Source organism: Beta vulgaris, chromosome 6, assembly GCF_026745355.1.
Source record: "Beta vulgaris subsp. vulgaris cultivar EL10 chromosome 6, EL10.2, whole genome shotgun sequence".
Taxonomy (NCBI): Eukaryota; Viridiplantae; Streptophyta; class Magnoliopsida; order Caryophyllales; family Amaranthaceae; genus Beta; species Beta vulgaris.
The window spans coordinates 28976659-29107707 of record NC_079207.1 but is presented as its reverse complement, the minus strand read 5'-3'; the positions used below and the strand labels follow the sequence as shown (position 1 = coordinate 29107707).

At 35.2% G+C, this 131049-nt stretch overlaps 5 protein-coding genes and 1 long non-coding RNA gene across 7 annotated transcripts; 3 read left to right on the top strand and 3 right to left on the bottom strand.

Annotated features, from left to right (window-relative positions):
• Nucleotides 1–18190: 18190 nt before the first annotated feature.
• Nucleotides 18191–20888, top strand: LOC104896525 (hypothetical protein). Its single transcript, XM_010683281.4, has 5 exons — nucleotides 18191–18782; nucleotides 18876–18979; nucleotides 19070–19241; nucleotides 19316–19438; nucleotides 19896–20888. Exons 1-5 carry the CDS (start codon nucleotides 18597–18599, stop codon nucleotides 20685–20687), a joined length of 1377 nt encoding a protein of 458 aa, XP_010681583.2. The 5' UTR covers nucleotides 18191–18596; the 3' UTR covers nucleotides 20688–20888.
• A 315-nt stretch (nucleotides 20889–21203) lies between these two features.
• Nucleotides 21204–23714, bottom strand: LOC104896526 (homologous-pairing protein 2 homolog). Of its 2 annotated transcripts, XM_010683282.4 has the most exons (6): nucleotides 23433–23714; nucleotides 23286–23311; nucleotides 22106–22373; nucleotides 21881–21951; nucleotides 21576–21764; nucleotides 21204–21494 (listed from the first exon to the last, which is right to left on the bottom strand). In XM_010683282.4, the coding sequence occupies exons 1-6, from the start codon at nucleotides 23458–23460 to the stop codon at nucleotides 21396–21398; spliced, it is 681 nt and encodes a 226-aa protein (XP_010681584.2). In that variant the 5' UTR covers nucleotides 23461–23714; the 3' UTR covers nucleotides 21204–21395. The 2 variants fall into 2 exon arrangements, with proteins under 2 accessions (XP_010681584.2, XP_048503267.1); XM_048647310.2 differs by lacking the exons at nucleotides 23286–23311; nucleotides 23433–23714 and adding an exon at nucleotides 23312–23389.
• Nucleotides 23715–35270: 11556 nt separating this feature from the next.
• On the top strand, nucleotides 35271–68535 carry LOC104896528 (hypothetical protein). The gene is made up of 5 exons (XM_010683283.4): nucleotides 35271–35673; nucleotides 37936–38029; nucleotides 67034–67071; nucleotides 67155–67290; nucleotides 67867–68535. The coding sequence occupies exons 1-5, from the start codon at nucleotides 35359–35361 to the stop codon at nucleotides 68292–68294; spliced, it is 1011 nt and encodes a 336-aa protein (XP_010681585.2). The 5' UTR covers nucleotides 35271–35358; the 3' UTR covers nucleotides 68295–68535.
• Nucleotides 68536–73421: 4886 nt separating this feature from the next.
• On the bottom strand, nucleotides 73422–74537 carry LOC130591801 (uncharacterized). Its single transcript, XM_057395722.1, has one exon. It carries the CDS (start codon nucleotides 74124–74126, stop codon nucleotides 73422–73424), a length of 705 nt encoding a protein of 234 aa, XP_057251705.1. The 5' UTR covers nucleotides 74127–74537.
• A 5894-nt stretch (nucleotides 74538–80431) lies between these two features.
• LOC104896529 (aluminum-activated malate transporter 4) lies at nucleotides 80432–89979 on the top strand. The gene is made up of 6 exons (XM_010683284.4): nucleotides 80432–81327; nucleotides 84874–85011; nucleotides 85204–85473; nucleotides 85600–85736; nucleotides 85824–85970; nucleotides 88685–89979. The coding sequence occupies exons 1-6, from the start codon at nucleotides 80913–80915 to the stop codon at nucleotides 89357–89359; spliced, it is 1782 nt and encodes a 593-aa protein (XP_010681586.2). The 5' UTR covers nucleotides 80432–80912; the 3' UTR covers nucleotides 89360–89979.
• Nucleotides 89980–113360: 23381 nt separating this feature from the next.
• On the bottom strand, nucleotides 113361–117272 carry LOC130591992 (uncharacterized). The gene is made up of 5 exons (XR_008969981.1): nucleotides 116962–117272; nucleotides 115957–116049; nucleotides 115726–115863; nucleotides 113794–113892; nucleotides 113361–113687 (listed from the first exon to the last, which is right to left on the bottom strand). It is a non-coding gene; the product is annotated as an uncharacterized LOC130591992 (long non-coding RNA).
• Between the last annotated feature and the right edge of the window lie 13777 nt (nucleotides 117273–131049).

Below are 131049 nucleotides of genomic sequence, written 5' to 3'. Positions count from 1 at the left end.
CTCGCATTATTTGCCTAACTAAAAGTGAGGCTTTTCTTAGTAACAAAATTTGCTTATCTTCTTTAGAAATGTTACGATATGATGTGAGAAAATGCACTTCTTCATGCGATAGTAACTTGTGGTTGTGATGTGATATGAATTGAATTACTTGCCACTCCTCCGGAAAAATATCACAGGACTTCTTTAATTTGATCCTCACGATAGCTTTGCATCCACATCTAAGAGATTCTCTATTTCGTTGCTCTTTTGATGAATCGATAATTTTTTTGGCAGGAAGTCTTTCACGATGATAAGAGAAATCACGCTTGTTCATTCTCCTTTTTTTTATTTATGAAGCGACCTTTCCTAATAAAATTAGACAACAAAAAAATACAATTGTCTAATATAGTTGTAAAAAAATACCTCAAATTATTGCGACTGAGATTATGCAGGAATTTATCCAGAATTTGCAGAGATTATCCAGGAATTTCAGATTCTCAAAATTTAGCAATCCGTATTTTCAGTAGAATGCGGAATTTTGTGAAGAATTTGAGCAAAAAATTGAGCTAGATTTCACTCATTTTGCTCTGATACCATTCAGAGAAAATAGAAGAGGAATCAAGAGAAAATAGAGAGCAATCCAATTGATTGTTATTCTCATTAATAAGGTAATGAATAACTTTACCCTTTATATACAAGAAGTAGTTAGGGAATAGGGAGTTAGTTAGAGGTAACTAACTGAAAGTACATCAGATAATATTTGTAACTGATTTGTATACATATAGGGATTCTTCTGCTCTATACATATCAACATATGCCAGCATCCAAGCGTGTGACATTAATAAAACTTTCCACCATGCATCCTTGTTGATGCAATGTAGAAACACTTTGATATAAAACTGACCATTGTTGGGATCATTAATTAAGAGAAATATTTTCATTGTTGTAATTGAACTCATGAAATATTAATTCGGTTGATATAATGACATGATATTGAAAATGGAAATCAACTCTTATTAAGCAAATGAATACAAGGATTTTAATATATCCGTTGCCATCTACGCTCGATGATGGTGTCAATTCTCGATTTAAATCTATCTCCATTGATGACCAAATTTTGAGATGCTCTTTAAAATAAAAATATAAGCTATGGACATATTACTGTAAATTTACTTCGAGAAGAAAGCAAAAAAGTGGTGCCAACTATAGTTTTGAGGGTAAATATACATTTGAGAAGGAAGCAGTAAAGTAGGAAGTAGTAGATTTGATTGTACGTGATTTTGGTTGATTAATTAAAAAAAATTAAAATATATATTAAATAAGGAACCTAACTAAATAAGCATAATTATAGGAATAATATTCTTATTTATTTAATTAGTTTGCTAAATAGGTAAGCCTTAACTTTTGCACTAGATACATAGGGTACCTAAACCGATAAAAAAAAGCTTTTATTGCATAATTTACTTACAGGAGAAAAATGATGAGTGTTGTAAACCTCTCAAAAAGAAATACTAGTATTGAAAAATCTGTGGGAAGTATTCTAATCTCATTTCCTTGAAGCTAATAAGAATACTTGTGAGTTGTATGTTTGGGGGTTTGCCCCTCATTTGCATAAAAAAATAAAATAAAATGGAATACCTGTATATAAGAATTAAGGTCGAGTTGGTTGGAGACTGTTTGTCTAACCTTCTGATATGGGTTAGATATTTGCTCCTTTTTTTAGGGGAAGATATTTGCTCCTTGTGGAGTGGGGTCTCCAAACGTTTCTCGATTGCAATGAATCTTTATCTTATCTTTCCAAAAAGAAAAACAATTGAATCTTCATCTTATCTTTAAAAAAAAAAAACACTTGTATAAGAATTGATTGTTGGGAATAAGTCAACTTTTAACCGGTCTTCTTTCAATAAGTTAACCACTGGATTATCTTTTATATCATTTAAGAATTAAACAAGTTGGATAAAAAATAGTGACCTGCTGATGTGAGGAACAACCGATTTTTGACCGTTGGATTTTTTTTGTTTTTTCTTAAATTATTTTTCCTTAGCTTTAGGCTATTTCTTCCCCCAAACCTTTTCCTGTTCCCTTTCTTTCTGTTTCTCCTTTGTATCTTCTTCATCTTCAATGCTCACTCTTGTTCTTCCTCCTTTCATTTTTGGTTTTTTCTCGAAGAAAAATTAAGAACACCATGTCTGCTAAAAGGCATACTTCTTTTTGGTCAACTAATTTGTCAAATTCAACAAGGATTTTACATCCAAAAGTGAAATGCAAGTGTGGGAATGAAGTTGTGTTCAGAACTGTGAAAAATGGTCCAAATGTTGGGTCAAAGTTCTATGGATGTCCATTTGTGGCTAGTGAGTTTGTATAATCGTGGATGTAATTTTTTGTAGTTGTGGTGATTAATTGATATGAAGAACAAAGTTCATTTTTTATTTTTTTTTACTTTTTTGGCTGATTGCAGGACACGAGGTGTGAGTTCTTCAAGTTGATTGATGACAAAAATGTTGTTGAGGATCTGCAATGTAAGGTAATGGAGAAGGAGACAAGAATTGCGGAGGTGGAGATGATTCAAAATTCAATGAAGAAAAAATTAGGGAAGTAGAGATGAAGAAAGGAAGTTTGGAGGTGGAGGTGAAGGAATTGAAGATTGAGATGTGGCAGTTGAAAATGGATGTCATGAAATCCACCATAAATCTGAAAAATTTATGTTTGGGTATTTTTGTTGCATTAGTTATGTTTGTTATTTTATACAGTTTGAAGTAGACAGAATAGACAAATTGTTTGGTTGTAGTAGTTGGTACTTTTGTGGGTTGTATTAGTTAGTACTTTAATGTACCTGTAAGCATTTTGATTTACCCCATGTAATAAGAGCAACATTTTGGATCCAAGTTTTGTGTTCTATATAGTTAAGCTAAAGTAGTTAGAGACACATTACTCAACTAATCTGAACAAAATGAACATAGGTGAATTAACAGGAACTTACTTAAACTTTATTCAATTTAGTTACGTGAATAACTTGCCAAAAAAACAGATTCAACTACATAATTCATAAGTTCACACCAAATTCATAGAACATCTTTGGTCATCAAAGATGTTCAAAATTACATGACCTAGCCACATTGTTTTTTGCAAAAATAAAAAGCCTACAATTCATCCTATTAAGTAGGGTTCACAAATGTTCAAGCTTGATTGTGTTAGGATTTGTGTGATTTCCTTTTCCCCGCCTCTTCCCTTTCATCTGGTTGATCCAACAAACGTGGGTGTTCCATCATTTCCTATAAGCACACCAACTCCAATAGGCACATGGTAGTTAAAATAATCAGGCTTATAAGAAGTTAAGTGAAACTTGAAAATAAATGCAAGCAAGGCATACCTGATTTGCACCTCTGTCCCTTCCTCTTCCTCTACAAACAACACCTCTGGAAGTTTCAGCACCACCCCCACCACCTCTTGTAGTTCCAGCACCACCCCAACCACCTCTTGAAGTTCCAGCACCCCCTGTCTTTGCTCCTCTAGCACCTACTCTACCAAGAATCATTCTCCCACTCCTCCCAAGTTGGGTAGGTTGAGCAAACACAGAATGGGCCCTTCCTGCCCCATTTTCAATTTGGGTGGGGATAGTGGTTCTTGTTGCATCCTTTCTTGGCCTACCCCTTGGCTTTTTGGTTGGAGGTTCTTGTGGTTGAACAGTACTTTTCAATGGGTAGGTTCTTTTGTTATGCCCTTTTTCATTGCATAACCTACATGTCATCTCCATGCCATGTCTCGTCAATGTGTCGGGCCTTTTTGGATCTTCATATGGATCTTTGATCCTGTTTTTTCTTGGCCTTTCAGAGCCTATTTTTATGGGGGGAAGATCCAAGTTGCATTCTACCCTTGGCCAATGCATCTCTCCCTCAATAGGTGGGATTGTGTTGGCATATGCTCTCAGATAAACATCTCTCATGTAGCTCTCATGAACAAACTCCTCTTCTTCTTTGTTCATAAAAAAAATGCAGACCACTCCATGACAACACGGAACACCTAAGGGATTCCACTTCTTGCAAGTACATGACCTAATGTTTAAGTCAACAACCAACTGATCCAAGTAGTACTTGACATTGAATATGTTCTCTGATGATGGCATTACTTCACATAATACAACCTTATCTTTCTCTTTTTCCAGCATAGATTGAATTCTAGGGCATAGTAGTGAAGTTTGCTTCTCCGTTGCTTGTCTCTTAGTACACACCCTTTGCATCAAAGCCACCCTTATGTCCTCCATCATATAGAGCAAATGCTTAGTCCTGGCATTAATAATGTACCAGTTGAAAGTTTCAGTCATATTGTTTGTAATGGCATCAGACTTAATAGAAGGGTTCATATAGGCTCTACAAAAGCATTTTGGATTATATGATTTGAAGGATGCATCAGCAGCAGGGTTGATTGTGTTCAATTCATCCCAAGCATCATTAAAGTCAGCCATGCTATATGCCTTGGCTATCTTCCAACAATGAAGCTTCATTTCATCACCTCTGAAGTGCTTATGCCAGTGTGCAAACACATGTCTGGCACAAGGCCTATGTTCAGCCTTAGGCAAAACCTTTCCAACAGCACTCAAAATAACCTAAGGTAGTATATGAGAATGTATATTAGACTAAGAATGTATAAAAGAAACTAAGCATGTATGAAAGAAACTAAGCATGCATATGAGAATGTATATTAAACTAAGCATGACTTGAAGCAGAAACTGTACCAAAGCATGTATAAACTAAACTAAGCATGTATGGTAGGAACTATACTTAAGATAAACAAACCTAAGCATGTATAAACTAAACTAAGCATGTATGGTAGGAACCGTAGCAAAGATGAACAAACTTAATCATGTATAAACTAAACTAAGCATGTACAACATGAGTTGTACCTAATATTAAAAAAACCTAAGCATATATAAAAGCAAGTATGAAAGCAAGTGTGTTTAAAATGAAATTTATATAATAAGGGTTTGAGATACCTGATGCTCATCTGAAACTATTACCAATCCAGTTTCACCACCAAGATCAAGACAAGACTACAGATGGATGAAAAACCACTCCCATGACACTTCCACCAATACCCATGATATGGGAAACATTTGCTCGTTTGAATCTCTTCCAACAACAGAAATGATTTGCCCCCCCCCCAAGAAAGTCTTTAGATTTGTTGCATCTACACATATAATCCTGCTACACCTACCCCTCTTTACAACCTTTTATCAACCCTTCAAAACAATTGAACAATCTCTAGAATATGGGAGGATTTGTTTGCTTGCTGCCATCTACAACCAGATCTAACACAGTACCAGGGCTTGCTTCTTTCAATGCAGCCATATATCTTCCCCCTTTCTTGTAGTGTTCTTACATAGAATCATGTAGAAGTTTGTGGGCATCGTACTTGACTTTTTAAGCAAAGCCGTTTCCTACAAGCACCTTATATGCTCTTCTAATGGTCTCTATGATCTCCTTGGCTGGCCAAAGTGGCCTAGCCTTGAACACTTCTAACATCTCCTTTGCCACCCATTTCGTTTTCATTTGTCTATTTTTTTTCATATTCCTCTAGCACCTATGCTCATTTACCACCCTTTTCACAATAAAGATTGCTTTTTTTGAATGCATAGATGAGTACAAATAAGAAGGACACCCTTTCAAACACTTGACTCCTAATTCTTGCCTCCTAGCTTTATTGCTCAAGATCAAACTCACATTCCTCCCTTGCATAATGACATACTTTGCCACAGCTTGCTTGAAATCATCCCTTGTAGTGAACCTCTTCCCATTCTTCCACACAAACTTAAAAAAAAAAATATATGTTTCAGTTTCCACTAATAACCCTCTTTTAGCCACCCTGCGTGTTTGCCTCATCACCACTAAGCGGTAGTACTGTATCTGCATCATCCTCTATGTCATAATACTCACTCTCAAACCCATCTTCTAAGTCCCTTTCATCTAAAGTCACAGACTGCTTGTTCATGGCCTGTTGTGATGCAAGTTTACCCTCAGCTGCCTCCCTTTGTAGTTGTTGAGAAATCTCCAACAGTCTAGAAGTGGTAGTTTTCACTCTCTCCCTAGCAATATGGTACTCCTCATCATTGTTGTCTAGCTCCTCAAAAAGAGCTTCATTCTGTATCTCTTGGATCTCATTTTCATCAACTACAAAATCGGGATCTTATTCTATGTCACTTTCATCAGCATATCTAGATTCAGGTTCATAAGCAGGGTCATCTGATTCCTTACTTGATTGACTGAACAACTCACTGTATTTGAGTGGACTATCTAACCTTGGGTCAATCCACTCATAGGAGTCTAAGAATTCAGAGGTGCTGATTTGTGCTGTTTGGGTTCAGCAAGTTGTTCAAAGGTTATGTTTTGTGGTGTTTAGATTTCATCTAAAGTTTCAAAGTCTTTAGGGTTTGTATGAACAAAAACCAAGCCAATATTTATTTCAGCTGGTGGGACCACAAGCTGCTCAGTGGCATTTGAGGAGGGGATAGATTTGCTTATGGCTTGTGGTAGGACCACAAATTCTTCAAAGTCATGGGTAGTCGATGCATTTAATTGGGATGATGTGGATGATGATGTGTTCTTTAAAAAAGAATTATCAGAAGGTGTTGATGAGGTGCTCATAAACTGAACTTCCCTCAACCTCATGCTACACCTTGTTGGTGATTGTACAACAGCAAGTTGGCCTTTCTTTTAATTCACTTTATGGGTTGGGTTCTTTGGAATAGCAGGTAGGGCCCTCTTTGGGTTCAGTTTATTGGGTCTAGTATTTTGTGAGCTGAGTTTTGTTACTGAGTTGGGTTGAGGTAAAAATTTAACATTGGGCCTTTATTGTCATGTTGGACATACAAGTCCACTGACCTATGTTTCATTGCTATCTCACCTATTTAAAGCATTTGGCTATCATCTTCCACCTTCCTAAGCCCCTCTGATAAATCCAACCTTGGAACCAAGTAGTATACACACTCAATGGAAGGGTAATTGCCACATTTCTTTGCCAGATCCAATATTTCTCAAAAGCACATCTCATCAGGTAGCACTTGAATTGTTCTCCCCTCACCCCCTAAATATATTTGTTCCCCTGTGTTAGCAATAGTAAACCTTCCACCATGCCAGTACTTAAGTGTCACATTCTCCTATATAGTAGGAGCCATAATCACCTAACAACCAAGATAGAAGACTCAATTTTTTTTTGAACTAACCAAATTGCACTATTAAGCGCACAAAAAGTGGAGATTCATCAACATATACTCAGCATTTTTCAACATAATGACAATGATAAACCAAAGTTTGTTTACTGAATCTAAAACAAATTGCTCAAATTGAAACCCCTAAACTGTGTATTCAAACCCTAAATTGCGTAATTCAAACCCTATATTGCATAATTCAAACGGATTTCAAGCTACCAACTAATTTTATCGTTTCAAATATGAAATCAACCCCAAAAAAACTACAAAAAAAAATTCCTTACCTCTGCGAAATCCTTGTGTGTCAAGCTTTAAAACCTTATAATTTCGCCCTTCGTCGCTTCGTTATTGCCCAGGAGAAGAGAAAGAATTTGGGTGTAATTGAAAGTGATAGGGGAGTTAATGCGAGGGGTTTTTTTTGCAGGAGAAGAGAGAAATTTTGTGGAGGGAAAATTTTAGAACCAAGTCAAAAGGTCAAATGAGGGATTAAGAGGTTTAGTTTACAGGTTTTGCAGGTGAGCAGTAATCCAACTTGTTTAATGCTTAAATGGTATAAAAGATGGCTTATTTTAGGATAATTCAGTGGTTAAGTTATTAAAAGAAGACCGGTTAGGTTAACTTATTCCCAATAACTTTTCCAAGAATTAATCTAAGGTGGTTTTCATTTCACCTATGTGATAGGAGTGATTATTTTTCCCTTGTGAAGTGGATCTTCAAATTTCTCTCACATGTAATGAATTTTTTTCTTATTACTTTAAAACAAATATTTGTACTCTCCCATTGAGAGGATACGAGCTGAAGCTTTGTAGTATGCAAGTATAAAAAACGAAAGTATCTTAATTTATTATTTCCTCTATTCACAAATTGTGGTATTATTTTTAACTTTTAAATTTATGATCATACATATTTTTAATTATCAATAAGTAAAAATAATGAAAAAGATAATCTTTTAAAATAATATATTGTGATGATTCTAACAAAAGTTTACAATACTATATTTTTTGGAAAGATCTATCACTAAAGACAATATAAGTGTGAGATTGAATAGTATATAATAAAAATAGTACAATCAATGCAAATATATTAAAAGGCATGCGAAAGAAAGTTTATGTGTTATGTGGCACTCTACTCAAATTTCTAATACAATTGTTTTATGTTTATGTGTATTCCTCACTTAAAAAAAAATGTGTAAGTGCAATGTATCGAACACGTGACTTTTGAAATGAAAAGTAAGAGCTTAACCATCAATACATTATGACTTTGTTGTCCAATGTTTCAAATAAAATATGATGAAGTCTTGTAATAATAATAATTAGTAAAAAAAACTTAAACAAGTATGTATATCTCTAACACTCTTATTACGCAACTTACAAGAGAATATTGATGTTATATTCTCTTACCAGAAATCCTTTTAAGGTATTATTTTCAAAATCAAACCTTTTAATTTTCTTTACTTATCACGTCGTGACGTGAATTTTTCAATTTATTAATGGACAAAAAATAAGAAAAGTAGCGAAATAGATTATGAAATTTAAAAATAGTAACATATTTGTTTATTGTAACTAACCTAAAGCATCGCCCGGAAAAAAAAGACTAGTTACTTAGAAAAGGAAGACGTATACAATTCTTGCAGCTTATAAAATACATTAAATCTTCTATTTTGAGGAGAGGAATCCAATTTTTGTATCCATTTCTTTTTTCTTTCCTTAAAAGGGTTTTTCTAAATTGTAGCCTTGTAAAAATTTTACATCGTATTATTACCTTTTTCCTATGTTTGTACATACCCCAAACATATAAATCATAATATTATTTTTTTAATTCGTGAGTCGTACATGTTTATTTGAGGGGGGAGTAGAAAAATCTCCCAACACTTATAGAAAATCGACCCCAGACTTCGGGCATTTGAGGTGGGAATTTAACTACTACTCCAGAGTCCAGACTTCAATTTCTTGATCAAATTTATTCATTTAGGGAATCATGTGTATGGTAGAAAGATTGTTGCAAATAGGAAATACAAAAAGTTACGAGTTTATTACAAAATATTTAATCAATATCAATTTGGGTTGAAAAGGCAAGTGTGTACTTGTAGTTAGAGATGGCCAACAGTGCGGGCCAATCCAGCCCATCCAACCCAGCCCACCACGTGGGCCATGTGGGCCGGGCTCGCAAAAAGCCCGGTCCAGCCCAGCTCGAACCGTGAAATTGGTGGGTGGGCCGTGGGCCAGATTTCTTGAGCCCAACCCACTAAAGCCCGCTACTAAAACCGCCCAGCCCGGACCACGAAACCGGTCCAGCCCAACCCATGAACCAGACCAGCCCAGTCCAAGTTATTATTGAACCAAATTGTGTATATTTTAAATCAAATTGTATATATTTTAATCAAATTGCATATATTATAATTCAGTCAAATTTTAAAATAATGAAATTATTCATTAATGTTAATAATTGTATATATTTTTATTCATTTTAAAGATTTTATATAACAATAATGAATAATTTCAATGATTAGATGATTTAGAAAAAAAAATATTATGCCGGCCCGCCAGCCCGGTCCAGCCCACTAGACCCACGAACCGCCAGAACCGCTTCTCGAACCGTGAAAACCGGTAACAGACCGGTGTGGGCCAAGACTTTTCAGCCCGCGGACCAGCCCACCCAACCCATGAATTTCACGGTCCGGTCCTGGGCCGTGAAATCTCAGCCCAGCCCGTTCCGGCCCACGGTCCGGCCCGCTCAGCCCGCACCAGCGGCCATCACTACTTGTAGTCAAACAAGAACTCCTAATGGAAAGGGCATGTGAAAGTGTATTGATTATTGCGACAGAGGGAGTAGTTATCTTGGACATTTGCCAATTTTGGCTTCTTTGAGGTAGTGACTTTACCTGCAAAATTATTAGCTCAAGTAGCATTTTTGTTCGAAGGAAGTGGGTTTCTTAAGGTAGCAATTTTGTAAGGACTTTGCATCTATCTTTATTATATAAGGGAAGGGGAACAACATTTTCCTCTTTTGAAATGCTTATTTTGTCTCCCTTCCCTTTCTAAATTACAAAAGGAATGTCAAAATCAAAATCGACACTCAAAGAAATCTACCGAAAATTAATTTATAATACTCACTCACAAATCATTTAAAAGAAAAACTTTACAAATCATGTTATAAAAATCACGCAAGTCACTCAGTTAATCAGGATACTTTATTAAAACTTAAAATTAATATACAAACTAAAACTAATAACCTAGAACGTCAATACATACAAAAACACTTACAAAAATTTACTTACAAATCACTATTCTCAATAACCATTCACAATTAATGGTGGGTCATGATAAAAAATAGAGGTGTATTGTAGTGAAATCAGAATTTAGAAGTTAGACAAGGAAAAAATTTATTTACTTTTTTATAGTGTTTCCTATATATAATGAAACTTTTACATATATTTGGACCTATCTTTTTCTATTATATAACAACGATTAATTATCAAGGTAAAAAGGTTTATGTAAAATATCATTCAAGAATTAAATTACAACATATCTCTATTATATAAGGGAAGGGGGAAGCTATAGTGTCCCCGAATGAAAAGACTATGTTACCCCCTTCCCATTCTAAATTACAAATTCACTTACAAATCAAAGGGGGCTTCAAACAAAAATACCAAAAATATAATTATAACAATCACTCACAAGTTAACTAAAATCATAAAATTGCATAATTTACGTTATGCAAATCACTAAAATGAGGAAACTTTATAAAAACTTAAAAATTCACTTACAAACTACAACCTATGAAAAAATTGACTTGAAATCAAAGTGTCCACTTTCTTTAAAATTTATGAAGTATTGTACTTAATTCAAAAATCAACTAAAAAATTATAATATTAGGAATCATAAATAAATTCAATAAACACTAGTAGAATAAATGTTATTTGCTGCGGTTTAACCCATACGCAACAATATATTACGTAAAAAAAAGAAAAATATAAAGTAACCATATTGCTACGATTTCCGCCGAAAACCGCAGCAATATGTTTTCAAATGAAAAATTTTGACCATTTGACCAAATATATTGCTGCGATTTCTGGCAAAAACCTCAGCAATATATTAAATTAATATAAAAAAATACTACTTGGACCTATTGTTGTGGTTCCTACATAAACCGCAGCAATAGATTTTTAAATTAATATAAAAGAATCCACTTAGGGTTTCCTTATTTCACTCCTCTCCTTCTCCAATTTCACGCCTCTCCCTTTCCCTCTCACTCTCAGTTCTTCCACGCCTCTCACTCTCAGTTCTTCCACGCCTCTCACTCTCAGTTCTTCCACGCCTCTCACTCTCAGTTCCACGCTGCCTCATCTTCCTCTCCTCCCCTCATCTTCTCTCCGACAAAGTCGCTTATCCTCTCAATCATCTGCGCGACAAAATCCCTCATTCTCTCCCCTCATCTGCCGGTGTTCTTCGCTCGCAGCGATTTATTCGTGTTCGCTCGCAGCGATTTGTTCGGTTCGTTCGCAGCGACTTGTTCGTCTTCTTTCGCAACGAGTTCAGATCTGGGTGATATTGCTACAGTTCACAACACTTCACAGTGATTTGTTCGAACTACACGCGCGACGAAGTTTCTGTTGGTGGCCGGCAACAACGACAATGTGCGGATGGTGGCCGGCAACGATGATGTGCGAATGGTGGCCGACGACAACGACGATATGCGGATGGTGGCCGACTATTTAGATTTATTTTGTTTTCTTTATTTATTTATTTTTGTAGATAAATTTTATAGTTAAATTTTTGACGACTTGGATTGTTGATATTTTAGTTTTTTTTTGAATTTTTTTATATTTATTTGTTAAGAATCAATACAATGTTAGGGTTTCTAAGTTTTTGTTATTCTTTAATTTGTGTGTTTTATTTTTAGCTTACATTTCAGTTTATTAATTTTTTAGTTTCTGATCTTTTAGTTTTAATTTGTTTTTTTGTCTTTTTATTTCAGTTTTTTCATTTTTTACTTTATTTTTTTCAGATTTGTAATAGTGGATTGTTGTAACTATATTTATATTATAATTGTCTTATAACTATCAAAAATTTATGTCCAGAGAAATGAAAAAAATAAAAATAAATTTTACCTACCTTGGGTCTTTTGCTGCGGTTTTGTGAAGAAACCGCAGCAATAGACCAATATTTTTAATATTAAAAAAATACATATCGCTGCGGTTTCGGGTAGAAACCGCAGCAATAGCTTGACCTATTGCTGCGGTTTAAAACCGCAGCAATATAATTATTACCTATTGCTGCCCCCTTAGGCTATGTTTAGTTCACCTGAAATTTTCTGATCTGAATTTATCTGATCTGATCTGATCTGAACTTATTTTTTCTGATCTGATCTGATTTACAAGATCTTATCTTTTATAAAATATATTATTACTATTATATTATTACTTTGTAATTCATTATTATGCAATACATTATAAGATCTTCTTTATAGTATTTATTATTATATTTATTCCTATTACAACTTTTACACAACTTTTATTAATAATAATAATTATTATATTATTATTATAAGAACAACAATAATTATTATAATCATAATAATTATTAATATTACTAAAAATAATTATATAACTCAAGTCATTAATTTATAAGAGCACTTATACAATGTTTCACACTTTCCCTTAAAAAAATGTTTCACACTTTCCCTTAAAAAAATGTTTTACACTTGAGAAGCCGGCAGACTCAACTCTTTTTTTCATATAAAATAAAATAAGATATACAAACAATTATGACTTGCGCATAAAAGAAATAAATAGCGTGCAACTTCAAATAGCTAGAGAGTTTTGGAATTCGGTAGGAAGAGGTGTACCGAATCTAAATTTATAATTTGTATCTCACACTTAGCTTATTTTGAAATGTAATTTGAACTTAGTAGTTTCGTTGTCATGGATTTGAGCTATCATATTATATATATATTTCTTATTTTTGCGTCAATCTTATGTTCTTAACACGTGGCTTTTAATTTTCTATTATTTAATAACAACAACATAACTTACTATAATGATAACAATGACATTTATAATGGTAACAACAAGATTAATAATAATTACCAATATTAATAATTAATAAGTACAACAACAATAATAATCCTTTTGAACAAATGTACTAGTAAATAATAATACTCCCTTTGTATTTTTTTTATCTTTCTCACTTAGAATCGTGACATTATTCACAATTAAAGAGAATCTTTTAGATTTTTCTCAATATATAAGAAAAAATATAGTCATGTGGGGTCTTGTTTGATGCGTCTCAATGAGTATTTTATTAATATTCAATTAGTATAATTTTTACTAATATGTAATGAAAGATATTTAATAGTAATAATGAGTTTTTAAATATAAGCATGATCTGATCTGATTAGATCTGAAATAAGCAAAAATAAGGTGAACTGAACATAGCCTTAATTGCTGCGCGTCCAAAACCGCAGCAATAGGCCACTTTTTAACCGCAACAAATAGCATTTATTCTACTAGCAAATATGTTCCATTTCTTACAATAATGTATGCCAGAGCTAAATTGATAAATGGTTTATATGTGCTTGATAAATCATTATCAGTCTATAACATAGATAACAAGAAACAGAAATCAAATGATTCTAACCTAACCTATATTTGGCATTGTCGAATGGGTCATATAAACCAAAAGCGCATTCACAAGTTACAAAAGGACGGTATAATTCCATCATTTGATTTCGAATCATTTGATGTATGTGAATCCTGCTTAATGGGGAAAATGAAAATCACCATTTACTGGAAAAGGTGAAAGGGCCAGCGATCTCTTAGGACTCATACATACAGATGTGTGTGGTCCTATGAGCACAAAGGCAAGGGGAGGGTTTAATTACTTCATTACCTTCACTGATGATTTGAGTAGATATGGCTATATCTACTTGATGAAACATAAGTCGGAATCTTTTGATAGATTCAAAGAGTTCCAAAGTGAAGTACATAATCAACTTGGTAAGACAATAAAAGCACTACCATCCGATCGTGGTGGTGAGTATTTGAGCCAAGAGTTTGATGATCATCTAAAGGATTGTGGAATTCTTTCACAATTAACTCCGCTAGGAACACCGCAGTTAAATGGTGTATCTGAAAGGAGGAATCGAACATTGCTAGATATGGTTCGATCAATGATGAGTCTTGCGGATCTTCCGATTTCTTTTTGGGGATACGCTCTCGAAACTGCTGCACACACACTAAATAGGAGCCCGTCAAAGGCTGTAGAAAAGAATCCATTGAGTTATGGAATGGAAAACCTCCAAACTTGTCTTTTCTTTAAATCTGGGGTTGCGAGGTCTATGTAAAGCGGTTACTATCAGACAAAATCGCACCCAAGTCAGATAAATGTCTCTTTGTGGGATATCCAAAAGAGACAAGGGGTTATTACTTCTATAACCGTCAAGAGAACAAAGTGTTTGTTGCTCGTGATGGTGTCTTTCTTGAAAAGGAATTTGTTTCTAGAAAGACAAGTGGGAGTAAAATAACACTCAAAGAAATTCGAGATGAGCAACAACTGGACGTGGCTCACACCATGTCAGAGACGGCCCAACAAGACGAAAGTCATGTTGGAGATACTATTCAACGCGTGAACCTCCTACCGTCCCATTCGAAGTTGAATCAAGCGAAAATCTTCAAACTGTTGAAGAGAACGTTTCTCTTGATGCTCAGCCCCGCGTAGGTCTAGTACCAAGGATTCCAAACAAAAGGTTGGTTGATTTCCTAATGACTGAAAATTCTGAAATTATGATTTTGGAAAATTCAGAACCTACTACCTACAAACAAGCTTTGACGAGCCCAGACTCTGAGAAATGGCTTGAGGCCATGAAATCCGAGTTAGACTCCATGTCTGAGAATAAAGTTTGGACACTGGTTGACTTGCCTAATGGGGTTAACCCTATTGGATGCAAGTGGGTGTTCAAATTGAAAAACGACAAATGGAAATGTCTATGTCTACAAACCAAGACTGGTTGCAAAAGGATTCAAGCGAATTCATGGTATAGACTATGATGAGACCTTTTCCACAGTAGCAATGCTTAAATCAATTCGGATGCTTTTAGCGATTGTTGCATTTTCGATTACGAAATTTGGCAGATGGATGTCAAAACCGCATTCTTGAATGGGTTCTTGAATGAGGATGTGTACATGACACAACCTGAAGGTTTTGAAGATCCAGAAAATCCTAAAAGGGTTTGCAAGCTTCAGAGATCCATTTATGGATTGAAGCAGGCATCTCGGAGCTGGAATCTTCGGTTTGATGAGGCAATCAAACAATTTGGTTTCATCAAAAGCGAAGAAGATCTTGTGTTTACAAGAAGTTTAGTGGAGCAGCTTAGTCTTCTTGGTTCTGTATGTAGATGACATACTAATCATGGGAAAGACATACCAATGCTTGAGTCAGTCAAGGAATGGTTAAAGAGTTGTTTCTCTATGAAGGACCTTGGAGAAGCTGAGTACATACTGGGAATCAAAATCCATAGAGATAGGTCTCGAAGGATGATTGGGCTAAGTCAAGAAACTTATATTGATAAGGGTTTTACAAGGTTCAACATGGAAAACTCGAAGAGAAGTTTTGTTCCCATGTCACATGGCATATCGCTTAGCAAGAGTCAGTGCCCACTGAGCCTGATGAGTTAAAGCGAATGAGTAGCATTCCTTATGCTTCGGCTATAGGGTCTATTCATGTATGCCATGATAAGTACTCGACCTGATGTTGCATATGCCTTGAGCATGTGAGCAGGTTCTAAGCAAATCCAGGAGAAGCACACTGGACTGCAGCTAAGAGCATCCTTAAGTACTTGAGGAGGACTAAATGCATGTTTTAGTATATGGGGGACAAAGTGAGTTGGTTGTTGAAGGTTACACGGATGCAAGTTCCAAACCGACAGAGATGACTACCGCTCTCAGTCAGGGTATGTCTTTCGTCTAAATGGAGGAGCAGTGAGCTGGAAGAGCTCAAAGCAAAGCACTGTAGCAGACTCTACGACAGAATCAGAATATTTAGCAGCAGTTGAAGCAGCTGAGTAAGGAAGCGTTTGGATAAAGAAGTTCTTGACAGAGCTGGATATCGTACCTAGTGTTCTGGAAGGAATTGAGTTGTTTGTGACAACAATGGTGCTATTGCGCAAGCAAAAGAGCCAAGGTCACATAACAAGTCCAAACATGTGATGAGGAAGTATCACCTCATTCGAGAGATAGTTGACAGGAAGGATGTCAGAATCTGCAAAGTTCATACGGATGAGAATGTGGTTGATCCGCTAATTAAACCATACCTCAACCCAAGCTTGCGTGTCACACTAGGGCTATAGGCTTGAAGCAAATGTTAGAGTGGCTTTAGATTGTACTATGTTTAGAAAAACTTTTTACAATGTAAAGCATGGTTTTGCAATTTATGTTTATGAGAATAAATTGTCTTATTTAATTTTGGTTTGGTATTAAATAAAATGTCCAAAATATATCTTGAATTATGGTTTTGTCAAATATGTGATTTGATGAATGAAACACCATAAGTGAACAGAATTCATAGAATATTAAAGTTCCTAATCTAAGTCATTAAACTGACATAAATGACTTATTAAAGGATTAGCATATAAGATTGATTGATAGCGCTTTCATGGGCTATGGAAATAGAGATGTTTAATCAATCATATGGATATGTATAGTTGATACATAGTCGAACTAGACCTACTTAGAAGTTTGTAATTCGAAATTATATTAGTAGATTCCTGAGACATGAGTGAACATTACTTAGCCCAATGATTGTATATTTGATACTGTCAAACACCATGCCGTAAAAGGTGACTATAAAGGCAGCATTCAGATTGTGCTAAAAGTTGAGTGTGAGTATTGGTTACTACAAGATTGAAAAGGTCCTCCTATATGAGATAGGATAGGTTTCTTGGCCCCTTGAAGAGTGAAAATTGAAAATGCATGGTCGTGCTCAAATGGATCATTCGATGATCATTTGTTTGACAATTTGAACTCGGATTTCAAGGAATAATTTAAAAGCTAGTATGGATTATATAGAAATATGATCATACTATCAAATTAAGACATTAAGAGACTTGAGGAATTAAGAAATTGCACACTCGCCTCGAACAAGTGAGAGATTGAAGGATTTATGTCCTCGACTTAAATGCAATTACTAATATTTATTGGATCGTATTATGGAGATAATAATTCGTTTTATTAGGTCGTCTATACGTCTTGCTAGAGAACGATATAGAACTTCAGGTTAGTAAATAATAAACCCGAAGCCCAATATATAATGGATTCTACAAGGTCACACATTAAACTTGGATCAACAAAAGAAACCTAGAACCCAAGAGGGCCCTAGGGTGGCCAACCAAGAGTAAGGAAAAGGGAGAGATTTCTGACCTAAAATATAAGGTAAAATTGATAATTTTGTTAAGGACAACCAAACTAAGTTGTAAAATTCGCAATTTTACCTTATATCCCAAAATTAATGATAACACCCTGCGGAGACATGACCTATTACTATTAATTAAGGGTTTTATAAGTATTTTATGTTTGGAAAAGCAAACCTTAATATTTACGGGGCCTAAGTTTATATTGTATTACAATGTTCATTGAAAGCTTGATGTTTATTGGTGTGTTTATTACACTAATTTTTTTCATAAATGTTTATTCAGAAATTGCAAATGTTCAATCAACAGTCGCGTGTGTTCATTGTATTACAATGTTTATTGGAATTAACTGAATGTTTACTGGTGTGTTTGAGGATATATAAATTGAAGTGGGTTCCATAAATATTCAGTGCACAGTTATAAATGTTCATTATAAATCGTGTATACCATACTCATGGTAGACTCGTGTCTACCATTTAATTTGCGATGATGGATTGGGATATTTCTCTTGCAGTATTTTCAAACTCATTCAATGTAACCGACTCAAATACTGAATAATATAATAAACACATGAGGCAACTGAGCCGTTAAGAGACCAGTAATAGATGATAAAAATCCAGCCGCGTTAACCAAAAAAAAGTTGATACTAGTCACGAATTTTCTAAAGCAATATTTGTAAATGAAGCCAGCTTAATTTCCATGCTATTTCCTAAAGTCCCAGCTACTGCATTTGCTCTCTTCAATCACAAGTAATCGAAAAACCCTTCAAACACGTACATCGTTTCAACAAAAACACTCCCATATATTCACACCCTTCTCTCTCTTGTCATCACATAAAAGGTGCCAGGTATCAATATCTCTTTGTTCTTTTCCGCATAGCTAAACCAGCAGCAGCAGCAGCAGCAGCTTACCGCTTCGAGTATCTTTGCTGCTGCTGCCACCCACCGTTTGGAAATTCTTTTTCTTGCTTTTCCAACTACTGGAGTAACAAAAAAACAGGACCAAGTAAAGCATGGGGAAAACGCTGGACACATTGCTAAGGAGAAGCTTCAAGGCTTCCAAATTCAAGGCACTTTTAAACCTTGCCATCTCACGTCTTGCTGTCCTTAAAAACCAGAAGCAAGCTCGCTGTTCGCTTGCTCGTTCTGATGTCGTTCAACTCCTCCAAGCGTCCCAGCAAGATCGCGCTCTCATCAGAGTAACTACCATAGTTTCTTTCGTCTTTTCATTCTTTCAACGGCAAAGTATAGTAGTATATGATGCTATATGGTTGTTTTATGTGTTTTGATAGGTTGAGCAAGTGATCAAGGAGCAGAACATGTTGGATGTGTTTGTAATGATTGAGGGATATTGCATCCTATTGAGTGAGAGGATCAAACTTATTGAGCATGAGAAGTTAGTCTCTATTTTGTATTAAGCCAATTCCTAAACTTTATTGTATCACACATGTATGAATATACATATCTATGCTTTCATTAATTACAGAGCATGCCCGGATGAGCTTAAAGAGGCTATATCGAGCCTGATTTTTGCTGCATCAAGGTGCGGGGAATTCCCAGAGCTGCAAGAGATACGCTATGTATTTGCATCACGTTATGGCAAAGAGTTCACCCTTCGTGCAATCGAATTGCGCAACAATTGCGGTGTCAACTCCAAGGTAGTCTAGACTCTAGTATACGGATCAAGTATGTGTCTTATTATGAGTATTTTGACAGTAATTCTTTGTGCCAGATCATCCAAAAACTATCCACCAGGCCCGCAATCTTGGAAAACAGGATGAAGTTGCTGAAACAAATAGCTGATGAAAATGGCATCACTTTGCAGCCGGAGGTGACTCCTTCAACGGCGGAAGAGGTAAGCCTTTAGTTGGTTTGAAAGTCTACAATTATTGACTAAGATCCCACGTGTAATCTCAAACTCTGACTACTAATTTGTCAATTACCTATTCAATTAGTCACAGAAGTGGATTTAGAGGTGGTCCTAAAATAGACGTTATAATATGACAAGTGGTTTTCGCTCCCAAATCATGGTTTTAGCCCCGTAAAAAACAATCGGAATCTAACAATAGTAAATGTAATCTATTAAATAGGTTAGTAATTAACAAAGTGACCATTGAAGACCTAGTAACTTACAAGTTTCCCTAATATGACAAATAATAAAGTAAATTTGATCAAAAACATTGGTCAAAGTTCATCATTCTTTAATAAAAAAAAAAAGTAAAGTAGAGAGTTTTAGAAACACAGGTTGTAAGAGAGCAATATATCTCTCTAGACAGACAACAATCATAGTATTAAACTGTAAATTTATGCAGGAAAAATCAATTAAAGGAGAGGAGAACCATAATGGCGGGAAGCTATCAGCTGGTTATATAGACCGAGCAAATTCTGCGGATGATTTACAAGGTATACCTGAAGATATGAACAAGGCTGGGGGATTGAATCTATCAATGAATAGGAGAAGAGAGTATAAAGATGTTGCAGAAGCTGCCCAAGAAGCTTTCTTATCAGCAGCATATGCAGCAGCTGCAGCAAGGGCTGCAGTGGAGCTATCTAGGTCTAGTTCTGGAGGACCACCAGATGATCTCAATAGCCCAAATCATAATCAAAGAAAGGAAGACTTGAATTTAGATAGGGAAGTAAAATCTGGAACGGAAATAAGTGAGAGTAAATTGTCATGGGAAACTGAAGACTCTGTTTCAAGGCATAATAAAGTTCATCCGCTCGACAATTCTGTCCTCGATTTTGATGATAATGAGGAAACCTGTCAAAGTGACGAGATGATGATGAACATCAAGCAAGCTGATCCAAGAAGCGATTCTTCAGGTGTAGCCTCAGGGGTTCTTGGATTATATGAGCAAAACGTGAAGATAGATGAGAGTGATGATGAAAATGAGAGTGAGAAGATCACTTTAGTTGGCAACAAAGATGAATCAGGAGAAAGAGGAGCCGAGATGCCTTATCATCCTCAGAAACAAACACCTCCAGGATTTCAATCTAAATCCAAGAGAGACAATGAGGAACAGTTTTCTGCAGGATTGGCCGTAAAGAGTACACAGAGGCTGAATACACCTAGAGGGCCATTTTCTGTGAGGACCAGAAGATAGCATTTATAAATATTTGAGCAATGCATAAGAGATATACAAGTTTTTTTTGTTGGGCCTCCTATTTTCAGTTGCTGTATGCAGAATGTAGCTAGAGGCAGTAGCTATAGTGTGTATTATGTAGAGATTACACCGAAGCCTATGATTTTCGGTATACATCGGTAGATGATTTGGTTTACTAAAAAAAGTCATTAAAGCTTCAAAGCAGTCCATACTCCAGATTCTGCCATCCATTGATGTCCGAACAGTAACTCAGTAAGTCAATTCTACTAAACCAAGATGCATTATTACTGAAATCTGAGAAGTAATACCCGTTAGGAAGGGATACAAGTTGACAATCCAGGTTTCTAACAATATGCCACAGAGAAGGCTGTCATTATGATAACCTTATTATCACTAAACGATGCTGAGTAAGGTTAGATAAATTTGTTGGGTAGATAGCCAATATATTTCAGTTGTATTGCAGAAATTTTACAGGATTAAATAATAAAACCAACTATGAGAAAACTATCCGTAAGGTTTTCTTAAACAGGACTCTATATGATATCATGCACATTTGCCGTAAACATTACTCATAATTGCATATACAGATGAGAGAGTATAGTTCATCCAATGTACGTGTACACACTCTATGCTAGCGAAATACTCGTCAAATACAGATATATACTGCAAAATTTATAAGCAACACCATTATCGAGTACTGCATGAATTTTACTGACCTCTACCTCGTTTTTTACTTTGTGGCATCAAATCACAAAATGATTGCAAATTTAGATCACAATCTTCATCATATTCAAGACCAAGTTCCTCCTGCAATATGCAGAAGAAAAATCATTGAGAAGAAACGATTTTTTGGAGGCCTATAGAAGTGAGGATGGAATCAAAAAACACCTTAAATTCTTTCAGGTCCTTCGGTAAATTCTCAGTTATGGTATCCCATATATCTTTGAACATCCTCTTGCGCTTTCTCCAGTGACTTATTGCATTTATATACAAATCTTCGATAGCCTTCCTCTCCTCGGGTTTCACAAGGGTGACTCCTCCGCGCAATTTAGCCAACTTATTCTCCATTTCATCAATCTAGCAGAAATGTCAGCAGAGAATTCATTAAGTTTGATCCGAAGTATTTAGCAATCTGTTATAAAACATGTAAGTTAAAAAGGATAAATAATTTCATCATGCCATTGTCCATATACCTCTACTTTTAGTTTTCCCAGTTTTGCTCTCATATCTTCTAGTGTAAGATTTGACTGCAAGGTCCTGATTTCTGAAAATAGATATATAATCAGCAACGTTCGTTGCATCCAAAAATCTACAGGCTCTTAATTTTCATTTCCGTCTTTCATATAGATTTAAAGGATGAACATGTATGTAATAATGTACTTATAACACCAAGTTTTCATAAGGTGCATTTAGCATACCTCCCTCAAGCTCGCTCACTCCTCTCTTTTGTTCATTTATCTGTTCCTGTAGCTTGGCATTCTCTTCCTTCATCTGATTAAGCTCTTCGCTGTTTGGAATTTCAAACTGGTCTTGACGTGCAATATAGATCTTCTGTTTTCCATACTCTTTGAATGCAATCTTTCCGTTATCAGCAAGCGAATCCAGAGCTTTCTGTACTGCAGTCTTCTTGAGATTGTACTTTTGTAATGCATCAGCAACATTCTGAGTATTTAATGGCCTATTTTGCTGGACATGCAATAAACATAATACAAATTAGGGAAGACAAACAGGTACAGTCCGCTAATAGATTCAGTGAACATATAAGTTTCGCATCATATTTTTAAATCTTTCAACTTTTTAATTGAACAATTTGCTCATTTAAGGGAATATGCTCGAAAAATGCAGCAATAAATTCAAAGTTTCACTTGATTGTTTTCTGGTGATCATCTGATACCGCCGTCTAACAACTGATGCAAAGTAATCTTCAAGTCTTTAACCAGATTGTTCTCGTCAATAAAATCTTGTTGAAAGTGTTAAGTTCTTCATTCGAACCCCAAATCCGTCCAAACCCTTAGAATACCAGATACAATATGATACACAGGACTTCAAATCAGACCAGATGACATCAGAATATAGCGAATTCTCATAGATTCAGAAATATCCCTAACTTTTCTTTCCAATGTCTTCAATAAAATAGGGCCACATTCGAGGCTGTGAACTACTTTTCGGCAATTCAAATTGCTGCAAGTTTTGAAAAAAACCTCAATTGTGTATGAATCACACACTCCCAACTTCCATTCCATGATATCATCATTTTGTATTGCAATTATATAGAACAAAATTAAAAAAAAAAAAACCAAATAAAATGCAAATATGTACCAAACCTAACATCCAATTATTCAAAACTAATTTTCATCAACTAAAATCATGCAATTTTGCTTTTTTCTCTTCCTTCATTTTACTAAAAGCTTAATCACTCTTTAAACAACTTCAGGTCTAAAATTAAATTCTCTTAGCTGTTATATGTTATACTCCATATAATTTCATATAGAAAAACCAGGATTTTCACTAACTTTGAGGCGAGAATTTTAAACTTAAGAATCACTAATTATATTTCCAATCAAATTTAATAAAAGAAAAAATATATATAAGAATTACCTCATTGACGAAGTTGAGTACAATACCTGAAAAAATTGCATCCGCCAAAATGAAAAAATATGAACAATATTAGAGAAATAAACACAGAAAAAAAGGCATAAAAAGGTGAGATTACCAAAAAAAAGAGGGTTTGGGAAAGAGAAATACCTTCGGCGCTGTCGGATTTGGGGGCCATGGAGGTGAAAGGAGGAGAGAGAAAATGTGAAAGTTTGTGCTGCGCAGTCGCAAACTCGCAAGTGCGCGGGAAAATGACGAGTGTAAGGTAGCAAGCTGAAAGCCAGAAACAAACCACTGCTGTCTGCTGGTAATTTGTGTTTCTTTTTTTCTTTTTACTTGCTACGACGCCGTTTTGATTTTGATTACTGAACAAAATTACAAAGGTACTGTTCAAGGTTGTAGCTTGCCGTGTACATTTCCTGTGGGGTGGGGGGTTTGGATATTTGGATTATTGTGTTTTGTGTATGGAATGGAGTTCATTTCATTTTAGGTTTTGGTAGTGAGATTGCTATTCGTTTTAGATAGACTTGCTCTTTATTAGATGGTGATGTGATGATGTGGAAGGGTGGAGTTTGAATGGGGTGAACATAGATTTTAGATTGTATTTGCGTAATTACCCATTTCATCGGCTACTCCACCTTACACTTAATGGATTAAATAAGCTACTCGAGATCGACTCGAGTGACCTCGAATCAAACTCGAGCTCACTTCAGTTGTTGGTGAGTCAAGTTCAACAACTCGATACTCAACTCGAGAACTCGTGAGATGTTTAAATCCAATTATCTACAGCAAAGTACCTAACTTCAACATATTTTCTACCTTAAAGTAGCTTTTAACATGAGATAACTGCAATCTACTCGAGATCTACTCGGTCAAAACTTTTGTCAAGTCTCTATCAAGTGAGCTCGACTCGAAATGCTAATAAGTAAAGTTGAGTTAGCTCAAGCTTGAACTCAACTCACAACATTTACACACCCCTTCTTACACCCATATAGTATTTATATTGACAGACCCTATACGAGTATAGGCATATAAAATCTCCTATTTGCGTAACACTTCTTTTGTTGTTGAAAAAAAAAAGTTAAGTCATATTTAAGTTCATATGACTCAAAATTCATTGTTTTCAGTATTCACTATGAAGGTACTATAGTGGCAATCGTTGAGATGCGTCATACAAGCCATATTCTATCCCTAACCGCACTTCTTAGTTCTTAACATATATAACAGAATCATGGAATTCTAGTGGTAATAATATTACGAGTGAGTTAATTTCTACTGTCTCTTTGGTTATAGTCCAAATAGTTGATTGACATACTATGTTCAGTATTTAATAATTTTGTGGGAGGTACTTTTAATAGTGTTTAGTTGGTAAAATATTAATGTCAAAGTTAAAACCTTCAAGTACTCTATGGCTGTAGTGAGGAGCTTTCTTTCTCTAATTATTTATTTATTTGAAATATAGTGTGAGCTTGTGAGGTGAGAGAGAAAAGAGGAGGTTGCAAATTTCAAGCATTACCTTATTTAGTAATTTTCGGGTCGGGCAAAAGCGTCATGTCAACTTTTCACGCTAAAACCTTTTTATTCAAAATCTTAGGTCGGGTAAAGCATCATGTCAACTTTTCACGCTAAAACTCTTTTATATAAAGGTCGTGCCAAAATCTAGTCTAAATTTCCACAGTTGGGTTATCAGTGGCCCGTCTTTTTTTGCCCAAAAGTTAGGCTAGGTTGTGCCTAAATTACATGTTGAAATCTCATGCATGTGTACTATACATGTTGTGCATTGGGTTTTTACATTCTTTTGTTGAGAAAATGGAGGGGGAAATGTAGGAAAAGGAACAACCTGAAGCACATGTGTGTCCGATAGAAAAAGTGGTATATAACAACCCGAAAATCGGTGAGTCAAAGCCGAAACTAGTGAGTCAACGCCTGAAAATAGGGTAAAGTTGTATCTCGCAAAATAAGTTTTGAATTTTAAGGTCTTAAGTTTATGGAAAAAATATACGAGGTTCTCTCTCGCAAAAACATTATGAAGTATAAATGTCTCCTTTTGACAAATTATCCTAAAAAATATAATATTGCAAACTATCGAACTAAATTCTTTTTTATTTATTAAGAAAATCAATTGGTCCTAAGACCAATCCCTACTAGGCTACTAGCCTGCAGGGCATACCAGCTCAGAGGTTGGGTACAAGGTTAAACAACCCAAAAGTAAATGCCCCAACATATTGTTGGGATGATGATTCGAATCCAGGATATTGCCCTGTAATTCGGGGTGGTACTCCACTAAAAAAAACCAGGGTGGTAGAAAACCTAGATGTCTCTCTTTTTCTCCCCAAAACCCCTAGTTTGTCTTTAGTCAGTTTGGGGATACCATCATCCTTTTTTGATGGTGGTAAGTCCGAAATTCAATTTTAGGCACTTGTTTTTCTAGATTTCGTTAATAATAATCCTCATTTATCGCTTTGTGGAGAGTTTTCTATCAAATTATTGGGTTGTTAGTTCTCTAGTGGAAGTTTAGAGTTTGATTTATTAGTCACCCCTTGTGGGAGTTTAAAGTTCGATTTTTATGGTTTGTTGCAAAGGTGTAGCTTATCAATGGATTAAAGAGCAAATTTGCAATCTGTTGTATTCCATATTTTGATGATGCCAAATACTTAGGTGTTTGTATAGTTTTGTTTCGAAAATAGAAAATTCCAAAAATACCGTTTTATTACTTGTTACGTGATAATGTGTATTTTATATTGTAGAGAAAGATTAATGAGTTTTAATCTAATCAAGATAGTATACCTTATACACACTTAAGTTTATTATATGGTTTGTTTAATGGATCTATTAACTTAAAATCTTTTGAATAAAAAGATTCTTAGTTATTAGGTATTTTCTGGTTGTTGATTTGTTGAGAAAAATCAGGTTAATACCGTGCCTACAAAGAAAGGAACAGGAGCGAGATTTTCTCTAATTTCCTGTTGGATATGTGCGCACAAATGACTAGTGGAGGAGGTTAACTACCGTTGTAAAAATCATGGATGATGTGCATCGAGTTATGGGCCATGATCCCTAGATCTCAGCAAGAACACAACATGGAGATCGTGGAGTGAAGAACAGAAATTACAACAGATATTTAAGAGAAAATACTTGTTCGAAAAACTTACAACTTTCAAGCATTACAATTCTATATTTACTTAGAAAGTTTTTTCTGTAATTTTCTTCTTCTCCTACAATACATTCCATTGTAATATTTTTAGTGTTTGGGTGAGTGAAAAATTCCAGAATATCCTTGTAATCAAGTGAGAGAAAGAAAGAGAGAAAAGATAAGACTTCGAATGAAGTCAAGTGAGTGTCATCAGTTCAGGGGGAATTGAGTGACTGGGAACAAGTTCCTAGTGGAACAGAGAAGGGTCCAGTAATAGGTTGTAAATAGAGTTTTTTGGCCTATTCTAATAAGAGAATTAAGTCAAAATTCCTTGGGGTCAAAGTTTTTTCTTTCTATTCGGCCTAAGAAGTTTTCCTTGTATGTTAAATTTTGTGTGTGATCTCTCTTTCCTTTTAAGTTCTTTTAATTGCACATTTAAACTCAAAATTTTCCCTCAACTACAATTTAACCCTGAGGAGCTTGTACATGGCACCATAAACACTACGAGAGAAAAACTTAATGAAGGTTATTCTACCCAACGTCCGCCCATGTTCAATGGAAAGCATTACCGATACTAGAAGAACCACATGGAGATCTTCATTAAAGCAGAATACTATCAAGTATGGAGGGTCATTGAACTTGGCGATTTCGAAGTTACAAAGATAAAAAAAAAAAAAAAAAAAAGGGAGCTGATTCCTAAACCCCTTGAAAAATTTGATAAAGATGATTTTGATAAAATGGAGATGAGCTTTATGGCTAAAAAGCTGCTCCATTGTGGCCTTGGTTCTCATGAACACAACAGAGTCATGGGCTGCAAGACCACAAAGCAAATGTGCGAACTATTTCAAATTTCTTATGAAGGAACAAGCGAGGTGAAAAGATCGAAGATAGATATGCGTATGAATTGTTTCAAATGAAACAAAAGGAGCCTGTTCAAGACATGCTAATTCGCTTTTCGAACATCATAAACGAACTTGAGTCTCTTGAAAAAATCATTACTCTAGAGGAACAAGTTCGAAAAGTTCTAAGGAGTCTACCACAAGATGAGAAGTGGATGGTTAAGGTTATAACTCTATTGGAGACAAAGGGTTTCACCACATTTAATGTAGAGCAATTGGTTGGTTCCTTGATGACCCACGAATTGCATCTAGGAACTCACGAGGCTGAACTTTTGAGACTTAAGGCTCTTGCTCTCAAGATAGATGATCAAGAAGAGTCAGAGACAAACGACGAAGTAGCCATAATGATCGTTTGAAGATTCAAGAAGTTCTTTAACAAGAACTATAAGGGGAAGGTCACAAGGAAGCCTACTAAGTTAAGTTGTCATAAGTGTGGAAGCCCTGATCACTTATTCAAGGAGTGTCCTCAATGGAAAACCAAGAAAGGTAAAGGAAAATTCAAGGAAAGGAACAAGGATCAGCGGAAACCTTTTTAAAGAACAGACATGAAACGAGTCATGGTTGTTGCATGGGGAGAATATGATTCTGACGAGGAGCAGGAACAGACAGAAGAAGAAACTGCACATCTATGCCTCATGGCTAAAACTGAAGATGAAGGAGGATTGTCAAACACCAAGGTATGCTATAACACTATAGAAGACGAGCTTACAGAACTCAACAAAAGCCAACTTGTGAAATTACTTCTAGAAACCTTAGATGACTCTAAGGCAATTTGTGTAAAAAAGGAACAAGTAGAAAATGCCTTAAAAGTTACTAAGAAACATTCAATTTGGCTTAACTCATTAAAATCCGATAATGAAAAACGGTCATTTGATCTTTTTGGTAAAAATCGGAGTATTCAAGAAGCATTTGAAGAGGTTAAAAATGAGAACTATTTTTGAGCATGGAATTGGCGGAGTTGAAACTCTTTGTTCTTGGAGGAATATATCCTTCAACTAGTACCGTAATAGATTTTGAAACATTAAAATTTGATTACGGAAATGTTTTAAGTGAAAACATGGTACTTAAGAAGGAACTGGAGTCTTCCAGGAACAAGCTTCCTAATCAAATAAGCTGGATACAAAAGTATCAAAATAAAGGAAGATATGGACTCGGTTTAACCACAAGAAGAAGAAAAAAAAGAAAAAAAATATGTTGATTTGTCAAGTAGTAAAATATACTCTTACCGTGGAAACAATGGACACATAGTGTCTGATTGTTCCACCAGGGAAGAACGTATCTAGAAGAATACCCATATTGTTAAACATGTATGGAATGCTAAGAGTGATTTAAGTCTAACAAAGAAACCCAAGTAGGACTAGGTTCCTACCACTAACTAGCTGCTTTGAATACACACTAAAGTGAGGGGGAACAACATGTGGTTCCTCGACAACGATTGTTCTAAGCATATGACCGGCGATAAATGAAAGTTTCTCTCACTTTCAGCTTACCATGGAGGAATTGTGACCTTCGAAGACAATCTTATAGGAAACATAGTCACTATTGGTAAGATTGGTAAGTCTCGGTCACACTCCATGAATAATGTATTTTTTGGTCGAGGGCTTAAAGCATAGTTTACTTAGCATTTCTCAGTTTTGTGATCATGGCAATATAGTGAATATTGTATAATATGCGCACTACAAGAGGAAGGGGGTGAACTATAGTGAGAGAATAAGCGTAACTTTTTGCGGAATTAAAAGCTAGCTAAGGAACACACAATGGGAACACAAGAGATTTCAGCGAGGAAAAACTTCCTAGGCCCAATAGGAAGAAACAACCTTGACCACAAGGGGTTTTAACTCAAACTTTCCACTATAATAGGCCAACAACTCTGTTACAAACTTAGCAATTCCTCGAGCCACAACCTAAGTTACTAAACTCAAGTTCCCAACAACAGTTCCCAGTTCCCACTAAGTGTTGTTCCTCTCACACTTCACTCGAAGTTCCTTTCTCTTTCCTTTTCTCTTGCTTCACTCAAAGCTTTCTCACACTTACATGTGTTCACTCAAACCCTTTAACCAAATAAATATATTTTCTAATAACAATGGAAGAGTAAAATCAAAGATAGTAAGTATGAATTCTCTTGGGAACACGACACTAACACTTAGACAACTTAGGATTTTAAGTTGTGTCAGACACAAATTAATCTTGGGATTAAGCGCCTATTTATAGAGTAAGTAGCCATGAATTAATATTTCACTAATTATCCCACTAACCCCATGATCTCCACTAATTAAATTTATTTACTTGGAACTAAGAAGCTAACCCACTAACTCACTTAAAACGTGTAGCAGTGAAAATTACATGATAAGTGGTTACTTGGGGAATAATTAAACCATTTAAAAATTATTCAATTTAAGAAAAATATATTTTCCATTTATTTTGAATACACCTGAAAAATCAAATTTTATTTAAAGAAGAAAATCGTTTTATTTAAAATAGAAAATATAAGATTTCAAAAATAAAATAATATCTTTTTCGATTAAAAGAAACTAATTAAAATCTTTTCCTAACTAATTTCTAAAATAGTGGATCTAGTCCAAATTAAACTAGGATTCCTAATTTATTGTTATACGCTTAACATTAATCAAGCGCTAAACATTTATTCGTTTTAGGTGTTCCTAATTTCGTTTCTAAGTCAGTTCCCAACTAAAGTTCCTAAGTTGTACCAGTGTCTGTTCTTGTCATGGGAACAGAATTAAGTTCCCTTGAGAATTCAACACCAAACATCTTTTCCTTTATTCGGCCTTAACATGAACAATATAATACACCCTAATGCATTCTAATATTCATTCCAAGCTTGATTCTTCATCTTAAGAACATCTTCACTTCGATCTTGATTAATTCTGCATCTTAATCTTCGATCAAGTATTCTCTTTGTTATTCAATGAATAACCTAGCAACATTATACATGAAATAATACAAGTATGTCTTTTGTGGTTAAGTCATCTTCAAAACTTAGGGTCAACAGTAAAGTTTACTAATTAGTCGTGTGTTGTCAGCAATGAAAGTACAGGAGTCAAGATCCTTGAGGGGACAAGGAAAGGGAACACTTATATGGTTGACTCGAACCTTGTTCCTAGGAACCATATTACTTGTTTGAGTGTGATTGAAGAAGATCATCTACTATGGCATACGCGTTGTGGTCATGCCAGCTTGTCTCTGTTACACAAACTAAGTGAGAAAGACTTAGTAGTTAGTTTACCAATAATTAAGTCTATGCACCATGGTGTTTGTGATCCATGTGTAAAAGGCAAACAAGTAAGATCCTCTTTTAAATCTAAGAAAATGATAAGCACACAAAGTCCATTGGAACTTCTTCATATGGACTTGTGTGGTCCTGTACGTGTCCAAAGTAGATCGGGTAAGAAATATGTATTGGTTATCATTGATGATTTCTTTAGATATACATGGGTTATCTTTCTTCATAGTAAAGATGAAACCTTTAACGAGTTCTTAACTTTTGCTAAAAAGATTCAACGGACAAGTGGTTTTAAATTAAAACATTTAAAATCTGACCATGGTAAGGAGTTTGAAAACTCCAATTTTGATGAATTTTCTAGCAATGAAGGCCTAGATCACAATTTCTCTGCTCCGAGAACACCACAACCAAGCGGAGTAGTTGAAAGAAAGAACCACACTGTGGAGGACATGGGAAGAACGATGATCATTGCAAGCAGTCTTCCAAAGAGCTTTTGGGTCGAGACAGTAAATACAACATGCTACATCATTAATCGAGCTATGTTCAGGCTAATCACAGTAAAGACGCCTTATGAACTCCTTAGAGGAAGAAAACCCAATATTTCTTACTTTCACATTTTTAGATGTAAATGTTTTGTACACAATAATGGAAAAGACAATTTAGGAAAGTTTGTACTAGAAGCGATGAAGCAATATTTTAGGATATGCTTCAAATAACAAGGCATACCGAGTCTACAACAAGAAAACAATGTGTGAAGAAGAGAGTCCCATATAATTTTTGATGAAACTAATTCTCTGCAGGAACCAAGTTATGATGATAATTTTGCCATTGGATTGACTCGACCTGAAGGGTCAAGCCACTATGATGAGGAACTAACCCCTGCAGGAAAAGAAAAAAAGCATGTTCCTGAACCTGATAACCCTATGTCTGATCCTCAGGGGGAATAGGTAGAAGGTATAACTCAAGAAGAAGCAGGAACACATGAGAATTAAGAAACTCCTATTAAAAAAAACACCTTAAGAAGCACCGGAAAAAACTACATCAATAAGGAGATTTGATCCAAAGCCTTGGAAACACCAAAATTCTCATCCCTTAGAGTTAATTATAAGTAATATTGAAAAGGGAACTCAAACGAGATCCCAAATGAAGATTTTTTTTTTTTAGTTTTTCATGCTTTTCTCTTTATGACAGAACCTAAAGATCATATCTCTAGTGGAAAAAAAATGCAAGGGTTGCATTTATTGAAAAATACAGCTTTTAATAGCGAAGGGTTGCGGTTAGCCCAAAAACTGCAGCACTTTATCACAAAGAGTTGCGGTTAGCCCAAAATCGCAGCCCTTTATGATAAAGGACTGCGGTTTTTGGACTAACCAGAACCATTCTTGTTTTTTTAAAATTATTTTCGCATATTTGCCTCACTAATACTTTGTTTGATATTTTTTTAGTAAAGGAAGGGAAGAAAGGAAGGGAAATGAAAAGAAAGGAGTTGTAGTTTTCAATGTTTGATCAACTTAGACTGTGTTTCTTTTTTGTTTAATATCAATTGTGAATGTCATATGAGATATGACTTTCAATTAATTAAGGTAGCCTTTTGGGAACCCGAATTTCATTTTAATTATTGTATTCTAATTCTAAAATTTGAAATCATGTATTTGAATTTCAATTCCAATTTCTCAAACTTGTTTGGGAAATATGGGAATTGAATTTCAATATTTCGAATCTATGTATGTGTTTGGAAAACATTGGAATTGAATTCTGGAATTCTAATTCCATGCTATTGTTTGGATAATCTTGTAATTGCATTCAACAAAAAATATTAAATCCTTAACAAATAAAAGGCATTTGACATTCCAACAATCCAAAATTGTTATAACAAAAGTTATCTCAACATCGAGAGCGACATTTAAAAGTAGTATTTGATAAAAGTAACGGAAAAAACCTATAATGACATATGAAAGTGAGTCAAACTACTCAGCAAGGCACAAGAGTACCCAATCAAGTTTCTCATCATCCGACAGCTCTTTCAACATTAGAAACTCGTCGGGATTACCATTCATAAACCTTTTTACTGCCCTCATAATCTGATTCCTAGAAATGCCATATACTTCAGACACAACGGTATATATCTCTTGACAAGTGGGTTTCGGGGTGTGTTCATTTTGCTTTGCACATATTCTATGAAGGGCTCGGCAAAACTGTTGACCGCATCAGCTACACTATCTTTTTTGCGCTTGCGAGAGCCCGAAACAGTTGGATCCTTGGATGAGCTCTTTCCTTCACTTATCATTTCCTCCTCCATGGCGTCCACTGCCTCATCATGTTGTTTTGAACCATCCCCAACAGTTGTAACTGCACCAAATAAAGTGCATATATCTTCCCAATTCTCTATGCACTTGTTGCGATAAGAGGCTGCATTTTTGTTGTCCTGAAAATGATAGTAGAACATGATATATTTCAGCTCATACTACAGCAGATGACTAGAGAGGGAAAATATATAAGAAGCAAACAAGCAGCAAATACAAAAAATTTACAGTTTCTAGTTGCTACAATGCAGTGTAAATTAGCATCTTTAAATATACACAAGCATATGATCAAGCCTTGTCATAAGAAACTTCACCAGATTCACAAATGACTAAACTCTCAGAGACACATCATAAGAAACCTGAGATAACAGGCTACCAGAACCGTCGAAATGAAAGATGATGTCTTTGAGATCTTCCGAACATAAAGCATCACACTCACCATATGTAAATATTACATGAACAACTGAAAAATAATAAAGCTTCAAGAAGTGTTGAGTTGAAGAGAAAACTAGAATGTGTTATTATTCAAGCGTTAGGAGCATCATCACCTACAAAGAAATATGCAAGAGTAGATTCAAATGTGCATAAACATAGTGATGATATATGTTCAGGAGTTTCAGACCCCATTATACAGTATGAGAATGCATCTGATATCTTGGATATTAGTAGTATCCCTAATTTTAATGACTTAAGTGGCAGTAATAATCAAGTCAGTTCTGGTGAAATTACATCAGAAAATTCAGATAACTCATGCAGAGGGAGCTGTAGTGATGAAAAGATCAGTAGGAGCGATGATGGTTCTAGTAGAGTTCGTACTATGACTCGAGAAATTCCTACACAGTCTAGTTCTATAGGGGTCCTAAAGATAAGACTACAAATCTAAGCCTCATAAAGGTTGAATGTTCTAAAGACGAGCCATGTGGTGGCAAACGAGGTGTGTTACCTTCACAATGTGTAGGGGATAACTTTGAATCAACTGTCTAATTGGGTAATTCAATAACCTATGAGATTACCTACTAAATTTCGCTGTAAATTCCAATTTATAGCAGAAAAAAGGATATATAACAAGAAGAATTTTAATCATAGAGATCATTATGTAATAATTACGCGCGTGTTTTTACAGATTGATCAATTACTTGTTTAACTTAATATTGCTGAGTATTTATTCACTATTTTCCTACATCTCTCTGATTTCATTCCAGTCAATGTCAACTATAACATGAAACTACATCATTTAACAACTTCAAATTGCATATCAAGGTCCGTGGATCAAATTGAGAAAGCATCGCCTACCTTTAACACTTCTTTCAAGCCATCTCACATGATGCAAAGCTATACAATGTTTCTCGAAAGACAGATTAAAGCAAACTGAGCAAGTTAACAGACAGAAAATTCTAATAGCAAGATTCAAAGCAAACTGAGCAAGTTAACACCAGAAATCAGATCTAAATCGTTTCACAATTTAGATTACAGATTTAACAACTAGTAAAAAAATACACTAAACAATACAAATCTAGACACATATGATATGGAGCAATTTGAAATTTCAAATTCCAAATCAAAAACTAACTAGAGGCAAGATAACTACATATGTGTAAGCAAGATAACTAGAGGCAGAGAAACAACATAGTTGCAAAATCCGAACCCAAACCCCAAACCTATTTCCGCAAAATCCGAAACCAAACCCTAATTTCGCAAAATCCGACATAAATAAGTAAAACGCAATACGATTATAGCCAAAGAAATATCAAATTCACAAATTTAATCATGAAAAAAGCAAAAAAAAAATCATAAACTCGACTATATTAGAAAAAACCTAATTACAGAAGTAGGAAAAACACGGAAAAAAAATTCATAAATTCGTGCAAGAATCCGCAGGAACTGAAATTTCATTTTGGAGAAATCGATCGTTGAGGGAGGAGAGAGAGAATTGTGGTTTTTTTAGGGGAAGGGGTGAGATTTGGACTGGGCCAGAATTTGAAATCACATGGGGAGGGAGGGGGTCTGATTTGAAAATAGCTATTTCTAACCTGGCTTGGAATTGTGTTGTAATTGGTCCAATTCCAAATCCAATTCTATTAAGTACCCAAATACCTGATTTGTGCCAAATTCAGAATTTCAAATGAAATCCTAGTTCCCAAACAAGCCCTAAACTAGATTCAAATACACGCAATGCGTGTTTCAAGTTATAAAAAGATGTACAATAGTCATGTTGTATTAATAACAAATTATAAAAATTCTTTTTCAAAATAATAAATTACACTTAAGTTATTTCAAATGGACACAAAACTGATCAGAAGTTGTATTATACAATTGAGATTTATCTTTCACCTCAATAAAAAAATTCATACACTAAATTTACATTTGCAGTAATCACTGATAAACTTGGCGCCACGTATTGCCTCTGAAAGGCATGAACTAGAGGCTAAAGCAAATCATAAACATCCTCTGACAATTTTGAGCACTGCACTTTGGACTTTGGACTTTGGAGGCGACAACAATGGCGTTATCAATATCAGCCACTCCACTTCGAGCTCCACTTTATAAATCACCTCCAAAACTTCCTTTACCCCAAACCTTTTCTCTCTCTCATAATATATATATTAATCCCCTACTCAAAACTTCCCTTAAATGTGTGGCAGCTCCACGTCAACTTATTGTTCCTTGTTCTGCAAATCGGCGCTCATCAGATAATTCTGAATTAGTTGGTGAAGAAGATGAAGACATATCTTTTCGAAACAGATTAACTCAAGCTGTGTTGTGGGTTATGGAAGGCGTCTACATTCTGTGGCTCTTTTTGCTTCCTTATGCTCCTGTTAGTATTGCTCTCTTCCTCTTCAATGTCTTCACTTTCCCCCATTTTTGGAATTTTTATGATTTCATTGGTAATCTTTGCATCAAATTTATTGTGTACTCATGTAGAGTATTAATTAGCTGCTTGATAGAACCCATGTAGAGTGAAGTTTGAGTTCTAGATCTTTTATATATGTTCTGAACATTAACTCCTACAACTCTTAAGGCCCTCTTTTTTTGGACTTATTTTCATTTCAATTTAGTTAATTTCAGTTCAGTTTCTCTCTCACAGTTCAATTGATTTCAGTTCCGTTCAGTTTCTCTTAGTCCAAAAGAATAGGGCCTTAACATGATTGTATATGCTAATAGATTTTCAGAGTGTCACCCTTATTTTGAGTTTACCAGAAAAACTAGAATGCTTTCTCGAACAAGAAATGTAGTGGGTAATGTGAGAAGAAAAGTAAGCAACTGAAGCATTGCCAGTAAACTGTAGTTTGTGACAATACTTTCAGATTTAAAATGCTAAGCAATAGCATTAGCATTTCTAAAATGTAATCACTTTGTAGCTTGCTAAACTCCTTCAGATGGCTAGCAAGTGGTGCTTAACTAGAAGAAAATATATGCAAGCAACTACCAAGACTTTTCTACATAGGCATATTAGATATAAAAGCAGAAACCAGAAAAGAAAGAAAGCAAATTATGCCAAAGTTCAGTTGACCCATCAGTTTTTTGACTCTATACTTTCACTGATTTTCCCTTGCAAGATTCCTTTAGAAATTATGACAGGAAAATTGGAATCACTGGGGCAGCCGGGGGGGTGGGGGGTGGGGGGGTGGGGGGAGTCCCCTGAACTCGAGCAAACACGAAGTAGAACTCGAATCCTGCATAACATCAGAAAGGGACCACCACAAAATGAGCTTAAACAGAAGCTGAAAATACCGCTACTGGAGCTCTTTTTCTATTATTTCTTTCTGTTATATCTTAACTAGCAGATTGGTTACACTTGCAAGCGAAATGGAAACCCAGCGTTTCTTGGTTCAAAAATGCCGAATCCTGTCTAAACCATCTCTTATCCGGACTCTTCGGAGTAAGTCCCTTGGCTTGGACAGGATTAGTTCATGTCGCAATCCCCGGAGCCAGGGGAAAGTACGTTCAACGGAGTAATTTCTTAGACGTATTACCACAATCTCAAGGATTAGGTCTCCTTTTTACAGGTCAGTGGAATCTTTATGCTCAGAATATGAGCATTTCGTTGCCAACATAGACATTGAGTCATGAAAATCCTATCATTTTGGATTCGATTAATCCAAAACATCCAATTTATAGCCAAAAACATGTCTCACCTTAAAATTTTATACGTCATGCATCTTCTATACGTCATATACTGTATCTATAGATGACCAAAAAAGAAAACGGGGATAGCTAGCTAATCTCGATCTGCCAATGAAATGTTGCTGTGTCACAAAGTTATTTTCTGTATCTTCACTAGCAAACCGTCAGATATCTGCAAGTTCCAAAAACTCACACCTTGTATGGCCTCCGAACTTGGAGAAAGTCACAAGTATCAATTTTCTCCACACTAGCAACCTAACCAAGTGCTTTCACCTGCTACGGAACTCTAGGCTCCTGATATAGTGGAAATAGGGAAATGTCGTTGGCACCACTTTTGTTGTTTGATTATATATACATATATGGACCAAGGGAGTGAGGATTTTGTCCTACTAACTTTAGAGGCTTCCTTTTCTTCTATTCCAACAATTGCAAATTTCTTCTGCTGAGCTGTCTGTACTTGTGCAGTCTGCAGCATGCAATGTCATGGACAGAGTTGCTCTTGCAAGTTCTGTTTTGATATTTTGCAAGCTGATGATTCTGAGTTCTAATAATCAACTCAGAAGAATCACCTGCTCAGCAACTAGGAGAGGGGGAGAGGGGGGGGGGGGGAAGGGGGCGCACAACAGCCTAGAGGCAATGGGTTCAATTATTTAACTACATCTATATTCTATATTTAGAGCTGCTCATACCACACACTTCCTTCAGTGTTACCTCTATGCAAGAAATGAAGGATATGGAAATTTTGCTTCTTTTGTGTATGATGCTCTTATAACTTTTGCTTCCTTGTGGTGAGTGGTAACCTTACAACTGAAACTTATTTTCTCTTTTGTCGCTGATAAGAGTATGATTTAGCATTTTATCTTACAGTGTCGAGCTCCCTGCTATGCAAGTTCAAGTTGTCAACTAATCTTTTTAACTACAAATTTTACTTGTACTGTTGTACATATGACAGGGAGATCCTGTATGGGCTATCAGTTCTGACACCATCAATTCTCTTGTGGGCCTTTCTTTGAACTTTTTCTTCATCTTGCCGATAACGAATTCTGGTAAGTTTTCCTTCTAAGGTCTTTATCATCAAATCTAGATACATAGGTGGAACTCATAAAATATAATTGCCTAAGCTACTTTGCCATTCTACTTGGTCAAGCTCAGTACCCCGTGATTTCTAACAGTCATTGAAGTTCCTATCTTACATTGTGTGAATGCTCCAGTATCTATATTCTTTTTTTTTTTTTTGGCAATTCAAAATTGTTATTGGCTACCAAAAAAATAGGTGAAAGACACCGATACAAACTAAGAGCTTGGAACTCTCCTTCAGCTAAAAGGAAAGAGCAGAAGCCATTAACAAACTAAGCTCAACAAGCTAAGCAATATTCAAAAAGAGCATCTGCCTATCTCTATCTTTACAATTAGCAGCAACTTTAAAGATAATTTCCTTCACAACCTGCTTGGGGTGAAGCAAAGTGCCTTTGCAGATTTTACAATTTCTTTGGATCCAAATTGCATACACTGTTTCAGAGAAAAGCATGACATATACTTGAGCATTTCTGCTTCTGCTATGAGCCTTCAGTGCAGCCTGACGTTTTTCAAAGTGAAAGCCCTGCCCCTGAGGAGTTATCCCTGGCATCTGAAGGATAGTATTCCAGATGACAGCAGCATAATCACAAACAAGAATAGATGCTCTACTGATTCATTATCCTTTGTACACAAACAGCAAGTTCTGTTGCAAGGGACATTCCACTGAGTCAATCTATCAGTAGTAGACAGTCTATTCTTCACAGCCATCCATAAGATGAACTTACTTTTAGGAGAAGCTTTGTTGTCGTTGATTAATCTTCTCCAAGGGACTCTCCCCTGATCTCCTAGAAGCTGCTGATCCACATGCTTGATAAACCCATTGTTTTTGAGAATATTACTCCAACCACCCAGATCATCTAGGATACTTCTGCTGTCTATAATCTTTCTCAGCGACCAGGATGTGTTGCTTCTGATAGCAATGTTATACATATTTCTTTCTTCTCTTTTGATAGTAAGCATGCACCCATCTAACCCACAATTTATCACTTTTACAGGCCAAGGCCCACAGGAGCTTCAAAATAGCTGCTTTATTCCACAATTTCATATCCACCACATTCCATCCTCCAGCATTCTTAGAAATTTCCTACAAATGCTCTCAACAGCTTTGATTACTTTCTTTGAGAGAGGAAATATATGTCCCCAATAGTTCTGCATACTGCTAAGTATGCTTCTAATGAGTTGTAACCTCCGTGCATAAGAGAGTAGATGAGCCATCCAGCTTTGAGCCCTTTCTGTTGTCTTTTCTATAAGGGGTTTGCATTAAGAGAAGCTTAGCTTTTTTGGGGAGGCACCCCTAAATACTTGAAAGGTAGCACTCCTTAAGGCATAGAGATGCTATGTGCAAGCCTTTTGGCCTCCTCATTACCAACAGCAGCCATGTACACAACTTTTCTCTACACTTGCTTCTAGCCCTGAAGCTTGAGAGAAACTCTAAAAAGCTGCCACGATTTTAGTAATAGAGCTTTCATCAGCCCTTGCAAATAAAAATAGACCAACTGCAAACATAAGGTGAGTGAGTTGTAATCTCTCACATTTGGGATGAAAATTAAAGTCTGGATTCAGATGAAGTCTACCAAGGCATCTACTAAGATATTCCATGCTTAGGGCAAATAGAAAAGGAGAAAAGGATCTCCTTGTCTCAACCCTTTCTTTGCCTTGAAAGCTCTAGTGGGAATTCCATTTATCAATATTGAATAGGAGACACTTCTCACACAAGCCATAATCCAGCTGATAAATTGTCTTGGGAAGCCTAGCTCACTTAACATTGTTTCAAGAAGCACCCACTCAACTGAGTCATAGGCTTTCATAATGTCCACTTTGATCACACATATGGGAGAAAGGTGAACCCTACCATATCCCCTAATAAGCTCAGTAGCTAGGATTATATTATCTGCAATATGCCTGTGGAATGAACCCTGACTGACTGGTTCACGACTTCTCCCATAATCTTATGCAACTAATGAGCGAGGACTTTAGAGATTATCTTTATATAAGATAGAGAAACAAGCTATAAGACGAAAATCCTTAGCATATCTAACTCCGCTTTCTTAGGGATCAAGGTCATAGCTGTGATATTAACTGGATTATGCATATAAGATGTTTGGAAGAACTCCTGTACTGCTGCATATATATCATGATTGATATAACTCCAGCTCTTTTTAAAAAAGACAGAATTAAATCCGTCAATTCCTGGTGCTTTTGTATCATCAGTTGACCCCAAAGCCTGATCAATCTCCAACTCAGAAATAGGTTGAGTCAACATTTCCCTAACTGAGTTACTCAAGGAAGGCCCTGATCTCACAGTAGGCAAATCAATTGCTGGTAATTCAGATGAGCAGGTACCCAGCAAATTTTAATAAAAATTTACAATCTCCTCCTGAATTTCTGCAGTATCAGTGAGAGCTTCATCATGCTCATTATAAAGCATAGCTAGTCTGTTTCTTGCTTTTCTTATCTTAATGGCAGTGAATTTTTTTTTTTTTGAATTCGAATCCCCAAGTGAGATCCAATTGATCCTAGATTTTTGTATCAGGATGCTTTCATCAACCTTTGACCAAAATCGATCTAAGCTTCTCACAGCACTCCTTTTCTTCCTGCTGCATCTCATCATTTGTATTTAAGTCTGGTAAAGCCTGCAGAGCTACCAGTTTCCTCCTGAATTCTTCCATTTTAAGGTGAGCTTGAGAGAAATGTTTAGAGTGTAAACATTTCAAAGCTTGCTTAACAGTTAACATGTTTAAGTTTAAGCCAGACTTTCCTCATGTGGTATCTGTCATTAATCTCCTCCCATGCAGTCTTTACTATATCATCATCGTTCTCATGCTCATACAAAATATTATTAAATTTGAAAGGCTTTCCTCCTTCAATGATGTCAGACTCCATGTCAAACATCAGGGGAGAGTGATCAGAGACACCAAAAGGCAAGTAGTTAACTTTAACATCAGGGAACTTGTCCACCCACAATGAGTTAACAAATGCTCTAACAATTCTGCTAGCTATTCTATCATCACCAGAACCCGTATTAGTCAAAGAGTAGAACAACCCCATACTAGGAGCTTCAATAACCTGAGCCTCAAGAATAAAATTAGTCATATCTTGAGTCTCTGAGTCACTCACCAGGTCCCCATCAATCCTGTCAGCAGACTGGTACACTGAGTTGAAATCACCTATGATGATAAAAGGAAGATTGCAGTTCTCAGTGCCATCACAAAGCTCCCTCCAAAGACTCTTTGTCTCTTTCTGTCACTAATATTGTGCAGCCCATACACTATAAAAATTCTAAAGCTTATGGTATCAATCAAGTTAGACACATCAGCCACTATATCTGCTCTATATGACTCATAACATTAACTTTCACCTCATTACTTTGCCATCCTAACCAGATCCTCCCTCTAGGGGAGCAGCTGTAATTATACATCCGAGTCATTCTAACACCAAATTTTTTCCGAATTTTTGCCACATTGTGCACCCAAACTCTTGTCTCCACAGCATAAACTTTTATCGTATGTTCTGTAAGAAATTCATGATTTCTTTTATTTTAAAAGGGTCATTCATACCCATGACATTCCAAGAAACAACCTTCATCATGAGAGATACGGGTTTGGTCCCTTAGCACCCCCAGGCCTCCCTGATTGAACAGCACTGTAATCTATCATTCTAGTAGACTGGTAGGCAACTTGCTTACACTTGTCCTTTATCTTCCTTGTTACAACCTTCCAAGCAGCTTCTTCTTCCCATTCTTGTTCTGAATCTCAGGAGTACCAACTGGAGTTTTTATAGGAGTGATTATGCAGCCAGGATCTATCTCAGTGACAGGACCACCAACAATAGAGCTAGGATCTACTGCCACAGAGGGATCAGCGACAATAATACACTCAGGATCCTCCTTGTTAGTCTCCTGAATCACAATTTTTTCACCCATTTTTGCTGGGGTTTTGATCTGCGGCTTACTAGGAGCAGTTCTATTGTCACTGTTGTGACCTACCAAGTGGCAATTCTTACAATAGGGAGGTATCCAATCATACACAACTGCTTGTGATATCATACTGCCATTAGGATCAGCAATTTAAACCTCCTTAATTATCTCCTTTGTAACATCCATTTGAACCAAAATCCTTGCAAACGAAACTCTCAGATATTTTGTTGTACATTCATCAGCATATAGTGGAATCCCTAACAAGCTACCAATGCGACTTAATGAATCTTCACTCCAGCAGTTTAAAGGCAAGTTTGGAAGCTTGACCCGAATTGGCACAACTTTCAAGACTTTGCTTTGGAAGTTAAAATTTGCAGACCATTGTTTCACTATCATGAGTTTTCCATAAAAAAGATGAAGACCTGAATACAATATAGTATCCCTAACATCTCTATTTATCAACTTAATCATAAAATATCCTTCCTCATGTTTAAACATTTGGGGCTCTTCACTTAAATTCCACTGAGTCATAACATATGATTTTAAGGCAGTCAAGGTTGGATTCTGACCTACAACATATACAATCACAACAAGAAGTCATATTTGAAAATTAGCAATTAAACTTGACAATAGAGTGCTTAATGAATTAGGGAATTAGAGTGCTTAATGACTATATTTGAAATTTGGAAATAATGAAGAATATATCTATAATAGCTAAGAAAATATAATACTCTAAATAAATATGAAATGACTATGTACGTGCTAATAAATTTAACTTCAAAATAATTACAATTTATATAATCCTATATGCTAAAAATAATGAATGGTAATTTATTTTACCTCTAAAGAAACAATGATTCACATTGTTTCTACCGTAAGAATTTTTCCTAAATCTTTAACAAACTACAAAACATTAAAATATGTTTTCCTTAAAATACTCTTCTTCAAATATGACTTTACTATTTTTATCTTAACATTCTCCCACTTAAAGTCATATTTTACTAATTCCTTGTTATGCTGCTTACGTGTTGGTTAAACCAATAGAGGTCCGACACCATATGTATTTATCATTATAGATCGGTTTTGTCAAAGCATCTGCTAGGTTATGTTTCGTATGAATTTTCTGAACATCCACACTCCCTTCTTCCACCTTTTCTCGAACAAAGTGATATTGAACTCGTATATGCTTTGTCTTTGAATGAAATGCTGGATTCTTTGCTAAGTGCAAAGCACTCTGACTATCACAAAACAAAATAATCTTCTCTTGTTTATGTCCAAGCTCCTCTAATAACATTTGCAACCACATGGCCTCCTTAGTAGCTTGAGTAGCTGCAATGTATTCTGCCTCTATTGTTGAAGTAGCCATGATGGACTGTAGTTTTGAAATCCAACTTACAGCTCCCCCGGCAAGAGTAAACACATAAACCGTGGTGGATTTACATTTGTCAAGATCACCTGCATAATCCGAATCAACATATCCTTTGATACCAAATTCTGATCCTCCATAACATAATGCAACATTTGATGTACCCTTAATATATCTTAGGATCCTCTTTACAACACTCTAATGTTCAATACCAGGATTCGCCATGTATCGACTAACCGCTCCCACTGCTTGTGCAATGTCTGCTGATGCATACGGTACTCGAAACATCTCAATCCTCTCTGCTTCACTACTAGGACTCATACTTGAGGATAATTTGAAATTAATAGGAAGAGGAGTAGAAATTGGCTTACATTCTTGCATGTTAAAGCGTCGTAATATTTTGTTAAAGTAGTTGTAGGGGTTCAGAGTGCGCGGAAGCGATAGATTCAACCAAAGATTGAGAGAAATTAATAAAGACGATAAAATTATACTGGTGAAAGATGCGATAGTAATTCCACAATGATAAAATGGAATGTTAATAAATATATGGAGAATATACAATGTTAAAATGTTATTATAATTCTAAACAAACACTAAGCTATTTATAATAGCATGACAATGAGAAAAATAGCATAGCTAATTATAGGAATGGTTAAGCACACATTCCTCACACAAAAGCAGATAATTCACATAATGTGAATTGTGAAAAATAGTAAACTATTTTACTATGTTTAGTAAATGGTGAGACATTATTTTCCCACAAATCTCAACCTTGGCTTGCCATTTCACCGGGTGATTCCAGCTAAGTTAAGGCAATGTTCGAACTTAGCTACTGGGAGTGGCTTTGTTAACATATCAGCAGGATTATCGGCTGTATGAATCTTTTCGACAACGAGATCTCCTGTTGCAACAACATCTTTTATAAAGTGGTGCTTGATATCAATGTGCTTGGTTTTAGAATGATGTTTACTAGTCTTGGTCAAGTGGACAACACTTTGACTATCGCAAAATACGACAAGAATATCTTGTTGTAAACCAAGCTCATACACCAAACCTGGGAGCCATATAGCCTCTTTCATACCTTCAGTGGCAGTAATATATTCTGTAGACAAAGCCGCAATAGCTTGAAGTGAAGAATACCAACTAATAGCAGAGCCACAAAGTGTAAAAATATAAGATGAAATTGATCTTATCCGATCTAAATCACCACCATAATCAGCATCCACATAACCAACTACACCACCGGGATCAACTCTTTCTTTATCAAATATCAAACCAATATCACAAGAACCCTTAGAGTATTGAAGTATCCATTTTACAGCTTCCCAATGTTGTTTGCCTGGATTGTGCATGAACCGACTAACAATACTTACTGCATAAGCCAAATCTGGTCGAGTACACACCATGGCGTACATTAAACTTCCAACTGCATTAGAATAAGGAACATGAATCATGCGTCTTTTGTCTTTGTCTGTTTGTGGACATTGTTCAGAGGACAATTTGAAATGAGCAGCAATAGGAGTATTAACAGGTTTACTCTCTTTCAAGTTGAACTTGTCAAACATCTTCACGATATAATTTTTTTGTGATAAAAAGAGTTTTCCAGCTTGACGATTCCTGCTTATCCCCATTCCAAGAATTTTCTTGGCAGGACCTAAGTCCTTCATATCAAATTCACTACTTAACTGAGATTTATCTTGGGCAGCAATCAATATATCATCAACATAGAGTAATAAATATATAAAAGACCCATTTGACGTCTTCTAAAAATAAACACAGTTATCATAACTACTTCTTGAGTAGCCTTGTCCCTTCATAAAGGAAACAAACCTTTTGTACCATTGTCGCGGAGACTGTTTCAAACCATAAAGAGATTTTTTCAAACAACATACATAATTCTCTTTGTCAGGTTCTATGAATCCCTCACGCTGATGGATATAAATTTCTTCTTCAAGGTTACCATGAAGAAAAGCAGTTTTGACATCTAACTGTTCCAACTCCAAATCATGCAAAGCAACTAGAGCAAGTAATACACGAATTGAGGTATGACGAACGACAGGAGAAAATACTTTATTGAAACCAATACCTTCTTCTTGATCAAAACCTCTAACAACATATCGTGTTTTATCTCAACGCTAGGGATGCCTTCTTTTCTCTTAAACAACCACTTGCAACTAATAGCTCGTTTACCTTCGGGTAACTTCACCATATCCCAAGTTTCATTTTTATGAAGACTTTCAACTTCTTCTTGCATTGCTGCAGTCTAGGTAGCACGGATACGGATACGGGGACGGATACGGGTACGGGGACGGAAAACGGCAAAATTAAAATTTCCAAAAACGGGTACGGCTTGGATTCGGCAAAAAATAAAGTAAATAAATGTAATGCATTTAATAAATGATACTGCCTTAAAAAATTTTCAACTTATAATCTCCATATAATTTTTGCATAAAAAACATTAAAATTAGATAATAACTTTTGCACCTTCTTAAAATATTAAAATATATAGGGGGTCAAAAAGAAAAAAGAAATATATTACCTGGACACCCATAAGTTATAACCTGTTCCCTAGATAAGTCAGACTAGACTATGAGAGAGAATAGAAGGTTGCAGCACTACAAGTACAACTTTACTTAAAATATAGAAAAATAAACAAATATGTTGTACAGCTGTTAATGAGTAAATGACTCGTGCTCTACAACCCATACTTTTCACCTTCTCCTTCAACTAAAAAAATTAAATCGGACAAGAAACTGAGCAAAGAAAAGTTCGAGCAATGACTGGACTGACTGCCAGCGACGATCGGCGAGAAGATCGGCGAGACAGAGCAACGAAGAACTTTGAAGGGGTTTTCAGTTCAGGTGAGAGAGAATTTGAAATTCTCTAAAAGCCCTTGGATCTGATTTTGCCCCATTAAAATTTCTTAAATTGACTGGGTACGTTTCTTAAGCTCCAAAAACGTATCCATCCCGTACCCGTTTGCATACCACTCGTACCCAATTCTTGCCGCCGTACCCACCTTCCCAGATTCGTTTTGGGTACGAATCCGTCCCGTACCCGTACCGTACCCGCTACGGAAAACGGTGCCTGGGAGGAGTACCCGTGCTTCATAGACTGCAGTCCATTTTGCTGAATCTGCACGAGATATAGCCTCATCGTAATTTTTAGGCTCATTGGAATCATCAATTTCTTGTGCAGCAACCAAAGCATATGTGATATTAGCACTTTGGCCAATGTATCTTTGAGATTGTCTTCTTGGTCTTTGATCCGGAAGATTTTGAGCCTTTGACCACGGTTCTGGTAAACCCCGTCTTTGTGGTAGACGTTGCGGACTCGTATTTTCAATTATAACAGTATTATCGTCACATGGAGGTTGAGCTGAGGAAGTAGGGACACCTTCCTTTGATTTTGAGGATGAGACCTCAAACTCCACCTTCTCTCTAATATTCTCATGATCTGTAATGGTATGAGAAACACAATTCTCTTCTCCAGAAGATATAATTTCATTTTCGTTGAAGGTTATATTCCTACTATAAAAGGTTTTACGAGACTCAGGGTCATATAAACGATAACCTTTAACCCCTGAACCATAACCTAAGAATATGCACTTTTTAGCACGAGGTTCCAATTTCCCATCGCTAACGGGCAAATAAGCACGGCAACCAAATATTTTAAGATTAGAATAATCAACAGGATTACCTGACCAAGCTTCTTCACGAATATTACCATCAAGTGATCTATTTGGGGAGCGGTTTATCAAATAGCTTGCAGTGTTTGCCGCTTCAGCCCAAAATCCCTTTTTCAAGCCAGAATGAGAGAGCATACAACGAACTCTCTCCAAAATAGTTCTATTCATTCGTTCTGCAACTCCATTTTGTTGTGGATTACCTGGAATGGTATGATGTCTTGCAATACCTTCTTTCTTGCAGAACCTATTAAACTCATTTAAACAGAATTCAAGACCATTGTCTGTTCTCGGCCTTTTAATTTTCTTACTAGTTTGATTTTCAATTAAGGTTTTCCAATCCTTGAAAGTTGAAAATACATCACTTTTATACTTAAGAAAATAGACCCAAAGTTTTCTTGAGAAATCATCAATAATGGTAACATATAATGACGTCCTCGTGTGGAAGGAACTTGTGAAGGACCCCAAAGGTCCGAATGAATATGATCTAATGTGCCTTTGGTTCGGTGAACGCCTTTTGAAAAGCAAACTCTTTTCTGCTTGCCAAAAATACAATGCTCGCAGAAACCAACCTTACCGGTACAATGATTGCCAAGGAAACCTCTTTTGTTACTCACTCATGTGGCCCAATCTCAAATGCCACAACTTCGTATCGTCATTGTTGGATGAGGCAGTAGCTGGAGATCCTGTAATAGTAAATCCCTGCAGCACATATAAACTACCAGATTGATTTGCCTTTAATAAACCAAGAGCACCTTTGGACACTTTTATAACTCCACCTTCAGCTGAATATTTACACCCAAGTGATTCAAGGGTGCCTAAGGAAATGAGATTTCGTTTCTAATCGGGAACATGTCTAACACCGGTCAAATAACCTAGTAACGCCATCATTTGTCTTAGCTTTGATCGTACCTTTACCAACAACCTTGCATTGAGGATTATTGCCCATCAAAACAAGACCACCATCAACTGGTTCATAGGTGGTAAACCAGTCTTTATTCGGTGACATGTGAAATGTACAACCAGAATCAAGAATCCATTCATTTCTAGATCTTTGTTCGGAGTTAGTTGCTAATAATAAATCCCCATCTGACCCGGACTCAGCAACACTAGCTTCGGCGTGAGTTTCAGGTTGTTTACCCTTTTGTTCTTTTTCTTGCTTATTTTTCAACTTATAGCAATCAGATATTTCGTGTCCTTTTTTCTTGCAATAACGGCAAAATTTAGATTTGATATCTCTAGATTTTGATTTAAACCTGTTTTTACTTGTACTACCCTTTTCAAAAATTTCTCCCTCTAATAACCAAGCCTTCACCCGAATGTTCCGAATTTATATCGATATTAAATATTTCTTTTGATAATAGGTGAGACTTAACATCTTTAAAGAATAATGTAACATAATTTCCATATAACATTATTTCCTTAAAGTGTCGATATGAGAGTGGTAGTGAAATAATAAGTAAAACGACTTTATCCTCAAGATCAATTTTGACATCAAGTTCTCATTTTGAGTGTAAAGAGTCTTTCCTTGAGGCGAAGTTTGTTTGCAAGGCTTTTGGTCATGTAAACAGGGGCGGACCCACGTGGGGTCCTGGGTGGCACGTGCCCCACCATTATTTTTTTTTTGAAAAAATTAGTTTAAAAAAAAAGTAAAAAAAAAAAAAAAATTGTGTGCAGCTCTCCGCCTTTCAGTGTTCTACACTACACTACTACACTCCTTATACAGTAATATTGAAATTCCCAATCCCAAGTCCCACTCAGGCCACTTTATAAAACCTTAAAAAGTACTTTTAGAAACCTACTGCTAGGTCTGCTACCTTACCTCAATTCTGCAAACACAAGTTACTGACGAAGGGAAGAAAGAAGGCGCCACATCCCACAAGAGTGTGTCAGCGTCAAGTCGGTAATCCATAGACCGATAGACGTGTGTTACGTGTCACAGACTCATAGTTATAGGCAAGTACTCTGTTTCTTTCTTGGAATCTCCGGTTTTCTTTTCCCAGTTCTCTCTTTGAATTTCCAGTTTGTCTTTGTTTCAAATTCCTTATTTGCATAATTATTTTTTTGATTGAAGTTCAATGAAAATAGATTGTTTATTTTTTTTAGTCGATTATTAATTTGTTCAATTGTATTTTGTAAAATATGAATCAAATAGAATTTGTTACAAAACTAAATAATATTATATATAGGATATTCAAATTAAAATCATCAATAAATACTACAATACATATGAAGGAAGTATTTCTGGAATTTTTTGATTTTTCGCATAATATTGCGTCGATTATTTGGTGCCCCACCATTATTAAAATCCTGGATCCGCCCCTGCATGTAAAGAGATTCTAATTTAGCCCAAATATCTGCAGCGGACTTTTCACTCATGACCTCACGTAACACCTCACGAGACAAGCATAACTGAATTATGGACAACGCTTTCTCATCCATATCATCCCATTGTTCATTTGTCAAAGTGGATGACTTTTTGGACTTTCCATCCAAAGCCTTCTTTAAACCATTATGGGTAAGAATAACTTGCATTTGAATTCGCCATATGGCAAAACTAATTTTACCATCAAACTTCTGAATATCAAATTTTGTAGGCATGATAAAAAATCCCAGTTGAATATATAAAGCTCTGGTACCGATTTGTAGGGGTTCAGAGTGCGCGGAAGCGATTGATTCAACCAAAGATTGAGAGAAATTAATAGAGACGATAAAATTATACTGGCGAAAGATGCAATAGTAATTCCACAATGATAAAATGGAATGTTAATAAATATATGGAGAATATACAATGTAAAAATGTTATTATAATTCTAAACAAACACTAAGCTATTTATAATAGCATGACAATGATAAAAATAGCATAGCTAATTATAGGAATGGTTAAGCACACATTCCTCACACAAAAGCAGATAATTCATATAATGTGAATTGTGTTAAATAGTAAACTATTTTACTATGTTTAGTAAATGGTGAGACATTATTTTCCCATAGTAGTTCTTCTGAGAAAGCCATATCTTCCTATTATCCCTGTCTCGATGTATTTGAATCCCAAGAATCTTGTTTGCTGGTCCTAAATCCTTCATTTCAAACTCTTTAGCCAATTGAGCCTTTAATTCTCTAATGCGATCATTGTTTGGGCCTGCTACCAACATGTCATCAACATATAATAACAAAATAATAAAATCCGCCATCACCAAATCTCTTGTAGTAAGTACAAGGATCCGAATTAAGTCTATTATATCCAAGGCTCATTACGAAGGAATCAAATCTCTTATACCAACATCTTGGTGCTTGCTTGAGACCGTATAGAGACTTGTTTAACCTGCAAACCAAGTTCTCTTTTCCTTTTTTCTTCGAATCCTCCTGGTTGGAGCATATAAATTTCTTCTTCAAGTTCTCCATGAAAAAATGCAGTTTTCACATCTAACTGCTCTAAGTACAAGTCAAATGTAGCACACATTGCCAATACCACTCGAACCGTTGTAAGTCTAACAACTAGAGAAAAAATTTCATTAAAATCAATGCCTTCTTTTTGAGCAAATCCTTTTACCACCAATCTAGCACGATATCTCTGCACTTGGTCATTGCCATCTCGTTTGATCTTATAGACCCATTGAACTTCTCAATTTCAAACTTTGCTGTCATTTTTTTTCCCGACTACAGTTGTGTCGACCTTGAACCGACGTCCCTATTCACTGTGAACAATAACCCGTAACTAACCAAAGCTGCTCTGATACCACTGTTAGGGAATTAGAGTGCTTAATGACTATATTTGAAATTTGGAAATAATGAAGAATATATCTATAATAGCTAAGAAAATATAATACTCTAAATAAATATGAAATGACTATGAACGTGCTAATAAATTTAACTTCAAAATGATTACAATTTATATAATCCAATATGCTAAATATAATGAATGGTAATTTATTTTACCTCTAAAGAAACAATGATTCACATTGTTTCTACCGTAAGAATTTTTCCTAAATCTTTAACAAACAACAAAACATTGAAATAAGTTTTCCTTAAAATACTTTTCTTCAAATATGACTTTACAATTTTTATCTTAACATTCTTTGTTGGAAGCGTGATGGACACACGCAATATTTTGGTAGAATAATATATAGATTAGAGGACAAAATGCACTAAATAATAACTCTTATATTTCTTATATGTGTCTTACAAAAAGAATTACATAATGCATTTACATAAGGGTATTGTAAACTAATTAATAAATGGTACTCCTTATTCTTCTCTCGTCATTCTAACATATTAATGACATTCCTTGATTTTCTCCCTATCAAGCATTGTATTGTCAAGTTTAATTGCTAATTTTAACACTCCCCCTTAAGCTTGACCTTCTCACAATCCCGATTAATTTTTGCATTCGAATGAAATCTTCAAACTTAGTGGCGTTGTAAAGATATCAGCAATTTGATCCATCGACTTTACAAACTTTAATTCAATTTCCTTCTGTTCAATGCATTGTCGTATGAAATGAAACCTCGTGTCAATATGTTTGCTTCGGTCATGAAAAACTGGATTTTTGGCCAAAGCAAGAGCTGACTTATTATCGGTCATAATCTTAGTGGACTCCATTTGTGGTAGTTGGAGTTCCTTCAATAATCTTCGTAGCCATATTGAGTGACATGCACACGAGGTTGCAGCAATATATTCTGATTCACATGTAGAGAGTGTAACAATTGGTTGTTTCTTTGAACTCCATGAAACAACATTATTAGTTGTACTTTTGCGATCATCAACATCTCCAGCAAAATCACTATCACAATATCCCTTAAGTTTGAAATCATCTAAAGTAGAGTATAACAACCCATGATCGAATGTGCCTTTCAAATAACGGAGAATTCTCTTTGAGCCTTCAGATGAGAAGTAGATGGATTCTCCATAAAGTGACTTACTAGTCCAACAGAAAATAAGATGTCTGGCCGAGTACATGTCAAATATCGTAGACTTCCGACCAAGCTCTTATATAAGGTTGGATTCACCTTTTCTCCATAAGGATCATTTTTTCGATAATTTCAGCCCACATTCCATTGGAGTGCTCACTGGATTAACATTTAACATATTGAATTTCTTCGATGCTCCTTTTGTATAAGCTTCTTGTGAGATAAAAATTCCTTCATCACCATGAGTAACTTCAATTCTAGATAATAGGACATGAGTCCCATATCTGTCATCTCAAATTCGCGTGCCATTCTTTTCTTAAACTCTTCAAACATTTCGATACTACTTCCTGTGAAAATTAGATCATCTACATAGATGCAAACATAGAACACATCGTTGTTTTTTTTCTTGACATAGAGTGCATATTCATGAAGACACCTGGCAAATCCATTTTCTTGCAAGTATTTATCAAGCCGACTATTCCATGTTCGAGGTGCTTGCTTCAACCCATATAAAGCCTTTTTCAATCTTAATACTTTATTTTCTTGTCCATGACAACATAACCTTCTGGTTGTTCAATGTATACCTCTTCTTCTAAAAATCCATTTAGAAAAGCTGATTTTACATCCATCTGATGAATCTTCCATTGAAATTGCGCTGAAATTAGCAACCTCACTGTCTCTAATCGGGTAACTGGGGCAAATACCTCTTCATAGTCAATTCCTTGTTTTTGCTTATAACCTTTAGCAACAAGCCTCGCTTTGTATCTTTCAACATCAAAATTCTTTAGGCATCTTCTTGTTTTTTCAGCATAGATCTAGCCATGTTGAGAATAGTCCTATTTTTTCTTTCCGCTACACCATTTTGTTGTGGCGTTCTTGGAACAGTAAGTGGTCTGCGTATTCCATGGTCCTAACAGTATTTGTTGAATTCATTGGATGTGAACTCACCACCTCTATCTCTTCTCAATGCTTTAATCTCATAACCACTCTCTTTCTCAACCATTGCTTTGAACTTCTTGAAGGTGTCAAATGCTTCTGATTTATTTTTCAAGAAATAAACCCTTGTTTTTATGCTATTATCATCAATGAAAAGAATAAAGTATGAACTTTTACCAAGTGATGGGGGTTTGATTGGTCCGCATATATCTGAATGCACCACTTCAAGTGGCTTCGTCGCTCTTGAAATAGATTGTTTTGGAAATGCCTTTCTTGGTTGCTTACCAAGTAAACATGCTTCACCAAGTTGATTAGGATGATCAATACAAGGCAATCCTCTTACCATTTTCTTTTGTCCCATCTCTTTAAGACTTCCAAAATTAAGGTGACCAAATCTCATGTGCTACTTCCAAGAAGGATCTTCAGCACAAGTCTTCAAACACATTGGACCAATTGTTTGTAGATTAATCAAGAACATTCTATTCTTCGTTATAGAAACAGTAGTTATTAGATTAGAGTTTCTATCACGAAGCCATAACTTTTGTCCCTCCATCATAATTTTGCATCCATTGACTTCTAAGAGCTGACCCACACTTAAGATATTACTTCTTAAGTTTGGAATGTAGTAAACATCTGGAATTAATTTATGAGTTGAATCTTTTAATTCAATCATAATCGTACCTTTTCCCTCAATTTTTACTTTTGAGCCATCACCAAAAGTAATGTTGCCTGTCACACTTTGTGTCTAGATCAACAAATTTGTTCTTGTCTCCTGTCATGTGGTTACTCGCTCCATTGTCAAGATACCACGTTAAATTATCATCCTTCTTATCTTCTATTTTAAGAGCTAACAAATACTTGATTCTTGTGTATCATCCTTATTTTCAATAAGATTTGTTTCTTCCTGCACCTTTTTTGAATAGCATTCCCATGCAAAGTGGTCATATTTGTTACAATTGTAACATTAAATATTAGCCTTATCATTACTTCTCTGGTATTGATTCATTCCTCTACCACGTCCACGACCTCTGGTACAGGTTTCAACTCTATAATAATTTTGGGAGTTTCGATCATCACCCCCTCTTCCTTGACCACAACCATTGCCACGTCCACGTCCTCGTTGGCCGCCTCTACCACGTGATTGATAATGTTGCTTATCATGTGTAAATCCTTTATTGTTAAAGGATGTCCTGACTTGCAGTGTTGGAAAAACAACAAACTTGGAATCAGGAAATGTTTCTTGTTAATAGCAACTTATGTTTAGCAAAGTTTTTTCAATCCATCAAAAGCTAATGGATGGAAAACAACATAATTGTGGCCATTATTTTTTTTTTTACTATGTTAGTCTCTATATAAACAACAAATGTAAGTTTGAATATTCACAACAAAAAAATATAAAAAAAAATCACAGAGAATTCAATAAAGTTTATTTCATTGTTACAATAATTAATCACTTTCTCCTCCTATATTGCATCTTTATTTTATTTTCATTACATGGTATCAGAGCCAGAATCTTAAACCAAGATATATTAATAATGGCATCCACTAGCAACACATTTCAGGTGCACCTCCCAAAGTTGTCAAATGGAGATGAATATAATGACTAGGCAGTTCATATGAAAGTTTTCTTTCGTGCCCAAGATTTATGGGACGTTGTAGAATATGGTTTTGTAGAAGTAAAAGACTCTACAGCATTTGAGTCTCTTACCAAGGAGGAGAAAGATGCATTAATAGAAAAAAGAAAAAAAGATCAAAAAGCATTATGCTTTATTTTTTCTTCTGTTGAACAAAAAACAATTTTTCAAAAAATATCTTTGGCTGAAACTTCATATGCCGCGTGGGATATTCTGCAGAAGTCCTATAAAGGTGATGATAGAGTTAGACACGTACGTTTGCAAACATTACGTGGACAGTTTGAAAATTTAAACATGAATGAAGATGAAACCGTTGGAGCCTATTTTGATCGTGTTCAATATATTGTCAATCAATTACAAGCCAATGGAGAAGTTGTTTCCGATCAACGTGTAGTTGAGAAAATTACACGATCAACAAATTCTGAATTTGACAATGTCGTTCCAGCTATCGAAGAAGGGAATGATATGTCTCAAATGACCTTAGAAAAATTACATGAACAACGAAAGAAATATCGCAATAACAATAATCTTTCAAATCCTGAGCATGCTCTACAAACTAGAGCACATATTACTACTCGTGGTGGATAGGCGTGGACGAGGGCGCAACCAAGGAAGAGGAGGAAATTTCTTTCCTTCTAATAGAGATAAATATGGAGAAGGTGTTCTTCAGGAGGTCGAGGAAAGACATATAGAGATAAGTCCAAAATACAATGCCACATATGTAAACGATTCGGACATTATGCATCAGAATGTCGAACTAAGCTACAGAGTCATCAGCAAGAAGAGCAAGCTAATGTTGCTCAAGCAAAGGAAACATTAGTCTTAGCATGCAAGCAAGGACCAGATACCGAAGCTAGCAATATTTGGTATCTTGACACAACTTGTAGTAACCATATGACTGGTAAAAAGGAGTTATTCAGCCTCTTGAATGAATCGGTTCAAGGAGAAGTCAATTTTGGGAATAAAACAAGGATCCCTGTGAAAGGTAAAGGTGATATAAGTATCCATTCCAAAGATGGTACTAATGTTACTATTGCTAACGTATTTTATGTACCTGGTTTATATTGGAACTTACTGAGTTTGGGTCAACTTTCTGAGAAAGGACACAAAGTTGTTTTGGAAGATGGAGTTTGTGAGATCAAAGGCAAAAATGAAAAGACCATTGCAAAAGTAAAAATGATAAAAAATCGTATGTTTCCTTTGTCTATCCAGACAAGATCCTTAATGAGCTTACAAGCTATGACCAGGGATAGCAATTGGATATGGCATCTTCGTTTTGGGCATTTAAATTTCATGAGGGTGCTTGCGCAAAAGCAGACGGTGACAGGCTTACCTCCTATTGAAACTCCTAGTAATCCTTGTGAAGGTTGTATACTTGGAAAGCATAAAAGAGATTCATTTCCAGTGGGAAAGTCAAGAAGGGCAAAACAACCACTAGAATTGGTTCACACTGATATATGTGGACCGTGACCGGTTCAGGTAGATACACTTGGTCACAAAAGGTATTTTCTACTTTTTGTTGATGATTTTACAAGAAGAATATGGATTTATTTTCTTAAAGAAAAATGTGAAGCATTAACCAAGTTCAGAGAATTTAGAGCTCTTGTTGAAAAGCAAAGCGGATATCCTTTGAAAACATTGAGATCAGATAGAGGAGGAGAGTTCACATCTAATGAATTTAATGATTACTGCAAGCAAGAAGGAATTCAGCGTGAGTTGACTGCAAGCTATACTCCAAAGCAGAATTGTATAGCTGAAAGGAAAAACCGAACAATTTTTGAGATGGCAAGAAGCATGTTAAAGGCCAAACATTTGCCAAAGCCATATTGGGCTGAGGCTATTGCTTGTGCTGCTTATTTGTTAAACAGGTGTCCTACAAAGAGCGTATAAGGAAGAACTCCAAAAGAAGCATGGAGTGGGAACAAGCCAAATGTCTCTCACTTAAGAGTATTTGGGTGCATAGCATATGCAAAGATACCTGATGAAAGAAGGAAAAAGTTAGATGACAAAAGCCAAAAGTGCATTTTTATTGGCTAAAGTGAGACAACAAAAGGATTTAAATTATATAATCCTGATAAAGAAGAAGTTATTATTAGTAGAGATGTTCAATTTTGTGAAGATGAAGAGTGGAAATGGAATCAAGAGAATGATACAAGCACGGTTCTCATTGAAGAAAATCACGAGAACAACACTCACTTACTTGGTTACTCCTCAAACAATTCACCACCACGTAATGTTACTCCTCAACCATCCAATACCGGGCGACCTCAAAGAAATAGAGTTCCACCAGCTCATTTAAAAAATTATGTAACTTTCAGAGATGACGATAACACCGATGATGATATGTTTGATGAAACCCAGGCAAATTTTTGTTTATTTGCCGATTGTGATCCAATATCATTTGAAGAAGCAACAGAGGATGAAAAATGGATTCAAGCAATGAAGGAGGAGATTCAATCCATTGAGAAGAATGATACATGGGAGTCAACTTCGCTTCCAAGTGGAAAGAAATCAATAGAAGTAAAATGGGTTTTCAAGACAAAGTACAAGCCCAATGGTGAGGTTGACCGCTATAAAGCAAGATTGGTCGTCAAAGGCTACAAGCAAAAGCCTGGAATAGATTATTTTGAAGCTTTTGCTCCTGCTTCAAGAATGGACACAATTCGAATGGTAATTTCGCTAGCTGCACAGAATAAATGGAACATTCATCAAATGGATGTTAAATCGGCATTTTTGAATGGTACACTTCAGGAAGAAGTGTATGTTGATCAACCACCTGGTTTTATTAAGAAAGGGTATGAGAACAAAGTTTACCGTCTCAAGAAAGCCTTATATGGTTTAAAGCAAGCACCCCGTGCATGGTATTCTCGTATTGATACGTATTTGGTACAAGCTAGCTTTCATAAATGCCCTTATGAACATACATTGTATGTTAACTCAAAGGACAATGGTGAGCTCTTGATTTTATGCTTATATGTCGACGATCTAATATTTACGGGGAATAGTGAGAAAATGTTTTCAGAATTTAGAGAAGAATTGAAACAACAATTTGAAATTGACAGACATGAGACTCATGTCATACTTTCTAGGCATAGAAGTGAAACAGAATACTGATGGCATATTTGTCTCGCAAGACAAAAATATGTCACTGATATTTTAAGGAAATTCAAGATGGAAGATGCTACACCCATTCGTACTGCGGTAGAAGAACGAATGGAGATAAAGAAAGAAGGAAGTGGAGAACTAGTTAATCCTATTTATTTTAAAAGTATAGTGGGTAGTCTTCGTTACTTGACATCCACTAGGCCAAACATAGTTTATGGAATTGGACTCATTAGTCGTTTTATGGAGAAACCCTATCAATCACACTTGCAAGCAGCAAAGAGAATTCTTCGGTATGTGAATGGTACTCAGAATCATGGAATACTTTATTCTTCCTCAGAAAGATATGATTTGGCAGGATATACTGATAGTGATTGGGGAGGTGACCTTGAGACACGTAAAAGTACATCTGGGTATGTTTTCTACTTAGGAAATGGAATTATTTCATGGTCATCTAAAAAACAACCAGTTGTAGCTTTATCAACCGCGGAAGCTGAGTATACTGCGGCAACATCAGCAGCATGTCAAGCAATATGGTTACGTAGAATGTTAGAAGATCTTAACTATCATCAACCGTCATCAACCACTATAATGTGTGATAATAAGTCAGCGATTGCACTTGCAAAAAATCCTGTGTTTCACGGAAGAAGCAAGCATATAGATATCCGATTTCATTATATAAGAGAACTGGTGAAACACGAGGAAATCACAATTCAGCAAGTCCGAAGAACAAGTTGCAGATATTATGACAAAGCCTTTGGAGCCTGAATTATTTGAAAAGTTTAAACTATGCTTGGAATCTCAAACTATGCTAGCAAAGGATCAATTTGATTCAAGTTTGAGGAGGAGTGTTGGAAAAACAACAAAATTGGAATCAGGAAATGTTTCTTATTAATAGCAACTTATGTTTAGCAAAGTTTTTTCAATACATCAAAAGCTAATGGATGGAAAACAACATAATTGTAGCCATTAGTTTTTTTTTTACTATGTTAGTCTCTATATGAACAGCAAATGTAAGTTTGAATATTCACAACAAAAAAATATCAAAAAAAATCACAGAGAATTCAATAAAGTTTATTTCATTGTTACATTAATTAATCACTTTCTCCTCCTATATTGCATCTTTATTTTATTTTCATCTGGGAATTAGCAAATTCCTGTTTTCTTTACATGCAGTTGCGCATCTTCCTTCTTTCCTTTCTTAACCATTCGCTGTTCATGGGCTCAAGTGACCCATTTAATTCATCGATTGTCATTGAATCCGAGTCCTTATTTGACTCTTCGATAGCAACCACTACGTGGTTGAAATCAGAATTGAGCGAACGCAATATTTTTTCTACTACTCGAGAATCTTCCATCGATTCTCCAAGCCTCTTCATTTGATTCACAATGTTTAGAACTTTTGTGAAATAATCTGAGATGGATTCTTTCTCCATCATCTCAAGTTTCTCAAACTCTTCTCTTAGAGTTTGAAGTCGAATCTTCTTTACTCGACTTACACCTTCAAACAAATTTTGAAGGGTATACCATGCTTCTTTTGAACTTGTTGCATTAGCAACTTTTTCTAACATGTCATCATCCAAACCTTGATGGATGATTGTAAGTGCATTGACTGCATTCTGATCCTTTTTCCTCTCGTTATCCAAAGCTTCTTTCTCTGTTTGGTTTAACTTTGTTTCATCTTTTGGTTGTGTATAACCTTTCTCAACAATCTCCCAAATACCTTAGGCTCCAAGAATTGTTCTCATACGTAGAGACCACTTATCATAATTTTCTTTTGTAAGTTTGGGATATTGGAAAGCTACAACATTAGTTTTTTACGCCATAATATAAACACTAGCTCTGGATACCACTTTGTTGGAAGCGTGATGGACAATCACAACAATGTTAAGATAAAAATAGTAAAGTCATATTTGAAGAAGAGTATTTTAAGGAAAACTTATTTTAATGTTTTGTTGTTTGTTAAAGATTTAGGAAAAATTCTTACGGTAGAAACAATGTGAATCATTGTTTCTTTAGAGGTAAAATAAATTACCATTCATTATTTTTAGCATATAGGATTATATAAATTGTAATCATTTTGAAGTTAAATTTATTAGCACGTTCATATTCATTTCATATTTATTTAGAGTATTATATTTTCTTAGCTATTATAGATATATTCTTCATTATTTCGAAATTTCAAATATAGTCATTAAGCACTCTAATTCCCTAATAGTGGTATCAGAGCTTTGGTTAGTTACGGGTTATTGTTCACGGTGAATAGGATCGCCAGTTCAAGGTCGACACAACTGTAGTCGGGAAAAAAAAATGACAACAAACTTTGAAATTGAGAAGTTCAATGGGAACAATTTCTCATTATGGAAAATGAAGATTAAGGCAATCTTAAGGAAAGATAATTGTCTAGCGGCAATTGAAGAAAGGCCAACGGAGATAAATGTCAAGTGGAATGAGATGGATGGCAATGCAATTGCTAATCTACATCTGGCATTGCCGATGGTGTATTATCTAGTATAGCTGAGAAGAAAACAACTAAAGAAATATGGGATACTCTTACGAAATTGTATGAGGCAAAATCTTTACATAATAAAATTTTCTTAAAGAGAAGACTCTACACCTTACGTATGATGGAGGGGACTTCAATGACTGACCACATCAACACCCTTAATACTCTATTTTCACAACTAACAATGGGGCATAATGTAGAGACGGGTGAACGTGCCGAAATTCTACTTCAGAGTCTAACTGATTCATATGATCAAATCATCATTAATTTAACTAATAGTAGAAACCTTAGTCTTTGATAATGTTGCAGCTGCAATTCTTGAAGAAGAGAGTCGGCGCAAAAATAAAGAAGATAGGGTCGGAGGCTCACAACAAGCTGAGGCCTGGACGATGATGAGAGGGAGGTCAATGGAACGTGGCTCTAATGGGAGTCATTATCAAAATAGATCAAAATTTGTAACTAAGAAAAATGCCAAATGTCATCATTGTGGCAAGAAAGGGCACTACAAAAGGGAATGTTGGTTTCTCAAGAAGAATGAAAATGACAAAGGGAATAAGCCCGAGTCATCAAAAGCTCAGGGATGTGTTGCAAGTACTTCAGATGATGGTGAAATTTTATACAGTGAGGTAAGTACTATTACAGAAGGCAGAAAAAGTTTCACTGATGTCTGGCTTATGGACTCAAGAGCTACATGGCATATGACCCCACAAAGAGAATGGTTTCATCTCTCAGGAGGATCTGTATTCATGGGAGACGATCATGCTTTGGAGATTGCTGGTATTGGTACCATCAAATTGAAGATGTATGATGGTATAGTTTGGTCCATCCAAGAAGTACGACATGTAAAGGGCCTAAAGAAAAATCTATTGTCTTTGGGACAATTAGATAATAATGGGTGTAAAACCTATGTTCAAGATGGGATCATGAAGATAGTGAAAGGCGCGCTTGTGGTGATGAAAGCAGAAAAGCTAGCTGCGAATCTATTCATGCTTAAAGGAGAAACACAACAGGAAGGAGAATCTTCAATTGCATCATCAAATTCAACCGATAAACTAACAATGTTGTGGCATCGTAAACTTGGCCACATGTCAGAACGAGGTTTGAAGATTTTAGCTGAACAGAAGCTTATTCCGGGGCTCAAAAAGGTTTCATTACCCTTTTGTGAGCATTGTGTTACTAGTAAGCAGCATAGATTAAAGTTTAATAGTTCTAATGGTAGAAGTAAAGCTATTTTAGAACTAGTTCACTCTGATTTTTGGCAAGCATCGGTTCTGTCCCTAGGAGGTGCAAGATACTTTGTATCTTTTATTGATGATTACTCCAAGAGATGTTGGGTGTACCCAATTAAGAATAAGTCAGATGTATTAGTTTTCAAAACATTCAAAGCGCGAGTGGAGCTTGAATCAGAAAAGAAGATCAAGTGTTTAAGGTCAGATAATGGAGGAGAGTATACTAGTGATGAGTTTGATAGATTCTGTCAACAAGAAGGCATCAAAAGACAGTTCACTATGGCATACACTCCACAACAAAATGGAGTAGCAGAGCAGATGAATAGAACCTTGTTAGAAAGAACAAGAGCGATGTTGAGAACTACAGGAATGGCCAAATTATTTTGGGCTGAAGCAGTCAAGACCGCTTGTTATGTGATCAATCGGTCACCATCAACCACAATTGATCTAAAGACTCCAATGGAAATGTGGACTGGTAAGGCAAGTGATTATTCTTGCTTACTCACATTTGGAAGTTATGTATATGTTATGTACCATGCCCAAGAAAAGTCAAAATTGGATCCGAAATCCAGAAAGTGTATTTTCTTAGGGTATGTTGATGGAGTTAAGGGATATCGCTTGTGGGATCCAATTGCCCACAAAGTGATAATTAGCAGAGATGTGATATTTTTGGAAGATAAAGTACAAGGAGAAGAAAATGATAGCACTTTAAAAGAAGAACCAAAGACTGTAACAGTTCAAATTGGAAATCAACAAGAACTAGATGCATTTGAAGCACCACCTCAACACGAAGGACAAGAACAAGCTGAGTCTATTGCTAAACAAGTTCGAGTATCAACTCAAGAGAAAACCAGCTTGGCATTCAGACTATGATATGGAGGAAAATGTTGCATGTTGTCTATTAACAGAGGATGGAGAACCATCAACTTTCCATGAGGCTACAAAAGGCCAAGATGCTTCTCTGTGGATGACAGCAATGCAAGAAGAAATGGAATCTCTCTATAAGAATAGAACTTGGGATCTTGTTCCACTACCACAGGGAAGGAAGGCCATTGCGAACAAATGGGTCTATAAGATCAAACAAGATGGCAATGACCAAGTGGAGAGATATCGTGCTTGATTGGTGGTAAAAGGATTTGCTCAAAAAGAAGGCATTGATTTTAATGAAATTTTTTCTCTAATTGTTAGACTTACAACGGTTCGAGTGGTATTGGCAATGTGTGCTACATTTGACTTGTACTTAGAGCAGTTAGATGTGAAAACTGCATTTCTTCATGGAGAAGTTGAAGAAGAAATTTATATGCTCCAACCAAGAGGGTTCGAAGAAAAAAGGAAAAGAGAACTTGGTTTGCAGGTTAAACAAGTCTCTATACGGTCTCAAGCAAGCACCAAGATGTTGGTATAAGAGATTTGATTCCTTCATAATGAGCCTTGGATATAATAGACTTAATTCGGATCCTTGTACTTACTACAAGAGATTTGGTGGTGGTGATTTTATTATTTTGTTATTATATGTTGACGACATGTTGGTAGCAGGCCCAAACAATGATCGCATTAGAGAATTAAAGGCTCAATTGGCTAGAGAGTTTGAAATGAAGGATTTAGGACCAGCAAATAAGATTCTAGGGATGCAAATACATCGAGACAGGGATAATAGGAAGATATGGCTTTCTCAGAAGAACTACTTCAACAAAATATTATGACGCTTTAACATGCAAGATTGTAAGCCAATTTCTACTCCTCTTCCTATTAATTTCAAATTATCCTCAGGTATGAGTCCTAGTAGTGAAGCAGAGAGGATTGAGATGTCTCGAGTACCGTATGCATCAGCAGTTGGTAGTTTAATGTTTGCTATGATTTGCACAAGACCAAACATTATACAAGCAGTGGGAGTGGTTAGTCGATACATGGCAAATCCTGGTATTGAACATTGGAGTGCTATAAAGAGGATCCTAAGATATATTAAGGGTACATCAAATGTTGCATTATGTTGTGGAGGATCAGAATTTGGTATCAAAGGATATGTTGATTCGGATTATGCAGGTGATCTTGACAAATGTAAATCCACCACGGGTTATGTGTTTACTCTTGCCGGGGGAGCTGTAAGTTGGATTTCAAAACTATAGTCCATCGTGGCTACTTCAACAACAGAGGCAGAATACATTACAGCTACTCAAGCTAGTAAGGAGGCCATCTGGTTGCAAATGTTATTAGAGGAGCTTGGACATAAACAAGAGAAGATTGTTTTGTTTTGTGATAGTCAGAGTGCTTTGCACTTAGCAAAGAATCCAGCATTTCATTCAAAGACAAAGCATATACGAGTTCAATATCACTTTGTTCGAGAAAAGGTGGAAGAAGGGAGTGTGGATATTCAGAAAATTCATATGAAAGATAACCTAGCAGATGCTTTGACAAAACCGATCAATAATGATAAATACATATGGTGTCGGACTCTATTGGTTTAACCAACACGTAAGCAGCATAACAAGGAATTAGTAAAATATGACTTTAAGTGGGAGAATGTTAAGATAAAAATAGTAAAGTCATATTTGAAGAAGAGTATTTTAAGGAAAACTTATTTTAATGTTTTGTTGTTTGTTAAAGATTTAGGAAAAATTCTTACGGTAGAAACAATGTGAATCATTGTTTCTTTAGAGGTAAAATAAATTACCATTCATTATTTTTAGCATATAGGATTATATAAATTGTAATTATTTTGAAGTTAAATTTATTAGCACGTTCATAGTCATTTCATATTTATTTAGAGTATTATATTTTCTTAGCTATTATAGATATATTCTTCATTACTTCCAAATTTCAAATATAGTCATTAAGCACTCTAATTCCCTAACAGTTTAAAGGCAAGTTTGGAAGCTTGACCCGGATTGGCACAACTTTCAAGACTTTGCTTTGGAAGTTAAAATTTGCATACCATTGTTTCACTATCATGGGTATTCCATAAAAAAGATGAAGACCTGAATATAATATAGTATCCCTAACATCTCTATATATCAACTTAATCATAAAATATCCTTCCTCATGTTTAAACATTTGGGGCTCTTCACTTATATTCCACTGAGTCATAACATATGATTTCAAGGCAGTCAAGGTTGGATTCTGACCTACAACATATAACAATCACAACATTGGCCCATATCTCATTCATTCTTTTTGTCTCCTTCTCTAATCTAGCAGTAGGTATACCCTCAACAATTACAGGAGCGACAAATTTTAATCCCATACCTTTTATCGGAGATTTTGCTATGATTGGTAAATGGTTTCCAGTTTTTCGGGGATTCCTCGCCAAACATTACCCCTGCAGCTTCCTTCTATTGAATGTTACTTGGAATTGTCACACTCTGGGTTTTAGTGGTTACTCTTCCATTAGATTCCACCTGTTCTACCTCCTTCGCTGGCTCTTCCTGAGTCTTAAATGATTCACCAGACTTCCCCCTACCCGTGTGCTAGTTCCGGCTCGGAAGTCTTCTTCTTCCGTCCCATAAGGCCTGAGGGCGCATAATAGCAAGAACCTTATCGTGCACCAGAGAGGGTTTTGGGAGAGAAGGGTTTTTCTTCCTATTCTTCTTCTTCTTCTTTTATCACTTTAAACTCTGTCTCATTTTTTCAGGCTATAACCTTGTCAAAGTAAGTGTATGGTTGGTACCAAGTAGAAAAACAGGCAAAACTCAGCTGGTGCTTCAGGTACTGATTCTCATTGATATAGGGAAGAACTAAGTTTTGGGATTATGGGTAAACACTGCCCTTAGGTTGTTAAGGGAAATTACAGTCAGAGATGTTGTTCTCCCATTCTGTCGGGAGCTTTTTTCCCGTAGGGCTGTTTCAATTCTAAGGAGTTGCAAGGTAAGCTTTAGCATTGGTCTCAATTTTGAGTGTTATGATAAGTGGGACATGGGTCATTATCACCAATGCAGGGAGTCAAGGGCTGATCACTATCCATCTTGAGGACAAGGTGGAAGTTTGGGCGGCTGAATGCAATTAATAGATCCAAGGGGAAGGGGCACTTTGGGTAGTAGCTTTATAGGTTACTTATTAGTAGCTTAAAGATGATAAGGAACTGGTTAGACAAGAAATGCTATAGATCGAGCAGATTAGAGAGGGGAAAATAATGTTGAATATTGTGAGAATTCTCTTAGGTTTGTTTTGCTTTCTTTGGGAGAGATCCAAGCCTCTGGATGCTTGAGACTAAGTAAGTTTTGTATAAGTCCGTCTTACAATATTATTAGTGTAAGACCACCTCATTTTTTCCCAAAAGGGATGACGTTGTACATTATGAGGGTCACTTTCAAAGTTGAAGGGGTCACTTTGAATAAGGGGTCACTTTTAGGAGAAGTGACTCCTTTAAGGTAAAACGTTACCCTCATCTTACCATAAGTCATGAAAAGCCTGTCTTACGTGAGTATTTGTGATCTTTTGTTTTTGTATATACAACATTGTCAATCAGATTCACATTTTCATTTCTTCATCATTTTCTCAGATATGTGAGTTTATAGCAAACAATATTTCGATTTGGATGTTTTTACAACAACTGACAAGAAGTTTTTGCTCTTTCCTCGTGTGATTGACATGTGGAGAGAGGGGATATATTTTTGGGAGTGAAAACGACAAATAAGAAGTGGATGGTACAAGTTTTGTCTTTGGACTGAAAGAAATGCCAAAGTTACTTTGTTTATTAACAAGGGAACTAAGTAATGCAACTATTCATGTGCGTGTCCGCTAGTTTTGTGCATAGGCTGATGGACTGTTTAGTATATCTATGACTTTGAAAAGCGATTGAAGTTAAAATGTGGCTTTGTTGTTGTTCCTTTGTTATGCTTTGCTATCAAGAAAATATCAATTGGCTACACTGGAGAGTTTATTGAAGTCTACCTTGCTTTAGGTGTCAGGACTAGTACGAGCAGTATTTTAAGTAAAATTTCTCAGACTGATAATGGACGTATAGATACTTCCTCCCTCAGTTCCTTAAAGTTCTTCCTTCTTCCTTCTGCGTTTTAGTCCGCTCCATAAAGTTCTTCCCTCTTATGCAGTTATGCTTCAATCCTTAATTGAAAAATGTTTTTCCCCTTTCTTTTCTACCTCACCGCGCTTTGTAGACCTACTTAATTCTAGAATTCTCACACAACCACATTTTCTGTTTTATAAAAGCCAAATAAAACCCCACTTTCGCACTTTCTCCTCCTTGCCCTGGTTCTTGGAGCCACAATAAGAGGGAAGAAATATGGAACTGGGGAGTAATTGATATTAAGTAAAATGAAAGAAAATAGGGGTAGTAAGGAGGGAGTTGTCATCTTATTACACATTATGATTGGTGATGCATGAGCTTCATAGGCCAATTTGCTATAATTATGGATTGTGACCATGTATGTATGAAAAGATAAATAAGGCTCACTATCATTGCATCTATATACAATCACTCATTTCTATATGGTTGTATATGCTTTTGTCATTATAATACACTAGACGTCGTACACTTCATAAAATTGAGGGCTGTTCTGCTGTCTCTGTGACAGAAGAATGAAGTGCACCATGTGATTGATGTCTTTACATGTTCCTGCATATTGAAAAATATGTCATTTCTCGACCTTCCTTGCATAAACAGATAATTGATCTCTCTTGCATACCTGTGCTCTAGTACTACTCACTTGTTTTGTGTGTGTTTCTGACAGAGTAGTTGGTATTCATGCTATGGAAGCCCCAGTTCTTCACCCAGTAAGTAGTGTGACTGAAGTTGAAGACCAATGCATTCAATATCGTAATTGCCTACACTAATTGAGAATTCTGGTTTTCATTAGATGTCAGAAGGGCTCTTCAACTTTGTTGTGGGATGGACCTTCATGTTTGCTCCTCTGCTGTACACTGATTTTAAGAATGACAGATACAAGGGATCCCTTGATGTATTATGGGGACTTCAGATGTTCCTGACAAACAGTAAGTTCCCCTGATGACTCTTTTGCTTACTCTGGGAAGTCTTCCCTGATTTTGCTCTGCTGATCTGAGGTTTGATAAGACTGTTAGTGGTATTTCAGAAGCTAACTTTGACAATTTGATCAGAAAGATTACTTTCAAAAGCTATAGCAATATAAAAAGATCGCTCACGTTGGGACAGGGTACTGACTACTGGTCTTTATAGCATTTTTCACAGTTTGACATGTAGGCCTTGATTCATGTTTTATAAACTCCGCTTCATATTGATAATCAACGGAGGTCTTGATCTTCGTAATTCATCATAATTTTCTCCCTTTCCAACAATCGGAATAAGTTTCCTGTTTCTTGATCATAGAACTTGTGTATACGCACTCTGAAGAAGTGGAAATTTGATTTTTTTCGTTGATGTATCATTCAGTCATCTGGATTTACTAGTTTAACATCTTTGAGTAGTCATGTATTCTAGGAACAGTATCTTTCTGTTCTACGCATATTTTTGTCGTCTTTATTTTTTGTACAATAGTAGTACTACATCTAATATGACTATATACTAATACCATTGTTGTATATGATTCACAGCATTCTTAATACCCTACATGGCTATCAGACTAAATGATGCTGACGTGAGTGACTACCCAAGAAAGGCCTCTCAACTGGGTAGTGTTATGGTCAAAGGTGCGCCTGTAGTTGGTTTGATTGGTGGGCTTGTGTGTGCGATATCTGTTCTATGGTCTCTGTATGGAAGAATGGATGGCGATTTTGGAAGTTTAAGTGACCGCTGGAATTTCTTGTTAAATTATCTAGGATCCGAGAGGCTGGCTTATGCATTTATCTGGGATATTGTTCTTTACATGATATTCCAGCCTTGGTTGATTGGTGGAAACCTAGCAAATGTTGCACAAAACAGAATTGTGTTCGTCAATTACGTTAGATATATACCGGTTGTTGGCTTGCTTGCTTATCTTCTTTGTCTGAAAAGAGAGGGAGTTGTAGAGCAGCTTGAATGATTTAATTAGGAAAATAGCTCACTTGCAGGAGTATTTATATCTAAATTATCCTCTTACACATTGTAGTCAAATCTGCTGGGACAGATTCTCCTCAAAAAACAAAAACAAGCTGCTGGGACAGACATTGTTGTAATAGTTTCCAATAGTCATGGTACTTGAGAATCGCTGATGACAAAAAAATTTCATGCTTCTGTAACCTACCAATGATAAAAAGAAAATGGATTTATTTGTTTCATATTCATTACTCTCTTTTATAAATAACTTAAATTCAACTATGTGCATAACAGCATAAATGAATTGCTTAAAAACAAAACGCACTATAAAGACAAAATCTAAACCAGTTAATTATTCCCTCTGTCCTAAATTAAGTTTCCATATGTTTAATTTTCACAAATTTAATGTCTCTTTTGGTAAAAAAAATCAGCTATTTTTTCCGATAAAATTAAACCCACCCTTTATCCACCAGTTTTCCTTTCTATTTTTAACTCTTGCTAAAACTTTACGCAGTTGACGATTTGGCATTTCGATTTCAAAACTACATCTTCAAGTCTATACGTTAGACCAAGTCCCAAAGCCATCATTGGAACTTTACCTTCTTCCCAAGGGCCACCCAGCTTGAGAGCACTCATCTTCCTTCCAATTGCATAATGCAAACTCTTCGTCAATTTCAATGGCCACTAATATTTAATAAGGCATTCGCATAAAACTGATCTCTATTATATAATCCAAGAGAGGAAGTGTGGTGTCCTCTTTTGAAGTGACTAAAATACCCTTTAATAATTTAAAATAATATTTTTGTTGTAAATAAACAGAAGAGGAAGAGAGAATCGTGTTGTATATTTATTCCATGTATTCCGGTATATATATATATACAATACAATAGTTAGGGTTTGCTTGGAGAATAAAACCCTAGAATATCCCGGATATATTAACGGGGGTATAATGGGCATCCATATTATATTTCATAACACTCCCCCTTGGATGTCCATTATACAAAATAAAAGTTCTCTCTTAAAATAAAATATTTCCTAATGCGCGTAAGATGCTGCCTCATTAAAAACCTTACCAGGAAAACCCAGTGGGAAAAACCATGGTTAAGGGAAAAAGAGTGCAGCGCGCATCTACTCCCCCTCATGATTACATAACTTGAGATCTTTGAGACGACGTAATCCAATACGGTAAACTAATTTCTTGAAAGTAGCGGTGGGAAGTGCCTTGGTGAAAGGTCTGCCAAATTTTCACTTGAACGAATCTGTAGAACCTGTACATCACCATTCTTCTGCAGTTCATGGGTGAAGAAGAATTTTGGTAAAATGTGTTTTGTTCTATCACCCTTGATGTATCCTTCCTTGAGCTGTGCAATGCATGCTGCATTATCCTCATACATAACTGTTGGAGCTTCTTTCCCTATAGATATGCCACAATCTTCTCGTATATGTTGAATTACGGACCTTAACCATACACATTCACGACTAGCTTCGTGGATAGCTAAAATCTCTGCATGGTTGGAAGAAGTGGCTGCAATGGTTTGCTTCATGGAACGCCAAGAAATGGCAGTACCACCACTTGTGAACACATATCCTGTTTGATCGAGCATTATGGGGATCAGACAAATACCCTGCATCTGCAAAACCAATTAAGTCTTCTTTGGGTTGGTTAGAAAAAATAAACCCATATCTTTCGTTCCTTGAGGTAACGAAGTACATGTTTTATTCCATTCCAATGCCTTCGAGTTGGACATGAGCTAAACCTTGCTAGCAAGTTCACAGGAAATGATATGTCAGGTCTCGTATGGCTAGCAAGATACATCAATGCCCCTATTGCACTTAAGTATGGTACTTCAGGACCAAGGATTTCTTCATTGATTTCTCGAGGACGGAATGGGTCTTTATCAACATCAAGTGATCTTACAACCATTGGGCTACTCAACGGATGTGCTTGATCCAAATAAAACCTTTTTAACACCTTTTCCGTATATGTTGTTTGATGTACAAGGATTCCATTCTTTAGATGCTCAATTTGTAGCCCCAAGCAAAATTTTGTCTTTCCAAGATCTTTCATCTCAAATTCTTTCTTCAAATATTCCACAGTGTGTGAAATCTCTCAGGGTCCCAATAATATTTAAATCATCAACATACACTGCAATTATTACAAATCCTACCCCAAATCTCTTTATAAAAATGCATGGACTGATAGGGTCATTCTTATAGCCTTCACTTAATAAGTACTCACTGAGGCGATTATACCACATACGCCCTGATTGCTTCAATCCATAAAGAGATCTGTTTAATTTTATGCAGTAATGTTCTCGAGAATTAGAATTTGCTGTCTGGCAGTTTAAATCCTTCTGGGACTTTCATATAAATGTCATTGTCCAGTGGCCCATATAAGTAGGCTGTGACTACATCCATTAAACGTAAATCAAGTCCTTCTCTTATTGCCAGACTAATAAGAAATCTGAAAGTAGTTGCGTCCACCACAGGGGAGTATGTTTCTTCATAATCAATTCCAGGTCTTTGTGAGAATCCTTGTGCAACTAAACGTGCTTTGTATCTCACAATTTCACCATCTTCATTCTTCTTTCGCACAAAGACCCATTTATGTCCCACTGGTTTTACACCTTTAGGTGTACGGACTACTGGTCCAAATACTTCTCTCTTTGCAAGAGATTTTAATTCTGCCTCAATTGCTTCCTTCCATTTTGGCCAATCATTCTTTGTGACACTCTTCAATAGACTTTGGTTCATGATCCTCATTTTCTTCCATAACATCAACTGCTACATTGCATGCAAAAATTTCATCGACGTCGATTTGATTTCTTCCATTTTATTCCAGACATGACATAATCAGTTGAGATCTCTTCATTGTCAGGTACCTGAATTTCTTCCTTTGCCATGTCTAAAGTCTCTCCTGGAGATCCTTCAAATTCTTTGTTTCCTCGGTCTGGCCATTATCAATTCCTGCTCCTTTTCTTTTCCGAGGATTCTTATCTTTGGAACCAATAGGTCTACCACGCTTCAGGCGTGCTGTAGACTCACTAGCAGTTTGATGTTTTCCTTCTGGGACATCAATTTTGATTGGAGCATTCACAGCTGGTATATGCGACTTGGTTACTCTATTTGGGTCAGTAAATGCGTCTGGCAATCGATTTGCTAAGCTTTGTAAATGAATTATCTTTTGGACTTCTAATTCACATTGTTTATTACGAGGATCAAGATGAGATAATGATAATTCATTCCAACTGATTTCCTTCTCCAGCTGTTTATTCTCTCCCCTTAATGTTGGAAAAACTGACTCATTAAAGTGACAGTCTGCAAATCGAGCCTTAAATAGATTCCCTGTGGATGGCTCTAATTATTGATGGAGATTCATATCCAACATATATTCCTAACCTCCTTTGAGGACCCATCTTAGAACGATGTGGTGGAGCAATTGGAACATATACAGCACATCCAAAAACTTTTAGATGGGAAATATTTGGTTCCTGACCAAAAACCAATTGTGATGGGGAGAACTTTTGATTACTCGTTGGCCTGATGCGAATTAATGCTGCTGCATGTAATATAGCATGTCCCCAAGCAGAGATTGGGAGTTTGGACTTCATAAGTAGTGGTCTAGCAATCAACTGGAGACGCTTTATTAATGATTCAGCTAGACCATTTTGTGTGTGAACATGTGCTACAGGATGTTCAACACTTATCCCAATAGACATGCAATAATCATCAAAGGCTTGAGAAGTGAATTCACCAGCATTATCAAGGCGGATTGCCTTCATAGGGAAATCTGGAAAATGTGCTCGTAATCTAATCAATTGAGCAAGTAGTCTCGCAAACGCCAGGTTGCGAGTTGATAACAAGGATACATGTGACCATCTACTCGATGCGTCAATTAAAACCATAAAATATCTAAATGTTCCACATGGTGGGTGAATTGGCCCACAAATATCTCCCTGTATACGTTCCAAAAAATTGATAGATTCAAAATCTATTTTGGTTGGTGAAGGTCGTATTATCAACTTGCCTTGTGAGCAAGCAGCACATGAGAAATCATTAGGAAGAATCTTCTGGTTCTTCATGAATGTCCACATGAATTTTCAATTATTTTTCGCATCATTATTGAACCAGGGTGGCCCAACCGGTCATGCCAAATAGTGAAATTATCTGCAAACTTCCTGTTTACTATGGCATATGTTTCAATTGTATTGATTTTAGTATAGTACAGACCAGTGGAAAATGCAGGTAATTTCTCCAAAATATTCTTAGTGCCTTGGGTAATACTCGTGATATGAAGGTATTCAACATTTCCTTCACTTATTGTCTCAATATGATATCCATTATGGCGAATATCTTTAAAGCTCAATAAATTTCTTTGAGATTTGGGAGAATATAGTGCATCAATGATTTCAAATTTCGTTCCCATAGGCAATAAAATATTTGCTCTTCCGGAGCCTTCAATTATCTTTGTACTACCTGATATAGTACTCACACTAGTTTCTTTCATTGTCAAATAAGAGAAATATCTCTTGCTTTTTAGTATGGTATGAGTAGTTGCACTGTCTGCTAGGCATAAATCTTCACCATTCATTGCTAACTGAACTTGAGGGGTATTCATATTCTTCAAATAATGAAATAACAATAATATATAAGAATAACTAAATAACCAAAATTTAACAATGTCATATAAAATCATAGTACTAACAAATAAAATCTAAAATAAAATAACATAATCCAAACAAAAATCCATAGTAGTAACTAATAAATGAAAACAAGTTTTATTCTTTAAATGACCATAATCGAATCTAAGGATTAGTTATTCCCTTCAGGGGTGGTGAAGAAATCAGCAACTTCAGGTGAGTTGTATTGCCACAATCAAAGTCACCTTCGCCATCTTCGTACACAAGATTTGTTTCTACTTTCTTTCCCTTTTGCTTCAATGATTGTTGATAGAGGTCAACCAAGTGTTTTGGTGTACGACACGTACGAGACCAATGACCTTTTCCTCCACATCTGTAACATACATTGGTCACGTTCTCATTTTTATCTTTCTCTTGTTTGTTATCATCTTTATTGTCCCTCTTCTGGTGGGAATATGAATTCTGAAAGACCACCTCGGCCTCGACCTCGACCATTATCCGTATCCACGTCCACGACCTCGACCATGTCCATATCCACGTCCACGTCCACGACCACTATTGTTGGCCTGATAATTTTCTTTCCCATTATGGGATGTCGCATTCGCTTCAGGGAATGGAGCAGAACCAGTTGGACGTGATTCATGATTTTTCATCAGTAGCTCATTATTTTGCTCAGCCACAAGGAGACAAGATATAAGTTCAGAATATTTCTTAAATTCCTTTTCACGGTATTGTGTCTGCAGGACAACATTATTCGCATGAAAGGTAGTGTATGTTTTCTCTAGCATTTCTGCATCAGTGATTTTCTCTCCACATAATTTCAACTGTGAAGTAATTCTGAACATAACTGAGTTATATTCACTTACAGACTTAAAGTCTTGTAGTCTTAAATGTAACCAGTCATAACGAGCTTTGGGTAGTATTACAGTTTTCTGGTGGTCATACCTTTCCTTTAGATTACTCCAAAGGACTTGTGGATCTTTCACAGTCAAGTACTCAATCTTAAGACCCTCATGGAGGTGGTGGCGAAGAAATATCATAGCCTTAGCTTTGTTTTGACTTGTTGCTTTATTTCCTTCTTTGATTGTATCACCAAGGTCTTTTGCATCTAGGTGAATTTCAGCATCTAGCACCCAAGACAAATAGTTCTTTCCAGTAATATCAAGGGCCGCAAATTCAAGTTTTGTAAGGTTCGACATAGTTCACTATATACAAGTGAATATTGCGAAATTAGGACTTCATATCAAATTGTAATGCAATATTGAAGTTTAATAGCATCAAGTTGTAATTTAATAACAAACAAAAAATAAAAAGGTTTGCACATAAGAATAAAGTGACAGGAAGAATTAATATAATCACAAACATTCTAATATATTGAGCATCATAATACGTTCTTCTATTTCATCAACACTCATTCAGATCATCACACATATACTCATTCAGATCACACAAAAAATAAAAAGGTTTGCACATAAGAATAAAGTCATTCGCTCAAAAAAAAAAAATTACGTTCATAGACTGTAGCACATATTTAATCAAACATTACACAGAATATTTTAACATTAACACAATCATACACATTAATACATTTAATGAAACATAACATCGTTCTTTCTTTACCCCTTTTTTTTTTGTTATGAATATGTTAATGAGTTTCCATGTATAACGTGTTGACTATTCTGCATCATGAACATAGAAACATTTTCATGTATAACTTGCTCAGTACATATACAAAATCGTTCTTTCTTTACCCTTTTTTTTTTTTTTCTTCATACAATACTATCTATACAACTGCTTTACACCACATATATATCAATTCACAGAGGGAAGTTTATAAGTAGGCTCAGTTCGTGCGAAATAAAATAGCAAAAATAAAATAGCAGAAATAAATTAGCAGATTTAACCAGTAGGGTTCATAAATTAGCAGATTCAATAAAAAAAAAAAAAGGATAAAAAACCTCAACCAGTATTGCAGTTCAGTAGGTTCTTCGTTCTCAGACCTGAGTTCCGGGTTCCGGCAAAGTGGCGACAAAAACAAAACGCTCCACGTATGGCACCGGCGAGATGAACGCGAGACGAGGAGCCGACGTAATAAGTGACCGAAAACTGGTGCCGGTATTGTCGTGTGATAATATGATTTCCCGTCAATTGGCTTCGACTGCTCAGTTGGTTAGAGTTTGGTGCTGATAACGTGTTGTAAATAAACAGAAGAGGAAGAGAGAATCGTGTTGTATATTTATTCCATGTATTCCGGTATATATATATATAATACAATAGTTAGGGTTTGCTTGGAGAACAAAACCCTAGAATATCCCGGATATATTAACGGGGGTATAATGGGCATCCATATTATATTTCATAACAATTTTTCCTTTTATAAAATATTGAAAAATGAGAATCAATAAAACTCGCCATATGAATGGAATATGTTATACCATTAATAACTTGACAAACTAGATTGACACAATCAATTCACGAAATCAATTAGAATCTTCAACCAAAAATAGTTAGCAACATATCGTGATAAAATAATATTTCATATTTACAAAGTTCAAACAATATGATTTATTAACATCTATAATTGTTAAAGAACTATACTAAAGTCGCTGAAAAGAAAATTATTAAATCATCGACCAAATTTTACAGTGATGGTATTGAACAGTTAAAAATCATTCACCTTTAATTTAAAAAGATAATAACATCTACAAAAGAACCTCAATAATTTACATCACTATCAAAATAATTTTAGATAAAAAAACATGTTCATTTGTATATAACTACATAAGATTATCGACGCACGCATCGCGTGCATATGCAACTATATACTAATAAGTGTTCACCCTAGTTAGTAATCATTTTTTACTCTTTTATCACTCAAACTTTTGTCTTATTAGTTGCAGAACATAAATTAACTTAAAGGGTTAGAATTTTTATTTTTAGTTAATTTAATTTTTATTTTTCAGGGGAATTAATGTTATTTAAAATAGTGGAATCTTGTTGCATTGTTTCTCCCATTTCAGATAGTAACAAGAAAAGAAAATGGAGGGAGTAATATACAAAATTATGAAAACTCAAAATTAACATTCAAAATATCAACTTATTGGAAATTCCACTTATAACTTATTTGAAATATTTAAATTTATTATTGTGCATTGACAATCGTGGAATTCCATACAATACAATAGGTTAGAAAAAAATTAGAGAAAGTATTAGTATACATTAGTGAGAACTCATGATTGAAGTTTACAAAAGACTAAGCCCCCTTTTTTTTAGACGGTGAGAAAATGAACTGAACTATATATTTATTCATCTAAAACGACAATAATTTATAATAATCAATACACAAATTATTAGGCTAGATTGCCTAATTATAATGTTAATATTAGGTGCCTAGCCCAAGCCCAAATAGCTTTCCGAATTCCAACCCAAACCCACTTTACCACCCAAGCTAAACCAAAAAAAAAGATAGAAAACATGAATCTATATAACAAACCAAAATCAGCTTCAATGAATCCTCAACATTCTCTCTCTACAGAAAATGAAAAACGGTGTTTTAAATCAAGAATTCTCAACCCAAAATTTCATATTATTTGCATAGAATTTCTTCTCAAATCATCGCTGCATATTATTTCGAATTCTCATCTCATATCAAGTTTTAGAATTTTGCGCTACAATTTTCAACTCAATCAAGGTATTTCCAGCTCAATTCTCTCTCTAGAAAATCAACAATCCTTTGAATTATGTGTTAGATTTTCGAATTGTAAGTGAGATTTTCTTGGATTTTGAGATATTCGTATTACGTTTATATTTCATAATTTCGATTTTTAGTTACAATTTTGTATATTTCATAGATTTCACTTAGAATTATGTGCAGGTATTTTGGTTAAATAATAAGATTTTATGTTTGTAGGATGGATTATTCAATCTATGAAGGTTCGAAGAATTTTTATTGGAGGATGCATCACATAATGAAATATAATCAGTTGATTCAATTATGAATAATCAGCTTAAACTAGCTAGTTGATTCAATTTTTATTTGTGTAAGCAAATCACCGCTGCATATTATTTCGAATTCTCAGATCTTCTCATATCAAGTTTTGGAATTTTACGCTGCAATTTCCATCTCAATCAAGATATTTCTAGCTCAATTATCTATCTAGAAAAAAAAACAATCCTTTGAAGTATGTGTTAGAATTTCAAATTATAAGTGATATTTTCATAGATTTTGAGAAATTCGTATTATGTTGATAATTTTGATTTTTAGTTACAATTTTGTATATTTTGTAGATTTCACTTACAATTATGTGTTGGTATTTTGGTTGAATCATAAGAATTCATGTTTGTAGGATGGATTATTCAACGTATGGAGGTTTTGAAGATTGTACAATCAGTTGTTTCATTTATGGATAATCAACTGCCCGATGTTGAAGAAGGGATATATGCGTGATCTTGGTGTTGTGGAGGCTTTGTGTTTCTAAGCTTGATGTTGCTGATTTAGAATCTGATTCTGTACATCTCACTACAGCAAGTTCTTCTGCTATCACTGTTTTTGATCCTCTTCAGTGCAAAACCAAGGGAAGAAGTGTGAGGCCAAAGTCAAGGATTGAGAAAAGCAAAAATCGAGGCGACAAATCTGTTGTTGTTTCTAATGCATGCAACAAAGGAGTTTGTTGCTTACCCTCCTCGTGCTAGATTGTTGTAGCTTCTTGAATGATTATAGTGGTCACATGATGATTTATGTTGGTGACACAATGGTTGTTGTTGGTCACTTATTATTTTTTAAACATTTAGGAACCCACACAAGTAATTGGAGTGACATTTTGTTAGTGATTATGGTAATAAATACAGTTGGTTCTTTTCATATTACATTTGAAATTTCTCAGTTATTATTATATATTTTGTCATTTGATTTCTTAAATATTCAGTAAATAGATTAAAGTGGGCACCAATTAGCTTAAATTAGGTAAATATGAATTTAAATAGTCACTTATTGAAATATATTAGTGTTCAGCTTTGCGTTTTTTTAAATTAAAGTAATCAGCAAATGAATAGATGACTAATTCGAACAAGCATCAAATGAATTAAAGTAGTCTTTAATCTCAAGAAATCTAAAGTCATCATGAAATAGTGACTAATTGGCATATCATGGTCTCTAATTGACACATAACAGTCACTTAAGAACATAAAACTTACTGATCAACATAAGTTGTAATTAGAACCTAAAGTTGAGTACCACTCAGCATAATTTTGGAAAAATAACAAACCAGTGGTAATTATTGTTTTGTTTATACTTCTACTAATTACATAAAGTTTTACTTTTGTTCAAAACTAATATATCATCAATGTTAGTAACCAAATCAGTTTTTGTTCAAACTACTTTCTTGGAGAGGATCTAGTTGTTGGTCCGGATTCCTTCATAGGAGAGTTTTGCTTCGGGGGAGATGGTTTTTGCAGCTTTTGCAGAACTATAGTGGCTGTGTTGGGTATGTCTTGGTGTCTTTTCGATCTCTTGCAAAACGCTTGATTAGCTTCATCTGCTTGCTTTGTGGGAATTTGAGGTTGTTGTTTTTGTGCCTGTGGAATCAGATTATATAGCAAATTCATTTACAGTGAAAACCAAATGATTTAAAATGCTTACAAAATTAAACTGGCTACCAAAGAACTTAAACTGGTCACTAAGGAAGTAAACTAGTTACTTGATGAAACAAACTGCCAGAAAATTAAGCATCTTTCAAATAACAAGAACTCAAATGACAATTCATTAGGAGAGCAGTATGTTGCAATGATAACTTATTTAGCCTTATAGAAGAATTAGGAAAGCAATAAATAATTGAATTTGAAACTTCTCACTAAACGAATGGAGAACTGAGTTAAAGTGGTCACAAATAAACCTAAACTGGTTACTAAATGAGTTAAAGTGGATACTTAATGCCTATAATTACTACTACTTCCATGTTCTAACCCAACATAATTGTTCACATCGGACTCCAACCATTAAAATCCACCAACTTCAACCATACAATTCGTCAAAATGTATAAGAAATAACATTTCTCAACTTTTTTTAATAAAAATTTACATTAGTGTTACTAAATTAACAAGATTCTACCACAGAAATCAAATATTGAATACAATGTGAATGGAAAAGTTACAAACTTCAAAATGTAAGTCAATTCAATTCACTTTCACAATCGAATATGCAATTTCCCCTACTAAACCAAACACATACAGTCAATTGAAGTTCCAAAATCTGATATAATTTTCCAGAAACTACAAACAACAATAATCAAATTCAGCAGCAAACATACAAATTAGCAATTGAAATGAGAAGGCATACAGAAGCGCGGACGACGAAGCTGCGTCTGGAGGATTGAGCGCGACGAGAGGAGAGACAAAAAGGAGATTGGAAAGATTTGCGGGGGAATTTTGATGCTATGTCGGAGATAATCTCGGTGAAATTCGGCATCCTTGTAATCGAAGATAATCTCATTGAAATTAGACCTCCTTGTAATCGGAGAAGAAATCGGAGAAGGTGATGATGGAGCTGCTATGGAGGATTTCCACCATTGAAGAGAATGAAGACTGAAGAGAGGAGAGAGAAGCGCACAAGAGAGACAGAGGAGAGAGAAATGCTATTGTGTTTTCTTTTAAATTTGCAATATGGGCTGGTTAGCTCATATTGTTTGGACTTGGGCCTGCCTAATTATGATATTATAATTAGGCGGTCTCTTGCAAGACGAGCTGTAATCAATACACAAATTATTAACATAATAATATCAATACCAATTATGATTGTTATTATTTATTATTTTTATTAAATTGTTTATTATTTTTATCATATTGTTGGTGGTGGTGTAGATAATAATAAAAACAATTATAATAATAAAAATAAATAATAATAATAATGATAATAATAATAATTTTTTTTTTGAAATTAATGATAATAATAATAATAAATATCAATACTAATACGAAAATAATTATAATAATAATAATAATACTATTGAAAACATAAATAATAATTAAAACATCGGATTGAGCTAAATTGAAAATAAATGTAAAAATCAGGATTTAAATATGAGGAAACCAAATGAAAGTTTAATCATTTTCAGTTAATAATTGATGACAAAATCAGACATGAATAGGTGACATCAATGCGAGAATCCCCAACCCAGGCCATGAGGCATGAGGCCATGAGAAAATAGAATAACAACTACTCCCTCCGTCTTTTTTTATTTGCTACAAGCACTTTTTCACAAAGACCAAGGAGGGAGTGGGGACCATTGACATAAATGGAATTAACAAAAAAGCAAATAGATAAATTGTGGGACCTATCTATTATATATGGAAACATTTACAAAATCAAGAAGGGAGTGATGGCAAATTTGTAAATAAAGTGTTGGACCTATGTACTATATATGGAAATGTTTGCAAATGTAGCAAATAAATTGAAACACCCCTAAATGGTAAAATGTAGCAAATAAAAAAAGACGGAGGGAGTAACAAGCAGTGTTTGAAGTAATTGAAGGGGGGTGAATGATGAGATCTCATAGAATCTGATCAGCACTCACTCAGCAATCAGAAATCAACAATCAGAATCAGACAGAAATATTGTTAATTCAGGTAAAGACGTAAGACTTAAAAGTAGTTGTTTGAATCTCCCTCCTCTCTTCCTCTCTTCCTCTTTCAGGTAAGTCTTCATCATCTCCTTTACTCCTCATCCTCTGCTGGCCCATTGCACGTCTTCATCACTCTCTCTCTCTCTCCTCTTCTCTTCAAATTCTAACCCCACTTTTTCAACCTAAAAATACGGATTCTCATTTCTCAATCATTCTATAAATTACCCAATTTTCGCTTCCAATTATTGCCATGCTCAATCTTCAATTCGTCTTTTCAATCTTCTTCATGGTTTTAAATTCCATCTTCACGGCTCTTCAGTGGGGATTTTAGCCATTCTTCAAATTATCTCTCTCCTAAACAAACAAACATGGCAGCAAAATTTGGATCACTGAGGCAAAGTTTCATCGAGAGGAGCAAGGAGAAATTCCTCTCGCGAAAAGGCTACTCCGAATTAGGGTTTTCGGCTTCCGATGGTGAAACGGAGCTCAATGATGGGGTTAAATGCGGCTGTTTTAGATCAACTTGTAATCGAGCTAAAGTTGGGTGTTATAGATGGATTTGTGATGGGATTTTGGGGCTTTTTAATGGGTTTAGAGATTTTGGGGTTAATTTATATGAAATGGGAAGATCAGACCCTCGGAAAGTCTTCTTTTCTGCCAAAATGGGATTATGTTTATCTCTCGTTTCTCTGCTTATCTTCTTTACGGGGCCTCTTAAGGATATTAGCCAGTATGCTATTTGGGCTATTTTAACAGTTGTCGTTTGTTTCGAATATAGTGTAGGTACGTTGCTTCCTTTCATTTCTATATCATCTTCTTTACTACTTTATCTTATGCTCCATCATATACTTTTACTTATTGTGTTATGCTCCATCATTTTCATTTCTTTATACTTACTGTGTTATGCTCCATCATTTTCATATACTTGTACTTATTGTGTTATGCTCCATCATTTTCATATACTCACTTACTGTGTTATGCTTCATCATTTTCATATGTTGTGTTATGCTCCATCATTTTCATATGTTGTGTTATGCTCCATCATTTTCATGTACTGTGTTATTCCATCATTTGTCATACTTTCTGTTAATACTTTATGAATGCAAGATTACTTATGGGTTTTAGATTACGATTCAATTGTAACAATTCAATACTAACAATTTTCTTTGTTTGTTTGTTGGTCTAATGTTAAAACGTCGAATTGGAATGGAGGGAGTGGTGGGAATTCAGTTGAAGACTTCGTCTATCGAGTTCAAAACATGGCTAAGAATAATGAGATAGAGTGATAGTAATGAAAACAATGATAGAAGCTATCTTTTGGACAAAGCTAAACATTGGGACCAGAAACAGAAAAAAGTAATAAAACATACTTCATTAAAAATGGTGAAACAATAAATAAAGGGGCTCACCTTTTTGTTTCTTTTTTGATTTTTGGCTTGATTATTTGACATTTGCCCCAAAAAGGAAATACTTCTTGTTCTAGAATTTCTCCGAATATTGTCCAGGAATACAGGTTATGTAGATTGTCAATTGTGGTTTGGGTGGAAATGTGGAAATAGTGATTTCTAGAGTCCTTGGGAGTTGGTGCTCCTTTAGTTTGTGAATAATTTTTTTTAACTTTTTTTTTTCACGGTCTCTAATGCACATCTTTAACCTTTCATCTCTCTAGTTTGTTTCATTATAAAATTTTATACATTAAACATACACATTGAAACAATTTTAATCACAATTTGTTTCATAAATTATATTTTGAAAAGTTAGTCAAGTTTCAAACTTTGATCGTAAATAAAATAAGTGGAAAAACTATTTGCAATGAGAAGGGATACATCATTCCTCCTTTGTAGATTATTATGACCTAAAACATATTAAAATACAATAAAAGGAAAAATACTATACTTGTTCAAGGATAAGAAAGAGTTGAGTTAAGCCAAGTATTGGAGTTTTTTTATTTGTTCTTCTAAATTTATATTTAATTGGTCAAAGTTTCAGTGATAAGATCTTTTTAATTACTAAATTGTTAGTTATGGTGGAGGTAATCTGTTGTAACTCTTGTAAGGATTCAGTTTGAAGCATTGTTGTTAAAATCCCGATCCGAATCTTACGATTCTACGATTTTACGATCCTGGAGGACCTCACCGATCCCGATCCTACGTAGGATCTTAATTTTGTAGGATCTTTCGATCCTGCCCAACCACAAAAAATCACGTGGTAGGATCTTAACACGATTCTACGATCCTACGACTCTACGATCCGATCCTGCCGTATAAAAATCATAAAGTAATTTCACATATTATATTTCTCCTATTAGATTTTGGTCGTATGTTACTTCAAACTTATAGTATTAAAAAACTATCATCATTTGCTAATATTAAAATTCATTATTAATATGTGTAAATTTTTAACGTGAGGTTCTCACCATATTTTAGTATAATTATCTCTATTTCACTGAATTGTAGGATCTTACGATCCTACGATCCGATCCCACCGATTCGATTCTACCAAACCCTACGATCCAAAGTAGGATCCCGATCCTGATAACATTGGTTTGAAGCCTTACTTAACAAGTGAACAATATCTAACCAGTTAAGCTACATGAAGAGTATAAATTTCAGGCTTGCCATATTATTTTGTGAATTTCTATACTATTTATATACAAAAGCCACATAGGAATATGAAGTAAACCTCCATGTTGTTTGAACCTTGCTAAATTATGGTATGTTACTCGAACCCGTACTTGTGAGGGACACAAGTACAGGTCCAAGTGTCAAAGTCTACTAGTCTATGAAAAAACTTCATTTTCTTACTCCAAAATGGAGTGTCAAGTATTCATACTTGTGTCTATGAAATGAGCTTTGGAATGTCCATTCATGCTTGTTCAATTCATTGTGGAACAAACTTCAATCAACATAATATGAAACAAACTCTGAAAGATAATGTTTTATGAATCATTTGCTAATGTATTGCTCACTCATGCCTCCAAAATGCAGATATGTATAGGTTGGCAACAACTCGCCTTTTAAACTAAGACTTGTTAAATCCCCTTTTGGCTTTTTTATAGTTGATGGTGTGGCTTCGATTGACAAGTGATATAATTTTGTCAATTAGATGTGTGATGATATTTTACTTTTGACTATAAGTTTGGTTTAAGAAACAGACTTATGATTGATAATGGCACTGAATGTCTTTTGTGTGTAATAGTAGTCTGCATACGGCAAAATGCAGTGAATTATTTTGTCTGTCTATCACACTTGAAGGCTGGTGATTACGTTAATCTGTTTTTGCTTACCCCAGTGGGTTTAGGAATGATACTACTGAGTATTACCATGGAATTTTGTGGACGTTAAAATTTTCAAAGACAAAAATGGTTGTACTGCTTCGGTGCTTCCAGAATATAGCTAAGCTACTGGCATTTTTTTTATAGAATAGAAGAGACTTATTTTGTTATTTTGCTTGTCTTTCAAATATCTGCCTGAGCATCAAACACTCAGTCTCAATTAAGGAGCATTGTTCTCCTGAGTGTTTTGTAAAAAAAAAAAAGTAGACTGTTGGTCTAGCTTAGCTAAACTGGCTATCCAGAAATAAGTACTTCCTCTAATCACTAAATACTACATATAGCCTGGGCACACATATTAAGGCAATTTTAAGAGTACAAACATGTGAGAGAAGAGTGGTGACATGTGTAGTACTTCCTCCGTTTCTTTTTACTCGCTACACTTTCCATTATGGGAAGTTTCACATTACTTGCTACACTTCTTTTTTGGGAAATAAACTCTCTCTATCTCTCTCCTCCCACATGGGTCCCTTTTCTTTTTACTCTCTACCTCTCTCTTCTCCCAAAATTGCCTAGGAGTCCGTGAAATGAGAAGTGTAGCGAGTAAAAAGAAACGGAGGAAGTAGTAGATATGGGATACTCCTAGGTACCCCTTCTTCAAGGTGCCCATTGGTTTTCTACCATAGAGACCATAGCTCCCTTATTCAGGTCTTTGTTCTAAGTCCACTATACGTTAAGATTACTAAAGATGTATACTTTTGTGAAATTATTCAATCTGCTTTGTGTATATCCCCTTTTCGAAGAACTGAACTGTTTCAAGTACATCTTCCTTTGAAAGAATGATCTAAATGATTTTGTGCAAATCCTCCTTTGAGAGAATGGAAGGGTGTAATTGATCAATGTCATAGACTTAACTCTTGAGATTGCAGACAGAGACAATTGTAGTCCAGAACTTATTTTATCTTTAGTACAAAGCTTAGAAGGGGTTCTTATTTGGAATTCTTTATTGTACTCACATTTTGTCATTTCGTATGATCATTGTTTTTTTTCTTCCATAGGAGCATCTCTCAGTAAGGGTTTTAACCGTGCTATTGGAACTCTGTCTGCTGGAGGACTGGCTCTAGGGATAGCAGAAGTAGCAATTCATGCTGGAGAGTTCAAAGAACTGTTCATTGTAGCAATTCTTTTTATTGGAGGTCAGCATTTCAGTTCTACAATTGTAAACTCTAGTGCTTTTCAGAAGCTGAACTCTATTTCTTTCTGCTTAATCATTATTGAATCTTATCGCTCTATTCATCTTCTCATGATCATAATATGACTATTTAAAGTTCTGCTTTTGTCATATATATATCATCCTAAGCAGGCTATTGTTCACCTTTGATGTTCAGGATTTTCTGTCTCATATGTCAAATTATACCCCAAGGTGAAACCTTACGAGTATGGGTTCAGAGTATTCTTATTGACTTATTGCGTAGTATTGGTGACTGGAAATAAAACAGCAAACTTTTTCCGGACAGCATTTTATCGGTTATTGCTTATTGCAATTGGGGCTGCCGTTGCTTCAATTGTCAACATTTGTATTTACCCTATCTGGGCTGGTGAGGATCTTCACAAGCTGGTTGTGAAAAATTTCAAAGGTGTTGCTACTTCGTTGGAAGGTTTGACCAGACTTCAAACTTCACTTGTTTCTTTTTTTTTTGGGTTGGGGGAGGGGGGCAAATGACAAACTGTCTGATCAATTCCAATAATTAGGCCTGCCTGAATTAAGATCTTTCTTTTGGTAGGCTGTGTTGATGGATACTTGCAATGTGTAGCATACGAGAAAATCCCTTCAAAAATATTAACATATCAAGCTTATGATGATCCCCTATATGGTGGCTATAGAGCAGCTCTTCAGTCTACAAGCCAAGAAGAATCTTTGGTAATTTGCCTTTGTAGAGCTTTCATCATTTACTTTGTTGCCAATCAGAATGACTGTAATGAGTCATACAATTATATTCTGTTTCAGTTGGACTTTGCGACATGGGAGCCACCACATGGCCCTTACAGATCATTTAATTACCCTTGGCAAAACTATGTTAAAGTTAGTGGCGCTCTGAGGCATTGCGCTTTCATGGTCATGGCAATGCATGGATGCATTCTTTCAGAAATACAGGTGAATATACTGCTCCTCACTGTGCTTTTTGTGACAGAGTAGGTGAAAGTGTCTGATTGCTGATTCAGTGTACGAGTCCTTCGTGCCGAGGGTTTACATCCCTCGCAGTTGCTAAATCATCAACTGCAACTTGGAACTCTCTTTTAACAAATCCTTGTTGCTTTTTGTGTGGCTGTTTAATACATAAAAATTTATTATGTTAGATTATTCACTACTAGCTGTATTAATTTCATCATTCATACATGGATTTTATGCTCTCAGATAGTTCCCTGCATATCCATGTAGAATGCTCAACTAAATTTGTCAAACTGGTTTTTCCCTCTCCTGTAGGATCGGAAAGTAGATTGCCAGGTAAAGATGAGAGTGTAAAACCAAACTGGAACGCGCCTAATTTTTTATTTGTATTGGATAAGTTACAAAGACACTAAGGGGGTGTCAATCATATTTAAAAGGAAGGCTAAAGTCAAAATTGTATGCCCTCAAGCTATTTTACATACAAAATCAAGAAACATAAGTAGAGATCCGAGAAACGGAAGAATAGCTTCATGAAGGAAATGGCTTGACCACTAATAGTAATTGTGGTGGCAAGATAAGGCCATAGGTTCATGGCTTCAACAAATGAGTTTCCATGGTATCATTTTTTTGCTATGCTGGTTTTGCCACACATCATAATTGTGATTGGCGAATGGGAATCCCAGTCTTACTTGGCTTTTACCTTAGCTACTTTTCTCTTAACACTCAAAGCCTGTTTGACAGTAGTTGGTTGCTTAGAGTTGGTTATCTTGCATTGACCCTGGAAACCCACCTTTTGACTCTCTCTTTTCTTTGTCTCCAATAGGGGTTTTAAGTTTCCTCATTGAGGCAGTGGCAGATCCACTATGGGCACACTGAGTGAATTTCAAGAAAAAGTTGCGAATTTAGAATATATTGGAAGGTAAAAGGTTAGACCAAGTAAAAAGAGGTAAGGCAGCTTGGTGGTTTTGCTCCGTGTTCCTGTAAGCTCCCTAGGTACAGCTAGTCACCGGTTTAGAACCTGTTGCATGGTTAATTTTTTTTTTTTGGCCTTAGTTCTAAACCCAAGTTCCACATATACGTTCATCAATAATTTGAACAACTTATTACTATTGACTTTTCTTCTTCAGTCAGTACTCTTAACCCAAATTGCCAAATATGTTTTACAGTTCTAGAGTTTCATAATTAAATAGTTTATACGATTAATAAGCTTTAGGTTTAGAAGTACCTGACCGGTTCTGCAATTATTAATTTTGGTTTTAGGTTTAATAATTTATAGTACTTTATGCAGTATACAGTTATAAATTATAATTATGTATTACTTGAATCATTTCTTGAGGATGAGCTAGTTGTGAATTGTGATATGTAAAATATTTATCATATGGGTCAAGGAATTAATTTAGATCTAGAATTTGGAGCTTGGACCATTGGATCTTAAAGGATTTGAAGCTTTTATGGAAAAATCGCTCCAAGAAGTCACAAAAACTCACTTGCTCTTTCCCTAGTTACTGAACTTAGTGCTGGTCATTTTCAAGTTGGACTAGATATGGTAGTTTATTCTATATACTCCCTCTGTCCCTCAAAGCCATAAAGTCCTTTCCATTTCATTTGGGGGCATAGATTTAGGAAAGTGGTATGATGAATGTTGTGTTAATAAACTCATGAAGTGGGTAGTCTTTGTTTTATTTCATTAGGAAATGGTATAAGAAATAATATGATATCTGGTGGAACCACTCCCAAAAAGGAATTTGAAATGTAAGTGGGACAACCAACAGCCCAAATGAAAAAGTGGGAAAGACTTTGAGGGACAACGAGAGCAATTATAGTTTGATCGTCTTAATGTTCGAAGCCTGAACCCACTTGACAAAGGTTGTGGAGCCGACTGCATTGAGGTTGCATGTTTTGTTAATATGAATGAATTAGCATTTTTTTTAGGGAAGCAACTGAGAGCATTTAATGTCGCAATATATAGCTTTACTAATGTAACTAAAGTCATCATGGGCACTAGAGATTAGACTCTGATGCTTCTTTTCTACCTGTATTTTTATAAAATGGTTGGCATACGGGTGATGTGAAGTGAGTACTGTAATGAAACAATTATAGATGTATGATGTAACGAGTTTTTGAATGTGCAAATGGTTGTGGAAGTATACTTACCATTAGTTTTGTTGATGGTTTCATCCATTTGTTTAGGGCTAGATGACAAACTCCAAACTCCAATGGTGTAGTCAGTTGCTAGAGGAACCAAAAGGCTTTTTTGTTTTTGTGATCTTTTTTCTGTTTGGAAAGATAAATTAGATCAGAACCCTCTTGTAGGTTTAAGCTAACACATCATAAAGAATAATAGTAGAAAAGTGGAGATAAATCACTGCTAAAATAAGCTACACAAGAATAAATGGTAAATATAGAAGGCTGAAAGGCTTTGTAAAGCTGCTACTGAAAGTTAAAAAGTGCTATGCTGACATGGCCTGCTATAGATGGGTGGAGAAGGCTTATACTCTTTTTTCCTCTATCTATGTAGTATGGGAACATGAAAAGAGTTAACAGAGGGGGTTTATGGCCGCACTTAAAATGGTAAGATGCATAGTGAAAGACAATTCCTGTGTCATTTATAAGTACACACTTCAGTAAAGCTTCTACTACATTTTCCTCTTTTCTGATGGTTAAATAATTTGACTGAATTAGTCTGTTGATATAAATAGGCTTCAGCAGAGAAGAGACAGGTTTTCACAAATGAACTTCGCAGGGTTGGTACTGCTGGGGCTAAAGTATTACGTGATATTGGGAGCAAAGTTGAAAAAATGGAGAAATTAAGTGAAGGAGATATACTAGCAGAAGTTCATACCGCAGCAGAGCAGCTGCAAACGAAGATAGATGAGAAGTCTTATCTGCTGGTAAATTTTGAAAATTGGGAAGAAGGAAAACGGCCCAAGGAATTTGAAGATCCCGAACATGTTGCCCAAATGAAGGATTGTGGAGGCAGTCAGCTTGTGATAAATTCCCTCAGTGTCCTTAGCATTGAACCTGAGCATATGCAATCTGCCATGAGTTCAAGGATTTCTATGGCCGGTGCTGGACCTTCAATGCAAGGGATGTTTTCCACTGACAGCATGGCTGGTAGGAGTCAATGGCCTTCACGTCTTTCACTTTTTCCGGACTTCACCATTAATGAAAAGGAAGCACAAACATATGAAAGTGCAAGTTCCTTGTCATTAGCAACTTTTGCTTCTCTTTTGGTGGAGTTTGTTGCAAGGCTTGGAAATTTGGTGGATGCGTTTGAGGAGCTCAGTGAGAATGCACATTTCAAAGACCCAACCGAAATTCCTGCAGAGAATCAGAGCACTGGTTTATGGAAGAAGTTGATTATGTGCTTTTAGTTCAGAAATTGAGGTCTGAATTCATTTAGTTGTGTATTCCTGCTAATCAACAGAGTTCCTTATGAAGTTTGGCTAGTTAAAATCCAAGTTTATTTTGATTCAGAGACTGATACTCGGAACAACGGAATAAAGGAGTGTCAACTTAGTTCTGGTGTTGTTATCACTTCTGCCGTTGAACTTCTGCTCATAACCAAAGAAGCAGGGAATGATTTTTCATTTAGATACAGATGGTGTAGACCATTCTTTGTGGGTATTCAAGTCATGTGAAATTTAATTTACAGGTGAATAAATAAATGCGAAGCGGATAAAAAAATAAAGGAGTTCTATTATGTAGTAATTGATTATGTTGTGCTTTAAGTTGTCTCTTCTAATTTTTAGAGAAGGATGCAGCCAGCGAGGACAAAGCTTTTCTCCTACTTAACTTGGCTCTTTATAATTTCTTTTTATTTTCATCTATTGATTTTTTGTAAGACATGTTGGCTTGTAATAATTGTATATTCGGGTCATTAGTCATGGAGGATTGTGAAATCTCTAACACTTGGAGTCCACAATTACCTCTAACCCATAAATATATAGTGTTCATGTTTTGATATGAATATATAATGTTTTTGTTGATAGTATCATACTAGTTTTGAAGTCCGTGCGTTGCACGGGTTCTTGGTTATATTATTTTTTTTTCAAATTTTTTTGTTAACATTGTTGATTTTGTGTTGCTGCAAAATGAGATTCAACAACATTATTTACATACTTCCTTTGTTCTTTTTCTATTGCAATAATCACCACTTTGGTTAGTTTTATCTATTTGGACCACTCTACTTTTAGTAAAAAAAACAATTATAATTGACGATATTACCTTTACTTTATGTTAATAAAATCATCATTAATTACTCATCAAATTGCCACATAAAGTTGCATTTACTTTATTAAGGATTTACTTATCCCCTACACTTGTTAATTAAAGGGGTACCTCTATGCTAAACTATCCATTTTTTCATTTCCTTAAAAACTATGCGCAAACCCATTGTTGCAGACTTGCAGTAGAAAAAGAACAGATGAAGTATTTGACATTATACTCTTATTTCTAGATTTATTGCGATATATAAATTTTATATTTTTAATATTAAACTAAATATTGTAGCTAAGTCTATTATTAAATAGTATCCCGATAATTGGTATGACTAACATAGTTAACATAATTTTAACATGAAGAACACCCCAATGATACTTGAAGAAAGTAGAGGGTACTTATTTAATAGATGCATAACAAAAAAATTATACTTCAACTTCAATTTTAAAACATGAGTGTCAGCCACAACTTCAACTTTAATTGGCACATAAACACTAACGCATATAGAATCGAAGATGGAAAAGTAAAAAAGATCATAATGACGGTATCATAAATATAATTAATTAAATATAAAACTAACCTCTACTTGTACTCGAAAATATAAAAATATACCTCTTCATCCATCATGACCATATCAAGACTTATCAAAATTTCTCCTTTTTTATGATCCGTGACCTAAAATAGTCTAGAAATACGAACCTTGATTTTCCAATTAGCTTAGTAGAATCAAGTTCATGGAGAAAATAATAAGATCTGACATATAGATATATGTGAAAAAACAAACATGAATAATTATGTATACAAAAAATATTCTATGAATAAAATAATTTGTGAATTGCATAATACCTTTGCAATGTCGTTGACAAACTTTCATTTGATTCATGTTATAAATATGTATTTTTATCTTTATATAACTCAATTGTTAAAAGTATGATTTTCGAATATATGATTGATATTGTCCCACATATAATACACTATTTTTAAAGTTATTTTTACATGTAACTAAAATAAAGAATAAATAATACGTTATTTTTCATCCAAATTAATAAATTTTCATAAGTTGTAAAACTATATTGTATATGAAACATTTTTCGAGCACTCTCCAATGGTAAAAAAAATTATAATATTGTGAATTTGTAACAAAAGTTATATTCAATTTACATAGTATAATAATTTAGGTTGTTTATCTAAAATCAGAATATAATATTCACTTATCCAAAACACCTTATATGTATTTATATCTATAGTGAACACTATTTTTTTTTTAAATAATAATTAAAACAATAACATGACATGCTTAGATGGAGCTCTTTATAATATTCTAAGGTTGTTTTTCAATATCAAACTCTAATTTTTTCATCATCCAAAATTCTAATATATATGTAACTTTATCGCTATAGATTTAAGTTTTTGTTGTAACAATAAATTTTACTTAATAAGTTTTGTTGCAATACTAAATTATTTTGGTTCAGTGGAGCAATTAAGGCTGAGATTTTGAAAGATAATATGTCTAATTCTGTAAATTGGACCTATTATAAAATGTTGTAATCACATGTTGTACACTATACTTATAGCTTAATTATTATTTTATTTATAAAAAAGAAAGACTAAAAAAGTCTTACCATTTATCTAATTAAATATATTTTCATGAGTTATAAAACTATATTGTAGATGATTCTCATTTTGAAGCATATTTGAAGCACTCTCCAATTGTAAAAAATGATAATGTTTTGAATTAGGTAGAAAAAGTTATAATCAATTAACATAATATAATAATTTCGTTTGTTTATTCAAAATTAAACGTAAATTTCTCCCTATTCAAACTCCTTTTGTATATTTAAATATGTATAGAACTCTACTTTTTATTATATTTAAAATAAAAATTAATAACATGACAATTCTACGTGGTATTCTCTATTCATAAGTTTTAGAACTATATTATATATAGATCTTATTTCGAAGCATATTTCGAGCACTATCCAATGGTATAATATTTCGAATTACGTAGCAAAAGTTATACACAAATTATATAATATAATAATTTAAGTTGTTCATTCAACACGAAACTCTATTTTGCTTATCTTAAGTTGTTCATTCAACACAAAACTCTAATTTTCACTTATCCAAAACTCGTTATATGTATTTAAATATATGTAGAACTCTATTTTTGTGAAAAATAAAAATAAAATTGATGACATGACAATCCTATGTGGCGCGCTCTATGCTCCCCTAAAGTTCCTAGTATATATATTGATTATTGTTTATGTTTAGAAGCAACTATGACTTCTTTCTCTTAGAAATTTATCACTATTAGTCATGATGTAACATCGACTAAATTACTTTAATTTTGTGTAGTGATAATTAGCTCTTTGCCATCTTGTAGTATTGAACTTGTAAGAGCATACCCATTGATAGCTCAGTTTTTTACCATCAAATAATTAGGCTCGAGTTATGCTTAGGGTAAGGAAAAATCTTCATTAATTAATTTTATATTCTAAAATGATAACATTAAATATCAATTGGTCTATTGATTAAGACTTTAGTATATAAACTTGTGATCATGTGATCAAACTTTATACTATGGAGTTCCTAATTTTTTTTAGTTATATGTGGATTACGTGGAGTAAATTTTCCTCAAAAAGAGCGTCATGTGACACCGTTCATTGTTTAGGAACACCTTTTAATATAGTAGTATAAGTATCTATCTCTTTCACCTCAATTATGGGTGTAGGCATATTTTTGTTGCCTGCACGGGATAACCACGAATTTGACTACCTTATTGTAAAGGTTTTTGTTTTGAAATTCATTTTAAAAAAGAAATCGTGTGCATATCTTTGAAGCAAGACTCACAAACCTAATTAAATTTTTGGAAAATTAAACAATAGAGACATTGTTATATAATATGAGCATTACAAGAGGGGGGGTGAATTATAGTGAGAGAATAAGCTATACTATTTTGCGGAATTAAAAGTAAACTTGGGAACAAACAATGGGAACACGAGAGATTTAGCGAGGAAAAACTTCCTAGGCCTAGTAGGAAGAAACAACCTCGACCACAAGGGATTTTAAAACAACTTTCCACTATAATAGGTCAAAACAACTCTGATTACAACCTATTACTTTTCTCTCGATTCTCAACTTAAGTCACTCAACTCAAGTTCCCAACGACAGTTCCCACAACTGACGTTCCTCTCAAACTTCACTCGAAGTTCCTTTCTCTTTCTCTTTCTCTTTCTCTTGCTTCACTCAAAGCTTCTCACACTTACAAGAGTTCACTCAAACCCTTTTCTCAAAAATACACTTTGTAAAACAATAAAAGAGTAATAAACTCGATTAATGTAAGTATGAATTCTCTTAAGAAAATGACACTGACTCTTTTAGATAACTAAGACAAATTAGCTAAGTCAGACACACTTTTGTTCTAATGAATTAGGCGCCTATTTATAGACAATTAAGACAAGACATTTTCTCCACTAATTAAACCATTCTCACATGATCTCCATGATTTTAATTATTTAATTAAATAAATTAGGAAAAATTGACAAAAATAATCCTAACTATGACCAGTCCGCTCAAAATAATCCGAACATTGGGTTATTCTAGAATAATCCAAACTATTTGGGGTACCTTCCCAAAATAATCCAAACTTTTATTTTTCTTGCCTTCAATGATCCCTTTTGGGTATATTATATATAGGATTTTTTAAAGTTTGGATTATTTTGAGAACATACTCCCAATAGTTTGGATTATTCTATAATAACTCATATTTGAGATTATTTTGAACGAAACGGTGATATTTTGGATTATTCTTGTCAATTTTTCCAATAAATTAAATATTCCATGACAAGTAAATAACCCACTACTTCACTTCATAAGAGAAGCAGTAACATATTACGTGGTTTTACAAAACTTGATGAATAATTAAACTCGTTTAAATTAATTAAATAGTTGGAGGATAATTAACTACACCACTAATCCACTAACTACATACAAAAAACGTGTAGCAGTAGCTTTAGTCATGTAGTCCAATTTTTAGGAAATAAATAAATTATTTACTTTAGCTAGTTTTTAGGAAAATATCTTTTAAAATACCTTTAATAAAATCGAAAAATAGTTTTATATTTTAAAAACGAAATCTTTTAAAAACCGAAAAGATATTAGATTTTGAAAATAAAATCTTTTAAATAAAATATAAAAGATAAAAGATAAGATTTGAAAATCAGTTATATAAAATAATCAAAAAATCTTTTTAAAATCTTTTTCCTAACAAACTTAAACTAAATTCCTAAAATAGTGGATCTTAGTTAAAACAACCCTAAAAACTCTAACTAACATATTGGGCGAATATCTTGTTCCCTAACCTTGTTCCTATAGTGCCAGGTCTGTTCCTGTCATGGGAACAGAACCAAGTTCCTTTGAGAATTCACCACGAACTTAATTGAGCTTTTACTCAACTTTAACATGAAGATAATAAATACACCCTAATGTATTCTAATCTTCATTCCATGCTTGATTCTTCATCACTCGAACATCTTTACTTCAATCTTTGATTAATTCTCCGTTTTAATCTTCAATCAAGAATTCTCTTTGCTCGAGAATGAAGTACCTTGCAACAACATAAATAAAATATACTATGTCTTTTGTGGTTAAGTCATCTTCAAAACTCAAGGGTCAATAAACATCTTAGGGACTTGTGCAGTGTGGATTTCCTAGTCATGATTTCACAAATGGTCAATGAACCAAAGATTGAGTTCAAGGGTGGGACTACGAATATGATATGAATCACCTTCACCGGTTGTTGGCCTCTACTTAATCAATTCATAGACTAGTTTTATGCGAATAAATAACCAAACACTTGATTTCAAGAAACTAAAAAATTAATCTAAGTTGGTTCACTAAACACAAAAGACTAACTTTTCAGTGACATGTTTATTAGACACTCAAATTACTAGGATCCTAAATTAATTGTTCATATTAATTGATTAGGCGTTAGAAAAATTATTTAAGTTTTGTAATTAGCAAAAATAAGCATGACGAAGATGAAGGCATTAAGTATTTAAGCATGCATATGACTATAATATAGAATACATAGAAAACGAGATATTAAGGGTTAGAATATACAAAAGAGCATGAATTATTTGAGGGATCACCATGAAAACTAAATTGTTCGTGTAATAAGAACTAAATAATATTTTACCCTTAGGATTTATATCTTTGTTGTCTGGGTCTTGAATAACGATCCGCAAGAGGAGCAATCTTGAAGCTTGAATTAACATTCGGATGGAAATTGGAAGTGTTTGAATATGTGTTTGAAGTATTTGAAGGAATATTGTAGAGTGATTTTCCTTAATGTGGAAGAGTAGGAAAGTACCAAAATAGGCTGAGAACGAGGTTATATGGAAAATCTGGGAGGCAGGGTAAGATCCACGTTGTGCGTTGCACACATGTGATGCACGACACTCATCATGATGCACCGCATGCATCGATTTGCGTGTCTGTGTTTTGCTGGCTGTCTCGATGTTGCACTTGCGCATCTTAGTGTGCGTGATGCATTAGGTTGCTCGTCGCGCAACCGCTGATCTGATTGGGTTGCTAGCGAATTCTAGAATATTGTTTGTTATCTGTAATTAAAATAATCCTTTTATCTTTTATTGTGTAACATCATTTGAATTCCGAAATCTCTTATCTTAAGGATAAAAGGTTGATTTTCATGTTATATCTTCATTTAGAAAATGTTTATTAAAAGTACAGCTAATTATGAAGAATAATTAATTGGGCTTCTCGAAAATGGATTTTAAAACACAACTAATTATCATAAATAATTAATTGGACTTTTAAAATTAGGCTTGGAAGAAATAAATAGCCTTGTCTTTCATAAACAATTTTTGGCTTAGTTCTTCAAATTGCTCTCCTTTGGACCAGACCAATTAGGACGATTGTATATATATCATCATTAGGTACTAAAATGAGTAGACACGATTATGTGTCTATAACAATGAACTCATGATTTTTTCGAGACCAACAACTTATGATAGTAACTCAGGTCTTTTTGGCCATAATAATTTCTTTCCTACATTTTTTTTACCATCTAATTTTTTTTCTTAGCCTTCAAAAATGGCGAGGGTAAAACATATTGCTATCTATTTTAAATTGTTTCTTGCTAAAATCATGTAAAGAGAATAGTGGGCCTCATTTGCCACTTGTCATAAAACTAATCAATTGTAAATTTGGATACATGTCTTGATTGTAATATGTCTTCACTTTCTGTGAAAGTAGCCTTCTAGAATTATAGGGAGAATAGCTCTCCCTTCTTTCTAGGATCCGCTAGCAACCCCCATGCCTAGAATTCAGCCCCTCCAACGCTAAAATTTAGCCCTCTCCACCACCTCTCTCCTTTGCCCCGCCATCATTTCTCTTCTCTTGGCCCTACACTGTCAAACAATTTTCCCCTTCTCTCTCCAAGCCCCCGCCTTGCCTCCTCCTCTTCCGGCCTTTTTGCAACCCCATGGTAAAATTTATCCCGAACAACGTCTTTTCACTACTCATGTCCACGATGTCGGTGGTCTCTCCCGACTTGCCACCGACATGACTAACAACTAGCTCGGACAACGACTCTGACACTACAGACGTCCTCGTATTCTCCACCTGCTTCTTCAAGAAGCCTCTGTTGTTTTGCAAGGAAGTAGATCTAGTTTTTAGGGTTTTTCTGTTTCTTTTTCTTCTTCCTTGTACCTATAGTTTCTTAGTGGTCTCTCCTTGAGATAGGGATTTTACTAATACCCTACTCATGTAAGAACCGGCGGAGTAACCAAGAGAACCCTCCAAAGGTCCAATCTGATTCCACCAAGTGATTGTAGGTGAAGATTGTCCTGCAAAATAAATTTAGTCAACATAACGGGTTTTACATCGGTGACATATACAAAATATGAAGCAGGGGTGAGTATTACTCGCGTGGTTGTAGATAGTCTCAAGGACATCCTCGTTGACGGCATTTGCATTGTGTTCATGGGATGCAGGTCAAAGGCAAGCGTTCGCTATTACATGCCATCCATGGTCACCAGTACGTGGGACTCCCTTCATCGTTGGATGTGCAATTTCATTTCTCTGGCAGTCAATATTTGATTGTTATATAATTCCTCATCAGAATTTAAAAGAATTAACGGTTTTTTCACCAAGTACCCCCGAGTTTTCAAAAAATTCACCTGGTACCCTCCAAGTTTTCAAAATTCACCTGGTACCCCTCAGTTTTGTGTAAATATCATTAAATACCCCTACTGTCATCCTTCCATTAGAGCTCCGTTAGACCAAACTTAAATTCACAAGGTACCCTTAAATATAAACATTTTTCACCAGGTACCCCTAAATGTTACCAAATACAACCTGCAAGTTAACAACGGCTAGTTTCTGATTTTAAAAAACTAGCCGTTATGTGCCTTTACTAAGTTTATTTATATATTGCGGATCCCCCTCTTGACATCTTTAGTAGTATTCTCTTTTTACCATCTCTCTAAAATGAGTTCTCTCTCTAAAACATCATCCTCAACCCAAGAGTCAACATATGTTCGGGTTCCAAATCGAATGTGTAGATGTGGGAGGAAATTTGCAATTAGAAGTTCTGATTCAAGTTTAAACCCACAACGATTGTACTTTAAGTGTGATGTTTGTGACACTTTTAGGTGGTGCAAAGGTTGGGTGGAGCAAAGTGGAGGCATCCATAATGAGGCACAGAGCATGGGAAGGTCAGAGAATGAAAATATGCAAGAAGAGTTGAAGAGATTGAAAAAGAAGCTTAAAGAACTAGGCTTACAATTAAGTTAGGTTTACTTATAGTTGTATTGCTTGTCATTGTAATTTGGAAGTAAGTGATGTAATTTTGGGCACAATAATCAAAAAAATTTGCTTAACATAATTATCATTGCATCCAAAAAGATCAATGTAGCTTTACAAAAAACTGGTTTTCCAACAAACAATGTAGCTTTACAAAAAACTGCTTTTAGTTAATTCCCCAAAAAATTATGTTCAAAAGTTGCAAATGTTAGTATGTTGCTTAGGTGGCCTTCCTTGCTCTCTTCTGTGTCTTCTTGGAAGTGCTAGCCTCACCCTCAGCTTGTGGCCTTAATCTTTTTTTTCTGCATCTCCTTTGCCACATGTTCTTGCATTATGGCCCATCTGCTTGCACTTGCTGCACTTCACAGATGTGTCTCTTGGCCTTCTTAGCTTCATTCACACCTCTCTTCCTCTGTTTTGGAGGTCTGCCAGCACCTCTTTTCTTGTTTGGAGGATGAATCAGTGGGAGGTTGAAATCTGGCCATTGAGATTGATCAGGCATGGGTGATATGCTCAGCATAAGTTGCCTTGTAAGCTGCCCCCTTGTAATAATCAGAGACATAGGCCACAGGGTCAACTCTCTCATTGTACATAACTCTCAATGCATGCTTGCAAGGGATACCACATCCTTGCCACTTGCCCACCCACAACTTAACCTAGCCAAGTTGATTGGGAAAGTGACATTACCATCTGTCACTTCAAACTCCCCTCCTCCACATGATGTTGCATGGCAGAATCTAGAATCCCCACTCCTACTTTCCAGCACCTTTGTAGCATAATCAGTGAGTTGCCCAGGCTCCATGTCAATAGCCTTGTCAAACCTTGCACCAATCCTCTTCATTGACCACACTCTTATAGCTGAAAAAAGTGAAGCAAATTGTTAGAGCAATAATAGTACAAATCAAAGGAAAATTGAAAAATAAATAAAATTTGCAATTGTATACCTTGAAGTAGGTTGAGCACAGGGAGATCTCTGTGAGATTTTGTGCAGGCATTGAAACTTTCCACAAAGTTTGTGGTGTTGTGATCACAACTGATTGTTGTGTCAAACATATGCCTAGACCATTGTTCTGTGGTGTTATCTAGATAGGCAGCAGCATCTTTATCATGAGCCAATATCTTCCCCATTGCTTTGTTGAACACATATATGTTGTAGGCATTTGCTGCAATCCAGAATAGTTTGTGGAAGGCTGATCCACTCCAGCCCATGTTCTTGCAATTCATATATAAGTGCTGGCAGCAGACCCTCCTAGTAGCCTTGGGAAACACCCCATGCACAGCAGCATCAACCCCTCTCATCCTATCACTAATGAAGCACCAATCTTCCTTGTTGCAACCTTCTTTTTCAAAGCACAACCTTAAGTTCCTAAAAAAGTACTCCCATGATTCTGTGCTCTCAGTATCAACAATCCCATATGCAATCAAAAAATTTCATTATTACCATCTACACCTAGAGCAGACAACAGAATCCCCTTATAATAGCCACTCAAGTGTGCTCCATCAATGCCTATCAAAGGCCTACATCCCCTTAAAAAGCCCCTCACTTGTGCTACAAATGAAAAAAAAACAGGCCTTGAAAGTTGGAGCTACCTGACCTGTGTTGCCTGTCCATGATATAAGGGCATATGACCCTGGGTTTGTTGACTTAATCATCTCAGCATATGTGGGGAGTAAGCTATAAGCCTCAGCAAACCCTCCATAGATCTCCTCCTTAGCTATTGTTTTTACCTTGTAAAACAACCTCTTCTTAACTGTCACCCTAAACTTCTCCTGAACTACCCTTTGCAAAGACTCAACAGGTATATCAGGGGTTGTTTTAATGACATCCAACAGCTTCTTGCACAACCAAGCAGAAGAGACCATGGGGTTCTCCTCTAACCTCCCACAAGTGGTATGTTCCCCCTTAATGGTCTTGATGGCCCAACTGATTTTATCAGTTAATCTGGAAGCATGAAACCTCCATTCACATGCTTCCATTATGCAAGCAGCTGTAAACCTTTTATTATCAGCTTTCAAAACAAGAAGACCAAAGCCTTCTTGGATGCAAAAATCCCTCAGAACCTCCAAAAACACTTCTCTGGTTGGGAAGATCAACCAGGGCTCTAGTTTAATGGACCCAAATGGTTCTTCATTCCATATCTTACCATTCCTATACAACCTGTCCATAGTTGAGCTACCATCTAAGAAATCCTCAAAAGCCTTCTCAGAAACATCATCATATGCAAATGAGTCCTCATCCTCATCCACAATGAAATCCCCAAAGACATCATCATCTTCTGATTCATCCTCCTCAGCAATGAAGTCTTCATCATCACTTACTGATTCATCATCTATATCATCATCAACAAAGACCATCTTCTTTTTTCTCCTTCCAGTGCCTTCCCTCCTAGTTCCTTTAGGCTTAGGGACATAGGTGCCCTCCCTCTTAGCCGTGGTTTTAGGCACTCTAAAACATGAGGGCCTAACCTTCTTTACCTTTCCTTTCACCACAGAACCCTGGTCAGTTGGGGTGGGCTCAAATGGGGTATGCTCAAATTGGGTGTGTTGTGAAATAGGTGGTGATTGGGTGGGTTGTGTTTCACTGGGCTCAGATACAAAGGTTTGTGTGGGCTGTGTTTTAGTGGGCTCAGAGGGGATGGTTTGGGTGGGCTGTGTTTCAGTGGGCTGGGAGGGGGTGGGTTGAGAGGGTGTGGGTTGTGTTTCATTGGGTTGAGAGGAGGTGGGCTGAGTTTCAGTGGGCTGGGAGGAGGTGGGTTGAGAGGGTGTGGGCTGTGTTTCAGTGGGTTGAGAGGGTGTGGGTTGTGCCTCAGTGGGCTGAGAGGGGATGGGTTGTGTCTCAGTGGGCTGAGAGGGGGTGGGTTGTTTAGGGCCAGCCTTCTTGGGCCTTGGGGTCAGTTTCTTTTTCTTGGGGGTGGCAATGGTTTTTTTTCTTGGGGTTCTCTTTGTGTGTGATGTTGTTTTGGGCTGATCATCATTTGTTTTAGTAGTTTCAGTGGGCTGTGAATCATTAGTGGGCTGTGTTTCAGTGGGCTGTGAATCCTTTGTGGGTGTTGTTGTTTTGGGTTGTGCCTCAATTGGGCTGGGGTTCTCTTGGGTTCCATGCTCAGGTTCAGGTTGTGAAAACCCAGGGACCATTTCATCAGCATCCTGTGTTGAGTATACTCTCATGTACTCAACAACATCTAAATCAACAGACAGCACAGGAACCTCAATAGCAACACATAATCCAGTAGCATATTCATTCTCCTCTTCCAACCTCCTCTGCTCTTCCTCTTCTTCTTGTCTCCTCCTTTCCTCCTCCTCTTGCTCTCTCTCCCTCCTTAATATCTCTTGTACTCTCCTTATGTTCTCAAGCTTCTCCCTTTCCTCATTATCTTTCTTTGCAAGAACAGACCTAAATACATGGCAAGGGTCTGCAGTCTCCTCTACCCATACCTCAATGGTATCTATGCCTAAGCCCCACACCCAGACTTTCATCAAGTCAGAGTCAGTCCTCAACTCTATTTTCTTCTTAGTCCTAGGATTCTCAACTAACACCCTAAATAATTTAGGCAAGTACACATTCTGCTTTACTGATTCCTCCAGAAAATCCTCAAACAATCCCATTAAATGACACAAATCAGTGTCTTCTACCCTAACATCAAAATCATGACTACCAAAATGCACCAATAACCACACACCAGCCATCCTAATAAGCACATAAGATCAAAATCAAAAAGAAAGTAGAGAAAACCTAAGTACAAAGCGTAATTATACATGCAACTGATTTAACTTCAAAGAAAACAACCACAAATCACCCTAACTTACTAAAACATGCAGAAAATTATACATGGAAGTGATTTAACTTCAAATATATTTAGGCTGAAGAAAATGAAGAAAAATTTTACCTTTTCGCACTTTAAAAATCGTTGCTTTGCAATTTTTCAAGTTCTTCGCAATTCCACAAAATCGCACTTTTCCTTGAATCTTCTGATCAGATTCTTCAACTTCACAAATATCTGACCCAGATAGCTTCCTAATGCGCACCAAATTGATGTGAAATTTTGAGAAATATCCCCAGTTTTAGGGTTCCATGGATGAACCAAAACAGAGGAGTGGAAGATGAGGGGACGAATTTTTTGGAAGTGAACTAAAGATGTCTGACAAGAGGTTACCATTATGGCGCCACAAAATTAATGGCAAAGTTGTAAATTTGGCCTAACGGAACACTAACGTCCGTTAAGTCTAAGGGCATTTAATGATATTTACACAAAACTGAGGGGTACCAGGTGAATTTTGAAAACTTGGAGGGTACCAGGTGAATTTTTTGAAAACTCGGGGGTACTTGGTGAAAAAACCGAAGAATTAATTAACATTAAATAAGAAGTGTAAATTTATTAACAAATATCAAATTATATCATAATTGACCTGGCTTTGTCCACCATCATCCTTTTTCCTCCTTATGCCTTTTGCATCCCCCCCCCCCCTCTCCTTTGCATTACCACCATTTGTAGTTAAGGCCTATTGATTCCTACACTTTTCAACACAAGATGCAAATCAAACCGACCTTGGTTGCCTACTTTGTCTTAAAAAGAGGGTCCTTTGCCGTTGTATTCCTCGACAATCGGATTCCTAGTGGATGCTGGGGTCATTGTCTCGTTCGGGTTGTCTCCCATAGAGGAGGGTGTGCAAACAATCTTATCCCCTTCAACTATTTTTCTAATTCATATGAATCTCCTCATCTATCCGAATATCTATAAGTTAAACGGCCTCCAAATAATTGCTAGGGTGTCATCCCCCTTTGTAGTCTTCCAACACAATGGTTCATGAACATTCGCCATTAAATTATATCTTAGAACAACATTTTTTGAGGGGTCATGATATGCAACCTTAAAAAGTGTGCTTCCTAATGACATCCTTCGTCCACCGTTTGAGAATGTATTCTACGCTTCAGATTGTGCTCGTCAAATACTTTGATAAGGTCTCTTCGCATTAGACCATGTGATTTGAAAAACTTGCATTCACAAAATGCATCATTGGTGACAAGATCAAAAGTAACTTTGTATGCTGTGAATCAATTTCTTTTTTCGTGGTCTTCCATATTACCCACATCATCTTGTGCTCCATAAATTTTTGTGTAAGATTAGTGACGTCCTTTCCATGCACTCATTTTGGTTCTCGCTAAACTTAGCATCTGTAAATAATTTTTGGAATACTCTATCAACATGTAGATCGAACAGAAGTTGGCGAACATATTGGGAGGTGTTAACTTTAACTTCCTGCTCAACATTTGATCTAGCCTCCATAGTATGTTTTTAACTCTAGTTTTGATGATGACAATGGAACAAAAATACAAACTAAGTATTTAACTAACAAGTTGTTAAGTAAATGGATTTTACAAGGTATCAATGAAGGAGCAAACATAATAGTAAGTCAAAGAAGAAATCAAGTTTGAATTTTGAAGACTAAGTGAAGATGCTTGGGGAATTGGTACTGGAGAAGCGTTGGAACAAGAAGAGCAAAGCAAGGCTTTATGTTTTTAGTTCTAATGTAAAGGAACGGGTAAGAATTGGTAAGGAACTGTGGTGATTTAGAATGAGAATGAGCGTATGTTCCTTTGTAAGGAACAAACGAACTGGCATTGTCATATTAAGTTAAAAGAACTAATTATTAAAAGGAACTTAGACTTCAGATGAAGCAGTATAACAGTTAATAATGTCGCTCGAGTGATTTATGCATAGATTCTAGGAAACTGTTTTATTTAGATAAAATTCTGATTTTAAGGAATATCTTTTTAAGGAAAAGATTTTATTTTTATAAGATAATAAAAATCCTTTTCGGTTTTTAGGAAATTATTTTAAAGAAAATATTTTTCTAAAAGGATTTTATTTCAGTTTTATTAATTAAAATACTTTTTAATTAAATCTGATTTTTGATTTACTGTTTAAGTGGTTGCTAAAATTAAGAAATAAGTAACATTTTTATCTCCCACGTTTAACAGAGATCATGGAGATCATGGGTGTAAAAAGGAACGTGTTTCTATAGTTGAGGAACATCATGTGATAATGTTTTTGACCACTAACTCATGTTTTTATCCCACGTTCTATGTAATCACCTCTATAAATACAAATGTATAATTAAGTTTCAATTTGTGTCTGACCAAGTGATTTAGTGAGTTTAACTAACTAAAGTGTTAGTGCCTTCATTCTCTCGTAAAAGTCATTTGTTCTTTGTCTTCTTACTCTATTCCACTAAGTTGTTATTGATCATTGTAATTTTGGTTTTGGGGTAAGGGACTTTGAGTGAAGTTCTGTAAGTGAGAAGCTTTGAGTGAAGCGAGTTAAAGTTAGAAAACTTCAAGTGAAGTTGAGAAGAACAACTGTTAAGGGAACAATTGTTCAGGAACTTGAGTTTAGGAACTCAAGGTGTGGCTCTTGAGTAGAATTAAGTTGTAACAAAGTTGTTTGGCCTAATTAGTGAAAGTGTTGAATTTAAAATCTCCAACGGTCGAGGTTGTTTCTTCATGTTGGGCCCAAGAAGTTTTGCCTCGTAAAAATCCCTTGTGTTTCTTTAGCTTGTTTCTTTGTTTAACTTTTACAATTCCACAAAAATTTACGTTTGTTTATACAAATATAATTCACCCCCTCTTGTATTATTTCTAGTGAAATAGCAATTGGTATCAGAGCTATAACTCACGAAAAATAGGATACACTATTAGAAAAAGATCCAAGGAACAACGGAAACCACCGAGAAACGAGGAAAGTTACTCAACACAAATGCCTCCCATGTTCAATGAAAACTTCTATTCTTACTAGAAGAATAGAATGGAGATTTTCATCAAGACCGAAAACTACCAGGTATGTAGAGTTATTGAAGTTGGTGATTTTGAGGTCACACTACTACTGACATAAATGAGGTAATTCCTAAACCTTTCTCTCAATATGACAAAGCTAATTTTGAAAAAACGAAAATAAATATTATGGTTGTTAAACTATTGAATTGTGGACTTGGATCCCATGAACACTATAGGATCATGGGATGCAAATTCACAAAGCAAATATGGAATTTACTCGAAGTAATCCATGAAGGAACAAGTGAAGTCAAGAGGTCTGAAATTGATTTACTAATGAATCAATATGAATTGTTCTCCATGAAGGCTAAGGAAAGCATACAAGAGATGTTTACTCATTTTACTAATATTATTAATGAGTTAGCTTCTCTTGGTAAGTTTATATCATCATAGGAACATGTTCGAAAAGTTTTTAGAAGTCTTCCTAAGGATAGATGAATGGCTAAGACCACTGCTTTACACGAAACAAAAGACTTCACCAAGTTCAACTTGGAACAGCCTGTTAGATCACTTATGACTCATCAGCTTCACCTTGATACTGAGTATAGTGAAAGCTCTAAGTCAAAATCCATTGCCGTAAAAGCAGATGTTGAATATGACTCCAACTTTAGAAGAAGAGGAATCAACACTCATGGTCCAAAAATTTGAAAGATGTATAGGAACATGAAGAATGGGAACTTCAAAGGTAAAACTAAAAAGTTTTCTAACAAAGCTACTTGTCATAAATGTGGTAGTACAAATCACTCCATCAAGGAATGTCCACATTTGGAAAACAACAAGACCAAAGAAAGGAACAAGGAATGCTTCGCTGAAATGAACAAAGAAGATAAGGCACCTTTCTCTAAAACGAACGTTCGAAAGGCAATGATAGCAGCTTGGGGAGATTTAGAGATTGAATAGGAAGAGGATCAACAAATTGAAGAAACTGCAAATCTTTGCCTCGTGGCAAACACTGACATTAAAGAAGATGAAGAAAATGTTGAGGTAAGCCATCATATACTTGAATCAGACTTAGATGGAAAAACTAGGCCTGAAATTTATGATCTTCTTTATGATGCAATTCTTGAATGTAGAGATGAACGTGAAAAATGTGAACAAACTGAACAAGTTGTTAAAGTTTGTAAAGAACATATAGAATGGCTTAAGAAAATGAGAACGGATGTTGAAAGTAGGTTCTTTGACTTGTTTGATAAAAACTTTAAAATCAAGGAACTGTATGAGAGTGAAAAATGAAAATTATCTAGTCAATTTAGAAATTGAACACCTAAAAGAATTTGTCCTTATTCTAAGTTCCTTTGATATAAGGTCAACTCCTTTGAAAGGTTACAGATTTGAGATCAAAAATTTGAATAAAGAAAAAATAACATTAAAGGAACATATCAGTAATCTCAAGAAGGAACTTATTGTGGCAAGGAACAGAGGCAAAGTGATGGATGTTCCTAAGTGGACTGAGAGACCACAGAACAAAAGAAAAGAAGGTCTCGATTTTGAAATAATAAGAAGAGAAACAAGCCTAAGAAATATGTTGACTTACCTAGTGACAAAATTTGTATGACTGTGGAAGGACAGGTCATTACATAAGTCAATGTCAACTAAAAACAGGAATGATTCGCAAGAATTTGAAATTGAGCAATGTGAAATGGTTTGCTAAGACCAGTGCTAATCAAGAACAGGAGCCCACGAAAGAAGGGGTTCCTACAACTAACAACTAGTTGATTTTTACCGGTGGGAGCGAGAGGGAACAACACTTGGTTTCTTGATAGTAGATTTTCCGAGCACATGACTGGAGAACCATCTAAATTTTTCTCACTCTCAACCTATGAAGGTGGAAGTGTGACATTTGGTGATAACAATAAAGGTAACATAGTTGCCATGGGTAAGGTTAGTAAGTCACCATCACATTCCATTGATAATCACTAGTGGAAAAATGAAGAAGGGCTGCGCTGAAAAAGGCCTGTAGGACTGCGCTTTTTGACAGCAGCCCTTTCAATAGCAGCCCTTCACTTTTTAAGTAGGGTTGCGCTACACAAGCGCAACCCTTCCTACCAAAAAAAAAAAAAAATTAAAATGTCACATTTTCTTACTATTAATCTCACATTTTCTGAATTTTAACATTTGCATTAAACTTTAAAGTAAACCATCCAAATCCAGAAGAGAAGAAATTATAGATCTACAATGCAACTAAACCCAAATATACAGAAGAGAAGAAATTATAGATCTACAATGCAACTAAACCCAAAACAAAAAAAAAGAACGAAACGAAAAGGAACAAACACTAATGTAACGAAGAGAAGAAATTATAGATCTGAAAATACAAGAACATTAATCAAAACAAAGATTAAGAAATTATAGATCTGAAAATACAAGAACTACCTCCAAACATTAACCTAATAATGTTTAAATACATAAAACAAAACCCTAATACATAATTAAGGAAAAAAAATTCGAAAAAACTTAAAATGCCTATTTGGAGGCTTAAACGAACTCGGATGGCTTAAAAAGCGCAGCCCTACTAAGTGAAGGGATGCGCTTTTTAAAAAAGCGCAACCCTTCTGCTATATAGGGCTGCGCTTTTCCTAAAAGCGCAGCCCTTCCTGCGCAGCCCTTTTTTTTTCCCTAGTGAATGTTTTTCTAGTTGAAGGATTAAAACACAATCTTTCAAGTATTTCCCAATTCTATGATAAACAAAATAATGTAAAATTTAACAGTGAAAAATGCTTTATCATAAACGATAATTCTAAGCGTGTCATCTTGGAAGGAACAAGGAAAGGAAACACATATGTTGTGGATCTTGATCTTGTTCCTAAAAATAATTTGAAATGCCTTAGTGTTATTGAGGATGATCCACTCCTATGGCATAATCGACTTGGTCATGCAAGCTTTTCATTACACTACAAGAATCCGTGTTTTTACACTACAAACATATTACTGACTGCTGAACGGTCGCTGATCATTGGTTGGTATAAGGCTGGTTGGTAATTTCAGATCACCAACTGAAAGGCGGACGGTAAATTTTTACCTAGTGCTTTTGGGAGATTACCGACCGTTCTTCAGGAAGTAAAAGGATTCTATAAGAGAAAAGTTTTGTCTGGTTGCTATTGTGTGTATACATTGCTCAGTGAACACAAGTATTTATAATACAATTCATCTACTATTTAACCTACTAACCTATACATATGGTCAAATTTCGACAAGCAATAAATACATATACATAAACTCCACATGTTTGACATTCATATTTTGAACCATAACATTCCCACTTGAATGCCCAACTAACATATCAAAAAGAGAGAAGGTATTACTTCGTCAAAAACCTTATCAGGTAAAACCCAGTCGGGTAAAAACTTGAACAAAGGAAAAAGAGTACAACTGGTATGTATCTGTATATGTTATAATAAAATGCCTCATTATAACCTTGTCATGAAAAACCAGATAAAAACCTGATAGAAAGGAAAAAGAGTGCATCGAATATAATACTCCCCCTGAATCTAGATTATATCATGAAGATGACACATTCCAATTTTTCGGACTAATTCTTTAAATTTCTTCGTCTGAAAGGATTTGGTAAATAAATCTGCAAGATTATCACATGATTGGATCTATTGGATGTTTATTTTTCCTTCCTGTTGGAGGTCATGTGTGAGAAGATTTTTGATGATAAATGTTTAGTTCATCTCCTTTAATATACCCTTCGTTTACTTGGGTGATACACACAGTATTGTCTTCGTAGATGATAGTTTAATTTGCTCTTATTGCTTACATTCCACATTCTTCTTGGACATTGTTGATCATCGACCTTAGCTATATACATTCCCTTCCGGCTTCATACAGAGCAATTAGTTTTGCATTATTTGATGATGTGACAGTCAAAGTCTGTTTCGTGGATTTCCAAGATATTGTAGTAGCAAGGGGTGTTAACAAGCTGAACCGAGACCGAGCATGGGCAGACTCGGTTCGACTCAAGGCAAAATCCGGGTCGTCTCAGCTTGAGCTCGAGAAATTTGAATATGAGCCGGCTCGAGGCTCGACTTGAGCTCGAGACGTCGAATAAAATCTTAGGTCGACTCGAGCTCGAGCCGCTCCATATACTTTGAGTTAGGTATTCTGATTAGTATTTTATAGAGAACAAAAACTTTATGTTTCATTCTCCCACCAATGTGGGACTTAATGAATTGGTCTTTTACATATAAACAAAGGTGTACATTTTGTTCCTTTTGTAAAATAGGCTTAGTCTTTTTTTCTCAACCAATGTGGGACAAGATCAAACCAAAACTAAAGAATAACTAGGGTAGTAAAATTTTATGGAGAAAAAATAGCTATATTGTTTTCAACTATAAATCGAGATAGGACACTTAATAATTTTCATAAAAATCCTTATTTAATAAGTTTCGAGCCTATCCAAGAGCTTGTAAGGCGAGCTAATGCTAGCTTAGGCTTGAATCTTTACCATACCGATTCGAACGAGCCTTCTCGATCCGCGCTTCGACCAAGTGTTGATCAAGTTGAGCTCGAATAGTTCACAAGCAGGCTTGGCTCTTTAACACCCCTAGTAGTACCTCCATAATGATATATGAATTGAGACTTGGCCTTTTATGGATCTGATAGGTGCCAAATATCGGCATATCTAATGAGTGACACATTCAGTTTGGACTAGTAGAATAATACAAGTTCTTGTATTCCTAGAAGATAATGTAATAAGTGTCTGACTCCACTTCAATGTCTCTTCGTTGGTTCATTGATGTATTTAGCTAACAAGTTTACTGAAAAAGCTATGTTAGGTCAAGTATTGTTAGCCAAGTACATTAAGACACCAATTGCACTTAAATATGGTACTTCAGGTTCAAGAATTTCTTCGTTTTCTTCTCGTGGTCTGAATGGATCATCTTTCACATTCAGAGAACACATTATCATTGAAGAACTTATTGTGTGGGCTTTGTCCATGAGAAACAGTTTTAGATTTTTTTCTATAAAGTTTCATTAATGGACAAAAATCTCATTTCTCGAATGTTCCATTTGCAAGCCAATGCAAAAATTTGTCCTCCCGAGATCTTCCATCTCAATTCTTTCATCAAGCACCTTGTAGTTACTTCGAGTTCTCTAGGAGTTCTAATAATATTCAAATCATCGTCATATACATTAATGATGGTTAATCCTGATTTAGATATTAGCTTGACGAATACATAAGGACTGATTTGATTATTTTTGAATCCTTCTTTCAATATGTATTCACTAAGACTATTATAACACATTCTTCCAGATTGTTTTAACCCATAGAGTGACTTTTTCAATTTTATTGAAAACATCTCTTTGGACATGTGATTTTCTGGTAGCTTTAGTCCATCAGGGACTTTCATATAAATGTCTATGCATGTCAAGTGACCCATATAAGTATGCAGACACTACATCCATTAACCTCATTTGCAATCCTTTCGAATCTAGTAAACTTACCAAAAATGTTGGTGTAGCTGCATCAACTACTGGAGAATATGTTTTATCATAATCAATTTCTAGCATTTGCGAGAAACCTTGGAATACTAGCCTTGCTTTATATCTAGTAACCTTATTTTTCAAATTTCGTCCTTCTCAAAAATACCCATTTGTACCTGAATGGTTTTACACCTTTTGGTATTGGGTTATTTATTCGAATAACTCACATTTTTCAAGTGATCTCAATTCTGCTTGAATTGTTTCTTTCCATTTTGGCCAATCTTTTCGGCGGTGACATTCATGTGTTGTATTTGGTTCTATTCATTTTCATTGTATGACATTTCAACCGCTTTGGAGTAGTCAAAGATTTCATTCAAGACAACATCTTTTCGATTCAATTGCCTCTTTGTAGAAACATAATCAATGTTTTTGTAGTTATCTATGCTTTCATGTTCTTTTCTTAACTTATCGTTATTTTTGTTTTCATTGTAAATTTTATCATGATCTTTTGGAGGATCTATATCAATTTCGTTTGTTGATTCACCTTGCTTTTTCATATTTCTCGGTTTCGGGTCTTTAAAATCGGATGGTCTACCATGTTCTGGGCGTGCTATAATGCATCTGGCAATTGGTTTCCAATACTTTGCAAATGAACAATTTTCTTGACTTCTTGTTCACATGGTTTTGCTCCCTAGTCCAAGATTGACAAGTGTTTGGCATTCTATGCAATTTCTGTTTTTATGTTTTGCAGGTCCCACTTTCTCTCCCCCTGAGGATGGGAATGTTGTAATAGCCTGACTTCTTAAGCTAGGATTAAAATCGATAATCCAAGATTATTAAACTAATAGTAGTAGTTATTAATTAAGCTGTAAATTGTTATGCTTTAAAAAAATTGAAGAACTAAGATAATCCCTATGTAAATTTTGTTGCAAATGTGGATATTATGTGTTATTAGCTAACTAATAACATGAGCTATGTGATAATTTGAGTAATTTATGAGTCATGTTAAGATCATTGAACATCATTCCAGAGATATAGGGTTTATAGTAGTTATTGATATCGTTCTTTTAAACTTATTCTGGAAATAGAAATTAAGGACTAATTAAGTCAAGATACTTCCATTAAGTTATAAAATATTGTTTGAGAGATTTAGTTAAGAATAATTAAGGATTGGGAAGTGATTGAGGAGATAATCCAAAGTTAAGAACCTTGAGAATTCTGGATTGTTCCTAAATACTAAATCAAAATCACAAACTTTCCATAAACCATTCTCTATACATAAGTAACCAAAATTCTCTCCTGTAGCTCCTTCTCGCCGGAACTGGCGAGTTTGTGGCTGCACTTTGGCAACTTGTTTCCTTTGAATTCTTGCTTCAAATATTACATGCAATTATTTTCCTAGGTTCCTCAAGTTGTTCTTCATACTGGGCAATCGATAGTTTTGAGGTTTCATATCAATAGCATCAAAGAAAGTCAAAGAAGGTGAGATGTTGCTGAATTACAACACTTATAGGTTTATAGGATTGAAACTTGATTTATGTTGGGTTAATTGCTGAATTTTAAGTTATGAATTATTTATATAAGGTCTTATGGAGTTGCTGGAGAAGAGATAAAAGTTGTGGAATGAGATTTGATTCCTAAACACCGGAGTAAGTTACACAAAGACCACCCTTCATACCATGCTTTCTTAATTTGTTTAAGTATCATTTGTTTTGTGGAAATTGTGGGATGTTCGACCATATTTTGTGACTAAAACCCACTGATTTGTAGATAAGTAGTTGAAATTAGTTGATTTAAAAGTATTGCATGTTTATTTTTGGTAATGATTTCCAAGATATAAATCGTTGCATGTCAAGCTCCTCTAAAATCGCTCGAACCTTAATGCTACCTTGGTTGTACCTTGATTAAATGCCTCAAATGATGATGGTCTTTCATGATATACTGATGGGAAGTTCATATCTTGATTATTAAATAAAACTTTGTTTCGTTTTCCCCATCATATGCCATGTACACCCTCCGTTTGAGAAGTAAAGAACACTTAAAACCCGATTTTCGCTTAATTGCTTTCTGGGTTAATAAACCCTTGTTCCTTTGGTTCCTAAATCCTAAAATGCTTTTGAGTGATGAACACCTACTGCCCTATTAAATATAATAAATGTTAAACCAAAACTTTGGCTAAACGCAGGAGTTACAAGTGATTTCTGCATATAAAAACTGCTATTCTTTAAGACAAAATAGAAAACCATAAAATTGACATATGTTTACTTAAGTGATATAACTTTCCATATATTTAAAATCCTTTATATAAAACCTTTACATCTTGCCCTGTTAAGTTAAACATTATCTTTATCACCTCAACTAATCTTAACATCCTTTCGAAATTTGATTGTTAAGTCACTTCTCCAAAAACAGTGTAACTTGACATAACAAGCTTGTTTTACAAAACTTGTTTTGATAAGTTAATGTTTATTATGATGGTTGAAATAATGATTACGAATAATTATTTAAGTAAGTTATTTGAGCATAGTTATAAAATTATAAGTATTTAAGTATAAGTATTTGAGTATAAGTATTTAAGCACTACTACATAAATGCATAAAGAGACCCCCTAAAAAACACGTTAGAGACCACTTTAGAGGTGGTCTCTAGCTCAGTGGTCTCTCAGGATAAAAGACCACTTATTATAGGTGGTTTGTTATATTGAAAGAAGAGACCACTTTTTTTAAATAAGTGGTTTTTTTATGTATCGTAGTAGGAAAAAATAAGAAGGATAAGGAACCACATAAAAAACAAAGGTGGTCTCTTTCATCATACTAAAAAACCACTTATTATTTATAGGTGGTCTCTTTATCTTTCTCAAAAAAATCACTTAGATAGAAAGGTGATCTCTTTCATCTACCTAAATACTATATTTAATTTGATATGAGAGGCCATACATTTAGAACAGATGGTGTCTTTGCCTCATTTTTTTAACGACAAAATTCTAGCTTGTGGCTTTATTTAATTTACCTATAATCTTTTATTTGATATATATTTCCTACAAAATCACGGGCCACTTGACAAAATTCGAATTATTATATAACTTGACAAAAATTTCATTGATGCAATACCATAATTCATTACAAAATAATATCGATATATGAAGATTCAAAAAATCAACTAATCAAAAGATACCTAAAGCAGCCATTATTTCTTTCAACTCATATGCAGAGTAAATTAATCAACTCATTGTTCTAACTAATTACCTATCTAATCCCGCTTAATACTTAATCAAAATCGACACTTTCTTCAGATTCCTCTTCTTCCGCTTGTTTATATTCCTCCACGTATTTGATCCATAAGTCTCTCAACTCGTCAAGCTTATTTTGTGGAAATTCAGTTGTAACTCCGCCAAAGTACTACAAAACATTAATAAAAAAATTTAAAAATAATTTTTCATATGAAATATGTTGTTAATTGATATGAGAAATAAGCAAGTGAATGGTGTTTTGAAAGAATTGATACCTTATCAGGAATCACTTGTCGCCTTTTCTCTATAGTCTCGAGCATATATCGACATATATAATATCCAAATTCCAGAGATTCTTGGGATTGACGAGGACACTTGTTCATAAAGGTAATTATACAATTAGTCATATTTCATATTAATTTTAATAAGCATCAATATAAATGCATCAAAATAAAGGTAATTCTACGAAATTACGTTATATCATAAAATTTTTTGACAACTTGTTGTGAAACTTCAAAACTAATCCCAATAACTCGTAAGGAGTCCCTTCATCCAAGATTTTGCCTTTAATGAAGATCATGTGGGTCTTTAGTCCACACTCTCCCCATTTTCCCAAACTAGCTAGATAACCCCACTTCTGTAAACATTTCTGCATGTGCTTATTCAGATTGAAAGGTACTGTTGATAAACATAATTATCAGTAATATCCAATCAAGTTTTACATTGCTCTAAACTCCAAATATGTACCCGACCATTTGAATATTGGACCATAGCAGCTTTAAGAACTGTTAAAATAAACTAACCAAGAAACCAAGTTTATTCCAGATGAAAGGATATTGACATGTGGTCACTGAATTTTTATCCTACAAATAAATTATTGAGATATGATGTATTGATGTCAGTCCCGGGACCCGGCCTCCCAGCCGATAATTTGTTGTAGAAGGAAGAAGGTTTATAAGAATTCAATAAAAGAGATGTGCATTTAATTTAACTTAAGAGGGATTCTAAGAAAATACTACTGCAGGAATTGTATTAGCTATTATTAACTTAAGAGGGTTACCTAAATTTTCAATTTATTATGGTAGATCCTCTATTCTAATGACTACATCAACTGCCTCTTGTTTATTGTAGTTTGGTATAGAATATTTAGCTTATGGGGGGTAAAACTTATTGATGAACTAACTCTTCCTTATCTTTTGTGGGATGGGAGTTGCCTACAGCCTCACAGGTTCCTTTCTCGGACACAACTCCCAAAGCCAAGTTTGCTCATCTTACTGGTGAGCTGCAGTTCACCTAGGCAATAGCAAATTTTCGTCTAACTTAAGAGTTCTTATTGTTCACATCTGAAAAGCCGAAACAAGCGTAATCACTTGTAACTAAAAGCATATTCTGATGTTTATCAATCATACCCAAAAGCCAAAAGGTGTTTCTATTACTGAATATCAATCATACCCAAAAGCCAAAAGGTGTTTCTAGGTTTATCTTATGTTTATAAACCACCCCTAACACAGATTCAGTCCTACGAGCAGTTCAGGTTATTCAGCAGTACCTATATGTTGCTTAGTAAAATTAACTAGTATCAGCAACACCTAAATTTAACACAGCCATACTAAGTAATGCACACATTGTTTATCTGGTAGTGAAGTTCTAAAGTCTAGACCATGCCCTGAATGATGCGGTGAAAAGTTTACAGTAGAAATAATTCAAAAGATGCCAAGCTCTCTGAACAAAGTATTGAAACAATATGCAAATACAAAATACCATACACACATCTCTAACATTGAACATGTAGATATGAAAGGAAAAAGGTCAATGTTCAGCAATTTTGCATCTACATGTCATTGCTTGAAAAACAGAATAGAAGGGGGACTAAAATTCCAATGCTACTCGTGGGGACGACAAACAAACATCCTAAATGAGTACAAGCAAGTAGATGACATAAACAAACTAGTTTACTGCAATCATCAGAGTAGATCACAGTATCAAGGAAAATAGTGCCAAGAGGCTAATTATTGAGGTTGTCCGACAGAGACACAATCATCAGAATACTTTTATGCCATCTTGCTTGATATATGGATATGTGACCTGCAGCCAGCTCTAGGGAACTACTAGTTGTCTGTCAAGTTAATTTACTGCAGCACGTTTTGACTAACACTCTATTAATTTATTCTAAAGGCTAAGAAGTTAAGAAGAGTGTAGATTCTTACAATTGCTTCTGCGATTTCCAAATCAGCGAGATTCTCAAACATCATCGCTCCTTCCTTTTCGGTTGAATGAGCTCTTAGCCAAACTAAATGTCGAGGCACCTGAGTCACATGAATCCCCTGCTTTTGAAGTTCCTTTGTCTGAAATTATACCATACAAAAATATTACAAGCCAGTGTTATATAGTTATAAATGTAATTAGTAGTTACTCTAAGTCAATTTATCAAAACTTACAATCTCTTCCTCAAAGTATACGTATCCTCGTCGGCCTCCTCGATAGCTTGTGTTCTTTTTCAATGACCTTTCTCGATTCTTTTTACTTTGCTCCTACATATATTAAATTTCTCTTTCTTAGAAAACACAAATATTGATTTTAAAAAAATAGCCAAAACAATGAAATACCACCTCAAACTCGGGACTAGTACAATAGTTTGTGAAACTGTCCCAATTTGCTTGAGTTATCCAATTATTATTAATTATTTATTTAGGGTGGATTATTATTTAAAGGAAATTTACGAGGGGTAGCAACTAAAAGCTATGAAAAAATATCGAAGCGGCTGCAGGTATGTTTGTCTCCGGCCTTCATACTTCTTTAAGTGTTAACTATCAGATTAAGACCTTGTGAGGATTGAATTTTGATGCAGGATAGATTTGGAGATCAATATAAGCTTTTTCTGCTGTGGTGGTGCCAAGGAGAACATTGCAACCAGAGACAATAGGTAGATATGACTCTTTATTTTCTGGCTTTCGTCTTAGATGAAAGGGAAGTATCAATCATCTTTAGATAAATGCAGCATTCCAACCTCTTTTGTGATCTGCTGCAGCTGTACCAGAATGGCTTGCAGCAGGGGCTTTTGGTCTTTGGATTGGTTACTCTTTTTACATTACTACTACGAAATGTTCCTGAACTACAGTTAGACTTGTTGTATGCCCTTTTCTCAGATCTTGTTCATTTCAAGTTTACACGTATTTCTGGTTTTACCGGAACTCTAGCCATATGCAAATAGTCAGAAATCCAGAATTTGTCGTCTGTTTGTTCTCGCATTTGTAGTTGTTTGTTCCTTTTGTTGAAGATAGATGATTCAATTCGTTTCTTATTTGGACCAAATCCATAATTAAAGAAATATGAGAATTCAATTATACCCTAATGTCCAATTCCAAAATTTCAAATTAATATACATATCCAAACTACTAATAATAAACAAACAACTACAAATGCGAGATGAATTCGACACTTACCGGATAATTAGGTCCTCGGCGATACCGCGGTGGTGGTAGACTGCAATGGAACAGAGTATACTGCGAAGTTGAGTAGCAGACTGCGATAATTCGGTCGTCGGGATAAAAGGTTGGCAAAGACGACTAGACTGCGAGGAATATTGGCTGCAGGTGAATTCAGAGTACCGGAAACGGTAGCCGGCGAAGGAATTTTGGGTGGTTTCTCGCGCAAAATCAGGCGGTTCTAATGTGCGGTATCGGTGCTCTGGCCTGGGAAGAAGAATGAAATCACGTATAATTGTGATTAGTGAAGAAAGAAATAAAGTATTCCTCTTAGTTAGGGCTTTAATTTTTAAAATTGGAATAAGGCTATTAGTTAGGCGCCATTAATTTATTTTTTTGTTTTGAAATTTACAAATCTTCCCGCTAATAATCTATATTTTAGGATTCTATATACTTTCTAAAATAATACAAATTCAAAATAACCACTTAACAAAAATAAGTGGTTTCTTTAATATTGGAGATTTTGAGGATGTGCAAAAAGACCACATTTTTAAAAAGGTGGTCTTTTTTATTATAATATAAGAGACCTCTCGTCTAAAAAATTAGGTGTTTTTTGTTAAATAATCACTTATGTCATCAAAGTGGTCTTTTATGGGTGGTCACTTTGCCCATATTTGTAGTAGTGAAGTACAAGTTTTGAGTATAAATATTTTTGTATGATGACAAGTTTTGTTTTATAAAGGGAAGTGAACAACATTTGTATAGCGCGCGGGTTTGCCCATTATGTGTTTAGAGCGGGTATTGCTCTCCTTATGTAGGGTTATGACCTAAAAGTCTTGCAAGCAGGAAATAGAAAGGTGGGGGGACGTTCCTCAAAAGTCTGGAGTTGTGGCTTATCCCTCCATTCGTGTTCCTTCCCTGGAGTTATGCTATATTTTTTGATAAGTTTAAGATTATTATTTGGGTTATATATCGAGAACATGTGTGATATCTTGAGATAATTCTTGGAAATTTCTCCAGTATATGCAAAAGTATTACTATGGAAGTTTAAAGGAAAAAATCAACATATTTGTGAGCAAATATAAACGTTATTCTGAATAAGAATAAAAGTATTTTGATGCATCAATGAAATTCTTTTTTTTTGGCAATTCAAAGTTGTTATTGATAACAAAAAAACAATTACAAAGACACCACTAAGGCAACATGTTGCCTGAAACAACCGCCCAACTCCGAGGCCTTCCTCAAACTCCTAGCTTACTTAATCAGTTTATCCCTTGCTTGCTTACTACACCTACAAGACACTCTATAAATGATGTCCTTAACAACAATGTTAGGACTCATTAATGTATGATTAAAAACCTTATTATTTCTCTGCATCCAGACAGCATACAAGCTCTCTGTATAGAGCATCACAAAAATTCTATCCATGATTTTCTTACTTCTAGCTTTCTTCACAGCTTTCACCAGCTCTTCTTGTGCATCTGCTTGGGGTTGCCAGTTGATATATTCCAGCACACTCTTCCATATCTCTTTGTTGTAACTACAGCTGAAAAAGAGACGCTAAATAGTTTCAGGATCCTGATCACACACCCTATAGAGGTGGCTAACATTGCTATCCCATTGATGCAACTTAGTTGCAGTAGAGAGCCTATTAAGCAAGCTGAGTCACAGTATGAATATACTCTTTGGGGAAGCTTTGTTATTACACACCATCCTTCTCCATTCAACCCTCTTATTATCTCCCTGTAGTTTAAGGTAAGTCTTCTTAATGCTGAATGGAAAGGGGAGCTAATTGAACTCCAACCTCCCACACTTTGCAGAAGCTCTCTAGAGGCAATAATCTTTCTCAACACCCATGTTATGTTGCTTGTAATAGCAACATCATAAATATTGTTTCTCTTAATATAATAAGCATTAACCCATCTCACCCACAACTTATCCTCCTTAAAAGCAATAGCCCATAACATCTTTAGCAGAGCTGCTTTGTTCCAATTAACTATGTTCACCATATTGAACCCCCTGCTATTTTGGGTAGCTGAATAAAAGACTAAGCCACTGGTGCCTTCCTTGAAAATTCAACTACACCAGTCCATAAGAACCTTCTGCAGATAGTCTCAACAGCCTTTATTAATTTTTTAGGCAGTGGAAAGATTTGAGCCCATTAGTTTTGCATGCTCTTTAGGATAACTTTGACAAGCTGTAGTCTGCCGGCATAAGAGAGACAATGATCCATCCAACCTTGAGCTCTGGCTGTAATTTTGTCTATCAAAGGCTTACACTAAGAGAATGTTAGCTTCTTGGTAGCAAGAGGCACTCCAAGATACCTAAAAGGAAATGCACCAATAGGCATTTGAATACTACTAGCTATTTGCATAGCTTCCACATTAGGAATTCCACAAAAATAAATGTAGCTCTTCTCATTATTAGCCTCCAAACCTGAAGCCTTAGAGAATTTCTAGAAAGCTTCCATCATTCTCTTCACTGAATTGTGATCAGCTCTCACAAACATAAGTAAATCGTCAACAAACATGAGATGGGTCAACTGAATTCTCTTACATTTGGGATGGTAGTTGAAGCCAGGTTGTTTACTCATACGGCAAAGGCTTCTACTAAGATATTCCATGCTGATGGCAAATAGGAAAGGGGACAAGGGGTCGCCATGTCTCAAACCTTTCTGAGCTGGAATGACACTGTAGGGACTCCATTTATCGTAATGGATTAGGAAACAGACCTAACACAGACCATAACCCAATGAATGTACTGCATTATTGGAAACCCCAATTCCTTCATCAAATGCCTCAGAAAACTCCACTCCACAGAGTCATATGCTTATCAACTTTAATAACACATCTAGGAGACATATGACTTCTGGTATACCCTTTAATCAGTTTAGTAGCCAAAAGGATATTATCAACAATCTGCCTTCCAGGTATGAAGCCAGCTTGAGAGCAATCCACCACCTCTGTAATGACTTGATGGAGTCTAGAAGTGAGAATCTTAGAGATTAACTTATAGACAACAGTACAACATGCAATAGGCCTAAAGTCCTTTGCAGATGTAGCATTAGCAATCTTAGGCACTAGAGTAATTGAAGTGCAATTAAGTGGTTTGTAACAGATTGCATTATCAAAGAAATCCATAATACCATCATACATATCTGTCTTGATAATGTGCCATGTTTTTTTAGAGAAAACTGCATTAAACCCATCAAGCCCAGGAGCTTTATTATCATCAATATCAGCTAACGCTTCATCAATTTCAGCAAAACTTACCTGCTTAGTTAACATGTCACAAGCTTGCTGAGATAACCTTGGACCATTCCTGACTATATTCAGATTAATACCCTCTAGAGAATTAGCATGGGACCCTAGAAGCTTCTTCTAAAACATAATAATTTCATTCTGGATATATCATGAGGCTCAGATAAGACCTCTCCCTCAGTATTGTATAAGAGTGAGATTTTGTTTTTAGCATTTCTCACTCTTGTTGCAGTGTAGAAAAACTTAGAATTAGAGTCACCCATAGCAAGCCAACTAATTCTAGATTTTTGTCTTAATATGTCTCATCAATATTAGACCATTTCTTCAAAAGCTCAAGAGTTTCTTTTTCATCATTTTGCACCCTACAATCAAATTGCAAATCAGGGAGATTCTGAAGCTCTGCAAGCTTCTTTCTAAGCTCTTCAACTTTAAAGTGAGCTTTAGAAAATTTCGTACCATGAAACCTTTGAGAGCCCTCTTCACCACTTTCAATTTCTCCCATAAATTCTTCATTTTATTACTACTGAGAGTAGCTGCCCAAGTTTATTGCACCATCTCCAGAAACCCCTCTTGATCTGCTAAGAAGTTGAGAAATCTAAATGGTCTCTTACCCTCCTGAGCCTGCCTAGCAAGGGAGAATAATAATGGAATATGGTCAGAAACTCCAGCTGGAAGATACTTAATCACTACATCAGAATATATAGCTAGCCAATCACTATTTACTATGGCTTTGTCAATTCTACTTTGAGTCCTATCATCACCCACACCTTTATTATTCTAGGAGCAGTACATCCCACAGGAGGGAGCTTCCGTCAGTTGATTATCCTCAATAAAGTTACTAAAATCCACTGCTTCAGCCTGGCTCACCTCAATACCCTGAATTCCTATCATTTGCATACCTCACTGCATTGTAGTCACCCATAATTATGCAAGGAGCTTGAGTACTGGTAACAAAGTTACCCAACTCCACTCATAGAGGCCTCCTATCCTGAATCGTATGCAACCCATACACTGCTGCAAAGTGAAAGAGATATCCCCCATTGCTATTGTTAATCTTAACAATAATAAGTTGTTCAGATATGAACTCAACACTCACAGTTGCCTCAGATTTCACCCATCCTACCCAAATCCTTCCCCTAGGAGAAGAATCATAATTACAATTCCAGCTCCACCTATCCCCAAATTTCTTTTGAATCTTCAGTTTATTATGACTCCTCACCCTAGTTTCCAAGAGACCACAAATAGTAACATGTTGAGAGTGAAGGAAATGCTTAATTTCCTTCACTTTGAAGGGGTCATTCATTCCCCTTACATTCTAGCTAGCCACTATCATTATGAGAGATAGGGGTTATACCCCCTAGCACCCCCAGGTAAACCTGAGCCAAATTGCAACTGTAGACCACTTTGAATACTCTTTCCTTTATCCTTTGTCTTCCTTGTCACCATTTTCCATGATCCTCCTTCCTCAGTTTCTTTTCCTTGGTTCCCAACTGGAGTAGCAACTGGTGTTATCACCACAAGCTCAAGTTAAGAACCCCTTCCTTCATTGCCTTCCACAATTGCTTCAGGCACTTCTTCTGTAACATCTACTCTTGCTTCCTGAACCACTTCCTTTTCATTCATCACCATTTTATTTCCTATTTTAGGGACCCATTTCTGGGTGATCTTACTAGCAACTGATATTGAGTTCTTATTACAGTTATGACCCACCATTTGACATTTTTTGCAGAAAGGTGGCAACTAATCAAACATCACCTTTTGCTTAAAAACCCGCCCATTAGGATCTTCCACTGCAACTTCTCTAGGTATATCTTGAGTAACATCTATTTCAATAAACACCCGAGGATAGGAAACCCTTAACCCTTTACTTGTGCATTCATCCGCATACAGAGGTACACCAAATCAAACTTCCAATTTTGCTTAAAGAATCCTCTCCCAACAACTTAAAGGAAGATTAGAAAATTTAGCCCAAATAGGAATCACTTTTAAAATTTCATCATGAAAGTTAAAGTTAGCACACCAATGTTTGATAATCATTGGCTTTCCATAGAACAAATGGGGACCTGTATATAACACCTTGTCTCGTTCCTCCCTGAATTTCAGTCTAACAATGAAAAAACCTTCATCATGCTTAAAAAATGGCAGGCTCTTCCTGACAGGCCCATTGAGCATTGATATATTGAGAAATAGAGTTTAACATAGGATTTGGCCCCACCAAATACACCACAAGAGCATTAAGCCAACTTTCGCTTTGCTTTTCAATCTCTATTTTGTCCAATTTTGCTACTCTATCACCATTTATATTAACAGGAGCTACAAATTTCAACCCCATACCTTTACTGAAAATTCGGTTTTGAGCTGTAAAACTCTTCCATCTCTGTTGTGCAGCTTCCACATGGTCATCTTTTCCATCACTTTTCATCACCGGAGCTGGAGCCTGCTTCTCCTTAGCAACAAGTACCACAGTTACTGTTCCATTTGTTTCCGCTACATTTCCCAAAGAAAGTTGCTCTTTTTCAGCTTGATCCACATTGCTAGAGCTCCTCGGAGTCATCGAGCTACTCGCCTGACCCGGAGTCTTATTTTTCCGCCCCATAACCGGTCGTCGGCGTATGATAGAATAATCTCGTATCGTACGCTAGCAGAGATGGTTTTTATTTTATTTTATTAATATCATCCATCAATGAAATTCTGAACAAGAGGAAAATGAAGTTATGAAAATTATAAGTTTATGCTTTGAGTATAAGAAATGATCGATTGCGTGATTCAACCACCTTATTATGTTGTAATCGGTGGGACTTGTGTACTAGCATAAGCTGACATGTTTTGTTCTACGAACCTGTCATGTTGGGGGCAAATTCATCTGTTTTGCAGGATTAGAAAGAATGTTCGAGTTAGCTCTTGTGTACAAATGTGAAATCATGATCAATGTGTTTAGTCTGCTGCTATAAGATAATCTGTTTTATATAATGTTTCTTGGCAAGTTAAACATGTATTTTTGATTTGTAATCTAAGTACTAATAACTAATTTATTATAACTTATTTTCATAGTAAGCTTGGATATTATGAGATCTCCTAATTTTCCCTAGTAGGGAAGGTGCAAAAATCTGTCCTAACAGTCTCTTTAACTAGTAGCTTAACTTCGTGATTATCAGTATTATAAATTAAGCTGCTAGTTGGAGCGGGTTGTTACAAATGATGTCTCATAAAATGACAATCGGTAAAGCAAGCCGTAAAATATCACCAGTCATTAACTCTAAATATTTGATGTACATGTATAATACATCCGAAAATTCTCAACTATGAGAAATTTGGTTCTAGACCTGATGCTAATTGTAACGATGAGAATTTATGATAGGTTGTCTGCCTTAATCTTATAAATGACGCTACATCTAATATAGCATCATCACAAGCAGAAGAGGGCAATTTTGATCTCATTATTAATGGTCTTGTTATTAATTGTAGTCTCTTGATTATTGATTCAGCAAGACTATTTTGTGTATGTACATGAGCATAGGATGCTCTACAACAATCCCAATAGACATACAATAGTCATTAAAAGTTTGGATGTAAATTCTCTAGCATTGTCTGATTCTCTTTATTGTATGGTTTGGGATTGAGTTCTTAATCGAATTATTTGAGCCAGAAGTTTTGCAAAAGTAACATTTCTACTTGACAAAAGGCTCACATGTGACAATCGAGTAGAGGCATCAATTAATACCATGAAGTAGCATAATGGTTTATATGTAGGGTGAATAGGCCCACAAATATATATCTCCTTGTATTCTTTCTAAAAAAATGTTGCAGATTCGATGGCAATCTTATATATAGATGGTGTGGTTATCAATTTGTTAAGCGAGCATGCGGAGCATGATATTTTATTGGACTAAGGAATTTTGACATTCTTTATTGAGTGTCCAATTGAGTTTCATTGATTCTATGCATCATTCCTGTGGTTGGATGACCTAATTGGTCATGACGTAGAGTAAGTGATTTTCTGTTATCTAACTTCTGGTCAGATATCATATTAATTTCAATCAGACATATATCTGTGCGATATGGTCCTGCGAAAATTGCTAGTAATTTTTCATATATGTATTTCTTGCCACATTTTTCTGTCGTGAGACATATAAATTCCTCTTGGTTCACTGTCGTTGTTTTCAGTTGGTAACCATTCCGACGTACATCTTTGAAACTTATGAACTTTTTTCGAGATTTACTCGAATATAATGCGTCATTGATTATTAAATTTGTCCCATTTAAAAATATAATGCAAGTCTTCCTAAACCCTTCAATTAGCTGCGTTGTCCTAGAAGTTGTGCTGACATTTACTTGAAATATTGTAAGTTTTGAAAATTTCTCTTTGTATTTCGATATGATGTGTGTTGTCCCACTATCAAGAAGACATTATGAATTGGTTCCAAGTTTAGGTAAATTCATATTTTATTTAATAAGAAAAGAGCAAATACATTGAAGTAAATATATTGACGAAATTAAAACAAATTAAGCGTATTCATTCATGTAATGATATTTTCTCCGAGGACAAAGTTGTTTTCAACTTCATCATCTATGAAAAAATCAGAAACACCAAGGTTAGGCATGGATGTAGTATTTGGAACATAATTAACAAGTTTGCTTCACCATTTTTTCCTTTATTCTTTATCGAAGCTTGATACAAACATACATGTAACATACAATAAAGAGAATCAGACAATGACTATTTTATGTCTATTGGGATTGTTGTAGAGCATCCTATGCTCATGTACATACACAAAATAGTCTTGCTGAATCAATAATCAAGAGACAACAATTAATTACAAGACCATTAATAATGAGATCAAAATTGCCCTCTTCTGCTTGTGATCATGCTATATTACATGTAGCGTCATTTATAAGATTAAGGCAGACAACCTATCATAAATTCTCATCGTTACAATTAGCATCAGGTCTAGAACCAAATTTCTCACAATTGAGAATTTTCGGATGTATTATACATGTACATCAAATATTTAGTGCCTAATGTTTGGCAGTACGACATGTGCGACCCTAATGCCAGTCATGCCACATCTGTAACATGTGTCTTTTCCTTTATAGGGTGTATGGTATTGGTTTCCAAATGATTGTCCCTAATGTTTATCAGGATTTTTAAAATTGTTATTTCTTGGGGAAAACAGACATCTGCATGCCACTTCTATGCCTTCCACGGTTGTTGTAGTAACCACATCAACCCTTATGTACAACATTTGCTTGTGGTGGATGAAAACTCTCTATTGCATTTATTTCATGAGAGCTTACCCTATAGGTCTAAGATTATGATTTTTCAATAAAAAATCATCATTTTATTCAACCACAAGCAGCATTGAAATTAGCTTAAATTATTTTTTGAATCCTATGAACCTGTATTGTTGTGCCAATATTATATCATTAGTGTGGAAAGTGGAGAGCGCTAGTTCTAATATCTTCTCCTCCGTAATGGGATGATCACAATATTTCAACAAAATGCAATTCTAGACAGTGTTGAATTACAATAACCAGGTGTTTTTAAATATTGGAACCTAAGATTAGTCCAGTCAAAATGTGCCTATTGGGAGAAGCACACTTTTGTGATTCCCATAGTTTTCTTGGGTATTCAGTTTTCAAATTTCATTGTAAGTGATGCCTGAGAAGAACTAAGCCTTTTGCCTTTTCTTGTTCAATTGATGTTTTAACTGTTGCGGTTGATGTAATTGCATCCATTTGTTAGGTTGTGACACCTCTAATTTATGTTCTAATCCCTGGGCTTTCAAATGCATTTGGACGTCCACTGTCCATTCTAAAAGATTTTTCCCAGACAAATCTAGTATGTTAAATTATCTTTTCACTAGATCTCCATTTTTTTTACTACAAACATGTAAATAGTTGAAATTAGTAAATGATAATAAATCATATATATTATCTCCCCCTAATCTAATATAACTATACATAAACAATACAAATAAATTAGAATACTAAAGTAGCATATAACTTAATGAAGCAAAAAAATGAAAATTGCTTCTAATGGAAAAACGAGAGAGAAGAAAAAAATACTTCCTAAAAATGTACTCTAATACGAAAAAAAGATATTTATGTGCATTTTTCGTCATTGTTCCGAGGAGATTAAATTTTTCCAGCTCCTATTTGTGTATTAGGAGATAATATATCAATAATGCCACGAGGAGAAGGAAAAAGAAATCGACTATAAGAAATAAGTAGATCCTTATTTTCATAAAATCCTTCTCAAATAAGAAGACGAGGGTAGAGGACGGTTGTCGTCGGCGTAGAACATGGTGGCCGAAAAATTAAGGAAGGAAAAAAATTGTGAATTTAGATAAAAGTTGGAAGAAGATAAGGGATGTGGTGAAAATGGAGGCGTGTAATCCATTTTTATAGAGGGTTATCCCTAACTATGGAGTTCATCTACAGTTAAAAATATAAAATCTAATTTTAAGATGTCTCAATTGACAAAGATATATTAGAGCAATTTATACGTACTAAATTGGTCTACTATTATGCATGTTGGTTAAATGGTGTATAATATATATATAACTATAAGTGCATTATCAAAGAAAGATAGCATATACGAAACAATAATATATATAATTGCTCAGATTTTTGTTTCTTGCACACATATATGATGATAATGCTGCATATAAAAGAAACTTATTTATCATTTTAATAATGATGGTCGTCCGTGTAGGCGACAAGTTCAAAAGGAATTTAACCTGTTCATATAGGTCGTTTAAAGAAAGAAAAAAGATAACGTAAAATAAAATATCCTTATCCTCCATGAAGGTGGCATTATTATCAAATTATTGATATTTTGGGTTAGTGGCATTATTATCAAATTATTGATATTTTGGGTTAGTGGCATGGTAATGTCTATTACTAGTTCCATCCTGTTCATCCCTATTTCTTTTCTTACTTGGTGGATGTTGATTTTCAGTTGATTGTAAATGAGGGTTATTATAACAACCCGCACTTCCGAGCTTCTAGCTAAACATACTTAACATTCATTAATCTCAATTAACCCTTAATAACCTCGAATTTACATTATCTTGCAGCGGAACAAAACCTTTTATACGATCTTGGACCTGCGGGTTATCGACCCTTAATACAATACCCTCGATGCAATTTCAAAATACATAATCCCTTAAGGTAAGATCACAACATATATTACAAACAAATATGTCGAATTTATCTTGAATTAGATATCTTGTTATCCTTAGATCCATCAAATAGCCCCAGAGACTTAATAATCTTCTCATTCATCTATCATATACGAAGCTTCATACTATCCCTGTAAAATTACTGATAATGAACTCTGCCCCCACCAGGACAGGTTCCAAGAACAAAATCAGGAAAAGTGAGTACACACCGTCCAACCAGAAATCCATTTTAGTGGCTTAAAATATACTTGTATCGTTAATCAATTTTCATAAGATTACTCAATGTAGTTAAATAGATCGATATCGATATAGCAAAACATGCACATTAGAAATAAGGTCAAATGAAAATATATACTACTTTAACAAAGTCACAAATCTTCCAAAATGAAATAAACAACTTTATATTTCAATTCCATAAAACAGTTCTTTGTTAACTATCTCATACCTAAATCCTTTCGAAGACATTTTACCAAATCCAACTATGTAGCCAATAATTCAGAAAACATCATTGAGAGCGTATCTCTTAGTGTAGAATCCTTTCGTACAATATTTCGGAAATTCTGCGGAAATAACTATTATGAGTTTCCCAATGATACTTTGTAGTTTCACCATTGAATAGTTTATAGAATATCCGGGGGAAAATATACGAATAGAGAGGAACTGCGCCATCTCTAAACTCATGGGGACGTCTCCCCTACCAACTTTGTACTGCTTGCAAGACTTGTTTCCAGGACATATGTCCCATCATTTCATAATACACACATACCACGATGTGTTCATCACTGCTGCTGCAGTTTCTTCCCCATCATATTTTATAATTTCACAAATCCATATTTTCTCATAACTCAATTTCATAGTTTACTTTAATTGACTATATATAATCCAAAATCTCATACCATAGATACACTTTTATTCATATACTTCATGATTTCTATATAAAACTCATATCGCAAATCATTTGTCTCTTGTTATACATTAAAATCATAGGTCAAACATACTTTTACCAGAATCCCTTTGTTTTCTCTAATACTTTCCAATACAAGTGTAGTTTTAATCAAAATCAAGTTCATAAAAGATATCGAAATTGTATTATATACATATCGAAGATTCTAGTTTAAATATTCATAACTACCGTTAAATAAAACGTTTACAAAACATATGAAGTCTGATGAACTTGGTTCATGAAAACGAGTTCACATAACAATGCCACCATATTATATTCTTAAAAGTTCTGGTGCCTCTCGGCATTTCAACTCAATGAGATTTCAAACTTTCAAAGCATGACTTCATTTTATAACTCTTATGCAACTCATAATAATGAATACTTTTAGGTGTCCACGTTTGTAAATTACTCCCTCCGTCTTTTATTAGTTTACTCCTTTTTACTTTTGACACTATTCACATACATGACTTTGACTATCTTTTGTAATTTGTATTTAAGGAAAAATATAGTCATGTGAGATCTTGTTGGATTCGTCTCAATGTGTATTATCCAAATATCAACTTTTTGTAATTTTTGCTTATCGAAAATTAGAGATATTAAGGTTCAAATTAGTATCGGCAAATGTGCCCCAAAGAAAGGGGTAAACTAATAAAAGACGGAGGGAGTATATACATACATAATTATATCGAGCTCAACACAAGAAATCCATGTAATTATACAAAATACCAATTCATATTTCGAAGGTGGAAGGACATGTGTGTACCTCTTTCATTTCCCAAATAACGCTCAGTTCGATTATAATCTTCAAGCTAGAGTTCAACATCTCTAAATTCATAACCTATCTCCAATAATCACCTCACAACAACAATAATAACAAATTACATTCTTTCCAACTATAATTCAGATAAATGAATTTACTTGCTCATCCTTTCTAAACTCTTCCATGAACCAACTACAACTCCTTATATAGCAATCATTCCACTAATCCAATTTACAACAACAATCTCTAACTTTAATTAACCTTATTCTGATTTTAAAGAATATTATCAAATAACATAGTTTATAAACATAAGATGTTATAACTTAACTTAAGTAGATCAATACATATTCTAAACTTCAACCTATTAGAAAAAGAAGAAAGATTCAGTCTTTAAGTTTGACAAATCATTAACTCAACTGATTTTGATAATCAACAACAAGATGTAAAATTGAATTTTATTTGAAAAATTCGCCAATAATAACCATAACTTTAGAGTTTGAACCATATGAATCGAACATGAGTAAAATGAGGACTTGATTTATACCTCTAAAAATTAGAATTAACTCCCTTTGAAACAAGAAACAACCGAGAAGAAGAGAACCCCAACATCAACAACAAGGCAGCATCGACATATTGCCGGCGATTGAAATGCATGGGGAAGCAGGAGCTCCATCAAAGCAACAACAACACCAACCGAAACTCGTGGCACATCATCCATGAAGCAGAGTAGAGACAAAACAACAACACAAGACCAAAGCCCAAAGCAGAGGAGAGAGAAAAGAACAGGTGCGAGCAGCGGCGGCGGCGGAGGAGCGCGCAACCATAGGGGAATGGAAGCACCGATCAAAGAAGTGGCGAGGAAGGGGTAAAAAATGACTGAACAAGGACGCATGAGAGGGAGAAGAAAAGTGTTTTGGGGTTTCCTCTTTAGAAAATAAGATGATGACATATAAAAGAGATGAATCAAGAAACTTCTAGAAATATAAAACCAAAATGAAAATCTTGAATAATCTAGAGAATTCTATAAAGTTCTTCTTTTTTTCCATTTTCTAAAACAACAACAACACATGGGAAATCTGAAATTTTACTTTTAACATCTAAAATCACATTCTCAAGGTAATGTTAACGACTCAATTAAGTTATGAAAGTATAATTACGTTATAATTAAACAAGCTTAATATTTGGGCAATTACAGTTATTATTGGTGTTGGGAACAAGGTTTGTGAGTTTTTTCTGATATGGACATTTGTACTATTGTTGAGGTTACTAGGTCGAAGCTGACTTACAATTCTCCTCGCTAGGTTAGTAGTGAGTGACACATTGTTTCGCTCTATCCAAAAATATATACCCGAGACAAAGATATTGAGTAAAACAATGTTCATCCGGTTTCTTTATAGATCCATGTTCGGATAGTAAAGGGTTGGGTTCGAACATAGGTAATTTAGAACTTGAAACATAATGTAAGCCAAAGTTTAAAGATACCTTTAGTTGTTTTTCGGTAGCAAACTCGCGCGTTTTGTGAAATAAAGAAGTAAAAGGATTCTTTTAGAGAAAAGTTTCATTTGATTGCTCTTGTGTGTAACAATCGCTCATTGAGTACACAGGTATTTATAATACAATTCGTCGATATGTTTGCGGGATGGTAAGGGGAAACATATCTCCTAAAGTGCCCATAGTAGGGACAAATCCCCAACCTTGTGGTTGGAAATTCTTTCCTTACTATTTTTTAAGGGATTGTAATAATTCTGGTTTTACACTATTTGGAATGATTCGCTCATATTGAGAAATTTTATCTACTGACATTCGATCACAGAATCCATTGATAGCTGCGTAAATGACTAGAATTTGTTTTTCAGTTGGAAGTGGTGCATATTGTGGTTGTTTCGGTACTTCTGTAAGCCTTGCACTTGTATTGAGTAATGCCTGAGTAGCAGCATCAAGGTTTGACCCAAATTGAGC

What these genes read in the sequence shown, in the direction of transcription:
- LOC104896525 (XM_010683281.4), top strand. Translation starts at nt 18,597, where the DNA reads ATGGGGAAAACGCTGGACACATTGCTAAGGAGAAGCTTCAAGGCTTCC. An exon ending in AAACTTATTGAGCATGAGAA is followed by an intron (nt 18,980 to 19,069) that starts GTTAGTCTCTAT and finishes CATTAATTACAG; the next exon opens with AGCATGCCCGGATGAGCTTA. An exon ending in CTCCTTCAACGGCGGAAGAG is followed by an intron (nt 19,439 to 19,895) that starts GTAAGCCTTTAG and finishes AAATTTATGCAG; the next exon opens with GAAAAATCAATTAAAGGAGA.
- LOC104896526 (XM_010683282.4), bottom strand. Translation starts at nt 23,460, where the DNA reads ATGGCCCCCAAATCCGACAGCGCCGAAG. An exon ending in TGGGAAAACTAAAAGTAGAG is followed by an intron (nt 21,765 to 21,880) that starts GTATATGGACAA and finishes CATTTCTGCTAG; the next exon opens with ATTGATGAAATGGAGAATAA. An exon ending in AGGACCTGAAAGAATTTAAG is followed by an intron (nt 21,495 to 21,575) that starts GTGTTTTTTGAT and finishes TGCATATTGCAG; the next exon opens with GAGGAACTTGGTCTTGAATA.
- LOC104896528 (XM_010683283.4), top strand. Translation starts at nt 35,359, where the DNA reads ATGGCGTTATCAATATCAGCCACTCCACTTCGAGCTCCACTTTATAAA. An exon ending in CTTGCCGATAACGAATTCTG is followed by an intron (nt 38,030 to 67,033) that starts GTAAGTTTTCCT and finishes CTGACAGAGTAG; the next exon opens with TTGGTATTCATGCTATGGAA. An exon ending in AAGCCCCAGTTCTTCACCCA is followed by an intron (nt 67,072 to 67,154) that starts GTAAGTAGTGTG and finishes GGTTTTCATTAG; the next exon opens with ATGTCAGAAGGGCTCTTCAA.
- LOC130591801 (XM_057395722.1), bottom strand. Translation starts at nt 74,126, where the DNA reads ATGTCGAACCTTACAAAACTTGAATTTGCGGCCCTTGATATTACTGGA.
- LOC104896529 (XM_010683284.4), top strand. Translation starts at nt 80,913, where the DNA reads ATGGCAGCAAAATTTGGATCACTGAGGCAAAGTTTCATCGAGAGGAGC. An exon ending in TGTTGCTACTTCGTTGGAAG is followed by an intron (nt 85,474 to 85,599) that starts GTTTGACCAGAC and finishes TTCTTTTGGTAG; the next exon opens with GCTGTGTTGATGGATACTTG. An exon ending in GCATTCTTTCAGAAATACAG is followed by an intron (nt 85,971 to 88,684) that starts GTGAATATACTG and finishes TGATATAAATAG; the next exon opens with GCTTCAGCAGAGAAGAGACA.